The sequence below is a fragment of the Podarcis liolepis genome (assembly GCF_965112155.1).
Source record: "Podarcis liolepis genome assembly, chromosome: 5".
In the NCBI taxonomy this organism is placed as follows: Eukaryota; Metazoa; Chordata; class Lepidosauria; order Squamata; family Lacertidae; genus Podarcis; species Podarcis liolepis.
In genome coordinates, this window is record NC_139556.1 from 61317712 (window position 1) to 61426883 (window position 109172).

General features: G+C 46.4%; 8 protein-coding genes and 1 long non-coding RNA gene across 15 annotated transcripts; 5 read left to right on the forward strand and 4 right to left on the reverse strand.

Moving 5' to 3' along the window:
* Positions 1-607: 607 nt before the first annotated feature.
* Positions 608-16489, forward strand: ANKRD2 (ankyrin repeat domain 2). The gene is made up of 9 exons (XM_083503295.1): positions 608-867; positions 2264-2377; positions 4750-4893; positions 5700-5807; positions 6413-6511; positions 14074-14172; positions 14463-14561; positions 15336-15434; positions 16294-16489. Exons 1-9 carry the CDS (start codon positions 778-780, stop codon positions 16390-16392), a joined length of 951 nt encoding a protein of 316 aa, XP_083359421.1. The 5' UTR covers positions 608-777; the 3' UTR covers positions 16393-16489.
* A 1858-nt stretch (positions 16490-18347) lies between these two features.
* Positions 18348-28934, forward strand: HOGA1 (4-hydroxy-2-oxoglutarate aldolase 1). The gene is made up of 7 exons (XM_083505157.1): positions 18348-18677; positions 21783-21911; positions 22147-22274; positions 23857-23991; positions 24953-25049; positions 25460-25593; positions 26723-28934. The coding sequence occupies exons 1-7, from the start codon at positions 18422-18424 to the stop codon at positions 26870-26872; spliced, it is 1029 nt and encodes a 342-aa protein (XP_083361283.1). The 5' UTR covers positions 18348-18421; the 3' UTR covers positions 26873-28934.
* MORN4 (MORN repeat containing 4) lies at positions 28047-36783 on the reverse strand. Of its 3 annotated transcripts, none has more exons than XM_083505160.1 (6): positions 36591-36783; positions 35394-35498; positions 31799-31896; positions 30932-31046; positions 30396-30505; positions 28047-30120 (listed from the first exon to the last, which is right to left on the reverse strand). In XM_083505160.1, the coding sequence occupies exons 3-6, from the start codon at positions 31863-31865 to the stop codon at positions 29972-29974; spliced, it is 441 nt and encodes a 146-aa protein (XP_083361286.1). In that variant the 5' UTR covers positions 31866-31896; positions 35394-35498; positions 36591-36783; the 3' UTR covers positions 28047-29971. The 3 variants fall into 3 exon arrangements, with proteins under 3 accessions (XP_083361286.1, XP_083361284.1, XP_083361285.1); XM_083505158.1 differs by having other exon boundaries at positions 35390-35498; positions 36591-36648; XM_083505159.1 differs by lacking the exon at positions 35394-35498 and having other exon boundaries at positions 36591-36738.
* A 553-nt stretch (positions 36784-37336) lies between these two features.
* On the reverse strand, positions 37337-39501 carry LOC310707575. The gene is made up of 2 exons (XR_014526595.1): positions 39287-39501; positions 37337-37660 (listed from the first exon to the last, which is right to left on the reverse strand). It is a non-coding gene; the product is annotated as an uncharacterized lncRNA (long non-coding RNA).
* Positions 39502-43140: 3639 nt separating this feature from the next.
* Positions 43141-56429, forward strand: PI4K2A (phosphatidylinositol 4-kinase type 2 alpha). Its single transcript, XM_083505776.1, has 9 exons — positions 43141-43695; positions 50557-50757; positions 51483-51614; positions 51700-51853; positions 52994-53055; positions 53899-53998; positions 54227-54360; positions 54547-54606; positions 54732-56429. The coding sequence occupies exons 1-9, from the start codon at positions 43252-43254 to the stop codon at positions 54891-54893; spliced, it is 1449 nt and encodes a 482-aa protein (XP_083361902.1). The 5' UTR covers positions 43141-43251; the 3' UTR covers positions 54894-56429.
* A 1469-nt stretch (positions 56430-57898) lies between these two features.
* Positions 57899-62107, reverse strand: AVPI1 (arginine vasopressin induced 1). The gene is made up of 3 exons (XM_083505777.1): positions 61888-62107; positions 60089-60449; positions 57899-58355 (listed from the first exon to the last, which is right to left on the reverse strand). The coding sequence occupies exons 1-3, from the start codon at positions 62000-62002 to the stop codon at positions 58193-58195; spliced, it is 639 nt and encodes a 212-aa protein (XP_083361903.1). The 5' UTR covers positions 62003-62107; the 3' UTR covers positions 57899-58192.
* Positions 62108-64460: 2353 nt separating this feature from the next.
* On the forward strand, positions 64461-67541 carry MARVELD1 (MARVEL domain containing 1). The gene has a single exon (XM_083505778.1). The coding sequence runs from the start codon at positions 64606-64608 to the stop codon at positions 65128-65130; it is 525 nt and encodes a 174-aa protein (XP_083361904.1). The 5' UTR covers positions 64461-64605; the 3' UTR covers positions 65131-67541.
* A 5974-nt stretch (positions 67542-73515) lies between these two features.
* Positions 73516-86059, forward strand: ZFYVE27 (zinc finger FYVE-type containing 27). 5 transcript variants are annotated; one of them, XM_083505798.1, is made up of 13 exons: positions 73516-73717; positions 74827-75030; positions 75568-75638; positions 76110-76296; positions 78680-78775; positions 80051-80163; positions 81265-81407; positions 82723-82794; positions 83102-83122; positions 83428-83575; positions 84560-84606; positions 84791-84872; positions 85151-86059. In XM_083505798.1, the coding sequence occupies exons 2-13, from the start codon at positions 74828-74830 to the stop codon at positions 85213-85215; spliced, it is 1248 nt and encodes a 415-aa protein (XP_083361924.1). In that variant the 5' UTR covers positions 73516-73717; position 74827; the 3' UTR covers positions 85216-86059. The 5 variants fall into 5 exon arrangements, with proteins under 5 accessions (XP_083361924.1, XP_083361926.1, XP_083361927.1 ...); XM_083505799.1 differs by lacking the exon at positions 73516-73717 and adding an exon at positions 73747-74124; XM_083505800.1 differs by lacking the exon at positions 83102-83122 and having other exon boundaries at positions 73519-73717.
* A 5021-nt stretch (positions 86060-91080) lies between these two features.
* On the reverse strand, positions 91081-104346 carry SFRP5 (secreted frizzled related protein 5). The gene is made up of 4 exons (XM_083505806.1): positions 104238-104346; positions 101117-101672; positions 97128-97205; positions 91081-92600 (listed from the first exon to the last, which is right to left on the reverse strand). The coding sequence occupies exons 2-4, from the start codon at positions 101637-101639 to the stop codon at positions 92257-92259; spliced, it is 945 nt and encodes a 314-aa protein (XP_083361932.1). The 5' UTR covers positions 101640-101672; positions 104238-104346; the 3' UTR covers positions 91081-92256.
* Positions 104347-109172: the final 4826 nt, after the last annotated feature.

The following is a 109172-nucleotide window of genomic DNA, read 5'->3' on the forward strand; positions in this document are numbered from 1 at the left end:
TCACCCAGTGAGCTTCATGGCTGAGCAGGGATTTGAACCCTGTTCTCCTAAGTCCCAGTCCAACGCTCTACCCATTGCGCCACACTGAACAGAAGGTGGTGGACTGCTAGAAATTTTAAAGCAGTGGCTGGATTTTCAGGGAAGTTGCTGGAGTGGTTTTCCTGCATTGACAGGTGGCTGAACTAGAGGAACTTTGGAGATCCCTCCCAACCTGATGGTTTTATTACGGCCATATTTCAGATGCTACAGCTTTTGAAATTATGATCGGCAGCTTTGTGCAGGGATCACCACTTTTGGAAACTCCCATGTGTATGTGGAGTTTGTGGGATGTATGTGCGCATGACAATACAAATCTCCCAGGAGTGACTCATAGGACAACTCGGGAAGCTTGCAGCTGGGCACGGAGCCACAATCCCTGTCCCCAATGTATCCAGGAGAAGGACATCAGCCTATATGGAATGGACAAATCTTCCCCAGGAGTCAAGGGGGAAACTCAGTGCTCACCTCCCGATTGGGAGGGAGTGTCTGGCTACTAATGGGTCGTTTTTAGGAAGGGTGAGCTGTGTGCTGTTGGAAAAGGAGAGATTGCGACAAGCTGAGCTCACGGCAAAGGCCTTTGGGGTGGGGAATGTGAACAGGGTCACTTGGGCAGGGTCACTTTTAAGTCAGCGGCTGTGAACGGACAGGAGCAGGTCCACAGAGTCCTGCATAAAGCTTGGGAAGAGAGCATAACCAGGATCAGGGGGAGTGTTGGGGAGGATTCACAACTCCAGGATAATGGCAGAGAAGATGGCTGTGGACCAGGGGGTGAAGTGGGCAACAGACCTGATTGAACAGAAGCTGGCCCTGGAGGAGGAGGAAGAGCAGGTGAGTCTTGGGGATGCATTCCTGGGACTCAGGAGGCAGACCCAGTGGCTGTGCTGGATGGGGCCTGGATTCCTGGATATCCACGGGAGGGAGACTTGACCCACAGAGAAGGATCTCATGTTCTTGCCAACCACAGGAGATGGGACAGCTTTACTATGAAGTGGTGTGAAATGGTTGTTTCGAAGCAGCCGATTTATTTCCTGTAACCTCCTTTCCATGTAATTAGCAACTAATATATTGGAAAGGGGGTCACCATTTTGACTGTTCAAGTAAGGGATGTTTAAGGCTGGCACTGTTATCTCTGCCCCAAATGAAAATGTAATAGAAAAAAGACGGTCACGGAATGCAGAAATTGCACAAAACAAATGAAATACCGTGAAAATCCCTAAAACAAGAAGTAATCGACTATAAAGATTATCTTGTGGAAATCAACTAAATAATAAAAAAAAATCAAAAAGCTTAAGGAAAAAAATTAGAAAAACCTAAAACAGAACAAAGCCTTAACGGGATGCCAGCTACAAACCTCGTTTTACTGAACTATTCAGTTTCCTCAGAAGGAAATAGAAAAATCATAAACTTTAAATGACCAAAATTCAAACAAGGGTAGAACCCGCAAAATTCTGACGTGTTTATAATCCTAGTTCGACCTAGGTAAAATAAAGCGTATTAATAAAGGATTGAGGACTCAAAAGTACAGTTTCTAATACTCAATTTACAAAAAAAGGTTTGAAAACCTAAATGGCAAGTTTTAAACAAAGCTCACTTGAAGAGTGGCTTATTTATTTGGTTGCGTTTATTTCATGTGCTTTAGACAGTTTGTTGTAGGCAACCTAGTAATTATGCAGTGGTTATTCTGGGCAGCTTCAGAGAGATGCCCCACCAGAGATCATGGGGAGAAGAGGGAAATAAGGATAACGCTGAATGATAAACTACCCCTAGGGCAGGCATGTCCAACTTTCTAGAGACTGCGATCTACTCCCACTGTAAAAAAAACTGTCAGTGATCTACCCGTTCAATTTACCAAAGTTGTTGAGCTTTTTTTAGGGAGCAAAGTTGTTGAACTGGTTTTTTTTGGGGGGGGTCATGTGATCGATCGCGGACCCCCCCTGCAATCGACCAGTAAATCGTGATCGACCTGTTGGACATCCCTGCTCTAGGGCCTCAAAAGAGACTGATGTGGAACATGGATGGCTCTGGGAGAGACCATTTTGAGGCTGACAGCAATTTTCATGAAAAGGGTCTCTCATGAAAACCAGTCTGCTTATCATTGTGATCATAGAATACATCTAATTTTTAAAAATGCGTGGAAAGAGAAGCCGCAGCTCACTACACAGTCAAAAGAAACGAGGTGTGGGATGTTGCAATGCTTTTCCTGTCTCCTGTTTGCTTCACCCAGAAACACCGTTCCTGCCCCACTGCAGAACCGCCGGTCGTGGCCCGGCTAGATACCCCACTTCTGGAGGATGAGAAGAAGCACGGGCCTCTCAACAAAGGTCTTGAGGGGCTTAAGGTGAGAGAGGCTGCAGCCCTCAGTGAGGCTCTTGTATCCTACTCTGTTGGGCACAAAGCTTTATAATGTATGAATTTATAATACTCCTGGGGGTATCATCCAGGATCTATCAATCCAGTAGTCACACGGATCCAGTGGAAGCGTCTTAAGTTGTCTTTCCTGGCGTTATAAGCCATGCCATGTTAACGGCCTTTCCCGTGTAGTGCTATGGTTAGGGTAAAGCAGCAAGGTTGGGTGAGGCCTGGGTTCAAATCCCCGCTTAGCTCACTGGGTGACTCTTTGGCCAGTCACTCACTCTGAGCCTAATCTGCCTCCTCACAGGGCTCTTGTGAGAAAAGAGACAGCCTCAGCTCCTTGGGGGAAAGGTGGAATAAAACAATACTAAGTCAGGAAAGACCCATTACGGAGTATGCCTGCTTATGGTCTCTCTTCCTTTCCCTGGGCATACATTCCAGATGAATTCCCAAGTGCCTTTCCTGCCCTCTAGTGGCTAAATACTTCCACCGTTCCCTAATATTGGTGTGATAATAATCAGTGATATTATCAGTGCTTTTTCCCCATAAAAGAAAATATTTAGGGGTACTCTCATTTTCCTACTCATATTGAAATACTGCCTCTCAATGAGGCCAAAGTCAGATTCACAAAATGTTCAGGGGTATGTTTACCCCTGCGTCCCCCCAGAAAAAAGCACTGATAATAATAGCCTTCCCGGGTACAACGCCCCTATCCTGACTCTAGCCAGTGCTGGCCCATCCGTGAGGTAAAAGCGGGTGACTGCCTTGGGAAGCAGGATCTGCAGATCCAGCCTCTATTGGCCTATCAGTACTGTCTACACCAGGCATAGGCAAACTCAGCCCTCCAGATGTTTTGGGACTACAACTCCCACCATCCCTGACCACTGGTCCTGTTAGCTAGGGATCATGGGAGTTGTAGTCCCAAAACATCTGGAGGGCTGAGTTTGCCTATGCCTGGTCTACACTAACTGGCAGAGGCTCTCCAGGATTTCAGAGAGGATGAATCTCTCCCAGCCCTACCTAGAGAGGCCAGGCATTGAACTGGGGCTTTCTGGGTGCAAAGCAAAACACCCTTCCAGCGAGCTATGGTCCTTCCATAAATCTCTGTATCAGTAGGACTTGGGTTCCTTCAAGCTCAAGTCGGACCACCAGCCATATATTGCAGCCTGCCCACTAGGTGCTTGACAGCCTCCCCTCCTCAATTTCTGCCATTCCCTGACAGGCAGCCAAGCCAGGAGATTTACAGAGCCCCGATGGGCTGTCATTCAAGATCGATGGACAGCCAGGATGCAGCTTGGCAGGGCACAAGCTACGCTGAGTGGTTTTTTCAGTGCAGTACTAAAAATAAACCCAACACGGTAATATAGCAAAACAGTACATAAAAGTAACGCCGTTTGATCTGGCACCAGAGCAGGAAAGTTAATGTTCTGATAGCTACATAGGAAGTTCTGGGCGACATGTGCCATTATTAGGTACAAATTCTGCCCACACCACCAGCAAGCCCCACATGGTAAAGAGAAAAGTCGTGGATATTCCTTTTATAATCTCCATTTCCTGCAGGAAGTTTCATTTCATAATGAGACAGCTGGGACTCTAGTTGGCCTGGGAACCCAGTTCTCTCATGCCTTTGGGGGACAAAAGAAACACACTCTGCATATGCTCAGATATGCTCCTGCATGCTCTAGGGCCGAGCTCTCTCTTTAAAAAGGGCTGAACCCATTGGCTCCATTGCAGAATGCTGCTGTTCCCAGACTCAACTGAACTCTGCTCCACTGTCCTCAGCCTAGCAGGATATCTTGCTTGGAATCTGGAACAGTCCAACCACCTCCCCCCTTCTAGGATCTTTCAGACAGGCATTCAAAGGAAGTTGCTCTCTTGGTGAGTGAAAGGAGAGAAGCCAGCATGAGTCAGCTGGACTTTACGTTGCTCATCACAGTACCAATTTTAAATGTGAGGACTGGAGTAAACAAAGACAAAAATATTCCATTTGATCAGCAAGCCCTTGGTTACAATTAACTGGCCGAGCCCGGCCCTACCATTAGGCAAAGGGAGCATTGTTGCCTTGGACAGGAAGCAGTGGAAGGAAGAGCTGTGTTGATGACATTGCCTACCCTGCACCTCCTGAGCTCCTTGGCCATGTTGGGAGCAAGATCAAACTTCCCATCTACTTAGCAGCTGCACATGGAAAGAGGGGCATCATCTCATCCTTCGCCTCTGGGCAGGGCCTCTTGGGCCAGCCCTAACTGGAAAGCAAAAGAAAGGGGTGGGGCAGAGTGGATTTGCTGCTAAGGGAGGAAATAAAAGCAGGGATTTAGTCCTAAGCGAGAGTTTTTCTTATAAATCTCTCTCCTCCCACAGGGCCAGGAAAGGGTGCGGAAGAGCTCTGTGGACCTGAGACGAGAGATCATCCAAGTTGGTGGCACACAATACCTCTTCGAGTTGCGCAAAAAGCCTAAGAAGAAAAAAGAGGAGAAGAAACCAGAGCCTGAGCCAGAGGAGATTGTAAGGGGTGGGGGGAGCTTCTATAAGTGGGAGGGGGGGGAAAGGGACTACGGAGGCGGCAGCAGGGAGAGCCTGAGATTCACCCAGGAGCAGCCTCTGGGAAGCAGAAGCAAGATGGCATAGCTCCAGTATAAGGGAGTTGCCTTATACTGAGTGGGCTTGTTGGTCCACCTAGTTCAGTATCACCTACTCTGACTGGCAGCATCTACCAGGTGCTCAACAGCTCTTCCCCCAGGGAGGAGTCCTTGGGCAAGGTCCCATGAGTGGGGCCCTCTTTGCTGTCGCTGTTGTTGCCTCTGCCCACTTGATTGCCCTCTTCCTTTGGCCACCATCTACCCAGCTGTCTGGAGGGAGAGGGCAGAGTGTGGTGGGCCTCCTGCTCTCTCCTCCTTGCTCTTATCCCTGCTCACTTGCATACTGGCAGCGTCAGTAAGGAGGAAGAGCAGCAACAGCCACAGAGCCCAGGGGCTTCAGCGGTTGCGGGTGGTGGAGGAGACCCTGCTGGGGGGGGAGGTGCCCAAGGACCCCCATCTCCAATGCTCACCCTGCAGAGAGCTAATTGTGCTCCCAGAGCCCTCTCAAAATGCATACCCCATCCCATGGGATCAGGGATAGCTATGCCCCTGCTCCTTTTTTCGGAAAAGCCTTTGTGATGAAATTTTATTCATTTTTATGGTTCGTTTCCTACAATTTATATGCCGCTTGATTGTTTTAAAAAAGAAGCTTCTAAAATGGTCCAGGCTCCTCGCCGTGGGCTTTCAGAGCTTTTGCAACACCCATTGCAGCGTTGACCCTTTCCCCTGCAGACGGGCCCTGTGACGGAAGAGGACTTCTTGAAAGCAGCTGTGCAAGGCAAGGTGCATGTGGTGGACAAGTTCCTGGCAGACGGAGGATCCCCAAACGCCTGTGATGAGGTATGACGCAGGGAGCAGAGCTTGTTCTTTTCATGAAATGCCTTCAAATGCCATCACCCTATTCAGAGAACCAACCATCTCCACACTTGGGATAAGGCTTACAGCAGAGTATTGGTGTGGGGGTGTGTGGGGGGGTGTGGCTTCTGCAAGCAAATCAGGTTAATAATAATATAATAATAATTTATTATTTATACCCCACCCATCTGGCTGGGTTTCCCCAGCTACTCTGGGCGGCTTCCAACTGAATATTAAAAACAATACAGCGTCAGATATTAAAAACTTCCCTAAACAGGGCTGCCTTCAGTTGTCTTTTAAAAGTAAAATAGTTGTTTATTGCCTTGACATCTGCTGAGAGGGCGTTCCACAGGGCGGGCGCCACTACCAAGAAGGCCCTCTGCCTGGTTCCCTGTAACCTCACTTCTCGCAGTGAGGGAACCACCAGAAGGCCTTCAGCGCTGGTCCTCAGTGTCCGGGTTGGATGATGGGTGGTGGAGATGCTCCTTCAGGTATACAGGACCGAGACCGTTTAGGGCTTTAAAGGTCAGCACCAACAGTACTCAATCACTATGTCATGTGAAGAAGCCCTAATTCTGTCCTTCACTTAGTTCCGCAGGACAGCATTGCACCGTGCCTCACTTGAGGGGTACGTGGAGATTGCAGAGAAGCTTTTGGCCCATGGAGCCACTGTCGACTTCAGAGATCGAGTAAGATAACCCTTCATTGCATCATTCTGTATCTATGCCTGCTCATTCCCCACCACCACTACCCTGCTATCTCCAGCTATGCCCATGTATGCTTCTTCTAAGCCACTACTATCAGTTTCATCTCTCTGGTACAGGGGTAGCATTTACTGGGTGCTCCAGGTAAAAGAAAAAAGAAAAAAAGACCGGCATTGTGTTGTGTTCTGAAAGCAAAGGAAGGACTGGACCCTGATTAGTACAATAGACACGAGGCTTGACCAGCAAGACCCTGGGAGAAAGTGCGCATCCCACTCCCTGGCCCAGGTTGTTTTTATTCACAAAAGAACTTTAACACAGCATTTGTAAGAACCATTCAGATTTCCTCTGAGCATTTCAAAAAATCCCTACATGGAGACAAAGTCAGATCTGAGGAAGCCTCTTAACTACAAAGAACTATTTACTATTTGAGCATGCATACATGTTTAGGCTAAATAAACAGGACCCAAGGAGGAATGCATTTAGCAAACCCCGGAGGTAATAACCCACAGTAAAAGGAAATGCAGGCATTTTACCACCTCCATGTGAATTCTGTTCCTGGCCCTAAGATCTACCAGTACCTAAAGATTACCAAAAGCTACCTCCTTCAAAGCTACCTCCTTAAGTCTGGTAAGCAACTGGTCTGTGCAGAATGCTTTACATGTGACTGTCAGGCATAGAGAAAATGGGGCAGAGATGCAGAGGCTTGTGGGATTGATCAGAAATCATGTTGATGACCCAAACCCAGTCAAAGCAATGCTTTCACCGCTGACACAACGGCTTGCTTCATTTTTTTTTTTTTTTATAATTATTAAAGTTTTATTAGAAAAAGAATTCACATTACATGACAAACTTCAAATATATATATATACATATCATTAAAAAGTAGAAAAAGAGAAAGTAAACAATCTTGAAAGAAGAAAATTGCCAATAAGAAAACATTCAAAGGAAAAAAAGAAGAAAGAAAAAAAAACAAAGAAGAAAAGAACGAAAAAAAAGGAAAAACGATAACAAAGACAGACTTCCGTTCGGCTTGGTCCAGGAATACACAATCATTAAATGTACTTTGCAGTAGAACATACAGTAGCGTTTATACATCGACGGTTTAATTATCTTCTGCTGTTATATTACTAATACCCATATTGTTCTCAACGTAAATTAAAAATTTCTTCCATTCATCTTTAAGTTTCGCAGTATTATTTTGCCTGAGTTTCTGTGTTAATCTCGCTAGTTCTATATATTGATATAATTTCACTTGCCACTCTCCAGTCGTAGGCATGTCGGGGGATTTCCATTTTTGTGCAATTAGGATTCTCGCCGCGGCTGTCGCATATTGAAAAAAGGTTTGATCTGGTTTTTTTATTTCCTCACCAATCATACCTAGCAGAAACAACTCAGGTATCTTGGGGAAATTATATTTTAAAATTTTTTTCAGCTCATCATAGATCTTTCCCCAGAATTCCTTTACTGCCTCACATGTCCACCACATGTGGAAAAAGGTCCCAACCTTCTCTTTGCATCTCCAACAGCTATTATCGGCATTTTTATACATCTTTCCCAGCCTAACTGGGGTCAAGTACCAGCGGTACATCATCTTCTCTAGGTTCTCTCTGAGGGTTGCACACGCTGTGAATTTTATACCCTTCCTCCAGAGTGTCTGCCATCTATTATAATCAATATTATATCCAAGGTCTCCATCCCACTTCACCATCACGCCCTTCACCAAATCCTCTCTTGTGTCCCATTCCAATAATTGTTTATATAACTTGGAGAGGTGTTTATCATTGCTCTCTAAAATTTCTATCTGAAATCTTGATTTTTTATCGCTCATCCCCTGTTTCTTATGCTCACTCCACAGTGCATTAATCTGGTGGAAGTGAAACCATTCTTTTATCTTATCTTTCAACTCGTCATAGGACTTCATCTTCCACCCCTCTTCTGTCTTAGTTAGCAGATCTTCATAAGTCCATCTTTCTCCCATCATATTCGGTTTTTTTATTTTAACAATATCCACTGGGGAGAGCCACCAAGGGGTCCCTTTTTCAATCAGCTTTTTATATCTATTCCACACCTCCAATAGTGAACCTCTGATTATGTGACTAGAAAACCCTCTGTGAATCTCCCCTTTCCCCTGCCACAGATAGGCATGCCACCCGAACCTAATATCAGAACCCTCCAGATCCAATAGATCAGTATTTCTGAGGGTGGCCCATTCCTTTAACCAGCTTAAGCAAGCTGCCTCATAGTATAACCTTATATTCGGTACCGCAAATCCGCCCCTCTCTCTTGCATCTGTCAGGTATTTGAGCTTTATCCTGGCTCTCTTCCCCTGCCAAATGAACTTAGTCATAATTCTTTGCCAATTCCTAAAACGGGTAGTACCTTTGATTATAGGAATATTTTGGAACAAAAATAATAACCTTGGGAGGATGCACATTTTAATCGCCGCCATCCTCCCCGTCCAAGAAAGCTTCAGCCTCTGCCAAATGTCCAAATCCTTTTTTATTTCCTGCCAGGTCTTATCATAATTGTCTTCGACCAGATTTATATTTTTTGGAGATAGCCAAATTCCCAAATATTTTACCTTATTCACTATTTTTATACCAGTCTTTTGTTCCAATTGAATTTTGTCCTCAGTAGCCAAATTCTTTATCATAATTTTTGTTTTCTTCCTGTTTAATCTAAATCCTGACAGTCTGCCGAATTCCTCTAATAATTCTATCACCTTACATACACTGTCCACTGGATCTTCCAGGGATAGGACTAAGTCGTCAGCATATGCTTTTAACTTAAATTCTTTCTTTCCAATTCTTATCCCCTTCACCCCCACTGCATCTCTTATTCTATTTGCAATAACTTCCAAAACCATTATAAAGAGCAGGGGGGATAAGGGGCAGCCCTGCCTTGTACCTTTCCCAATCTTGAATGATTTTGTTAGGCTGTTATTCATAATCAGCATAGCCTGTTGTTCCGAATAAATTGCTTTAATTCCTCTCAAGTATGGGCCTTCTATACCAGCCTTTTCCAAGCATAATGATAAGAATTCCCAGGAAACATTATCAAAAGCCTTCTCGGCGTCTATAAAGATTAGTGCGGCTGGGATGTCTATCCTTGTATCTAAATATTCAATGATGTTTAATATATGACGCACATTATCTTTCTGATGTCGATTAGGGAGGAATCCCGCTTGGTCTTTATGAATATATTTCATTAATAACTTCTTAAGTCTGCTTGCCATTATATCGGCGAAGATCTTATAGTCGTTGTTAAGCAAAGAGATTGGCCTATAATTTTTTATATCTGTTTTCTCAGTTTCTGATTTTGGAACTAGAGTTATGAATGCCTCCTTCCAGGAGCCGGGAATTTTCCCTCCCTGGAGGATGTTATTGATAACATCTCTGAGTACTGGGGCAAGGAGTTCTTCTAATATTTTATAGTATTTTGCGGGTAAACCATCCGGCCCTGGGGCCTTTCCATTTTTCATCCTATTAATAGCTTCCTTCACTTCATTTACAGTAATTTCCTTATTTAAACTTACTCTATCCTCTTCCGATATATATTTTCCTCTTTCCTGCTCCAAATATCTTTCGATTTCTGATCTGTCTTCAGTTCCTCTTTCATATAACGTTTCGAAAAACTGCACGAACCTTTTTTCTATTTCATCTGGGGCTTCTATGATGTTATCTTCTATTATTATTTTACTTATCACACTTTGCTTTTTCCTCTTTCTCAGCTGCCACGCGAGTAACTTCCCCATTTTATTTGCCGATTCAAAAAACCTCTGCTTCATATATTTGATTCTCCAATCTATTTCTTGATTTAGTATTGCTGAGTATTGGGCCTGTAACACCTTTAAGGCACGAGTGGCCTCAACATCTGCTGGATTTATAGTCAATTTCCTCTCGTAATTTCTCAATTGTGTGAGGATTCCTTCTTTCTTTTGTTCTCTTAGTTTCCTCCTAAGATTATTCTGTTGAATCAAAACCCCCCTCATGACTGACTTACTGGCATCCCATACAATATCTATAGTGGGTTCCCCCTTCAAATTCAAATCCAAATAATCTTTTAAGGAGCCCTTAACCTTTTCTTTCACATCCTCGTTGTCCAGTAGATTTTCCTCCATCCTCCATCTATATTGTCCATTAGGCCCACCCTTAATTTCCATTACCAGCGCGCAGTGATCAGAAAGTGTCCTGGGTAGAATTTCACATCTTTTCACCCTTAAGATAAGGTTTCTCGTTACCCAAATTTGGTCAATTCGACCCCAACTTTGGTGGGGTTCTGAATAATGAGTGAATTGTTTAGAAGTAGGGTTTTTGTGTCTCCAGACATCAACTAAATCTAGATTATCCTCTAAGTCCTTGAAAGATTTCGGCAATTTTCCTCTATTAGGTTTCCCCCTCTTTACGCTCCTGTCCAACTCCGGTACTGGCACACCATTCATATCCCCGAGCAGGATTAATTTATGTATTTCCAATTCTAGTAGGATTCCTTCAAGCTTCTCATAAAATTCTGCTCTGTTTTTATTTGGGGCGTAGACCGTCACTACATTAATTTTTTCCCCTCTAAAATTTAGTTGGATCCCTAAAATTCTTCCTTCCTCGTCTTTGCAAATTTGTACGGGGTCCCACTTCTCTTTTACATATATCACTACCCCTTTTTTTTTATTTGCATCCGAATTGATAAATTCTACTCCTAATTTTTTGTTCATCAAAATATGTTTATGTTTCTTCGCAATATGGGTTTCCTGGAAGCAAATTACATCATAGTTTTTATTTTTCAGCACTCTCTCAATTTTATTCCTTTTAACTTTCTCATTCAACCCATTCACATTCCAGGATAAAAAGTTTAATGTGTGTGTTATTGTTTCTCTTTATCTATTACGATTTCTCTAGCCGAGGTCCCGAGCTAAACTCTACTGCCTCTATTACCTGAGAGCTCCCCCTCCTCTGCCGTCTCCGCTCCCACCACGGCTTCGTCATCTTCTTCATCTGTTCCCTCCGTCCCCCCCTCCCCCTCTCGCTCCCGCCCCCCCTCCCCCCTCCGCCCCCTCCTCAACCTTCTCCCTGCTCCCAGGCCTATTCTCTGGCCTACCCAGATCTTTCTCGTACCTTCTCAGAAACTTCTCAGCCTCCTGTATGTCCATCAATCTAAATTTCTTATCCTTGTAGTGAAAGGTGATCCCTTCCGGGAACTCCCATCTAAATTGTATCCCCTTTCTCTTTAGAGCAGCTACCACCTGTTTATATCCCTCTCTTTTACGTAATAACCGGACCGGTATTTCTTTATAAATAATAATGGGTCTCCCATCAATTCTTAATCTATTGTGATAGCTCTTCCTTAAGATTAGGTTTTTCATTTCCGCTGAGTTAAAAATCACTAAGCAGTCTCCCAAGAATTTGTTAGTTCTAAAATGTTTAGGTCTTGACATCCTAAAAACGTTCTCTATGGTAGGAGCCAACTCTTCCTCCCTTATATCTAGCCATTTAGACAGTTCTCTAATCATTTTCCCTCTTATATCTTCATTTCTTTCCTCCGCTACTCCCCTGAATTTCAAGTGTAGCTGCTTTTGTCGCATATCTGCCATGGCTAGGTTGTCCCATATCCTGTCTTGTGAGCTGCTTAACTCTCTTAACTCTTCTTTCACCTTCATTGTCTCTCTCCTCTGCTCCCTTAACTCCTTCTGTAATTTCTTGTTGGATTCTTCGATCAAATTGGACTTAACAGAGAGGTCCTGGATTTTAGCTGAGAGTTCCCCAACTGCTCCCTCTATCCTTTTGTCAATTTGCTCTTGCATCTCTCCTAGCTTATGTTCCATACATAATGTATTTTGCTTAAATTCCTCCTTTATTCTCGCCCACAAATTGTCTAGATCTTTGATTTCTTCCTGGCGGGACCATTTCCTCTCCCCCGGAGTCCCACCCCCCTTCTTCCCATCCTTTCCATCCTTCCCCGCCATTACCAAATTTCCTCCACCCAATTTCTTTACCCTCCCTCTCCTGCCTTCCCCTCCCCTTGAATCCCTACTTTAAGTTTCAACAAATATCAACAATTACAGACGTGAACAAAGAGGTAATGGAGCAGTTTTCACCATCTAAAAATGACCAGGCTCTTCAGGGCTAAGTCCAAACGTAAAGTTCCAAGCACCCTCAAGGCTGAGCTCTGTATCAACGTCTTTACCAGCGTCTATACTAAAAAAACGGATTTGAAGAGGGATATCATAGGAAGGCACAAACGATGCAAAGCGGAGTAATTCCGCCTTAAAGTCCCGGCGTTATCTTTCAAGTTCTTCTCACCAATCCCCTTTCCCCCACTAGTCCTGAGTCACGAGTCAGCAGGGCTTTCTGTCCAATCAGGTCTTAAAGGTATATACTCCACTTTCCGATCCAATTCCAAAACCCATTGCCAGTGGGTAGCCCCCAAACAGAGGCAAGAGGTGGAGAAAAAAAAAGGAGAAAGGGAGAGAAAGAGAGGCAGCAGAGGCGCAAGGGGGAGGGGGGAGGAGGAATGACGGTACCTCTTACCACCACCTCTCTCCTAAAATAGTCCGTTCACTCCTCAAAATTCTCAGGGGCCGCTCTTAATACCCTTCAGGGACGACCAAAGGCACCTCAGGGCTTCCTTATGTCCATTACAAAATATACAAAAAATAGAAAAACAAAACAAAATATAAGAGTAGAAAAACAATTTAAGCAGTTTAAAATCCAATTGACGTACAACGGCTGGGAACAGCGTTAGGAAAACAGAGGGGTTGGCTAATGCCGCCTCCCCCACTTAGTCAGTTTTTGTAATCAATTAAGGCTTTTTAGGCAGGCTTTTTAGGCAGGCTTTTTAGGCAGGTATGCCGCACTTCTGGTTCACAACTTAAAGTTCACTCACTCAGACAGACTTTAAATGGAGCGTCCTCAAACCGCCGACTTCCACCTGCGCCATCTTAGTTCCATCGCCAAGTAAACTCCTCTATACACTTCCAGAGAAAAAAGAAAAGAGTCCCAGGCAGCACACAGCTCCACCATTAGCTTTACGCTTCAAAGAAAAACGCGTTCTAAATGAACGCTGCAACACACTGCGTATGCCTTTCTTCTCTTTAGGAGGTCCGTCGCCTCTCCTGGCTGGAGCTCGAGGCTTCGCGTTGCGGGGGCGGAACTATCCCCAATTGCGCTAGCGGTCTCCGTCTTCACTCCCTCACAGAGCAGAGAGGTGGTCTGACCGCTTCCACGCTGCAGGGGGCCAATCTCCCAAGGGTTCCCCCCTTAGAATTTTTCGGGTTCGCTGCGCCCTAGCGACTCCCCAGACCTCCGCAATGCCAGAAGAACCAGGAGCTGGCTCTCTGCGCTCCCTCCCAGGTCGCGACCGGAACCGGAAGTTCATTTTTCATAATTCCTCATAGCAATCTTACATGACCACTACAGCTTTGTTATTTTAAGTAATGCTAGGAGATGCAGTTGCATGAATCTCAAAAGGTTTGGGGCAGGGAAGGAAGGGGGTGAACACAGGTGCAGGAGGGAGAGGTTCTCCTCTTCTGATGGATGTGTTCTGCTTGCCAACAGCTGGACTCCACAGCCATGCACTGGGCCTGCCGAGGAGGACATCTGGACGTGGTGAAGCTGCTGCAGGAGAAAGGATCCAATCTCAATGTCAAGGACAAGGTAAGGAAGGTGGGGAGTCCAGGATTTGGTTCATGGTGGGAGAACAGCACTGTGGGAGGAACTCGGCAAGCAGACAATGGTGGGGGGAGGAGATTTGTGTGAGAGGAGTAGAAAGAAGGAGGTTTTAAGGGACTGCGGGATCTTGCAGCTATTCTGGATTAACAGGAAGGTGGTTCTGTTCTGGTCCTTCCGATAAGAACATGATGAAGCACATGAAGGAAGCAGGCGCACTAACATGAAATCATGTTTTCCCTTTCTCGCTCCCGTCTTCACCACCTGCCCAAATCCAGCTTCTCAGCACCCCACTGCATGTGGCCACCCGTACTGGCATGGCGGAGATTGTGGAGCACCTGATAAACAATGGAGTGGATGTCAATTCCCGTGACCGGGTAAGAGGCACATTGTGTGGTTGCTTATTGCAGTGCACCCTGCTCATCTAATTCCAGTAACTCAGTGTGAGTCTAGGCAGTACTTGTACACACACACAGGTTTGTGTAGGAATCACACGAATCCGTGGAAGGGCAGGTTATAAATATAATACACATTACATGGATACACAAAGTCCTTTCTATAGGGAGGTGCATGCAGGCACACAAAACAAAACAAAAAGATAAAAGGAAAGATCAAGTTTTAAAAGGTGGTATATTAACTTAATAATGTTAATAATATCCCCTTCCTTACTGCCTTCAGTTCCTGAGTCCTATGCCTCATTTCTCTTCTTTTCATTGAAGGCTGAGCTGTCCTGTATACCAGCGGTTCTATACCTCTCTAGTAATTTTAGCTAGGGATGCACCAACCAAGAGATCATCCATGGATATTCCCTAATCCCCAGAGTTAGTACCTTCCATCCATTAGAATGGGGAAATTGCAGCCTACTAGGTCGATGGCACGCAGAAAGGCTTTACGTTCAGCTGGCTTAAGTCTTTCGTGGTACAGTATTTGCCATGCTCTTCTCTCTTTAGCGCACCAACTGATCTCTGTCCACAAAGCTATCTCTACTCAGTGCACCCAGACTCTCGTTTCGAAGAACTTGATCGATCTGAATTGGATGAGCAGGCGGATAAACTAACAATTTCTGCTAGTCTTATGAGCAGTGAGCATAAGTGTTCTGGTGGCTGCCTGTCCTTGCCTTACACATAGTGGTGCTGCCATGTCTGTTGCAGGAGGGAGACAGTGCCCTGCACGATGCTGTGCGCCTCAATCGCTACAAGATCATTAAGATGCTGATTCTGCATGGGGCAGACATGATGGCCAAAAACCTGGTGAGTGTTGCCCCCTTGTGGCTTATGCATGGAATAACAATGCAAAGTACTAGATTCAGGTAGGTAGCCGTGTTGGTCTGATGCAGTCAAAGGAAATTAAAAAATTAAAAAATTGTCCAGTAGCACCTTAGAGACCAACTAAGTTTGTTATACCCAGAACAAACTTAGTTGGTTTCTAAGGTGCTACTGGACAATTTTTTAATTTAATGCAAAGTACATCTGCTTCCCAATATGTCCTTTTGATTAATCATGGTTTGTGTCCAGGCATAGGCAAACTCGGCCCTCCAGATGTTTTGGGACTACAACTCCCATATATCCCTAGCTAACAGGACCAGTGGTCAGGGATGATGGGAGTTGTAGTCCCAAAACATCTGGAGGGCCGAGTTTGCCTATGCCTGGTTTGTGCTCTTTGATGTCACTTTCAACTCTGCTTTTGCCTGCAGAAGTTTTGGGGCAGCCATATGGCTTTGTTTCCAGTTGGTGCATGTCTCATGGTCTCCTGCTATACCCCAGATGCTCTTGGTTTAGGGCTTCCCCCCTGCTTTCCTTGTGCTATAGTGCAAGGGTGCCCTCCCAGGGGCAAAGTGATATCATTGTGGAAGCATTGCAGAACAACTACAGTAATAAAGTGGAATGATGTGGATGCTTCAGAATAAATCCACCACTAAGGCACTATTATTGTATCAGTGACATGTTTCAGACTACATTTGCAAAATAAATTAAAATAAAATAAAAATCTGTCTGGAGGAGACCCCAGAAGCATGCTTTATTAATTTCAGGTGCTGCCTGTGTCAGTTTTTTGCAGTCTGTTGGTTAGAAGCTGCGGTTTTGTAACCCAAGGATGCTGGTCTTTCCACAGGCTGGGAAGACACCCACCGACCTGGTGCAGCTGTGGCAGGCAGACACGCGGGAAGTGCTGGAGAAGCGAGAGCCCGAGGCAACAGAGTTGCCAGCATGAGCAAACGGACAAAAGATGGAAGTCCAAGCAAGGACGGTTCTGGACTTGGGAGAGGCTGTGCCATTAACACTCAATAAAGAACCAAGCAAACAAAAAACCCGCGGGAATCTGATGTCCTCTTTGGGTTGCTGTGAAGCAGGAGGTGCCTAACTTGTGGCTCTGCACATACTGTGGGGCTCCAGGGCCCATCAGCCCCAGCCAGCATAACTATGGGAAGTGGAGTTCAACAACTTCTGGAGGGGTGAAGGTGACCCACTCCTTTCGAAGTGCATAATGGGCAGAAATTCAGCAAGTCGTTTCTCCTATCAGCCTCATGTGTGACATTTTTGCCAGCCCCACAGCTGTTACAGGAGCAGGGACTTTCTTAGGTAAACTAGTGCTAATGTTATATCCACTAGGTCCAACTGAGCTGAGCTATCCACAATGCCTGTTTGATCCAGCTCCATATTATTCAGATAGGTGCACGATGGCAATTTTGCCCATGAGATGCTACAGTCCAAAACTGTTTGCACTCTGTTGCATGGGGACGGAGGGGGCATATGTGGAAGTCAAGATTCAAAGCATCTCCTAGGGATTCTAATGTAACAGTGCATCTTTCCTCAAGTAGTGGGGAAGGCTCGGAGCCTGAGCAGCAGCAAAAATCTCAGTGTGGGCCTGATCTGAGCTGCTATGATTGAATGACTGGAGATGAAAACTGGCTGCAAATCAAAAGCTATTCCAGGAATGAAGGAATGGTGAAAGAATCAATGGAGACCCAGCAGGCTCATATAACCATCTGCATGCAGATCTTTGCAGAGTCTTTCATTGTCTATACCCAGAACCTCCATCCTGTGTATCTACTCACTAACTACAGTAGCTGGCAATAATATATCTGCCCCAAACCCCATCTCCTCTACCTGTCACACATGGAATACAAACATATGTCACATTAAATACCAACTTCTAGCAACTAATGCCAAACTGGCTCAGCAAAAGGAGATAAGACCTGCTGTTCAAGGTACAGAAATTCCTGGTGCCTAATATTAGGACAGGGACGCGGGTGGTGCTGTGGGTTAAACCACAGAGCCTAGGACTTGCCGATCAGAAGGTCAGTGGTTTGAATCCCCGCGACAGGGTGAGCTCCCGTTGCTCAGTCCCCACTCCTGCCAACCTAGCAGTTCGAAAGCACGTCAAAATGCAAGTAGATAAATAGGTACCGCTCCAGTGGGAAGGTTAACGGTGTTTCCGTGCGCTGCTCTGGTTCGCCAGAAGCGGCTTAGTCATGCTGGCCACATGACCCGGAAGCTGTACGCCGGCTCCCTCGGCCAGTAAAGCCAGATGAGCGCCGCAACCCCAGAGTCGGTCACGACTGGACCTAATGGTCAGGGGTCCCTTTACCTTAATATTAGGACAGCAAACGCCTCTTCCTCCTAAGAAGACTAAAGCATGTTCCACATACATAATAGATATAACACCACATTTCACAAAGCCGAAACAGTGCATTAATGGCATAGTCCTATGCATGTCTACTCAGAAGTCTTAGCGTGTATAATGAGGCTTTCTCCCTAATAAGTATGTTTAGGCTTGCAATCTAAAACGTTCAAACAGATGGATCAATTACCAAAACCAGAATTCCCAACAAACCTACAGTCCCCGCCCCCAATCCTTCACCTCTGCTAGCTGAAAGAAAAGCAGATTGGCAGGGGGGATTTGGGGCCCCCCCAAACATCCTTTTATTATGCATTTATGCTCAGGGTGGCATGGGGCAGTCATGAACAATTCCACTCTCCATACTTTCTGCACCTGCAAAGTTTAGAAACAGGGCATACGAATTAGCTTCCTATCAGGATCCAGCTGACGGAGCCGCTGCAAACCAGCGCGCCTCCTCCACTCCTCCCTTCGAGTTTGATAAGGGTTTCATGGTGCGGCGAGGCCGATCTGCTTGGACTCCCACCCCACGCCGACGGGGCGGACTTCGCCAACTCTCCCCGCCCCCCGATCAAGCCTTGTGCAGCTCCCACAGGGCGCAGCGCTACGCCGCGAGAGGGCCATGGTGCGGGTGGCTGTGGCTGCGCGGCTCCTGCGCCTGCAGCGGCAGAAAGGCCCTGGCCTGCGCCCCGCGGGGATTGGGGCGGGCAGCGCACCCAGGAGGTTTGCCGCGGGGGCATCGGCAGCGACACCCTCCCGGCGCCTCGACCTGCGGGGCATCTACCCGCCCCTGGCCACCCCGTTCACCTCGCAGGGAGAGGTGGATTACAGCCGGCTGGAGGAGAACCTGCGCCTCTACTCCGGGATTCCCTTCCGAGGTAGGGTCGGCAGGCGGGGCAGAGCACCGAATGGAGAGGGCGGATGGTGCAGCAACTTTGTACTTTCTGGAGAGGGATGTGGGTCGCAGTTTGTTCCCGTGGGGCTCCGGGGGCGTTGGCAACGCTGTTGACTACACATCCACACCATTCATTTAAAGCTCTATGTTGCCACTTGGAACAGTCATGGTTCCCCCCAAATAATCCTGAGAGCTGTCCTTGGCTAGAGGTGCAGAGAGTGACGGGCAGCGCCTCCCGTTTAGTCATTTGGGGTGAAAGGAGACATGCTGCCCTACCCCGCTGCCACCTGCCCTCCCATTCCCATTGGAGCAGCCCTGGATTCCCCCGCACAGGGTGCTGAGCCGAGGAGATGCAAAACTGAGAAAATCCATAATGGAGAAGATCCATTTTGGGGCGCCCAATTTAGGCCTCACACAGAGCCAGTGGCGTAGCGTGGGTTGTCAGCACCCGGGGCAAGGCAAGTAATTTGCGCCCCCTAACCCGTGGATTTGCGCCCCCTACCCCTAACCCCCAGATGTTGCGCCCGGTGCGGCCGGCCCCCCCTGCACCCCCCACGCTATGCCACTGCACAGAGCGCCATATTACGAAAGATTACTCAAGTCTGCCCCTGGCTGGAGAAATGGTGCTGGCATTGGCACCGATTTTGGGCAAAGCCGTGCCAGTTTCCAGCGAGATCTGGCAAAAATTGTAAGAGTACTTAGGAGACCCCTGTTCTCCTCCCAGAGCTACTACAGTGGTACCTCGGGTTACAGGTGCTTCAGGTTACAGACTCCGCTAACCCAGATATAGTACCTAGGGTTAAGAACTTTGCTTCAGGATGAGAACAGAAATCACACAACGGCAGCGGGAGGCCCCATTAGCTAAAGTGGTGCTTCAGGTTAAGAATAGTTTCAGGTTAAGAACGGACCTCCAGAACAAATTATGTTCCTAACCCGAGGTACCACTGTATTTCCAGAATGGTTTAAGACAAATCCCTCTTCATGGGGGAGCTCTGCGAAGTGTAGCTCTTTGAGAGGAATTGCTCTTCATACAATGGTAAGGTAGCTAGGGATAAGGACCCCATTCTTGGAATATCCTCTCCAAACAGATTTGTGGGGGTCTTGTTGTATCCAGGAAGGCAGGTTCACAGTGAACCAGGGCCCCCTTCTCTATAACTCTGGAAAGAGAAACAAAAAAAACCTCAATGCCTTTAAGAACTAAGAAATGCAACGTGTCTTGCTAGACCTTCTGCCCTGAAACTGATAAAGGCACAGAACGTTTTGCAGGAAAAATGGATGAGCAAGTGGCTTCACTGTCTTGTAGGCACAGTTATTCCCAGCCAGCTAGAGGGTGTGTGTGTGCTGGATGCACCTACTGTGCTGAAAGGTCCTTCAGAGCTAGCACTGCTACTTCTCCAGTGGTGACAATTTAACAGAGCAAAACCAAGCCTTTCATTTACTTGTTTCATCCAGCGGGACCTTTTCCAGTAAATAGGAAAGGGGTACACAGCTGAATTGTCAACTATGCTATTTCTTCAAAGACACACATGGCTGCCTGCACGAACTTTGGCCTTCGTCCGCCGCTCTGCTGGAGATGGGGGAGGAACCTGCATTTTTGGTGTATTTTTCCTCCCCCTCCCCCCAATGATGCTATCCTAGTCTTCACTAGCAGAGAACAACTTTGCATGGATACCCTACCAGTAACCGGCTGCCGTACTTCCTGGATTCCACATGCCCAGGCATTTCCCCCGAAAAGGTCTTGGTTCACCACCTATCCAATGACAGTGACTGCCCTTTTCCAAGTGTAGTTACTATGTTGCTGACAGTTCCCCATCCCTGCTTTTGTAGCCTTACCTGTTGGATTTCTGTCTGAAATGCAGCTGCTAAAGGCACAGGAGCCCTGCCAGGAAGAAGTCAGTAATGCTGCCCAGCATGATTTTCTTCTCCTGGGGGTTTGGACATGGTTTGGCAGGCAAGAGTAGAAAGCTTCTGTAACTCAACTGTTGTTATAGCTGTGAGACAGAAGTCTTCATTTGGTTGGCCACTTACCACCTTCTTGACTTTGTGGCCAAGCCCACTCTTAGATCACCAGACTTCAGCTCCAGTAACATCCTGGTTAGACTACTGTCATGTGCTCGATGTGGGGCTGTCTTTGAAGACTTCATCAAATCTTCAATAGGCTCAAATTACAGCAGCTAGGAGGAAGCAGTTACGAGTTACCAGTCTCTGCAGCCACAGCAGGCGCTGTGATTCTCCAGTGGTTTGACTTTACCCCCCGGAGGCACACTTCATGAGCTAGACTGTTGCCTGGAACATGTTCCTATGAACATACCTTGTCCATTTTAAAAGTTCAGCACTGGCTACCAGGAAAATTCCAGGCACAATTAATTCCCTGTCATGAGGGTGTGGTGTTGACATTTAAAGCTGTAAATAGCCTGGAACCAGGGTGCTGGATAATACCTGGTTTTAATATTGGCTGCATGGGACTTTCTCTTGCCATTAGAGGTACAGCAGCTGGGGAGAGAGACCTCAGTGTTGGCAAGATTTATGGAGTCCTTTTTGCACAATTATTGTTTAAATTACAGGTTAACACTTTTAAAAAATTCATCGGGGTTCCTACTCCACTCCTATTTCTTCTAGTTTTATTCACTGCTGCTTTATTGTTTTCTACTGCTATTTGGGCTTGTTTTGTTCGTGTTCATTTGTTTTACATTTTATCATGGTTTATCTCTCTCTCTCTCTCTATAGCTATATCAGTATCTACACACACACACACACACACACACACACACACACACACAGCATGCTTTTTTCAGCCAGAACTCAGTTGGGTGCCATTGCCATTATAAGAGAACAAGGGAGACGTTCATGGTGAGTTCTGGCACCTCTTCTCTCTCTCTCTCTCTCTCTCTCTCTCTCTCTCTCTCTCTCACACACACACACACACACACACACACAATTTTACTGTTTTTAGGTTTTGGTGTTTCTCTGTTGCTTTGGGGTCCTTCTGCTTAAAAGCAGAACATAAACTCTTGAAATGAAAATGGCTGAGTTCCCCATGGTGGAAACAGAAACCCATTTCCAACTCTCTCTCTCTCTGTTTTTGCAGGTTTTGTGGTGCAGGGTTCCAATGGGGAATTTCCCTACCTGACTCAACAAGAACGCCTGGAAGTGGTGAGACGGGTGCGCCAAGCTATGCCCAAGGATAAGCTCCTGCTGGCTGGGACCGGATGTGAATGTGAGCAGCATGCAGGGGATGGGGGCCAGAGGATGCCATTCTCCAGCCGCACCACATCCTGAATTAAGATGCTAGAGCTGAGCAATGAACTTATATAGGCATTTTCTATCCCCTACTTCTATCTCTGGTTCTTGGAGCCACTTAATCTCATTGAGCCCATCCTTTGGTCCCACAGGCCTCTTAAAACCCATTTATTATTTTTGTCCATTTATCCTCTTTGTCCTCCTTCCTTTAGCAACTCGGGGCACCATTGAGATGACAGCACAAATGGCTGACAAGGGCGCAGACGCTGCCCTCGTGGTGACACCTTGCTACTTCCGGGGAAGCATGACCAGTGCAGCCTTGATTCATCATTACAAACAGGTGAAGGATGAGGCGCAGGCATCTCCCTGGTCAGAGCCACAGGGACTGGGGGGAAGGCTGAGATGGTACCAAGATGGTGGTAACTTGTATTACAGGTTGGTTGATGTTGCAGGCATGAGTGGATTTTCAATAGAAATGCAATTAAAATAAATACCGTATTTTTCGCTCTATAAGACGCACCAGACCACAAGACGCACCTAGTTTTTGGAGGAGGAAAACAAGAAAAAAAATATTCTGAATCTCAGAAGCCAGAACAGCAAGAGGGATCGCTGCGCAGTGAAAGCAGCCATTCTTCTTGCTGTTCTGGCTTCTGGGATAGCTGCGCAGCCTGCATTCGCTCCATAAGACGCACACACACTCCCCCTTACTTTTTAGGAGGGAAAAAGTGAGTCTTATAGAGCAAAAAATACAGTACCTTTAATTCTGAATTCAAGTGCAACTTCTCCCTAAGGTGCTTAGGGTTTTTATTGCAGGCACCAGTGTTTGCCTGGGTTAAAAATTATTTATTCAGAAAATAAAAAGCTTATTTGAGAAAGTAAAAGATGTGGGTTTGAAAAGAGAGAGCATTTGGTCTCTAGCTACCTTGAATTTTAGAACAAAGATCTGTATATTAAATAATCATTCTCTGTGTCTAATTCAGATCAGTGATGATTCATTTGCAGGGTTCCGTGTAGTATTAAACATGTGCTATATCCCCACAGCTCCTGAGCAGGGTACCCATAAATCAGAATGAATAAACACTTGACTTGCTTCTTCCAGGTCCTGTTCCCTTTCGTTATCACGATGTTCTTCCTTGGAATGAGACTGACCTTTGAGTACTAGTTATTTAGCTTGTGTATGAGAAGCTATTTATTTCATAAAAATTTATACACCACTTGATTGTAAAAAACAACAAATTGGTTTCAAAAAAGTTTTTTTTAAAAAAGGAAAGGTTTACAGCTATGCTTTAAAACATGCAAGAGTTAAAATACTAAAGCAGATTAAAATTACCTCACCTTTCTAAGCACCTGGGTAGACCTGTCTAAACAAGAATGTTTTTAGCAGGTGCTGAAAAGAGTTAAATGGTTCCCCAAGTCAAAAGATGCTGGCAGATGCTTAGGACTGCCTGGGAGCCATTGGATGCCATGTTAGGGCTGCAAGTCTTGTGAAACATTGCTGTGTTGGAAGAGTGGAGAAACGTGGCCCAGAAAAATGAGCATTTTGTTGCAGGGATGATGAAACCTGTGTCGCCACTACAACTCCCATCATCCCCAGCCAGCATGGCCCAATGGTCAGGGATGATGGGAGTTGTAGTCCTGCAACATCTGCATGGCCGCAGGTTTGTTGTATTGCTTCACACTGAGAATTTAAAAAACCCAGACCTGTCCAGTCCCAGTGAAAACATTGGCTAGTAAGTGTAACAGCACACACAGTAAGTGTATCTATACCACAGCAAGGGGATGACTGGGGTTGACATGGATTTTACTATGTGAAAGGAAGCATGTGAACCAGTCTTTGAAGGGTAACCTGCTGTGTGGAGGCTTCTCGCGGTCTGCATGTGGGTTTCCCCATGTGCCATGATCATGCTATTTTGTGTCCTCAGGTAGCTGAAGCATCTCCAATCCCTGTGATACTCTACAGCGTCCCGGCCAATACGAATCTGGAGCTGCCCACCGATGTGGTGCTCAGTCTAGCACAGCATCCCAACATTGTGGGGATCAAGGACAGTGGTGGAAATGTGAGTGAAGGGGGGAAGGCCGGGTGCTGAGACAAAGCGGGTTGCGTCTTGGGGTGCTGGCAAGAATCTGAGTTGGAGGGCCTGTCAGTATTGGCCCTCTTAAGCAAGCTAATGGCCCACAGGGGGATCTGGAGACCTGCCAGCAGGCCCCCTCCTCCTAGAGTATTGAAAGATTAACTTTGAAGTAATCATTTCCCACAGCTTAAGGCTGTTTTCCACATCAGGACACAGCCAGGTGGCAGTTTCCTCACACTCTTACTTTTCATTAGCTTCATTAATGTGTAACCCCAAAAAATTGGATCCCCTCCAAACTGATGTGAAGGTTTTGTGCTCTCTTTAATAACCCTAAATGCTTAAAACACTCACACATAGACACTTTCAAACTGTGATCCATCCTGCCAGTGGAGCTAAGGAATCAGCAGGAATCAGCAGTAATAAAACAGCTCCATTTGCTTACCCCAACAAATCCATCAGGAGGTATGTGACTGGAAAGCGGCTGTGATCTCTGTCGAACCCAGACCTTCAGCGGTGACTCTACAAGTGTATTTCACCTCCTTTTGGTATTACACGATCTCTGTTTCCCAAAACTTCAGCGCCACCTTTGTGGGCCTCTCATCTACCCAGGAATTCGGCAGGCTGTGCTGTTAACAACGTGACAGCACCACGTGACCTTAGACTACCACCCTTTGCTTAGTAGCATAGTCCATCCATCCCTCCCCACTTGATGTTGAGATCGCCCATTGTAGGTAGAGCATTAGATAAGTGAAGCAAAAAGAGGGGAGTTGCTGTAGGGGGCTGATGCTCTTCTGTCAAAGACCAGGAGCTGCCTGGTAGCTTAAAGGGGACATGAATAAAGCAATGGCAGAGCAGCGATTTCATTGTCAGCGTCAACTGCTGCCCCCTCATTTTGATGGATGCCTACTGCTGTCCTCCTCTATCAAGTGATCCCATCTCTTGCCAGATCACCCGCCTTGGACTGCTTGTCCACAAGACCCAGCATGAGGACTTCCAGGTATTGGCAGGATCAGCTGGTTTTCTGCTGGCCAGTTACATTGTAGGTAGGTGATATTGGGAGCTGATGTCCATAGGGGCAGTTCTGGAGAGAGTGGCTGGCTGGCTGTTTCAGGAGATGGGGAAGGGTTACAAAATAGCCTAGGGTGTGCATTATAATATTTGTCAAGAGATTAAAAAAGCATTTTCCAACTTGGTTACCCTTGAGCAGAGTATGATCTATCTATCTATCTTCCTTCCTTCCTTCCTTCCTTCCTTCCTTCCTTCCTTCCTTCCTTCCTTCTTTGGGTTGGAAGCTGCTACAGGGAGCCCAACATTTGGCCCAGGCTTTGCTAGTTTGAAATGAGCAGAGCGCAAAAAAATGCTGGGGAAGTGGTGTGTGTATCATGCAAAGATGCCCATTTCACTGCCTAGGTGCCCTATTCTTTTTTTGATGGAACTATGCTCCTTCCTCCAGGTGCTGCTGGAGGGATTTGTGCCCTTGCCAACGTGCTTGGCTCTCCAGTCTGTCAGCTTGAGCAACTGTGCAGTGCTGGAAGCTGGGATGAGGCCCGTGCACTGCAGCACCGACTCATTGAGCCTAACATTGCGGTAAGAGGCAGAAAACGGGAGGAAAGTGGGATGTAAGAAGTGGGAACACCCCACTTCCTTGGGAATGTATGGGGAGGAAAAGGCCCAACTGGAAGAGAGGTAATGCTTTGTTGAAGCTCCCAACAGAACAACATACAGTTGTTGCTCATGGTCTGGAACACAGGCTGTGGGTTAAGTCCTATCCTTCCCTATCCTTTGCAAACCATGTTCCCTGAAGCAGAGGTTATCTGCTTCAGGGGTCAGCAGTATGACCAAGTAATTGTGTTTTATTGCTTGCCCTTTGGTCTTACATTTCTCCCACTTTGCCCTGTCCTATTCTGTGTGAGCGTCCGTGTTCTGAGCCATCTCAGCATTCCATTTTTATTTTTGTGACAATTTTGGGAACATCAGCCATTCTTGGGGTTTTTCTTGGCAAAACCTGTGACATATTCACACTACAATTTTCTGGATTTTGCAAAAGCATGATATGCAAATGTGAATTTTTTTTATTTTCTTTTTTATTTTTATTTTCGCTCCATTTAATAATTTCAGAAACATATCTGGGGCTTGTAATTCTAGTACTTATCCTCTGGAGCCCTTGTGCCTCCCTCCCAAAGCTTGATAAGCAAAGAAAACCTGCTGGGTGCATGGGTGGGGAAAATAAATAAATAAATAAATGAAGAACAGAGAACAGTTTCCCCAGTTCTCCATGTATTAATTTATTCCCCCGCCCACCTCTGTAAGATTGCGATCGCATAAGTAAAGTGAGTGCAAGTTGTAATCTTACTGTATATCCTTGTACTAGTAGTACTTTATTAGACCTCATGTAGTCTAAGAATTAACCAACCACTTCTTCAAATGTACATACACTGTTGACTTCAAACGTTCACGCTTAGTATGATCTGCACCATTACCTCCTTGCCTGAGTTGATTAAGTGTCAAACAGGAATTCCTGGGTCATAACACTTGCCTATGTCTAATGTTCTGGACATTCTGTGACCACAGACAAGTCCTTGATGATGCAGTTCTTCAGTTTCTGCAGGCCTAGAGCTGAGTGATGCTTGTAGGAAAAGGGGGTTCACGTACACCTCTGCCACACTGTTGGCCACAGAGCAGTTCTGAGTGCCCTGCACTTTTTCTCTTTCCACAGGTAACAAGCAAGTTTGGAGTCCCAGGCCTGAAACAGGCCATGGAATGGTTTGGTTTAAATGGGGGCTTCTGTCGCTCTCCGTTGCTTCCGCTAAGTGAGGCACAAGTGAGGGAGCTGCGCCAGGATTTCACCTCCAACGGATGGCTCTGAAAGATGAAGCTGTTCCAGGCAATGGTTGGAACCTTGAAATGGGCAGCAGGCATATTGCCATCCAGTTAAGCCCCGAATTTCATATCCTGCAGCTTACTAAAATACAGCTCACTCAACCTACACCGTTCATTGGCATGTTTGAAAACCAAAGTATTATTACAAGTGAAACAGCATAAGGAAGATGCCACAAAGGTTTTCAAATGGGCAAGTAAGCACTTTTCATGGCAGTAGCTCTCAATTCCTTTTCTCATCGAGGTTCTAACCCTTTCTACTTGGAATCGCCAAATTTGTCCTTAGCTGGGGTACTTATCTATTGTATCAAATTGACCATTGGGGGCCCATTTAACATTTGAATGCCCGAGGCACTATCCTTTCAGGTTGACTTCCTTTCCCCTGCTCCCCCAGCTGACAAAGGGAAAGAAAGCAGACCCCATGTCCTTTGCTTTTCTAAGGGGGGTCTGGATAACAGCTGGAGCCAGCAAAATGAAAGCTACCATGGTCTGCCAATGGACAGAGTTGCAATCCAACAATATCTGGAAGGAAATAGGTGCCTCATCCACCTACTCCCCATCATTACAATCTTCCAAGGTAATGTCAAAGGAGTTTGCTGCATGACTACATGGCCTACTTCCATAAGTTAGTAGGTGTTGACCAACTGCAAATTCACAAGGTGTGTAAGAATGGAAGAGGGTGGAGCCATATTTGTTTGATCCATAGATTCATGGTACTGACTGGTGTTAGCTCACCAACTAGGAAGCACCTTTTAACAGGGAAGATGCTTTATTTGCAAGATAATGCTTCTTGGGGCTCAGTCGCTTGCCCTCAGTGACAAAGATAGCATGGGTGGAATTAATCTTTAGAAAAGTATGTTCTCCAGGTAAAAATGCTTTGACCCGTCTACTATCTCAGTAATGGTACACTCTGCTTGCAAATGGGAAATAGAGTGACTGAATAAATGGTGAAACCAGCACAATTTCAGGCCAGAGCTGTGCATTGAACCAAAGGAGGGAAGCATGGATTGTCTGCACAAAACAAAAGCAGCATACAGAGCTGAGTGTGCCTGCTGCTGTCTTCCCCACATAAAGATGATTAGAAAGGCTATTACAGCATGCACACAGCCCACCCTTACTGATACATTACATCCTTCCAATAGGGAGAAAAAGACATGGAGGCAGAGATTCAGCAACTCTTTATTTGGCCAAGGCCCTTACATGGGCAGAGACACAAAAGGCACGAGGGTGGCATTGACACGCAGACATTCAGTGTGGAGGTGGGCTGGTAACAAGAGGCTCCAGCATGGCACTTAGGGACACACACCATGCAGGTCAATGCTTGGCTAAGAACACCCCCCAGTCCCGAAACAATCCCATGTTTACTTTCAGTGCACAGAAACACAAAGTGGCTGGGTAGAAACTAAGTCGCTCTTCAAAGGCCACTCAGTCCCAACTCAACCCCCCAGCCCATCATTTCACAGGCTGATATCCCACAGCTAGCTTTCCCCTTCTGCTGGCCCAGCCCTATATTTCCATTCAGCCTGCGAGGACCCTCCCAGGAGCTGTTTCTTTTCTTCCACGTCATTGCCCCAGCTTAGCATGCAAATGTATTAGGGATGCCCTGCACACTCCCTAGTTTTTGAAGGCTCCAGTGCTCACTTACTCCCCCAACCAAAATGCTCCTAAAGAGCTACACAGCATTACCAGATCTCAGTGCAACCACCTCTTTGGACCTAATGGACAAAATGGGGATGGACACCACTTCTTTTGGGTATCTACAGGGCTGTGTGTATGTCATTTCTCTGTGACTGCGTTCAACAATATTGGACACAGCAGTCAGCATGAGACTTGGTTGTATATTTTAAAGCAAATTTCTAGCCATTAAGGCAGCAAAAGATAGACTTAAAAGCATTCAGGCAATGCCTGATAAAATCTGAGAAACTGGAAGAGAGAGTTAGGGGATGCACAAGTGTTCAAGAGATACGGCATTAGTGCTCTCCAAAGCACTTTTGCCTTTTCCTATTACTAGCAAAAGCAGAAATCATGCAAAATAAATAATTATATGCCAATTGTTTCCGCCTAATTTATACATGTTGCAGAATTCAGTTTTTCTTTGTACAGAATTGTCATTTTTGAAGGGCAGAATACACGCAGCCCTGTGTCTATGGCACTATGGTGCATGGATGCCATGCAACAGCTCTGGAAGATCTCTCCCTCCGGGTCAAGGAGCACAAACCTTATATAAGGGAGAAAAGCTGACTTTCACCCAAGAGGCAATCCAAATACTCACAGTGAGAATGGCCCAAGTGAACTGGATAAAGCATCAGAAAGCAGTGGCAGAAAGCAGTGGCAGTGCGTCCCAGATATACTCTAGGGCCTAAAGGATGGCAGGCATTGCAGCTCAAGTCTCCTTCTTTGGGCTGATGTACAACATCGGGGAAAGGCACATTCAGAAGGTCTAGAATTCTGCAGTATATAAATTTTCCATTTTTGCATTAAAAATAAATAAATACATAAATAAAAGGAACGAAGCACCCCATTGAAGCGACAAGAGAGAGAACCAGAGGTTTAGGGCTGTGGAGGGTGACAGGAAGCTGTGCTAAATGCAAGTTCCAACTTCTCCCTTGAACACTGAAGGCCAACCCATCTAATCTCATGAACTCTCAGCTGCACTAGTCTCAAGCTAAGAAAAAGGTAAAATGATGTCTAAGCATTAGTGAGTCACTCCTTGTGCCTCTAAGGTGGTGGTGGGAGCACCCCCCCCCACTGTTCCCACCAAAAATGGGGCACTAGAAGACTGTCCTATGGAGAACGCTCTTGACAAAGGAATGCCACAGCCTCAGGAGTGACAGACTCTCTGTTTGGCAGGGGACAGTGGCTCTATAAGTTGCGGTTTGGCACCGGATTACACTATGGGGGCCAGGCTGTTTTAAGGAAGTGACTTGGGTAGGCTGCCCACCTTATCAGGGCTGATTTGGGATCATCTACCTCCTAGAGATGGTGTCTGTCTCTGTGACTCCTGCACTCCACACTCCTGCCAACCCCCAGGCTGAGCTGCAGTTTCATGGGAGAGTCCTGGGGTAGGGTGCTTTAGAGCTTGCACCCATCATGCTGTGAGGCCATGCGCTAATTTTGAGGCACTCTGAGCGCGCTGGACCACTGCCTGGCACTTCTCCCGTCGCAAGAGTTTGTTGTTCTCAAAGAAGCCTTCATTGCGGGGGATTCCGTGAGAGCCATCAGGAAAAGTCAGGAGCCCTTTGGAAGAAAACAAAACATCATTATTCAGCAGGGCTCAAGGCAGAGGATCAGACTTGCAAGACTTCAGCTCAGGAGAGCCGAGAATGCAGAGCTGTGAATCAAGACGAAGCACTGGGGTATATGTCAGCCTATACTGTGCTTTGGAGGATGGTATTTGCCCAGTTCTCACTTCTCCCCATCCCACACTGCAGCCGTCCTTCCAAAATAGATTTAGCCCTAGAAGATCAGTGTTGCTGCTTGGCTACTCCAAACAAGGAGTTCGCAGTACTCACCAAAGCCATCAACACGTCCACCCTTGAATTCTCCCTCAAAGGTCATGTTGTCATACCGTGTGAAGACTCCAACGCCGTTGAATTTCCCCTGTACAAACTCCCCTTCATACCTGCGTCAATAATAGGATTGTGTAAGGATAACGTACTATGGCATACAGCCAGAAACTGAAAACACCAGGAGGAACACAGTATTCTGTACAGAAGGCAAAGAGCCAAAGAGGCATCACTAAGGAGCTCTTTAAACATGAGTCTGTAGTAATCACAGTGACTACAGAGAACCTAGGATGAGGATGGTGTAACAGCCAAGACAAAGAAGTGCTTGCTTATGGTTCTGAATCACAGAGGCATGCTCACATACAAAAAGGGCTTCATGCTAGGCATAGCAAGGCATAGACATTCTTCCAAGTCCAACAACACAGCAGAGCAGCCTGCTCCACAGAGCTTCCTTTTACTCTTATTTTCTTGGGGCTGCTTAGGTCATGCACATGCACCAAATGCAAGCCTAGAACAGTGTGTGCCCCCAGCCCTGTACCCACCTGGAGCCATCTGCAAAAGTGAGCACCCCACAGCCATTGAAGAGACCATTCTCAAAGTGTCCCAGGTAAATGCTGCCATCAGCAAATGTCAACTGCCCAACACCATGCCGGCGCCCTAGGCAGGGAGAACAAGCAGTATTGCTCTTTTGTCAGTTGTCAAAAAGGGAACCATGGTGCCCATTAAGCAACAAATCAATGAAATCTATGGTGGCACTTTTAATTTCAAAAAAGGGACAAAAGGAATAGGATGTGGGCAGTGGTAGAGGTCATGCTGGCTAATATGTCTTACAGAGAAAGAATGTAACAGACCCCTGCTGTTGCTTGTTCCTTCTACCATCCACAAGGCATGCTGGAGCTTAGTATGCATTCATACAGAGACTCACAGTGCAGACACAATACCGTTCGTAAAGGGCTTTGTGGACCTCAAGGTTGCTAAGTTTGATTGTGCAGCCAGTGAAGGATCTCCGAGTCTCCAATATATCACATGCATGTTCCTAAAGAACAGTTTTTGCCATCCACCACCACACATAAACAACTGCCAGCCAATGGGATACAGTGGCCAAGAAGAGGTTCCTTGTTCTCTCCATATCTTGATGGGAGCACTTGTGGGACCAGAGCAGAGAGCACTACCTGGGAGAGGAGGTTGGGACCACAACAGGGTATAAGGAGCTGTAGTTCCTTCCCCACATGCTATGGTCCCAGACCAGATAAAGCCCCCTGCACTTAAAGGCACAGCCATACAGGTAATGTAATGTGTAGTTTGGCCCCTAGACAGGAAGTTATATGCAGTCCGCCAAGAACAGACCCCGTCCCCTGTACTTGGCTCAATGTGGGGACCCCACTCTGCACTTGGCCAGCCTCACTCACCTTCCTTCCACTCCCCACAATATTCCTCCCCGCTGGAGTAGGTGAAGGAGCCCTTGGTCAAGGTCATGGTGCCAGCTTTCAAGAAGGCAAGACAACAGCTGCAAGAAAAGATGCAGGAGTTTGAAAGCAGGATAAGATGCCCATGGGGAGGAAGAGCACTTCAGAAACTAGGGAGAAGTACAGCAAGCTGAGGAGACAGGAAAGCCACATCCACCAGTTTTAGATCCATGCAGTATGAGCAACATGCATGTGAAAAACTTTCTGACAGTAAGAGCTGTTCGACAGTGGAATGGTCTCCCTAGGGAGGTTGTGGACTCTCCTTCCTTGGCCACCAGTATGAACTCTGAACAGTCTATACTGTACTGGGATATTTATTACAAGGTAGTATAATTCCATTTTGTTATCCCCAATCCAATAAGGAACTCTTTAAGTTTTTATCCCGCCTTTCCTGCAAGGGACTTGGGACAGAATGTCTCCTGCCCCCCCCTTCTGAATACTCACAACAATCCTGTAAGGTAGGTTAAACAGAGAGAGAGAAAGAGAGAGAGAGAGAGAGAGAAATTAATGGGCTGAAGTCACCCAATGAGTTTCATGGGCTGAGCCAAGATTGGAATTTAGGTATTCCTAGTCCTTGTCTGATACTCTAACTACTACACAACACACACAGTATGCAGGAGCAAAACTCTCAAACACATGTTCCCCCCCAAAATAGGGTATCCTACCTTAGTAGGGAAGGACACACAAGGCTTAAGCCACAGGAGTTCAGCTCCCAGAGCTGACCTGGCATATATGTGTTTTGCAGACTCCTGCCCTATTTCTCCACATCAGTGCCACACAGAGCAATTTCCTGCCTCCACCAGACAAACGTATCCATTCTTTCCACAGGAAATTCAAGCCTTATGGCTCACGTTGCTATTTCTTCTTGGGTTTTTTTCACCAGACTAGACTCAAATGCAGCTCCAGCACAAAGGGCTCTACCTCCATGAAACATTCATGTGTGGAGCCCAGATGGGGACCCGGCCTGGTGCTTCCTATCTCAGAGGCTTATTCAGGCAGTTTTCAGCATTAAACGCTGCTATCTCCTACTATCAGCAAGAGACCAGTAGAACTGCAAAGTGCCCAGGCCCCTTTGTACTACATGTTTACTACATGCGGATGGATGGTGGGTATTTTAATGTATGTCATCTCCCCCATTTATTTACTGTTTGACAGGTCCTAAAGCAACTAGCAGAACCTACATGTTGAATTCCCTGCTTAGTATTCCAAACACCCGCCTAGAACTCTCCATGGCTTGGCAAGGGCAGAAACCTTTGTGCCAGGCTAAGCAAGGAGAGCCAGAAGGAAAGTTTACTGTTCAAATCCATCTACACTTGGCTCTGTCCAGGAGTACAAGTTACATTTAGAAAAATATAAGGAGCTTTCAAGGGCAGATCAAGGGAAGGGGAGGGGCTGAATAATAGAATCATTACCATGTTGTTCTAAACTGCCTTGAGGGTGTTTTTTGTTTTGTATTTTTGGAATCAAATGGTGAATAAATTTTATGAAATAAAGTAAAAAGATATAAAATGACATTATTATTATTATCATCACTGATTTATTAATCTTCATCTAAACAACAATCTCAAAGCACTAAAAGCCCTGATCTGAGTTACTGCGCAGCAGGCTTCTGAAATCTTTGGAACTTACAGAAGACCTTCCACCAACCACAGCAACCTACTGGGTGTGTAAGGGATGAGGTGGTTGCTCAAGTAACCTGGTCCTGAGCCACATAGGGCCTTGTACATAAGAAGCAATACCTTGAACTTGGTTCAACAGCAGACTGGCATCCAAAGCAAACTGCACAAGTAGGGAGTTATATGGAGGTGGTAGTTTGCCCCAGCAATCTAGCCGTCTTATTATGCCTCAGCTGCAGCCTCTGAAGCAACCCCAAGGGTAGCCCCACATAGACTGCATTGCAGTAATCTAGCTGTGACATTACCAATGCATGGACAACTGTGGTCAAGGTATCCTGCTACAGGAATGGCACTACTGACCTGCAGACACCTGCACCTCCAGAGACAGAGCTGGATCGATGAGAATTCCCAAACTACACCCCTCCTCCTTCAGGAAGACGTGAAATTTTGAAACATTGGAGGTTGTGCTGCTAGCTATCATACATTGTAAACCCAAGCAGACAGAACCTTTCTTTCTTTCTTTTTATTTCTTTAGAGGCATGCAAGCTAGTGGGCATTACAGAATCCTGTGGCAATGAATTCCATATTGTATAGAGCTAGTCTTAAATCAAAAGTGTTGCCTATCAATTTCAACCAAATCATAACTCTGAGGACTCCACACAGACAACATTCAGAACAATGGACAAAACAGCTGTATATCAGCATCTTTGTAATTGGAATATACAACTGGCAAGCGAAAGAGAAAGGAGCCCCTTGAGCAAGGAAGGATGTACACTACATCAATGAGCTCACAGCAGGCAATGACATGAGCTGCCTGGAAGCTCTGTGGGAAAGAGGAAAGCAATGAGAAACGGGAAACGTGTGTAATTTGTATTACTGGAAGACAGAAATGCAACCACCTAAGATAATGCCTACCTTTTGGGAGACAGCAAATAGGGGTGGTATTCAACTTGGGTTTACTCAGAGTTGGTACATTGAAGTTAATAGACTCAACTTAGTCATGTTCATTAATTTCATTGGGTCTTTCAGTTAATTTCTTTGAGTAAAACTTACGTTTGATTTTAGATGAAAAGGGAGATGCTGCAGCGCTAGAACCCAGACCTCTCCAAATAGAAACACCCTACCCTAGCAGGGGCAGCAGATAGGTGGAATCTAGAGTCAACTAATTTTAGTTTTGTCCCCATCCTCCTCCCTGCTGAATACTACAGGGGCAACACTGAGACCAGGGAGGAGGAAGCTGATGGCCCTGGACAGGTGGTAAGTAGGAAGGCAGGCAGGTGGGACCTGGCTGAGGGCAGATAGAGGTTGGTGGGGCAGTGCCCCATTAGACCCAATGGACTAGCACCTAGTTCTGGAAATAAAAAATGGTTAATTTATTTTCAAAGTCTACAGTGAATGATAGCAAATCAATACAGTGGTGCCTCACAAGATGAAATTAATTCGTTCCGCAAGTTTTTTCTTCTTGCGAGTTTTTCGTCTTGCGAAGCACGGTTTCCCATAGGAATGCATTGAAAATCAATCAATGCGTTCCTATGGAGACCGTCTGGGGACAGAGGGGAAGCGCCGCTCTGTCCCCTCTTTTGAAGTAAGGGGTGGAGAGGAGAAGATCGCTTCTCCCCCTTGCCGCCCCTTGGTGCCTTCCCCTCTGTCCCCGGAGATTGCGGGGCTGGCAACAGGGAGAAGCGATCTTCTCCCCGCCGCCCCTTGCTTCAAAAGAGGTCCGGGGACAGAGGGGAAGACGCGCTGCGCTTCCCGCTATCCCCGGAGCTTGCGGGGCAAGCTTCGTTTTGCGAAGCAAGCCCATAGGGAAATTTGTCTTGCGAAGCAACTCGAAAACGAAGAAACCTTTTGTTTTGCGAGTTTTTCGTCTCGCGAGGCGTTCGTCTTGCGGGGCACCACTGTACATGGTAGTGCTCACCTACCAAACTGCTGCTGTAGTAGAACAGCAGGGAAACTAGCATCACTACAATCGGAGCCCAGATTTGAGGCTAGCCTTAGACTTGAAGTCATGTAATAGTGCAGTTAACCTGTTACAAGTCCAGGAGACAGAAGAAGATATAAGAGGTTCAAGGTGCATTAAATGTCAAGATGTAAATAATCACTACTCTTTTTACCACAAATTAGCAAGACATTCAAACCAACAAAATAACTGGAGCAAAAAGTCATCCTTATGAAAATAGAACTTTAATCTGTTCACGTTTGGAAGGCAAGATATACTTAAGAATTTTCTTGTTAATGACCAGCGCTGGCTGGAGGGCTACAGAGGAGGCTATGAGGTTCGCCTAGTCTCCGAGGGACCACGCGATGGCTGTTGCTTCCCTGGAAACAATTACAACAGATTGCTGGAGCAGAGCGATCCCAGCTGCTCTGCAGCAGCAGCAAACCAGGCGTGTGTAACAGTTTCTCAAGCTGTGAAGAGGGACACCCCAACCCACTCGGAAACCAGCAGAATTTGGCAGTAACCATCAGGTCGTCTTACCGGGCAGCGGGAGCCTGGCATGAGTCAATTAAAACAGAAAGGCAGCTACAAAGAGAGAAATGTGTCGCTATTATGTCTCTGCTCCAGCTCTTCAAGCCGCGGCAAAATGCCTTTCAGGCAGCCTCAACACTCCCGAGTCACCACGGTGCAAAATCACAATCGCCAAACAAACGAAACAAAACCCCCCAACTCTCACAGCGTCGCTCCTGAATTCGGGTCCTTGCAGGATGCTGAAGTCACGCCATGCCGCCCGGCGAAGCCACGCCCATGCCCTAGTGCCACTCCGGCTACTCCAGCCACCCGATCATAGGTACCAAACTCCCTAGGGCCCTGGGTGCCCGAGCAGCACCCACAAAATTCCCCAGGAAGGGGCCGGGCACCCACAAATTTCAGCGCCTGGGTCATGCATAGTGCATGGCACCCACGGTCTCGGGACCCAGCTGGCTCTCGTGCACCCGCTGCAGGCAGCCCCCGCTACCACCCTTCGCCACGCAGCCCTTGTGGGTGCTCTCCTCCTCCGCGGCACCCCAAAGCCCCCCCAGCCCACCCACCCCAGCAGCCTCCGCACAGCGGCTCCCAGCCCAGGCACCGCTTCCCCTCAGCCCTTCTGGGCGGCATCCCCGACGGCCGCGCCCCTCACCTGCGCTCCGAGCTTCTCCGCAGCTGCCACCAGCCCCACACCCCTTCGGTCTCCCCCCATCGGCCGCCTCCTCCTCCTCCCTCCTCTCCTTTCGCTCCGTCAGTTATGCCAGGCTTCCCTCACACCCACCACCCAGGGCAACCGCCCACCAGGAACCATCCGCGCACGCCGTTGGCTGTTGCCCTGGCAACCCGCAGTAACGCGCCTCTTCATTGCCCAGCCTCCCTGCTGAGCTCCCCCGCCCTTCCCACAGCAGCCTTCTTTGTGAAGGGCGAGGAGGGTTCCCCCCTCCTTTTTCTAACTCTTTTTTTTTTTTAACAGGGCGGCCATCTTTGTGAGGGGCAAGAGTGCTTTCTTTCCTTCCTACCACACGCTGCCATATTGAGGCCTTTCTGTACTCGTTTCCTTTGAGGGCAAGTTCCTGTTGCTGTCCTCAAAATACATAATTCATGCTTTAAAAAGGGAAAATGTGAAGACGCAGATGCTACTTTGAAAAGAAAAAGACTTCTGAAATCAGTGTGTGTTGTTTGTGTATCATTTGTTTATTGTAATGCAACAAAGAATGATATAATTTAAAATGTTTGTTTGGTGGGTTTTTTTTGCTATGTCACAATTTTATTTACTTGGAATGTGTCATCTCTAACTGTATGGTGCTGCTTTCGCAAATCAGGTACTCTTGATCTGTCTATTCAAATGGGAGCTTAATATCCACTCCCACAGCAGACAATAAACCACAACTCTTAGTATTAAAACAAAGTAGAATTTTATTTCAAACTCATATGTTTGATGCAATTCCATAAAAGGGGAAAGTAAAGCAGTCCAACATAGTAATTTATAAAGGTTGAGTGGATGAGATGTCCTATTTCAACCCTTGCCCTCTCTGTCCTACAAAATTTGTTTTCAATAGCATAAGAACTTAATGACAGCTGTGCTGGGTCAGGCCATCTAGTCCCGCATTCTGTTCTCACAGCAGCCAGCCAGATGCCTACACAAAGCTCCCAAGCAGGGCCTGAATGCAACAGCACTCTTGACATAACCTTTCTTTTTTCTCTTCTTCCAAAAGGATTTGACTAAAAAAAGAAAAAAGAAAAAGATGCTGACATTGCTGGTGTGTTCCACCTTAGGTTGCGACATGACCTAGTTGTGGGTCACAACTCACCAGGTGGACTAAAGGAAACTTACTATGATTGCTGGTACTGGAGGAGCCTGAGATCTGTTACTACTGGAAAACTTATTGTACAGGTCAGGCAAATATCATGGTGAGAGATCAAAGTCTTAAACTCATCTTCAGCTTCCTATTGACCTAGAAATTCTAGGCTAGAATTAACAGTATAGGTAGCCAGACTGACAAGCTATGGGTCACTTCTGTCTGTACCACACAATCCAGGGAGTAGCCAGTAGTGTAAGAATAAGCAAGGGGACCAATTTTCTGTCCCATTCATCTCAAATTCAATAAGTCACTTTGTTTTGCTCTCCATATAAATACTGCTTTTCCATGCTGGGTGTGTGAGACTTGGGATCATGGAATGTGTGCTGCCCAGAATAGTTCTGTCTGTTTTTCTGTTCAGGGCAGTATACCTACCATACTGGCCACAAAGGCTAAAAGGAATAAAATATTAAATGGATACAAAGTATTGGAATAATTGTTAGTTGAATAATTATTTGAAGCTGTTAAGCTTTCATATAGCTAAACCAACCTAGCTTGGTAAAAGAAAATACATTTCTTCCACTCTATAACTCCTTATTTTAGTTATACAACCAGACAAGGATAAGTGACACTACCCTATCCCCATGTGTTACTAAGTTTTTATGTTAAATATCTTAGATAATTAGAATGCAAAGGCTCTATCTTTTCACACTTTCTCCGAATAACAGCTTGATACACCACCACTGTTGCTCTATTGTTCACACAAAGAGAAAAAGAGAGGGCGAGAGAGAGCAGTATACAGCCCATAACTTCATTGTTGTAATGTCAAATTAACACAGATTGTTGAGAAGTCAGCAGACTACATACTTATGCAAAGGCATCCAAACTGTACAAAAACCCTGTTTTTCTTTTTTAAAGACACAGCCATTCCATCTTCATGTTTAAACATCAGAAAAACATTAAGAAGAACCTGCTGGATCAAGGCCAATGGCCCACTTGGTTCACCATCTTGTTCTCACAGTGGGCAACTAGTTGCCTATGGGAAGCCTGCAATCAGGACCCGAGTGCAATGGAGTGTCCAGTAACTGGTATTGAGAAGCATACTGCCTTTGACAGTATAGGTAGTTTTTACCTCCCCAGATGGTGGTGGTTCAAATGGTGTTTGGCAGATGGTGATAGCCATTCTTTCCCAACATTTCAGAATGGCAGGTGTCATTGTTAAAATGATGCACTCTGCCATTCTCTCAACTTTGGAATATCTTAAAACAGGAAGGGCAGCAGAGGATTACAACAGCCAGGTGACCCAAGGGACCACTTCAACGGGTCAGGACAAATTCTTAAAGCTGCTCCCGCCTTACAATTGGAGTTAGTCATTTGTCATTTGTCTATTTTACATCCGAATAAAGTGAGATGGGTGAATTCACAGAGACCATGAATATACAGATGATGCAATACCATTTTATGCATCCATTTAGCTTCCCATTGTGAAGATGGTTTGCTAGGTTTTAATGAGTTTTCACCTAACTTGAAAGTACCTCTTTGTGGCTACCAGGACTTATAAATCTGTTTGTCTTCAAAGGCCATAAGATATTGCTGGGTTTGTTTTTGTTTGTTTGTTTTGCTGCAAGTCAACACGACGAATCTCCCAGGATCTGTGCAGTCCTCCTGGGACTACTGGAGTGACAGGGTCGTTTATAGAGCATACAGTGGGACGTGCATTGTTCTCTCTATTGAAGGGACAGGTTACTAAGAGGCGTATACTGTAATGAGAGCACCCAATATGGCAAACCTTTCTCCGTGTGCTTTTTAAAAAAGTCACGGATTGAAATATACACAGATTGAAATATGGTGACAATGCAGTGAAAGGAGTCAAATTGTCATCTCATCTGTCCTCCCAGTTGAACGATGTGGCCCAGGGAGAGAGGGAAAAATAGTGGAAGTGAACAGCTGGCTTCGCAAATGGTGTAAACAGGAACAGTTTGGATTCTTAGATCACGGACTGCAGTTTCTTGAAGATGGACTTCTGGCAAGCGATGGGCTGCACCTCACAACGGTTGGGAGGAATGTTTTTGCCAAAAATCTCAGAAACCTCATCAGGAGGGCTTTAAACTGACTAATGTGGGGGAGGGAGACAGTGCTCCTGAAGGTAGGAGTCTATCAATTGATGAAGATGATCATCCAAATGTCATAGACCAAATGGAGCAAACAGCACGCAGACCTAGTGGTGGGAGAAAAAATCCTTAAATAAGAGACACGGGGGAATGATTAATGGACTTCAATGTCTGTACACTAATGCGCAAAGCATGGGAAATAAACAAGATGAGCTTGAGCTCTTGGTACAGCAAACTAAATATTACATAATAGGCATCACTGAAACCTGGTGGGATAAGTCCCACAATTGGAATGTAATAATGGAGGGATACAATCTATTTCAGAGAAACAGACCAGACAAGAAAGGAGGAGGAGTGGCGTTATATGTCAGGGATGTGTATACCTGTGAAGAGATCCAAGATTTAGAACCTCAAAGCCAAAGTGAGAGCATTTGGGTCAAAATTAAGGGAGAGAAGAATAACAGTGACCTCATTGTGGGAGTTTACTATAGATCCCCAAGCCAAACGGAGGACATAGATGATGCCTTCCTGGAACAGATGGCCAAGCATGCAAAAGGAAGGGAGATAGTAGTAGTAGTAATGGGGGACTTCAATTACCCAGATATCTGTTGGATGTCAAACTCAGCCAAGAGCATAAGGTCAAACAGATTCCTCACTGGCCTTGCAGACAACTTCATTGTCCAGAAAGTGGGAGAAGCAACAAGAGGAACAGCCATTTTAGATCTGGTCCTAACCAATGTTGATGACCTGGTTAGTGGGGTAGAAGTGGAAGGATCATTAGGCGTGAGTGATCATGCTCTTCTGAAGTTTACTATACAGTGGAAAGGAGCAGCCAAGCATACTAGGACTCAATTTATTGACTTTAAGAAAGCTGACTTCATAAAACTTAGGGAAGTGCTGGGTGAGATCCCATGGACAGTAATACTAAAAGGAAAGGGAGTTCATGATGGCTGGGAGTTTGTTAAGAGGGAGATAGTAAAAGCACAACTTCAGGCAATACCAATGAGACAGAAACATGGAAGGTGCCTAAAGAAGCCAGGGTGGCTATCTAAAGAACTTTTAACTGAGTTAAGATTAAAAAAGGATGTGTACAAAAAATGGAAAAGGAGGAGAAGATGGCGAAATGCAAACAGGGGCTGAACTCCTCAATGCCTTCTTTGCCTCAGTCTTCTCCGATAAAGAAAACAATGCCCGACCTGAAGAATTTGGAGCAAATGATTCAGCAGAGGAAACACAGCCCAGAATAACTAAGGAGATAGTACAAGAATACTTGGCTAGTTTAAATGTATTCAAGTCTCCAGGGCCAAATGAACTGCATCCAAGAGTATTAAAAGAACTGGCAGATGTGATCTCAGAACCACTGGCAGTCATCTTTGAGAATTCCTGGAGAACAGGCGAAGTCCCGGCAGACTGGAGGAGGGCAAATGTTGTCCCTATTTACAAAAAGGGGAAAAGAGAGGACCCAAATAATTACCGCCCAGTCAGTCTGACATCAATACCAGGGAAGATTCTGGAGCAGATCATTAAGCAAACAGTCTGTGAGCACCTAGAAAGGAATGCTGTGATCACCAATAGTCAGCATGGATTTCTGAAAAATAAGTCATGTCAGACTAACCTGATCTCGTTTTTTGACAGAATTACAAGCCTGGTAGATGAAGGGAACGCAGTGGATGTAGCCTACCTTGATTTCAGCAAGGCATTTGACAAGGTGCCCCATGATATTCTTGTAAAGAAGCTGGTAAAATGTGGTCTTGACTATGCTACCACTCAGTGGATTTGTAACTGGCTGACTGACCGAAACCAAAGGGTGCTCATCAATGGTTCCTCTTCATCCTGGAGAAGAGTGACTAGTGGGGTGCCACAGGGTTCTGTCTTGGGCCCGGTCTTATTCAACATCTTTATCAACGACTTGGATGATGGACTCAAAGGCATCCTGATCAAATTTGCAGATGACACCAAACTGGGAGGGGTGGCTAACACCCCAGAGGACAGGATCACACTTCAAAACGACCTTGACAGATTAGAGAACTGGGAAAAACAAACAAGATGAATTTTAACAGGGAGAAATGTAAAGTATTGCACTTGGGCAAAAAAAATGAGAGGCACAAATACAAGATGGGTGACACCTGGCTTGAGAGCAGTACATGTGAAAAGGATCTAGGAGTCTTGGTTGACCACAAACTTGACATGAGCCAACAGTGTGACGCGGCAGCTAAAAAAGCCAATGCAATTCTGGGCTGCATCAATAGGAGTATAGCATCTAGATCAAGGGAAGTAATAGTGCCACTGTATATTCTGCTCTGGTCAGACCTCACCTGGAGTACTGTGTCCAGTTCTGGGCACCACAGTTCAAGAAGGACACTGACAAACTGGAACGTGTCCAGAGGAGGGCAACCAAAATGGTCAAAGGCCTGGAAATGATGCCTTATGAGGAACGGCTAAGGGAGCTGGGCATGTTTAGCCTGCAGAAGAGGAGGTTAAGGGGTGATATGATAGCCATGTTCAAATATATAAAAGGATGTCACATAGAGGAGGGAGAAAGGTTGTTTTCTGCTGCTCCAGAGAAGCGGACATGGAGCAATGCATCCAAACTACAAGAAAGAAGATTCCACCTAAACATTAGGAAGAACTTCCTGACAGTAAGAGCTGTTTGACAGTGGAATTTGCTGCCAAGGAGTGTGGTGGAGTCTCCTACTTTGGAGGTCTTTCAGCAGAGGCTTGACAACCATGTCAGGAGTGCTCTGATGGTGTTTCCTGCTTGGCAGGGGGTTGGACTCGATGGCCCTTGTGGTCTCTTCCAACTCTATGATTCTATGAGTCAACAGACCGCTAAGGGATGGTCAGTGCAGTGCACGTGGGCGTGTCTTTGCAATGGAAGAGTGGGACGGACGAGATCCTTTCACCACAATGAAAGGCGACCCTTACAAATGTTATGCGGTGTGCCATGTGAGCTGTGCTTGGGGAACCAGCGTCGATGACGGCAGGCAGGAGCCTAAAGGAAAAGCACGGATCTGAAAGGCAAGGAGGAGTGGGAAGAGCGGCTCATCATCTCCACGCACACTCTCCATTCCGAACGCATGACTTAGCTATGCGGTGGGAGGGAGCGCGCGCGAGACACAATGAAGGGGCCGGGCCTCGCGAGCCACGGGGCGGGGCTTCCGCGAGCTGGGCGGGCCTAGCTCTGCGAATGGACGGCGGCTTCTTTAGTGGGCGAGGCTTCCGGGCGCCCTGTAAACAGGGGGCGTGATTGGCTGGTGCCGCTCTGGCGGAAACGGCGGTGGCCGCGGGGCCGGTGTCAGGTGATCCGAACTGAGCGGCGCTGAGTCGCAGAGCACGGCGGTGCCCTGGTCTGTGCGCCCAAGTGCCCGGAGTTGCATCCGCGCCTCGCTCGGGCTCGGCCTCTATGGATGAGACGAGCCCCTTGGTGTCTCCGGAGCGCGGGCCGGCCGCAGGGTATGGGGTGCCCGGAGGGGCCGTGCGCTCCCCGCCCTGCCCCGCCGCCCCCAGCGCCCCCTCCGCGCCGCCGCCCTGCCCCTCGCCGCCCGGCTCTCCCGCAGGTGGCCGCGACCGGGAGCGCCAGCCCCTCCTGGATCGGGGCGCGGGCGCAGAGCGTGGGGCGCGCGGGGCGGTAGGGTCGGCCGGGGCGGCGCAGGTCCAGGCTCCAGTTGGGTTGGGGGCAGCGGCTGCCGCGGCCCGCGGAGAGCGGGAGCCCCGGAATGAATTCCCCGACGACCCAGAATTCGCCGAGGTGGTGCGGCAGTCGGAGCTGGCGAGCGAGCGTGGCATCTACCCGGAGCGCATCTACCAGGGCTCTAGCGGCAGCTATTTCGTCAAGGACCCGCAGGGGGTGAGAGGATTAGGGCTGGGGTGGGTGTGTGGAGACTATTCAGCCCAGGGTGTGGGGGAGCGAGGGGGTCTGGGTGGCCGAAAGGTGGTTACTTGATCTTGGCAAGTGGTCGCCCCTGCCTTGTACTAAGATACCAGGGGCCGGGGAGTCTCAGCTGGGAACTCGCTAGCTGGCCTTTGACTGACTTTACAAGGGTCATAATAATGTATGTGAAGCCCTCTGAACACTTGAAAGCGCTAAACCAAGTTTAAGAATTCGTATCATAGGTAAGGTTAAGAAGATGATGGTAGGATCGTGTGTATGCCTTTGCCACATCCTTGACCAGTTCTCTTAAGTGTAGGGTGGTCTTTCTTTGTTCCAAGACACTCCTGCCTGCTAGTAAAGGTAAAGGGACCCCTGACCATTAGGTCCAGTCCTGACCGACTCTGGGGTTGCGGCGCTCATCTCACTTAATTGGCCGAGGGAGTCAGCGTTTGTCCGCAGACAGCTTTCAGGTCATGTGGACTAAGCATGACTAAGCTGTGAACCAGAGCAGCGCATGCAAACGCTGTTTACTTTCCCGCTGGAGCAGTACCTATTTATCTACTTGCACTTTGTCGTGCTTTCGAACTGCTAGGTTGGCAGGAGAAGGGCCCGAGCAACGGGAGCTCACCCCGTTGTGGGGATTTGAACCGCCGACCTTCTGATCGGCAAGTCCTAGGCTCTGTGGTTTAACCCACAGCGCCACCCGCATCCCCCCTGCATTCTAGTAGGTGCCCTGTAATCTCTATCTCCTTACCTTTCCTCAGTTCTGCTATTGCTTGCACTCTCTCTTTTCCCCTTCGCTGGAGTAGATGTGGCCAAAGGACTGCTCAGTATAACCCATCAAGTACAGCTGATCTGTCAGCTGTGCCCTTCTCCCCTAGGAGGAACAGGCAAGTGTAGGCCTTATTCATAAACAGAACCAGTTTTATTATTGTAAATATAATACAAACAGGTATGGTCTTGCTCTTTAGCATCTCACAGTTCCAATGTTTGTTTCATAGTGTTTCTGTCAGTGTAATACTATGGTTATTGGGGAATAATACAAAAAATAAAGCTAGAAGCTTTAGGCCTTATTACCCAATGAGGAGGCACAGTACTGCTTGACATGTTGAGGTGTTTTGTTGTAATTGGGTAAAGTTATCTTGGACTTGGAGTGTATCAGTTGGCTGTTTCCAGAGGCCAGCATAGCCTTGTCCAGTTAAAGGCTTTAGTAGCTGGTATTCTGGTGTCAGTTGCTGTCCTGGATTTTTAGTTCTGTTTGGTTGTCTGGGTAGGGGAGGATACCTGTTGTTTGTTACCCATTCTTGGCATTTAGTTTGGCCTTATCTTCATAATGTGTTTCTTTAGTTGGATCTGTCTCTTTCTGATCTTGAATAAGGAGGCAGGTGGCCCAACTGCCCTAGGCGGTATTACTGGAGGCGGTATTACTGGCACAGGATTCTTCTTAGTAAGCTTCTAGAGCATGGGCAGGCATACTAAGGCCCGGGGGCTGGATCCGGCCCGATCGCCTTCTAAATCCGGCCCACAGATGGTACGGGAATCAGCATGTTTTTACATAAGTAGAATGTGTGCTTTTATTTAAAATGCATCTCTGGGTTATTTGTGGGGCATAGGAATTTGTTCATTCCCCCCCCCCCAAAATATATAGTTTGGCCCCCCACAAGGTCTGAGGGACAGTGGACCGGCCCCCTGCTGAAAAAGTTTGCTGACCCGTGCTAGAGTATACCATACAGTTCTTGTACTTGGGGGCACATGGATAGGAATTAGATTGACATAGATACTTTGGTAACAATAACTTTAGTGTGGCAAGGGGTGCCAACTTAAATAAAATATTGTGGGGGATGTAAGCTCTGCCCCACATAATTGATCACATGGCACAACACACACACACACACACACCATTTGAATGGCAATGCCCATCAACTTTGGGGAGCCCTGGTCCCTCAAATATTTTATTGGGGGGGGCAAAGGTACCTTGGTCCCTAGGAGTTGGCTCCTATGAATGTGGTTGGACATTGTAAACTCCCTGCTGATTTCCCCAGTGTTCAGATGGGTTTGGAGCAGGGGTTATATGGTATTGTTTTGTTAGTGTGAGTGTGCAGTTTAACCAAAAGTTACTCAACTAATACTGCTTCCAGCTCGCGGCTCCGCTTTACAAGTGGCTCAAGAAACCTAGCTCATTTGAATATGACCCCATTAGAGGGAGAGCTGAACAAATTCACTTGAAGTTCTTGTGTGCTTGCTGATGCAACAGCTGTATGCTTGTAAGGCAGATAGTCCCTTTTGCAGAGAATGACGGTTGGTGTCTGGGAGCAGCTCATGGATGTAGTTGGGGGGGGCAGGAAGGGGCTACTGCCCCCCATAAATGAATGAATAAATAAATAAATAAATAAATATCAATAAAAATACATAGTTAACTGAGGTTCTGCCCCCCCCCATCCTAGCTATGCCCATGGAGCAGCTGATCAGCTTCCCTTCCTGATTGTGTGCTTTCTGAACTTTTTGACCTTTTGGATAAAACTGGCATTGAAATTTCTGTTCTTTAAGCTCATCTCTGCATTTTAAATATCTGTAGGAGCTGGCTGAGATATCAAGATGGTGCGGGTTTTATTTTGGGAGAAAAATCGAAAGAACTATACATGCCTGATTTGTAGAAGAATATTCAGACTGGCCTCTTTCAAATTTCAGGTTATGTACTCTACCCGTTGCCCTTTGATATGAAGAATTCCAGGTCACCACTGCTAATATTTACCCAGTCTACTTTCTAATCTTTGAATACCATATGTTGCTTTGGGTATTCCCCCATTAGCAGACATCAATGACTGTTTATCTAGTGACTTAATTCTTCTCGTTTGAAACCCAGATTTGTCAAGAGGGTATAAAAAATTCTATAAAGAATGGTAGATCAACTACTTTGTGCCTATTTTAGATGGCAAACTCCTTGAAACAAGATTTTCTTTCTTGTTGCACTATAAAATGGCATGCCTGCTAGTAGCAGTTCTATGTAAATAGTGAAATTAAGGGCACAATAATGGGTTTTAAATGTGTTAAACCTTCCGTGCAGTAAACATACTTGGGCTGTCCTGGGAAACACTGATATTCATGTCATTGGAAGTTTTTAAAAAGCAGATTGAGTCCTCTTATTCCGTTTGTTAATTCTAGCAATGGAGAGGTAAGATTGCCTGCCACTCATACCTCGTGGTGGCCTGAGGTCCTCATCAGATGAGTTAGGTAGGTGTGGGGTTGTGCATGGTGTACGATGAAATCTGATCTTTTCTTGTTTTGTATCAGACATTTCTGTTACTGCTGTTACCAGCATGTGTATTTTTTTAACAACTACTGTTGTTTTTTCCAAACAGATTTGGGTAAGCAGGTATTGAATGAAAGCAAGATGTATGCATTCATGCTTGACCATGCCTTAAGAGAGGAGGTCTGGTAGATTCAATAGCATTACCCTTTTTAAGTTCTAGCCCATTATTTTCTTGTTTGCTCCACTCCCTTGCCTGCTTCTAGGAAGGGAAGACTGCTTCTATCATGGACTGAGTGAGATCCAGCTTCTGAGCCCTACTCCCTTGCCTTAGGTTTTCCATGGGAGCTGCTGCTTGGTATGACACTTGATAAGAACATGAAAAAGGCAGGGAACATTTAATAATCATGGATATATACGGGCACCATGTCATTTCTGTTCCTGTACTAGAATTGAGTGCGATTTTATTTTCCATAAGCCATCTTGAGAGCCTTTGAGACTTAAAGCAGGCTATAAGTATTGTAAATGAATAAATCTAAGCAGAGAATAATCCCGAGGCTTTGCTTTCTCCTCTGGCTTGCTATATCACTGTACTTACAAGGAATTGGGCATATCTGTCTTGTGTTGGGATCTGTGGGCTGAGTTTTCGAATAACTGATCCTACTATATAAATGGATTAGCATGAGCTGTGGTTCCGGTCAGCTGCAGTGTATTCTTCATGCCTATGTGAGGACTGACTGTGTGCATGGCCATGTGGCTCTCCTTGTGACCCGTCATAACTAACCAGATTAATTTAGTTTCCTCTTTCTGAGTTGCATGTGTTGATTGTATGAAAAGCATGACTTATTTGCTGGCCATGTCAGTTTTTGTTATAGTGATCCAGCTTCTTCTTCCTGTCTGGTTTGGGTTTTGGATTCACTTCCCTTTTAGCTGAGTTTGTGGGAGATTCCGCCGGGATGAGTCAGCCTGGTCTTTGTGCTGCTGCTCTAGGTGGATGGAAGGCAAATGGATCGATGCAGCGCTACTTCCTTCAGTTTTTGTTCATTAGAAAGGAGCCATTTCAGCCAGAGCTTTGTGGGGGAGGCTATGGTTTCTGGGTTAGTTGCTGCCAATTAGACCTGACCTCTTTATATGTGTGTATGTGTGTGCCATTGGTAGATGGTTGGATATAACTGTTGCATGTGTGACTGGAGATACGCTGTTGACCCTGCCTTTCTGCTAACTGTGGTGGCAACTCTGTGTCCTCTCTACCCCATGGTTTAAAAAGTCATCTCTTGGTACATGGCTGGGAGAGAGATTTATCTAACATCTAGTATGGAACTGACCAGCTAGAAGACATGGCTTCCTCAGCAGTGCAGCTGCCTAGAGAGGGAAAGTGAGAGCAGCCAGCATACATGATAATCAGGGGTATCAGGAAAGAGGAATTTTGATTCTGGTAGATTGCCAGGGTTTCCCCACCCAGGTAAACAGACATGTTTAATGGCATCTTCCAAAGCATAGGCCTGGCCCAGCTCTATGTGGCATTGGAATATCTAGTATCCAGGAGCCTGGCTGGCTTATTACATATTACATTTTTTTTCTGGTTTCTATGCCAGCCACAATGCTCCCATTCTTTTTAACTCTTAGCTCCCCTTTACTAAGAGCCTTGAATGTATTTGGTATATCTAGAATTGTGTGCTGAAGCTCCAACTTTCTGTTACTATACAATCCAGAACCTATGAAAAAACCATGCCAATTTTGCTTTTGCGTTGCATGTGTTTCGTGTGCACATCTGTCCTTTTTTTGGTCACAAATTCGAAGGTTCTGATGACAGAGCTGTATGAGTGAAAAGGCCGTGGGTGGGAAGGAGCTGCTGACTGAAGGAACCCTACTCCTTATATTTGATTTTCAAACTTTTAGTAGAAATACCCGTTGTATCTTCAGAGGCTTCACCTGCAGTTCTGTTAAAAAACAAATGCTCATAAATCTTTTCAATGAAGCATCTTCTGTAGAAGGTAGCCTCCTATGTTGACTTATGTCATGCAGTTTCAGCTACCCAGAATCCAGGACCTGTTGGTGGTGCATTCGTGGAATAGGCCAGGCTATAGACATATCAAAGAAACATTTCACGCATTGCAAACTTTGTATGAGAAATCCGGAGTTCCCCAGGATCTTTGTCTCCTGACTGAGCGTCATCCTGCTAGAGTCATCCTGAGATGAGAAGCGGCAGCTGCTTGACTTGTCTGCATCTCACTGTTGTAAAAAATGACATGGCAATCTTTCTCTGAGGCCCATGGGTGGGACTCTGTAGAGAACCCAAAAGGACTTGTAGTAGGAAAGGCTGGGTATTTGTGCCACAGTAACTTCTCTGTGCGCTCCCTAGCTAAAGAGAGCACTGACAATGAGGTTGAGTGGGCTTAGAAGGCGGGGTGGGGGGTGGGGGAGTAAGTTTTAGAAGGGAACCAGAACTCAAAAGGTTTGAAACATTGCTTTACGGTGGAAGGCCCCATTCCCCCGCTGAAAGTGCAGCAGCTAATTGTAGCTCTCAGCATACAATTTAAAGCACTGGGACTATGTGGACAGGGAAGTGAAACCTCCCAGTAAATTTCCCAACTAGAGATGCCATAAACTTCGTTATACCTACCTAACCAGTGAGGTGTAGCCGATCAGTCCCAGGAGGTGGAACTGATCAGTCTGCTTATTTAGGTCATTGTGCACCTGGATTATAGAATCAGAGAACTGTAGAGTTGGAAGGGACCCTGTGGATCATCTAGTTCAACCCCCTGCAATGCAGGAATCTTAGCTAAAGTGTCTATGACAGATGGCCATCCAACCTCTGCTAAAAAGCCTCCAAAGAAGGAGAGCCCACCACCTCTCATGGGAATCTGTTTCACTGTTGAAGAACTCTTACTGTCAGAAGATTCTTCCTGAGGTTTAGTCAGAATCTCCTGACTTGTAACTTGAATTCATTAGTTCGAATTCTCGCCTCTGGAGCAGGCAAAAACAAGGTTGCTCCATCTTCCATGTGGCAGCCCTTTAGATATTGGAAGATGGCTATCATATGTCCTCTCAGTCTCCTCTTTTCCAGGCTAAAGAGATTAATTTTACCAGTTTTTAATTTTGGAATTATTTGATTAAGACAGGGTAGCGAACCTGTAGCCTTCCATATGTTGTTGGACTCCAACTCCCATCATTCCTGATCACTGGCCATGCTGGCTGAGGCTGATAGGAGTTGGGTCCAACAACCCCTGGAGGGTCACAGATTTCCCCACTGCAGTTAAGAACTGTTGTCTTAGGTAATATGTTTGTTCAGAGAATGCGCACTCAGCTTGGCTGCCTGAACTCCTGGGAGTGAAAAATGAGAACTGTTGGTTGAAGGTCTGCTCTTGAAAAGTGGGGCACCAGGTCCCTTTGTGACGGATGTGTATGTTTTAACTGGAAGCATTCTTGTAAATGTGTAGCTCTTAGCAAAGAAGACCTCTAACCCCTTCTCTTTCTACAATATTGATCTGTTTGGCAAGAGCCTGGTACTTTGCCATATGTTGTGGGGGTTGGCTGCCCTTGCTTTGCCCAGCTTGAATTAACCAACTTCCCATTTCTGTCCGTCTCAGAAAATCATCGGCGTATTCAAACCCAAGAATGAGGAACCTTATGGGCAGCTGAACCCTAAGTGGACAAAGTGGCTGCAGAAACTGTGCTGCCCCTGTTGTTTCGGAAGGGACTGCCTTGTTCTTAACCAGGGATACTTATCTGAGGCTGGTGCTAGCCTTGTTGACCAGAAGCTGGAACTGAACATTGTTCCCCGCACAAAGGTGAGCCTGGGACAGAGGAGGAAGCAGACTGCAGGATTTAATAGTGGATAGGATGCCTGCATAGAGACCTGTGTGTTTCTGTGTGGGATCCCCAGAACTGCCTACTTCCTAAATAATAAAATCCTGCCTTTCATCCAGCTCCCACTTCTGTCTCTTATCTTAATAGTTTGTTTCTATATATCTATTGATATTTCTCACTCCTAGCCCAGTGAGGACTTCTGGCTTTGGATTAGAAGCAGGGAGAACAGCAGTTGAGGGAAGAAGCAACTGGGAGTAGTCCCGGAATTATTATATTCCATTCATTCATTCTTAAAAAAAATGCCCTTTGCCAAGTGTGGTGAGTTGCTGGTTTTTGCATTAATTTGGTTAATTTGGTTACTGCATTCTTGAGTTAGATCTCCATATTTGAGTTTTGGGATAGGAACTACATGTAGAAGTAGTTAGAAGAACCTGACTACAGACGAAGAAAAGTTGTAACCATAAGCATGGAATGTTTATATCACTTTTAAAGTATTATCTACTTTTATTTACTTTTTAACAAAGCTGCTAGAAGGTATAGGGTTTTACTCTCCCCACCCCATTGTAATTTTTCAGGTCAATAAATTATGCTCAGAATTTGAGATGTGTAGGTTTTGTTTTTTGTTTTTAATAAAGTAGGCAGACCTGTATATGCCTAGATTTATGGATTATGCTTTTTAAAAGTCATCTCTTTTCCATGCCCACAGGTGGTGTACTTGGCCAGTGAAACATTTAACTACAGCGCCATTGACCGAGTGAAGTCCCGGGGCAAACGCCTGGCCCTGGAGAAAGTGCCAAAAGTGGGGCAGAGGTTTCACCGAATTGGGCTTCCTCCAAAGGTAGGGGAGGTTTAAGGTGCTCAGAAATGTTTTGTGCCACTGAGCCAGGCCTTGTTCCCTTAACCCACCTGCCTCTTGCTCTCAGGTGGGCTCCTTCCAGCTCTTTGTGGAAGGCTACAAGGATGCAGATTACTGGCTACGGCGCTTTGAGGCTGAGCCCCTCCCAGAGAATACGAACCGCCAATTGCTGCTGCAGTTTGAGAGGCTGGTGGTGCTGGACTACATCATTCGCAATACAGGTAGGTTCTGTGTCAGCTCTTGGCCCCCAACTGAGGAATCTGATGGGAGAGATATTACTTGTTGGAAAGCCTTGTGAAGAGGGAAGTGTATTTTGCTCTGCTATTCTGAATGTACCCCTTGCTCAATGCACCTGTTCCCTGGTATGCTACTTCAGAAACTCCTTGGCCCTCTGATGTCCCACAACGTTGTCAATAGGTACGATTGTAAGAAAATGAAATGACAATCATTCTCCAATTTGTTTTTGAAGAGGTATGCAACATGATACAGTCCTGGAGATCTCATCAATTACTATTTATAGTAATTGGGGGGAAATTCCTTGTTTTCTACACAGTGCTTCTGTGTTCTGCACACATATACTTGCACATGTTTATATTCATGTTTCAATAATTTATATTCTATTGTCATTTGGGTTCCTGTGACCTTGTCTCCTTGTCATTTATATTTGGGGACTTCCTCCTGTATTTGAGAGGAATAATAGGAAACTGCCTTTTACTAAGTCAGATGGTTGGTTCACTTTAACTCAGGATTCTCTACATTGATTATTCAAAAGCCTTTTCCGGCCCTATCTGTAGATGTCAGGGACTGAGCCTGGAAATTCCTACATATGGAGCATGTGCTCTTCCACTAACCTAAAGCCCTACATAGCTGTGTGCTGGTGCTCCTTGGCTCTTGAGGCAAACCATTGTGTCGAAGACGTGATGGATAGCCTGCAAGTGATTTATGCAGAGTTCCAACCTGGAGCCCTGCTGTAGCCATAGGTAGTCTTATTGTCCTAAAATCCTCGTAGAGTTGGGATACTCTTACCTGAAGGCTGACAGCATCTTCCCAAGCCTAGGATGCAGACTCTGCAGCTTCCACTTCCCCTGAAGGAAGGATAGTAGGGGATGGCCTTGCTGTTTCGCATGGGAAATTCTTCTGTGGCTTGACAAACCATGAGCAGCAATGACAAGGCTGGAATAAGGTTGCCTTCTCCAAATAATAGGGGACGAACGACTGAAAGATTGTAAGCTGCCAGATTACATAGTCTAATGATATGTCTTACTTCTCCCCCCACCGCCACTTTTTAATACTACAATGTGGATCTTGCTATCTGTGATGAGATTTCTCTGTCTTATCAATGTGTTTTCCTTCTTCCACAGACCGGGGAAATGACAACTGGCTTATCAAGTATGACTGTCCTCTGGACAGCACAAGCGTGCGGGTGAGTAGGGCCCTTGCTGCTCTGATGGTTCCACTTGGGGATCTATCTTGTGTTCTACAGCAGCAGGCAGTATGGGACTAGAAGGAATTGGTATGCAGCATTGAGGAAGGGCCACATTTAAGGGAATGTCTCTAATCAGGCGCCGTAACTGCTAAACACATCTTAGGCACAGGTAGACTAGCTGACAACTTGCTGCTTGTGGAGTGACAGCCCTTAGTTCTGAGTGATATAGAAAGTTGGTCTTCAGTGTATCGCCTGGCACCAAGACATGGGAGAGTCCAGAAGTTGCTGAGCCCTTTCCAGTGAGTGCCAGAAAAGAGAAAGCTGGCATCATGGCTCTAGCAAGCTTGCAGAGGGGCAAAATTGGGAGGGAGAAGGTAGCGTAAAAGGAGTGCTAGACTTGCTTTGCCTATTAGCAATGCATGGACTCCCTTTGGGCCTTGGAGGGGGGAGAAGGGGGGGCACAGAGGATTTGAGAACTTTTGGTAGTATAAGCAGTGCCCATTGTGTTGCTTTTGGGATGCTGAAAACGAGGACAAAGAGGAGCTGCAGAATGGAAGAGACAAATGGCTTCAAAAATTAGTTTGGGAAGGTACAAAGGGGATTAAGTGGTTGCACAGGGTGGGAAGGGGAATCTGTAGAGGGTTAATGTGGGAAGAGAAGTGGAGTTGCGGTTGGTAAACAGTGAGCAGTGGGGCAGAGCACCCCGTGTGTGTGTGTGTGTGTACGAACATTTTACATATTGTTTTACTCATTATTATATTTGGTTTTAAACATTTTCCTGTAAAAAGTAACAAATACAACAGTACCCTTTTCTGGTTCAACATTCTTCCCTCTCTGTAGGACTCAGAATGGGTAGTGGTGAAGGAGCCTATAATTAAACTGGCTGCCATTGACAATGGCCTGGCTTTCCCTCTCAAGCATCCAGATTCTTGGAGAGCATGTAAGTAGTCTCAAGCACTAGAACCCAAGCAGATTCCCAGTAAGCAAGTGTTTCTGGCTGGTCCAGGGTGCTCTTTAAGGGCTGACTGCCTTGTGTTTTCATGTGGAGTCCAGGATGTTCAGGGCCTCCAGTGCTAAGATTGAGTCATCTTCTGTGTCCTTTATGGGATGTTGCCCTCGTAACAAGCCTGCTAACATTTGCTTTTTGTTTCTCCCCACCACTCCAAAGACCCTTTCTACTGGGCATGGCTGCCCCAGGCCAAGGTGCCCTTTTCCCAGGAGATCAAGGATCTGATACTGCCAAAGATTTCAGACCCTAATTTTATCAAGGATTTAGAAGAAGACCTCTATGAACTCTTCAAGGTAACCACAGGCACCAGGGCAAGTACACCTGTGATTCTATTCATTCTGCTCATGAGCAAATAATTTGTGTGGATGCTGTGGGAGGGTAACTGCACCTATTCCTCTCCATAAGAACAGAAGACAAGAGATTTGTACGCAGCACCCACCCTAACTGTGTCTGTCTATCTGTTGCTGTCTCTTTTGTAGAAAGATCCAGGCTTTGACAGGGGCCAGTTCCACAAGCAGATTGCCGTCATGCGTGGCCAGGTATGCTCCTTGCTCCCATTGGAGGAATGGGATCTGTGCTGGGCACTGGGCTGTCTTTGCCTCCCTTTCCAATTGGGTTCCTGCTGACTCCGGGCACTCAAGTTCCCCCCCTCTTCTCTTCCTAGATCCTGAATTTGACCCAGGCTTTGAAAGATGGGAAGAGCCCCCTTCACCTGGTCCAGATGCCCCCTGTAATTGTAGAGACAGCTCGCTCCCACCAGCGCTCTGCCAGTGAGTCGTACACGCAAAGCTTCCAGAGCCGCAAGCCCTTCTTTTCCTGGTGGTAGCAGAGGCCTCTGCGACTCATCGAGGAACCTGAGTTATCACTTGACAGCGGGCAGCCAATCCTCCAGACTGAGGCCGCTGTGCTGCTGCCAGTGGGAGATGTAAGCAGGCGCTACCAGCCAGCCTCAACTCTGCACATTCCCAGCAGGAAGGGAGGCCCTTCCTTAGACCTGACTGCTCCCCCCCCCTCTTGCTGCGGGCTGGAAATGCCTGTCCGCTCCCCAGCCTGAGCATGGCAGCATCTCCCAGCAGGTGCCTGCATGCAGCATCCTTTGGTTGCAAGCCGTCCCTCTAATGTCCACCTGGGTGGAGAACACCCCAGGGTCCTCTGCCTGGGAAGGCTGGCGATGAAGGGGGATGATCTGAGTTGGATAGAAGTGCTCCTGCTGTGTGCAACTCCCAGCCTTGATATTCCTTCCTCCTTCCCTGCACCCTGTTTTATCCTGCAGCGGAGGGGGAGGACCCTGCTCCACTAGGCTTGCTCTGTTATCCGTGGTCCCACAGAGCTCCCCCTCGTGCTGTAGGCACCAGTCATGTCTTGGGGCCATCCATAAGGAGCACAGCTGCCACCGACTGCTCCTGGGAGGATGCAGGTTGGGATAGAGAGGAAAGAAGAACTTAAGGGTCGGACTAGCGTCTGTTGGTGCAGCTTTTGTCTGCCTGGGGTAATATTAGCAGGTAGGTCCTGCAAGAGTATAACTGCTGTGCTTCCTTCCCTTCCTTCTGCAAGGGAGTAAATGCCTCAAATAGTAGATTTTAACATTGGTTTTAAATAATTGAACCCAAGTGAACACACTTTTTCTCCATGTAGTGCCGGTGCAACTGAGAGGATGGCTATATCCTCGCACTGTTAGCCTTGGGCTAGTATTTCACACCCATCTAGTCTGATCCCTAGGGGAAGTAATAGCTGTGCCTCTTCTCTGCCGATGCTGGGGTGAGCAGGAGGCAGAAAAGAGGCCACTGCCAGAGACAGAATCCTCCCTTGGGCTGCGTTTGGGCATTGACAATCGGGAGGGGGGAGGAGGTTCTCTGGGTGGGGTTGCCTGCTGCCATGGGGGAAATGTCCTCACTGCATCCTCATAAGGGGAAGCACTCACATTAGGATCACTACCATACCGAGGCCCTTTACACCCCGTGTGCAATGGAATGGTACAGTGAATGCTGCTTTCCTGAAAGCTACTGTGCTAAATCCCTGGCATCAAGTTTCCCTCTGAAATTGTCCATATAAGTGTCCTGATTTCTCCTTGGGTGTTGCTGATTTGGCTGCCACCCAGGCCTGCAAGGAGAAGCCTTGCATCGAGTCCAGCTTCTCTGCTGTTCAGGGCAGTCGCCTGGTACCCTGTATGTGGGGGGGTCTGCCTCTTTCTCACTTGGGGGACAATTCCCTGCTGTATGCCTGAGGTGCCAGGCTGAAGCTGATGTACTTGATGCCAGGCACGGGTTCTTTTCCTTTTTGCCAGCCTGAACTGAAATGTATCGTTCTTATGCACTGTAGAAATGTATGTAATATATTTAAATCAATGCAAGTATCTTCATAACAGGTCTGCAGTTGCAGAGCCAGTCTCTTGCGTGGTTTTTTTGTGTGTCTGCTTGTGTTAATGGGAATTGAATTTTCTCCCTGCTCTCCTCATTGCAATAGTGCTGCTGCTTGTAATTGTGTCATGGCTCACACTTGCTCTCTACTTCCCCTGCAGTATGAATATTCCCCACTAGGTGAAGCTTACACTGCATACATCATTGGAAAGTCCTTCCTTGTGTCTGACTTTTTTGTATTGCAAAGCATGGGATGGGAAGCTGGCCCGAACCCATGGGGTGGGGAAGCTGTGGCCTGCCTGCCTGATGTTCCAGGCTATAAATTCCACTATCCCAGTTACTGGCCATGCTAGGTGGGGCTGACTGGAGTTAAGAGTCTAAAAACATCTGAAGGACCACATATTCTCTACCCCTTTACCACCTGCAGAAAAACATTCCTGATCCTTTTATAGCCTTTAGGAGAAAGAATCATGCATTTCATCCTGTTAGCTTGGATGGCCCTGGCTCAAAGTGATATTTAACACAACATATACCCTTTCATCGCCTTAATGTTAGTATTCACTTCTATTTTGGTAATATAAAATCTGTACAGTTGAAAGAAAAAACAAGTTGCCCAACTTCTTCACCAAGTATGACGCTGATTGTGCACAAGACCTTCTTCTTGCCTTGAGAGAGCTATTATAGCTAGGCACCCAAATGGGCAGACTTCAGGTTGTTCAACAGGGGTATGTGAGTACATATAGGCAGAAGACTGTTTAAACACAATGCAGCCTCAGTTCCTGTTCTCTGGGAATTACCAGGACTGTGTATGTCCCCACACTCCATCTCATAACTTTTTCGAACACTTAGTTTTTCAAAGGACTGACCTCTTGTATAATAGCAGTATGGGAACTACTCCCCAGTCAACATGTTCACACCTACAGAGTGAAAGAGCATTATACTTGCCCTGCCCCATGATTATTCTTTGTATAGAATGGAGTGACCACCCTCACAACTAGGTGGGCGAAGAGAACTTATGAAGACAGCTAGTCTTGCAGAAAGTGAGACTTTCTAAGGCTGTCACTGTAGACAGTGCTTTTGGTGCAAACCCAGACCCTTAATAATCCATTCCTCAACCCCAACACTTGACTCGCCTCAGATTTAGAAGAGGCAATTGACACACTGGCATATTGAGGAAATCCACTTCAAGAAGTGACTCTACCTGATCTTAAAAGGCAGCTAGACAAACTCATGAGGGACAGCCCTGCCTCCAGCTACTTACATGAAGGTGCCACATAGTTTTCATGCAGCTGGGGCAGCCTGCCTCCAAATACAAATTACTGAGTGGGAGCCAACCAGAAAGCTGTTACCTTCATGCAGCCTCCTTGTGGACTTCTCAGAAGCATCTGATTATGCAAAATGCGGTGCTGAACTAGAGACATTGGTGCAATTCAAGCAATTACTACTTGCATTCACAAAGTGCTTTCATAGAGGAGACTGTATAATAAGCTTTATTAAATATGACCGGGTACATTCAGTCTGTAGTGTTTGTGCTTCGTGATAGCCAGATGTGGTCAAGTCTGAGAACCAGAACAGGTAGTGCTTGAAAGAGGAGGGTTGGTTTCAAGTTTCTCCGCCATTTTTGCCAGTGTGAAGCACAGAGGATATTATACGAAAACATTTTACTATGAGAGAAGTGCATCTTCCATACGAACCCCCCTTGGGTTCAGGCTACCCTTGTTCCGTACAGTGACATTTAACTACAACTGCTGCCATCAGGTTCAGTTGCTCACCGGCGGAGCTGGTGCAGGTAGTCTGCAGTTCCCATTCCACTTTTTTTCTTCTTGTAGTGGGAAGCAGTATAGTGGCTGGTTTGATCAGCTGCATCTATCTCCTTATTGCTGTTGCTGCAGCCATCAACATCAGCACATGATGTGGTGCGGTCTTCAATCCTATAGGAGAACAAAGGCACCCATTAAGAAATGGAGTAGTATGTTATCTCTTCTGGAGAAGTAAGCAATATGTACAGGCAATAAGAAGAGAATTGCCATGGTGTCTTTCTACAAGTAAAGGAGGAAAGAATTTACAGGTGTGGCTACTCTTGCAGTTGAAAGTTATCTTGCTAGTTTGTGAGAAGCACACTTGCTCTCCTTTTCCTCTAGATCAGCAGTAGTGCCCAATTCTCAGCCCCAGCCATATGAGCAACGATCAGAGGTGAAGAAAGCTATAAAGTGGTACCTTGGGTTACATACGCTTCAGGTTACAGACTCCGCTAACCCAGAAATAGTACCTTGGGTTAAGAACTTTGCTTCAGGATGAGAACAGAAATCGTGCTCCAGTGGCAGCAGGAGGCCCCATTAGCTAAAGTGGTGCTTCAGGTTAAGAATGGACCTCCAGAACGAATTAAGTACTTAACCCGAGGTACCACTGTAGTCTAGCAACATCTGGTTGGCCACAGGTTCCCAAACCCTGCTGATCTAGCTGTCTTTGTATCCTCCATGTTTAAAAAAATTAAAATTCTGTTCAAAGGGAGAATAAATTGTGTGAACTGTACAAATAATGCAAATGAATTACATTTACATGTTTACTTGCTCTGCATACATAAATTCTGCTTCTATTAATGATGAGTAGAGGGCAGGAACTAGAGAAAGCTTTGCCCCTCTGGTTTCTGAAACTTCACATTACCCACATACTTTTGCATCTATATTTTCAGCTGTAACAGCTACAACTTGCATTACCTGAAAGCTGAGGTTGGTAAGAGGCTAAACTCTGTACCTGTCAGCAGATTCTGTTTACATGCTATGCCTGAGTACAATACAAAGTACCTTTGCTCCAGTTTTGAACACACTGCAATATAACCAATGAACACAGTTTTAAGCAAAGGATCCTCTAAGTCGTGGCTTTATTAAGAGACTACTGTTGATGACGTATGGCCATAACTATTTTACATCTGCACAACAGCATTAGGAGCAGGTAACACCAGCTGCTTAGGAAGAGCTCTGAGGCTGAGGCTGAATTCACACTATAAAGTGGAATCATAGTGCTTTAAATGTAAACAGTCATGTCTTCCCCCCAAAAAATTATAGGAACTACACTTTACTAAGGATGCTGAGAGTTGTAAGGAAGTCCCTGTGTTCCCCCCCAGAGCAGTTTAACAAGCAATCCCTTGTCACAGGGAACTCCTGAAAACTATAGTTCTGTAAAGGGAACAGGGACCTCTAACAACTCTCAGCATCCTTAAACTACAACTCCCAGAATTCTTTGGTGGAAAGAATTTTAATAGGTGGAAAGAATTTTAATATTTAATGGGGTGTGAATGTGACCTGACCTGACCTGAAGTACAGCAGCTGGTCAAAAGTATACAAACCAGCAATTTATAGAATACATCTGTAAAGGTGGGTAGGTAGGAAGTTACTGGTTTTAGGTAGAGATATTCTGCTTACTCCAGGAGTTGAGAACCTGAAGTCCTCCAGATGTTGCTGAAGAAAACCCGTTATCTCTTACCATTGGCCATGCTAGCTAAGACAAATGGAAGTTAAGACTCCAATGAGATTTGAAGGGCCATCGCTGGCCTACAACCTGCTGTTGGAGAAACAGCAGGGGAGAGGGGATCTTTGTGGTTTTATTGTTAGATGGTGAGTGCAAGAGCTGTAGAAGCAGGGCGGCATTAACATGGAGACCATACCGTAAGCGGCTGAAGTGTTGAAGCTCTAGGAGTCTGGTGGCACCACTCATTTCTGAAGGAGGTCTCAGGTGTGATCTCAGCCTCAGCTTTCTCTGCCTCCTTCGGAGCTGTTGCAAGGCGTGAGCAATGCACCGGCTCCCTGCACATTCCCAGACCAGCTGGGCCCTCTCCTCGGCTTGGGCATCCCCACTGCTGTGGAAGAGGCGGCGCAACTGCAACAGCCCCACCCCCTGAAAGATGTTGGCAGATGCTCTCTTGCGAGTGCAGGCTTTGGGGGTCTGATGCTGTGGCAAGTCACAGGCAATAGAGGCTGGGGTTCCCATGATGCTAGGGTCCCTCCACTCTGTAGCTGAAGGTGGTTCTGTGAAAGAGAGAGGAAATAGGGTGAAACAGCAGAATGACTAATCCTGCCAGCCACTGCTATTCCCCGGCCACCCTCAACTTCACCTATGCCAGCCTAGCACCTATGCCTGCCTAGACACAACCTTTCCACAGCCATGCCTCAAGGCATCCATCCTTTTTGCCAACCCAACTTATCTGCCGCCACCTCCTACAGAACAAAACTGGTTCCTTCCCCACTGAAGGAATTGGGATTCCTATTCTGCAGCCGACTCCTGGCCCTTGGGGGATGTGTAGGCCATCAGAAAGAGAGCACCTCCATTTTTCTAAGCAAGCCTCTGAGCTCCCCCAACACCATCCAGATGGTGGTTTAATTCTCTGGCAGCAGAGTATTAAGCCAGGCCTCTGCTTGCTCAGTACAGGTGTGCTCAAGTTGGGAGGAGCTACATACCAGAAAACAGCTCCAGGCTAAAAGCCGGTTTGCATGCACGGAAATTCCACAGAAGCTGGGACGAGTGCCAGGGTGGGGCCATATGGGGCAACAGCTCACATTCTTGCACTCAAGCAGAAGGGCTGGCATTTGTCTTCTCCCAGCAGCCTCCCATGCCTTGATGTCTCTTATGGTAGAGAAAGCCTAGGGACAGCAGTTAATTCCCAAAGAGAGCCTGATGACCCACATGCCCAAATGAGCTACAGGTTAACTCTGGAAAGCTTAGACGATGCAAGCTAACCCGGCAGTGTCCACTCCTCACAGCTGGAGCCTCGCTTGCCAAATGATCCCAATGAATTATGGTGTTCAAGCCATGAGATGGGCATGCGGGAGCCGAAGAGACGAGCCAATACGTCAGTTCCCGGGAGCTAAGGGTGCACTTTTTTATCGCCCCGAAAATGGCATTATACATACGCAGCATGCATATTTGTCCCTCAGCCCGGTTGCTGTGCAGGAACCGATATTGGGACTGGATGGAAAGAGAGAGCTGATGTTGACTTGAACCACGGGGAGACGCAAAATTGAATCTCCGTGCTCAGCAAAGAGATAACTGCGTGACAACGGGCCAGGGTCTCAGCCTATGCTACCTTACTGGGATGTTGGGAGGATAATTCCCAAGTATGCACCCCTCAGCTCGTTTGCATTACAGTATTATTATGCCCAAATAATAATTCACGCGGGGCCCTGGGAGATCTAGGGCAAGTTACACTGTCCATTTAACCTTCCCCACGGAGTCGTTCTGAACTTCTTCGAGCAAAAGCATGATGTCAAGGGAACAAAAAGGAGCCCAGCAAAAAATTATTCTGGTTTGTGCTGCCCGAGATACTGGCAAGGATTGTTCCCTCTCCAGCCGAGCGAGGAACCACGTCCCTTCCCCCACTCGGGGGAATCTGGCATTTTACAGCAACAGATCGAGGCCGGTGCCCAGACCTGAGTGGATTCGGGCTCCTCAGACAGGTAAGTCACAGACCTGGCGGCTGCTGTCGTCCTTGAGGCCACGGGTCTCTCGAAGGCTCCTGGAGACCCGCCAGGGCGGGCGGTTCCCCTGCTCTCGCCTTGCCTCTCCCCAAGCCGATTCCCGTCATTCGCAGGCTCACGCGGCGAAGATTCCTTTGTCCATTGAAGAGCGCAGGCAACCTGCATCTCAGCCAATCGGCTTCATCTGCCTCTTAACTCCAAGGTTCTAAATCCGAACTCCGAAGATAACCAAGGCAGCCAATCGGGTGGGGGGGAGGCGGGGCTCCGCTGTCCCTGCTGGTAACGCGTGGCAGGCGGCTTCTTGACGTCACTGGGAAGGGCGTTAGCCTGCAAGGAGAAAGAGGGGCGTTGCTTTTTCCTGCTGTGGTTGACTGACAGGGACGGCGGGGTGTGTTTGTGTGTTTTGTCCACAGGCATAGAGGCGTCTGCCTTTCCTTAGTCTGAACCTAATTCCAGCAAAGAGTTAATTGGCCCTCTGAGAAACCCGATCGTGCCATGTCGCCGGCGTGGAAGCTTAATCTTCATCCTATCCTCTCCCCAGCCCCACTTTATTTTCTGCTTGTTTTCCTTCAGTGGCTCGCGCCGAATTCTCTCTTTGCAAATAAAGGGTCAGGACGGAGTATCTGGTTCTGGCAGGGCAGGGAGTGGAGGTCCGCAGGGGAGCGAAGCACGATCGGCCTCCCTGACAGCAACCTGAAAAATAGGACTTGCTGTTGGAAAGGATCGCTAGCCTGACCCCGTAACGTCTGGCTTCTCAGACCACTTCAGCAACCTGCTCGCCTTTGCCTGTCAGGGCAATTACGGGCCTGCCTGGCAAGGCAGCAGGCGAAAAAGGGTTTGCAGCGTGCCCATGGGCGTAGCCAGGATTTTTGTAGGGGGGAGTAGAACCTAAGTTAGCTAGGTATTTTTATTGATTGGGGGGGGGGAGCTGCTCTTCCCTGCCCCCCCCCGCTACGCCCGGGAACGTGCCTATTCCGCTCTACTGAGCCACGCAAAGTAGTCGCAGCCAGACACGTGCTAAGGGTCGACGTGGAGGGAAGGCTCGAGCTCCCCAGCCAGCTCCTGCCGCGTGCCAGGAAGCCAGAACCCTCAGGCATGAATTTTTGCCGCCGTGTTCCCTGGGAAGTATGTAGAAAGATGCCATGAGATTTGACTTGTCCTTTGATCCCCAAGAAGACGCACACTGAGATGTAATTTTGCAAACTTGCCATAGAGAAAAAAGGGATCCGGGTTAAATGAATGCCCTGTTTTCATTTAGACCTCTGCACCCCTTTTCCAGGGACAGTCGCATCCACTCAGGATACAATGTCACATGGGAAAATTGCACAAGTGTGTATCTTGCTGTAGTTCCAAGCCGAAGAATGCGTCAGCACAAGCAAGAGCTTCCAAATGTGCGATAGTGGAAAAAGACATATTTAAATGAATTTTGAAAAAAACAACTGAGTGCAATGTAAACTTTTTCCTGGAGAATACCATGTGAGAAGTGGTGCTGTGAAACTTAAAATCCTGCGTGTCACACAGAAATCATCGCCTGCAGCATCTTATGAAAGTCAAGAGACCCACTAAGATCAAAATTAGAGTGATTTCAATAATGGATCCTTTATATGTGAGTTGACAACCTTCCTTTTGGAACATTCAACCCTGCTAGAGACAAGCTGGTTTGAACCTGTTTAGGAGGTCTTGACTTATTGATTCATTCATGTACGACATATCTTGGTCACCTATTCATCCTGTCCTCTGGGCAGCTCACAGCAGTTTTAAAATAAAGCCATGTCTCTAAAGACAGAGAGTGAAGTTTACAGACACAGGCACCAGATAAGGAAACAGCTTATCCATTTAAAGCCTCCTCAGTTTTTTATTTTTATATTCACAAGTTAAATCAGAAGTGTGAAAAGAAATACAACTGGTTTTTTTCCCTAGTCTCATCTGCCTCTTTAGAACATAGAAAGAAAATTGACCTGAGTTCTGACATCCAAGATAAGAGCAGGCTGGAGTTTTTTTGCACCATCTAGTGGTGCTGGCCAGGATCTGGGCTACCAGGAGAGTCAATACAATGCAAAGTTTTGAGGCTGTGTATGTGCCATACACTTCAAGCACTTTACCCCCTTCTGAATCCTGGGAACTGGCTGAGAATGGGAAGTAAGGATCCTGAGAATTGTAGCTCTGTGAGGGACAAACTATAGTTCCCAATCACCTTATGGGGGGATGGGGACGGAAATGTGCTTTAAATGTATGGTGTGCTTTAAATGCATGATGCCTGTGCAGCCAGTGTGCCCAAACCCATCTCCTGCAAGGGAGAGGCAAAACTCTGTGCCTGCAGGGCCCACATGCTGAGGCAACCTTTCTGCTTAGGAAGAACTGTTGGCTGAAGCAGTACATAGTGTGTAGCTGAGGAAACTGTGATGCTAAAGCAGCCAGTTTTAATGGGTGTTTTGAGAGAGCTCTCGGCTTGGGACTGCAGGGGCGTGAAGGAGAGAGGAGTTAGCAGAAGGATGGAGAAAGAACCACCCAGAGAAGAGGAGGGGCAAGGGGGGAACAGGGAGGGACAGAGCCGGGAAGCTGAGAGGCCCCTGCACAGGAAAGTCCATTGAGCTGCAGATGTTTGGCAGCTGCAGACAGAGGAAGTGCCTGAGAGGGGGGTGAAGTTCGCTGGGCTCCAGAAGGCAGAACTGGACGGGACAGAAGCGCCTGGAGGCCGCAGTCTTGCAGCATGGCTCTTCCACCACCTCCGTCCTCCCCTCCACCGCCTTGCCCGCAGTCGAGAGAGACTCTGAGTCTGAACAGGCCCTTCTTGAGAAGTCTGCTGGGAGTGCTGCGCATTGCCCAGCTGCTGACGGGGGCTGTCTGCTGGGTGACTTTAGCAGCGCACAAGTATGAAGGAGCCACCTACTTTGCGGTCTTTGCAGCGGTCCTGTTGTGGTTGCTCACCTTGGCGCTCTTTGGGCTCAGCCTGCTGGGCCGCTGGTCTCTGGTGCCGGTGCTGGGGACCCGCTGGCTTATGACGAACCTAATGCATGATCTGTTGCTTGGGGTTATTCTCTCTGCAGCTGCTGCAGGCATCCTGAGCCAGAAGACACAGAGTTTCAGCTACTGCAACCTGCCAGGCTACATGTGGCCCTGCAGTTACAAAGCCTACCTGACTGCTGCCGTCTTTGCAGGTATCACTGCCTTCTTTTACCTAATTTCAGGACTCTATTGCCTGGTACGACATTTCCAGGGGCACAAGGATATCTGAGAGATGCAAGAAGGTAGGCTGATGGGCAGGGATGGACAGACCCTTATTCAACCAGATGGACAAGCCTTGTACACATACAGACCCCACAGACTGCTCCTTGTTCCAGATTCATCGTTGCCTTCCTGATGGAGAGAAGAAAACTTCAATAGACTTTATTGGGAGAGGGGGAATAATCCCCTATGTCCATGGTACTGATGGATGCTCTATACCCTTCATCAACGGATGGACGCATGCTTTCATGACCCAGAAGCTAGAAATGGTATATCCTTCAGATTAAACGTGGGAGCCAGATTGTGGGTCTTCCCCGTTTCTTTTCTTCCTTCACTTGGCAGGTGGGTCTCTGGGGGTCCAGAAAGGTTTGGCCTGGTCTATGATTCCAGAATATGTGGTTGACATAAGGTGCCCTGGAAGCCCTTGATCATTCAGTGTTATTCATAATCCTTATAGGAGCAGATTTAATTTAGTTTGTAGTGTTTGTCCATATGTTTTTATGCCATATACATAAGATCTCATCCTCTCACATTTAATTAATGTTTAGTAATACTGAATATCCACCCTTTAGGGTGCTCTGTTGGTATATTATTAATATTATCCCATTTCAGAACTTATATAAGCATAAGCTTAGAAACCACCCCCAAAAGCTTCCATTGCATTCTTTTCTTCCTCCATAGCATTCTGTTTTTAATCAGATATTTATAAATGATGGTTCTTAGTAACTTTTTCTATTTTAGATATGACCCTGATTGTGGACATTGTGACATTTATAGCATAGCATAACTCCAGTAACCAGTTTTTACTTTTTAAAAATGGATGTGTTGAGGCTCATGTCTTTTGGATATTTGCACTCCCTAGCCTGTATTTCCTAAATGTGGGGCATTGGCTTTGCTGATTAAAGCAAGAGGCACATTCTCTTTGCTTTTGCTCAGATGAAGTTTCTTTGTTCTTACTATTAGATATGTAAGCTAAATACTGACACCAACAATGGGATCCAGAGCTGAGCTCATGAGTCCATTTCTGAGGCCTGGCAATCCCTAGCTCAAATTACACACACTGTGCCCATAAATGTCACTCTTGTAACTTCCTGAATTAATTAATGCTTCAGTTCCTTGAAATCTTCTTGAGCCATTGCCTCATATTTGAGCAAGCCACCCCACACACCAATTGGTCATAAATAATAGGAAACATTGGAGAGTTCTGCAACAGGTTATGTAGTGATGGAACAAAAGAGGCCAGAGAGCAGGGCCCTCTCACAGAAATTGGAGTGAGGTGCTGGTCATCATCTGAGGCCAGGATTGAAATCCAGGTGGATCATAGATGTGAATCTACCCAGTGTGGCTCTATATGAGGTTGGGGCCAAACCTTGATATTTGGTATCTTTAGGAGGCAAGTACTTGGATATTACCATAGTTCTGTGATCTGCAAAGACTTCCTAAAGATACCCAAATTCAGGTTCCTGCTGAAGAAGACTAATAGTGTGTGAGTGAGAGAGAGCTACCAGATTCCAGACTGTTCTTAGCCCCTTTTATGGCAGGGTCTGTATCCTCCTGCTCCCATCATATTCCAGAGAAGGAGGCATATTTTATTCTGCATGAAACATCAAGATAAATCCTACCCTGGATGGGAGAAAGAATTGAAAGAGAACCCCAGGGTAAAAATTTGCAGACAGGCACTGCAGCTGAATGGTCGACCATGGAGGAAATGTAATTACTGCAAAAGCTGGCTCTGGGCCGGAAAAGGGGAGGAAAATATTCCTATGGCAACTGTGAAGAGAAACAGTTACATCACATGGAAGACTTCTAACAGGGTCAGGGTGCAGAGTGCCCGAATTCCCCGTGCTTAGAAGGGAAACAGGATCCAGTGCTGTCGGGTACTACTCCCGCATGTCTCATGACTTTACATGAAATATAAGAATGTGACAGCACTAACCATACAAACCTTGGAACTAGGATCAACCCCCAGTTGCTACCATGTAAACTGAAGGTTTCATCATGCTCACGGATTGTCACACATTGGATTTCACCACCACTGGATTTCTGTCTCTGAAATATAGAAGTGCCTTGGATAAGAGACCCCTGCACCCCTTTGACTTCTACTGTTTGTCTAATTGTGCTAAACTCCCAGAGCAGCTACCACAGCTATCTTTTGCTAAGATGCTACATCTAATGTGCCTATATATCCCTACCTTTTTTCAAATGGTAGGAATAGGATCATTCTTGTTGGAGCCTCTTTTCCCTGTGATAAATGGACCCTATTCCAGCAACACCAAATGAAAAAGCCCACTTCAAGCATGCTTAAGAAATCATATCTCAGAGTGGACCGCAGGAGTTTCCAAAAAACCCTTGGTCTCCAACCTCTGGACATTCCTGACTTTCTTCCTTCTATTCTACATGTAATAAAAACCTTGCTCCCCAGCTGTTTTCATCTTCATTAATGTACTCTGCCAAGGGTATTTACTGAACATTTATTTACTTGCACAGAGATTACACAGAGGTTATACATTTCCAAATTTGTTTGTAGGAAGGTCACGACAATGAGCATCCAATATTTTGGTTGCATGGAAATTATGTGTGGTATTCAATGAAGTTTTATGTGGAGTAGACCCATTGGAATTAATGGACCTACTTTTCCATGTTCATTATTTTTATTGGGTCTACTCTGAGTAAAACTTAAATAACACCCTATATGTCTTCTCATCAGTCATTATCTCACACTTTTTAATGCGTTTACCTGTTGCTTTCCCAGCCATAGAAGTTTTGTTTTTTAAAGTGAATTTGTTGTGCCAGGTCCCTTTAATTGCACAAACCTAAATTTATGGTGTGTATTTTTCTCCAAAATAGTGACACCAATGCTTTATCTAGCTCAGCATTCAATCTGACAAAAGTGGCTAATGAATACCATAGGGACATTCATAAACAAAGCATAACTGTGATCACCTATTTTATGGCTCCCTGCAGCATCAGAATAGAAAAGATCCCCTGTATCTTCCCCCTTTTCCTATTCTCTCTCTCTGGATTTGAAGGTTGTAGGTTTTTCTCCTGGGCCAGACCCTTTTTACTTCTCACTGCTGATCCTTGCTCACTCAACCTTACACCTATCACATGCCCTGCCCTTTGACTGTGTGTTCCAGGCACCACAAGATACCAATTTCATTGTCACCAACCCAGCTATGTGTGTGTGTGTTTTAAGAAAGCCGTCAGAGCAAACCTGGAGATGTGCTGCAGTGTATTTCACAACTCTCTTGCTACTAATTTACTCAGAGATATTGATTTTCTTATCTCTATTACTCCATTTTAAGCAAGCAAAGGGCAATTATTCCATTGATGCTGTGCTATCGTCATCTATCAAGATGACGTCAGGGACCTTTTGAATATGAAACGGTCACATAATATGTAAGTTATAGGTACAGTACCAGGGCCCTGGCTGCTAGCCAGTCATGAACATGGAAGGTTATTCTATGTATCTAAAGCAGGGATGTGTGGACAGATGTTGTTGGATTTGTGTCCCATCAGTGCCAGCCAAAGTATGGCTGATGGTCAGGGTTGATAGCTTGGTAGTTCAGCAACAGCCACAGATTCTCCAGCCTTGATCTAAAGGGTTGATAAAGTATGTGGTTTCCTACAAATTCAGGGCATTCATTACTCTTGAAATGATTTATTTTAAGTAGGCGGAAGTTTGGAATCCCTATCTCACTCCCTATCTCCCACTCAATCTGAACCCTATCTCTCATCTCAAATCAAGCCCTGTCTAACTCTCTCCCTCAGAAACTGCTCCTTTTTATTCTCCCTCCAAAGTGCTGCTCCTCTCCCCTCGGTGGCTAGCTGACTCTGTGGCTAGCTGTCAATCAGCGAGAGGCTCCAGCACTCTGGTGGAATTTCCGAGGGACTGCATCACCAGACTCTGGTCTGGCTCTGCTGTCCGTCACAGAGAGGGAACAGCTTACTGGAGCCACATTGAGGCATTATTTGGTTCCATACTCCAGTTGCTATATTGGGATATGAGACTGGACAAGCAGATAATGGAACAGCAGCCCTGGTTTGGATTATCTATCCACTTCACAGTCAACCATCATGTCTGGCAAAAGGTGCTCTCTATCTAGGGAGTTCTCTGAGTCACACCTGCTTATGCTTCAGCGGCAGAAGTCCATGATGCAAGACCCCTCATCATCTCAAAACAAGCACAAGCTGGTTATGAGCCAATATGAGGTTTAAATCCTAGCCCTTCCAGGAATCCACAAACCTGTAATGACTCTGCTGATTACCTGCCAGCCAGTTTAAAGAAGAATGGGAAATTTTTGAATTTGAGAATAGAGAAGCAGGGCAGCCTGCGAGTCAAAACAGACAGAGAATGAGTAGTCCTAAATACAGGGCACTGTATCTCCCTCAGCTGTTTGATACTCAAGAGGTCATTGCATTCCTTTTGGGGGTAGATAGAGGGAAACACTGAGAGATGAAGGGGTATAAGGCAGGAAAGGTGTTGGCTGTTTATTGGATCAATTTTTGGAGCGGTGTCTACAATTGTTTTTGGAAGAAGAAGAGTTTGGATTTGATAGATATCCCACCTTTCACTCCCCTTCAGGAGTCTCAAAGCGGCTAACATTCTCCTTTCCCTTCCTCCCCCACAACAAACACTCTATGAGGTGAGTGGGGCTGAGAGACTTCAAAGAAGTGTGACTGGCCCAAGGTCACCCAGCAGCTGCATGTGGAGGAGCGGAGACGCGAACCCGGTTCCCCAGATTATGAGACTACCACTCTTAACCACTACACCACACTAGTGTAGTGAGCCTTAGAGATGCTTTAGAGAGCCTTGGAGATCAGGTTTCTGGAGTCAAAGTCATTCTCTGAATAAAATTCTGTGAACACTGGAACAAGAGGTTGCAGTCAGGGTAACAGTCTTATTAAAGAAATCACTCAATTGTCAGCCACCAAGGTTGTATCCACAATCCTCTATACTCCCAGTAGCAAAGCAGAAAACAAAACAGTAACACAAAAAGTAACACAAAACAGAAACCAAAGGTAGCACAGCAACAGCAATTCATCAATCACAGCATTGTGCACCAATGCCTCACATTACTCACACATGGAAGGCACCAATCAACACATGACAATGGCAGAACAATTTCATGGCATTGCCCTAATCATTGTACACTCCCACTACTTATACAACACCTTAGTCGACCACTAGGTCGCTGCTACCTCATCAGGTACTGTGGCACAATTAAGAGGAGTGTAGAGTCAAATACATACAGCCACAAGCTTCAGACTCCCCCCCCCCCCCCAGAGAGCAGTTTGCATCCTACTCACAGTAACCCGTCTTTTGCTAGGCAAACAGACAGGCCCAGACATGGAAAGGCTGACATTCCGATCCCAACAGTCAGCCAGTTCCCTGGTCAATTCAGTAGGAAGCATGCATTGAGAACCCACAGGTGCCCCAGGAAAAGGGATTTCAGTCTCACAGACAGCAAATTGCTCCCACCTAGAGAATCATCAGAACACTCTGGATAGCATAGTTGGAGGAGGAGAAGCCAGGACACATGGTGTTTTGTTTGGGAACCATAGCCCGACTCCCAAACAACATGGGTTTCTCATGTGTAAGTTCAAACCCTGGACGAAGTAGCTCAACTTTTAAGTGCCAACTTTTAAATGCCTACTGATTTTTTTTTATTCTCCCAGGCCTATGCAGGCAATTAATAATACACCTTTCAACAAAGGTTAACTTTTGTCTCTTGTTAACTTGTTAAAATGGTTTTTATTGTTTAGTTTTACGTTTTATTGCATCTTCTAAGATAGTGCATGCCACCCCTGGTATTATATGTAACATTAGTACAAATAACCACAATGAGTTTATTTCTTTCATTTAAAAAATTGCTACCCAATTGACCAGGGGCACATTTTAACTGATTACTGCATTTTTATAAGTTAAGCTAACTAATCTACCAAACCTGGCAGCGTTAGTGTGATGCCCTTCTGATGGTAAACACACCCACTGGTATTGAAAACTGGCTATGTTACAAGGTAAGCTGGCAATCCAATCCCTGATTCTGACACCCATTATACACCAAGCTTGTTCTTCCAAGAGCTGCCTCCTACCTACCTACCTACCTACGGGAAGTGCCAACTGGCTAAATCCCAGATCCAACTCCTTTTCCAAGCACTTCAAAACTTGTGACTGTGCTGATCAGTTCCTGTTGCTAGACAGCAAGAACATTTTCCATACAAAGCAACAAGTTTGCTTCAGAGCAATAACACTCCTTAGCCATGCAGCACTTTAGTTCAACTGTGACCAAACATATACTGCAAATGTAAAGTGCTTAAAACCAGTTCCCTCAAAGAACAGGAGTTCCTAGGTTCTATACAAAAAAGTGAAAGGAGCTTTCAGGCATATGTTGCTTCTCTTCTAGTTGCAGGAGGAAGCCTGAGAAGCCCCACCCCAAACCACTGGAAATCTTTCTGAGATTTCACCAGACTTGTTTTCAAGCCTACTTTGTGAATTTCAAGTCTGAAACGTCCTTTTTACAATGGCCATTGTGCTCCTCAAGATGCTAAATTCTACAGCCAAAGCCTCTTCTGTACTTGTGCAATGTAATCATGCAGTAACACATGTTCATAAATGTCTGCCTCTAGTTTAATAGTAGAACCATGCTGGATAAATGCACACAGTGAATACAAAACCGAAAAGCACTGTGGGGAGAAAGCAGTAGCAGACTGGCAGTAGTGTGTGAGTGTGTGTGTGAGAGAGAGCGCATTGTAAAGAAATAACTTGAGGGAGGCAGTGTATTCTTAGGTAGTTTCAGATGCTCTCAGCTCAAAGTTGTACAGTGGTACCTTAGGTTACATATGCTTCAGGTTACATACGCTTCAGGTTACAGACTCCGCTAACCCAGAAATAGTGCTTCCGGTTAAGAACTTTGCTTCAGGATGAGAACAGAAATCATGCTCTGGCAGCTCGGCAGCAGCAGGAGGCCCCATTAGCTAAAGTGGTGCTTCAGGTTAAGAACAGTTTCAGGTTAAGTATGGACCTCAGGAACGAATTAAGTACTTAACCTGAGGTACCACTGTACATAGGTTATTTTTGCAGAAGCAGAATCCCACTGAGGTGCGAGCAGCTGCCTATTCCTGTTGTTGTCATCTTAGCAGAGATCAGTTATCGGATCTGGACAGCCACCTTGTGGGTTTTGAGTGAAATTGCAGTTGAGAATGAGCATTAATTTGAGTTCCTTTTGTCCCCGTTTTGCACCTAAAGCATAATGTATGAATGGGACCATTATATGCAACTTTATAGAATTTGTGTACATATAAAATTAGAAGATAAAGAGTAATAACCAGCCTGAAGAATTTGCCTGAATGAAATTTCATAGGACTCCATACATATGTTGCATTAGTTTTTATTCAAGGTAGCCACTTATTTCACTTGATAAAAAAGAATGGATGGGATGTATTGTCAAAGTATTTTAGCAGCAGCTTTATGCAGAGAATTAATCAGGTTTCTTTTTGGTGTATGGTACTGCTCCTGCAGGTCCTTAATAGCTGGCTTGAGGCTACCCAATTTTACAAGTGTTTAATCCATTTCCATTGTTTTGCTGGTGCGGATCTTTGCTTTTAGCTTCATATGTGAATTTGCACTTCCTCCCTCCTGGAATCTCCCCTTGGACCATGAGTGTAGCTGCCCCCCTAAATCAAATAAATCAATAAAAATACTTAACTGAGGTTCTGCCTCCCCTAACATAAAGCCTTCCCTCCCTAATATAAATCCTGTCTACGGCCATGTCTTGGACCACTGAAGCCTACTTTGTGCCCCACAAGTCTGATCACAAAAATCACACCCTGTCACTGCACCATCTCCCAGGAGCATGCCATAGGCTCCCTGGGATACCATAACCTTCAGTGAATATTATGAGCTACTGAAGCTCTTTTGAGACTTCAGGGCTGGTTAGTGCTTGTTTCTGGACTTCAGCGAGTTCCTCTGGGAAGATTCAGGTCAGCCTAAGACATTTTGCTGTCTGAGGTGGAACAGCAATTGACCCGCACACCCAGGTCAAAGTGCATAGCATCCAAGGCAGGTCAAATTACAGTAGCTCAGTGGATGCATGCAGAAAGACAGGTTCAGTCCCTGGCATCTCAAGGTAGGGCTGGGCAAAGCTCCCTGCCTCAAATCCTAGAAAGTCAGTGCCAATCAGTGTGGGCAGAACGACTGGCGGAAAAAGCGGTTCAGAGACGGGGAAGGGACGAATGACTCAGCTTATAAAAAGCGGCCCGCGGCGAAGAAGAAGTACGAAGGCTCCCATAGGCTGGCGGTGGGAGGCTCTTGCCCAATAGGAGCTGCAGCTTTTCCAGTAGAAGACGCGCGGCGGCGGCCGCTTCCTGCGCTTCTGATTGGCCGGCTGCCTCAGGTGGGCGGGTCAGGTCGCCGCTTCCCCGAAGCGTGCGCTGCGCAGCGGAGCTGAGGCACAGCCGGGTCCTTCTGCCCAGGAAGTGTCGGCGGCCGCGGCGGTGTTGGCGAGACGGGTGAGGTCGAGGTTGGACGTGGAAGGGGAGGCTCCGCCCTTTCGCCCTATTTGGGGCCGTAGGGCTTGTGGGCCGCTTGTGTAGAGGTAGGTGGGACGAGCCGGCGGCGCCTCCTCCTCCTCCGGCGGAGCTCTGTGGCTGCCCCGCAAGCTGAGCGCTGGTTCCGCCGGAGCCTCCGGGGTGCAGCTCGTCAAGGGCTGAATTCTCGTTTTTCTTTTCTTTTCCGGGAAGGGGCTGCTGTGCCGCGATGTGCGGAAGTGCAGCAGATGAAGCTTACCCGGCGCTGGGAGGATCTGATAGAGAGCGCTTCACCTGCTGGATTTCTGCCTGCCATGGCGCAGGAGCCCCTCGGGGGAAGAGAGAAGAGGCTGGTCATTTTAACCTCCTTGTCTGGAGGAAGACATTTTGCCTGCCTCCCAAGTACGGAGCTAGCAGGCAGGAGCATCCCATGCTGTCCTGTTTTGCCCCTTTTGATTCACCCGGAGTGACCCAGGTAGTGACATTGCCAATATCAAATAAGTTGCAGAATATGATCTGGTCATTCCTCTCTCCACCTGAACGTGCTCCTCTCGTGTCGCAGATGCACCCCACATTCTTGGATGCTGTATTTTGAGTATCACTTAATGTGGGCTGCTTGTCCCTTGTCACCCTGGACCTATCCTGCTAGATTAGCTAAAGAGGATTACAAGAATGGATTCTCTCTGTGCCTTTGATGCATGTTTATGGATATATATTTTAATATGTGCTTGCAATTGTGGGTGTATAAAATAAATTATTAGGCCAGATTAATTAGCACAGACTGTCTGCATGCCTTTTGGTATATATGGCATAGGGTTACAGGGGATGTTTCCCCACCCTGACTCCCAGGTGGCTGCAGTTGTTGTTGTTTGCAAAAGGAGGAGATGCTTTTGAGGAGCTTTCCCATGGCTCTGCAGCTCTTGGGACAATTTGTGTGTTGACTCTCCCTTTCATGCAGGTTCTGGGGCCTCAATGGGGCAAAAGTGACACCTGTTGTAGGTATCTGTTTCTCGTGACTTGCCCAGTCATAGTGAATGCAGTTCCTTTGCATGGGGGGATGTGGGCACTGCCCTTCCCAAAGGTCATCTCTGTTGTTTCCTTCACGCTAGGGGTGGGGAAGAGTTGACTATTTTTATTGTTCATTTTTTGGTATTCCTCTCGACTTTCACATCTACAGTATGCAGGTTCCAGAGCGTGAGAGTGGAGCGACCACAGGGAATGGACTGGACACCCCCACTGCTTCCGATTCCCAACCAGTTTCTCCTTTGCCACCCAAGCCCCCTTCCTTGGATCTCTTCAATCTAGTAGTATCCTACAAGCGACTGGAGCTGTACTTGGAACCACTGCAGGATATTGCGGAAGCGGTGTGGTTCCTCCTCAGGTTGGTGCCCAACTACTTAGTTGCACCTTGTGGGTGATGGTTGTGGTGGAGCTAGAGAAATTTTTGTTGTTGTCTCCTGTCATGTTGGAGGGCAGAAAAGCACAAGCTCTTTGGGAGTCTCACTTTTGCAAGTGGGAGAAAAAAAAGAGAAGACGAAGAGTCCTGGCCAAATACTTAATTCCACTTGTTCTAAGAGACACCAAGCATTCAGCATGGGAAACGCTGTGTGCAGTTGGGCTTAAACAAGATATGCTGCTGCATTTGTGACTTGGCTAGTGTCTGTGGCTGATTACAACATTCCCCCATTTTAAAAAATACCCTACCCTTTACCTTGCTTTTGTCTTCATTCAATCTAATTTGATTTCTTATTTATATACCGTTTTTCTGTGCTCAAGGCACGTTAATGTACTCCATGACCCGAGACTTAAACTTAGGCTTGCCCTTTCCATCTCCACCATTCTCATGTTCATACCTCATTTGTACAGCTAAATATCCTTTTGGCGTGGCAATAAATGCTTGATCATGTATGTTTCACAGCTGGCAGATGCCTCTCTGCTCCCTCCTTACTTGCCTGGGCTTCAACTTTCTGCTGCTGACTCTTAGTGAAGGTGAGAAATGTTGGACCTTTGTGCTGGGGACCCAATAGGCCTCCTTTCAGGTATGATGTGAGCCTTGGGGGATTGATCCTGTGGGAAATGGAATGTGTTATTGGGGGCAGATTATGAGGGCTAGCAGTACCAACTGTGAGAGGTAGTAAGGAAATGGAGTGACTGGCAGGCAGATGGGCCTCCTTTCAGGTGGTTTATGGGGTAGTACATAGGAAGCTGCCTTATATCAAGTCAGACCATTGGTATGTCAAGCTCGTTGTTGAAAGTGACTGGCAGCAATTTTCCAGGTGTTGAGAAAGAAGACATTCCCCGTCCTACCTGGAGATACCAGGGATTGAAACTGGGAACTTCTCTGTTCAAAGCAAACGCTCTACCACTGAGCTATAGGTGATAGTGGTACAGGTGTGTTGTGACTGGCCAAACAGTGGGCTGGTAAAATGATCTCTGCATCTATTCCACCTTTCATTGCAGCTGCGTGGTATGGGCTTTGCGTCCTACTGGTCTCAGTGCCAGCCTTGCTGGGCTACCTGCAGGAGACATGCCGCATCCGTCTGAGTGAAGAAGAGCTGGCACGTCGTAGGCACCACAGTGTGCGGCGTGAAGATGTGAGGAAAGTTCAGCTTGCACGACATGAGGCTGTGGCTGAAGTGAAGGGCTTGTAAGTGCTCTTAGGGAAGGATGGAGAAAATGTGTTGACCCGTAGGTGGATCCCTTTGAAGTATGTGATTGGAGGGATGCTGGTGGGTTTCTTGTTCACACTACACATTATTTTCTTGATGGTGAATATTGCAGTTGTTCTGAATCCACTGGGCTTAATAGTCAACCCGTTGCAAGATCGAGATTTCTACCTCTTCATTGTGTTTTTCTCTTGTTTGATTTTTGTAGCCATTTTTCTGTATTTTGTGTGGATATTTCCATTGTAGATAAGTAATGTGCAATTGTTACCCTGAATAGTGGGAGCAATTTAGCCTGCAGAACTCATTTAGTGACCCTTCTGTGTCACAATTTGTGTGGTATTCCACCATTCCCCTTCTTTTGTCTTCTATGATTTCAGCCTCTTCACTTACAATGACTTTTTCATCTATTTTTTACCAGCTGATTTTTCCTTTTGAGTTTTTATTTCTCCCAATCCATTTGTGTGTGTGTGTGTGTGTGTGTGTGTTTTTTACACAAGGATATTTCAGGTGCACAACTACATAGCTCTGAAGCTGTGCCCAGTAGGGCACAATAATCCATTTCTTCTTCTGCTTCTTCTTCAACCATGCACTTGTGCAGCTGAAGAGCTGTGCACAACTGCACAGTTCATCTTTTAATGTTTAAGTAAACAGCTGCACAGGCACTAGCACAGGCCAGTGTGTGTCATGGAGGCTTTTTTGGGGGGGTGGGCAGACAGTGTCTTCCCAAATGGACCCTATCACAGATTCCGCCCACAGCATTCTAACAAATGCATTACACAGTTGGCCAGCAACATAGGCATTTGTGTCAAATCTTAGTGGTTGAGGGGGAAGGTTGGGACTATATTTCAGGATAGTCCATATGCTATTGCAGGTGCTAACCATTTCATCATTGCTGTGGGGCAAGAATTGTGTCATGACTGGGGGGAATATAATTGCACAGTAACGTTGTGCGTGTGGAAGATAATGGTGACCCCACTTTTAAGAAACTCTGGGAGAGCAGTGCTGACTCCTCCTCTAGATTAGCTACCTTCCAAGGTGCCTTACTGCACTACTGCCGTTCACCCTTTGGGGGCATTGCACACCCTTGCTAGTTGGGAGCGTGGCTCCAGGAGAAAGAGTTACTAAGCATTTACATGACTCTCCTGCCCATGCCGCAAAGTATGCATCCTCCTTCCAGGACAGTGGATCGATTTCAATCACCAGGCAAGAAGCCTCATTTTTAAATCATTGATTTTAATCAACTTTTCCATTTGTACAGTTATTTTCCCCAAGAAATGGGTGTTTTTGCTGCTCGATAGAGCTATTAAAACATATTGATTCACAACTAAATGCAACCGTTACTTCAGATTTACTACATTTATTACCTACTTATGAGGAAGACACACTACTGGTGCATCCTTTTGTTTAAGAAATAATGGATTTTGATTACTATTATTTTTTTAAAATAGGTTTTTTTATTAACATATTGTTTTACTTCAGCGTGTCTGTACAGACAAGGATTTGCAAGTCAAATTTTAGAAGACATTAGAATTTTCCTATGCCAGGGACTGACGGTTAACTACTCTGATCGATGTTTTATCAGGACATAACACTTTATCAGAGTGCTGTGAATTCAGAAAGCGGCTCATTTTTTGAGACCTGCAACTTAGATAGGGAGAAGCAGCTGGAATCCAAGGGCAAGTTCTCCTTTTCCCCATTACTTCCCCACCCAAAGCTGACCATGCCAGTAGGCACTTCGTCAGCATTTTGCACAAGGCATTGGAGCCTGATGGCCAACCCATCCATCATATGACTCGCTGAGTTGTAGCCAGTGAACTCAAATCTCTTTCTTTATGGGAGTCTGCATTCTTAAAAGTTAAGAGCATGTTACTACATGCCCCTTTAGTATATAGGGTCCAGGCAAACCGTGGTTAGGATTGCACTGTTAGTTTTGCGGCAACTCTGAAGTTAGTTGTCATTATTCAGATTTGAAGCTATAGGAAAGAGATGCCCAAGATTGCCTCAGCAGTGGATTTGAACCCAGTGTCTCCTATACTCCACATGCAAGAGTGCTGGACTCCAAATCATGCTGGTTTTTATCCCTCTTGCTAAACTTACACAGGTGCTCACTGTATCCAGCTTGCCTGCCTGGAGCTAGCTGGCATAGGAGGTTCATCCTATGCAGGGCTCATCCTAATTATGCCCTGTGTGGATGAGGGAATCTTCTTTTGCACTCCAACCCTTCTCTTGAACTGAATGAGGGGCTGGGGATCACTTTTCTCCATTTGTGAAGCAGCTTGGGCATAGGTTGCTGCAGCGGCTGTGGGGTTGTGAGCAGAGGGGCCTGAGGAACATGTTTAACTCTGCTGTGATCTCCTTTTCCAGCTTAATCCAATTAGAGGCCCTCTTGAGCCGACTGTGTGGCAGATGTGAGGCTGTCTATCGCATCATCTACTGGGAGAACCCTTCTCTTTCTTCACAGTGAGTGTTGCCTTAGGAATACTTCATGGGAGGAAGGTGTCATGGGCAGGTTGGATGCAGAGGAATAGTGGGAGGAACCAGCTGGGGAACCTGCAAGGGAAGGAGGCTCAGAGCCCTGGGATTGGTGGTAGGATGATGATGATGAGTGGTCAGAGGGAGGAGGAGGTGTCGGAAGCTGAACAGGTAACAGGGCTTAGTGAGCTGGGAGAATCTGTGACAGACAGACATCCAGTATCAGGGGCAGAAGCTGAAGCAGGAGAGGAGGGAAGCCAAGAAGCAGAGACAGTCTGGCTGGGGAAGGTGGCAGGGTGTCTCACTCTCCTGCTGCGACAAGCTCCCCTCCCCCCTGGTTTCCCAGAAAGAGGTATGAAAAGGGTGGAGGAGAAGTTAGTTTTGTGCTGGTGCAGTCTCAGATTGCTTGGGGGAAACCCTGGAGAGGAGGGAACTAAGGCAGCTGTGAGCAGATGGGGACCTTCAGTCTTAGCAACTGCTTCCTGGAGGCAAGACCTGATGATGAGTTGCATTGCTCATTAGGCAGATCCTGCTTTTGCTAATAAAGAGTTAACTCCAACTTGTTTGGTGTTATTTGCTGCCAGCTTGCTCCTGTCACTGGAACATTGCTGCCTTGCAGCTTTGGGGGGTTTGCAGGCTTGTTTACTGAGCCACTTTACAGGGATCCGGGGTCCCTGCCTTCCACCTCATATTGGGCAGGTGTCCATGCCCATATATATCGTGGCTGTGTTCATGGGGAAGCTATCTGGCTGCATCTGGCTGAACAGGTTTGTCCAGATTGAGGGGAGGTTATTTGCCTGAAAGGTATGCAAAAGGTGGTGATGTCGTCGTCGTCATCATCATCTTATTTGTATGCCGCCTTTCCACAGTTAAAACAATGCTCAAGGCGGCTTACAATATGAAAAGATTTACATATTACAAACATAGCAAAGGAGTAATAAAAATAAACAAAACACATCAATAACTACATAACCATAACTACATAATCCACATAAAAATAAAGATACAAAGAATTCATATCAATAACAGTAAAAACTCAAGACAAAACTTCCATAAAAATACCCCAGTCCTTTCTGGGCAGCAGCAGCAGCTCTTATGAAGCCTGTTAGGCCCGCCCTAGGACAGGTGGAGAGAGGCAGATGCTCTCTGTTCCATATCCAAGAGTGAAGGGGGGGCTGGACGGCTTGATGTGCTCTCAAGGCACCTGGCTGTCATCCTGATGCCCAGGTGTGTCATGCCCCTTCTGCTCCTTTTTTTGCCCAGGTTTTATGGGATGCTGATGGCTTCCGTTTGTGCTCTCTACCTGCTGCCCTTATGTTGGGTCTTTGTGCTGCTCAATAATGCCCTTTTCTTGGGTAACGTGGCATTTTATCAAGGTAAGAGATTGCTCTTCTCTCCTGTACCATTCTGTTCCATGGGAACCTTGGGGAAGTAAGCTGCAGCAGCTGACTGGAGACAGGGTGCCCAGGGTCAGGGCTTTCTTTGCTGTAGATCTGTGTGAGGCAGAGATCTGTGTTGCACCCACCCCTGCTGCTACCCTATCTTATTCCAAATTAGGGCAACAGTGTGTAGCTGCTAGCAAATTTTGATGAGAGAGGAAAAAATGCATCTTTTCTGTGCTGCCCCAGTCCCATAAACAAGCTCTTTAGCATTCAAGAGACCTGAGTAGTCACTCTGTTCCTTGGGCACAGCTTAGTAGTGGAAGCTTTTTCCATTTAGAGGTGTCCCAGTGGGGAAGCAGATCTTGGGATGCTAATGATAAACTGCCTTTTGCAGAAAACGGGGGGTTATCACAAGGGAGACAGTCCTTTGCTGAAAAACAGTTTTGGTGTGTGTTGTGAGCATTTGCCCTCTGAATGCATCTCATTCTGGAATTTTGTTTGTGTGGGATGGTGGCAGGGAAGAGTGAAAACAGGCACGAACCTATTCAGAGCACAGCTCTTTTCACAGTGCCCACTCAGAATGAAGGCACTGCTTCCTGGCCTCACTTTGAATAGGTTTTGTGAGGATGCTGGAGGAGTGGCCAGGGGGCTGTGAATATCAGCAAACAGTTGCAACCCACCCCCAAACAACACAAATCTGGGTGGGGAGATTGGGGGGCGGGTTTCAGGGAACACTCCAGTCTCCTGAGTTTTGTGCTGAAAATCTGTGGTGGAGAATATTTACTGGGGTGGTAGACAGCCTTTTCCCCTGTCTACTGAGGAGCTATGGGGTTATGGACAGTTCTGCCTGGGAGTGAGATTAGTGCTAGAGAACCATGGGGTATTCAGGTAGGCATACTAGTATTTTAAATACTATTAGCTACATTGGACATTGGTCGCTGGTGTGCCAGTATCTACTTCTTGGGTGTTTGGGTTGGAGATAGGCTTGAATGCCATGCTGTTCTTCCAGTGCTGAAAGCCTGTGCTGTTTACTGCAAGGCTTTCCTGAGCTTCTAATGGATGTCCAATCATTACCCTTTTCCTCTTCCTCCCTAGTGTTGCTGGAGCTGAAGTCTGCTGTAGAGCAGCGTTTGGGCCTCAAGCCTGTTGCTAGGACTCCAGAGCCAGTGGAGCTGGATGCTGGAGAAGTTGGGTCTGGATCCCTGCCGGACCGGACACCTACGCCCACTAGTACCGAGGTAAGGCATGGTAGAAGAATAGACGGGTCTGTGTTGCCCACTTCCAAGTAGAATGAGAATTGATATGCTCATCCAAAGTGCCCAGAGAGTGTTGTTTTATCTTTTGGAAATGCCTGAGGTCATAGTTCATCCTGGCCTGCATAACAGTCTTATTAGCTGGTGGCTTCATAGTTGATTCCAGATCTACAGTCCTAGGAAATGTGTCCCAAGCCGGAGCACAGAAGACAAACTTCCATCTTGCTTCTGCTGGTTGTGGTTCCATGTATCTCTCCGCCACACCTCCCAGTCTTCTGTAGCATATGGAACGATGGAAACTGCGGTCCTCCATATGTTGTTGGACTCCGATCCCCCACCAACTTCAGCTGGGCCTGGTCAGTGATGTTGTCCAACAACACTTGGAGGACCACAAGCAATAGTGTGTAAAGTAAGGTCCCGATGGGAGTGGCAGAGAAATTTTGAAAGGGGTAATGCTATGCATCATGGATGAAAACCTCCCAGACCCTGTTCCCAATCTTGGCCCTGGAGAAGTAGGGCCTCCATTTTGCCTACGCAGGCACGTCTCCTTAGGGCAGCTGCCATCCTTGTTCTGTTCCCTTCTTGCTACTTTTCAGAGTTCCCAAACTTTTTAGTTGCAGCTGGTTATGGGGAGGTGCACCTGTAACCTACTGTTGAAATGTGGAGCCTCAAAAATTGTACCTGGCTTAATTTTCTCCAGTTTGGTGCTTAAAAGTATAGCAATGTTTCCAGCTTGTCCCTGTCTCTTTTTTAAACAACTTAGCTAAGTTTACATGAAAATGTAAAAGGGCGATGTCCTTCTCTCCCTTCACACAGCTCTTCGGGCAGTCTTCACTGCTTGTCCCTGTGTTTTCCCTTTGTGCTGCCCATTAAGGCATTTCAGGATCTGCATGCCAGCATTGTTTGGGGTCTTGTGTATTACAGACTGCCATGGTAATAAATAACTATGTCTAGTCAGGAGGGGAAATGCATCCTCATAGCTTCCATGTTACTCTTGCATTGGGGTAGCTGGGATGGAATGGGGCCATCTGTGTAGCACCCCTCTTGGATTCATTTACCACTGTTACACGGACTGGTGGGCCTTGCTTCCTTTGTCTTGTAACATCAGAACAGCCTCCTGGATCAGGCCAATGGCCCATCTAGTCCGGCATCCTGTTCTCACAGTGGCCAACCAGATGACTGTGGGAAGTCAGCAAGCAGGATTTGAGCAGAAGAGCACTTGACCCTCCTGTGGTTTCCAGCAACTTTCATTCAAAAGCATTGCTGCCTCCAGCTGTAACGTTGTTTGCTTCCCCCATAGGATCTGACCCCTGGCAGTGTGGAGGAAGCAGAGGAGGCAGAGCCTGATGATGAGTTCAAGGATGCTATTGAGGTATGTGCCCTGAGAGAGCCTCCTAGGGCTTGGACTGATCTGTGCTATGGTGGAGTCAGGTGATGCTGCTAAGCCAGCAAGTTTAAGGGAACACCCTTCATCCTGTCACTTAAGGGCCATGAGTGGCAGCACATCAGAGTCCATGTCTGTGATGCAGTGAACATGTTGGTATGGGGAAGAGAGAGAAATAGGGGACTTGAGACAGTGTGCTTTTCTGGAAATGGGTACACCATAAAAGGTGAAGGCTAGCTTGGGCTGGGCTCTTCTGGACACCATCTCTTGTCTTTTCTCTTTGCTGCGGGAGCAGGAGACCCAGCTGCTAGTAATGGTGAGTGTGGGAGCTGGGCCACCCTGCCTTTGAGCCAAAACTCACTTCAGTTGCTCATGCAGAGTTGATGTCTTTGCTGTGTTCTTTGCCCTGATTGTGCCCACCTTCCCAAGCTGGAAAACCTGGCTGCAACCCTTCCACCAGCTTGGCATTTTGTGTGTTGCCCACGGTTAGCCCAGCCTTTCCTTGTCTTCAGCGCTTTGTCAGTGGGCGGTGCCCCCCAGTGCGCCCTTGTCGTCCTGCCCCAGAGTAGGCACAGTGTGAACCAGCCGCTCCTTGACAAGCTTCCCTCTCCACCTTCCCAGGAGGATGACGACGTCTCCCACTGCTCAGCAGAATTCGACATGGGCCTTCCTGACAACCCCTTCATCATGAGTAAGAACGAGGTGATTCGCAGCAGGGTGTCGCGGCTGACGGAGCGGCTGCGGAAGCGCTACCCAACCAACAATCTCGGTACAGGATTTGGGAGGGTGTGTGGAAGTGGCAAGAGTGGATGGTGCCGTGGGACATGTTGTTTTGTTGGGACTGAAGCGGGAACTGTGTAGATGAGCTTTCCTCAACCTGGTGCCCTTCAGATGCTTTAGCCTTCAGCTCCAACCAGCGTGGTCTTGTTGGTTTGGGCTAATGGGGCTGTAGTCCAAAACATCGGGGGTAGGGGGCACCAGGTTGTGGAAGGGGGGTGGCAGAATGGGAAGACTCTGGCCCAGTTGCTGCCACAGAGGAGGCCTGCCTGATGTTAGATGCCAGAAACATGCCATTGTTCTTGGTGCTTTAAAAATATGTGTGCTGAGCTTGCTTCTGATTGTGAAATATTGTTGCAGAAGAATCATTTTACAGGCAAGGTGTGGGTGGGGTGGGGTTAAGTACGAACATTTTTACAAAAAGCCCCTTAACTCCCTTTTTTTTATTACCTCTGGAAATTGGACTTGTGAGTTCCTACTTGCCAGTGTAACATGTCATTCTGCCCTGAGAGAGAAGTATGAGCAAGCCTGCTTAGTGGAGCTGAGTGGTTATTTGTACCAGGCCCAAGTCTTTGTTCCTATTCCAAGTCTAGCACTTGATCACTTATGACACACTGGAATCTCATCCTGATGATGCCAAATTCCACATTTATATGGGTTACGGCCATCTCTGCTCTTGGTTCAACTTTGTGGAGTGGAGGATTGGCATCACCTGGGAGGTGCAGTGTGTCGACCCATTTCAAATTTCCTCTGATCAAGGGTCCTGAAGACAGCCCTCAGTGGGATGCCCTATTGGCATGTGGTCCCACCTGGATGAGCCTCGTGGACTGCCTAGTGGGGCAGTCGGTTATGTTGGGGCTTTTAGTAGGAAAGGACTGTGGGCAGGCGTTGGGGCAGGGCAATATTTCTATGCAATTTGGTGGAAGAAGAGGCACCAGGTTAGACCATTACATGTTTCTTCTCTGGTTTTCCGCAGGGAACTGTGCAAGCTGTTCAGCCACTTTCTCTGTGTTAAAGAAGAGGGTGAGTCTCTGGCCCAGCATGCCCCCAACTACTCCTTTCCCATTTCCTGCTCCCCTGCCTTGTGGATCTTAAGCCTGACCTCTGGTCAGCAGTGAATGACCTTCTTGAATCCTTGCATTTGAAGCAATGGGTTCCTGGGACCTTGTTCCTATAGCTGTGTTTGTCTCTCTTTCCTTCCCTCCAGCGGAGCTGCAGCAACTGTGGGAACAGTTTCTGCTCCAGGTGCTGTTCCTTCAAAGTTCCCAAGAGCTACATGGGGGCTACAGGTGAGTGAGGAGTGGGAGAGCGAGAGATGGCCTCTCTGGCAGGCAGCTTGGGAGTTAGCTCCTCTTTCTTTGTGCACTTGCTGTTTCCCTTCTGGGGGAATGGCTGGGTGTAATTCTCACTGTTTCTAATTAATGCTACAGTGGGGAGGTAGCAGAGGACAGAGGCTTTCTTTCTCTTGGGGTGTGTGCCTGAGGGCTAATAAAATACTTGTTGGGTTCTGTGGGTGGAAAGCTGCACAGTCCTTGGCTGAGTCTCTGACCAGTGCTTTCTACTGCAGCCCCTGATGCCCAGCGGGAGACCGTCTTTGTCTGCGGGCAGTGCAACCAAGCGCTCGTCAAGTGAGAAGCTGATCTGGAGCCCTGCCCTCTGCGGAATTCGCTCTGCGTCTCACCCCGTATTTGCTGATACTTGCGGGGAGCGAAGCAACAGCACCGTGCACTCCTTCCACTCTTCCCTGTACATCTAATAGGAAAGGGGCTGGTGCAGCCGCCACGTGTGCCCCCTCCCTCTGTGAGCAGCTGGCGAGAGGTCCTGCACTCATGATTAACTGCATAGTAGGAGACTCGTGCACTAGACTACTGTAGGCTCTCCCTCCTTCCTCGACCTTGAAGCAAAAAAGTCCTTTGCCCCCATTTTCCCTAGCCGGAAGCTGGCCTTCCCCACCTCGCAAGGTGGCTCATGGACTGCCAGACGTGTCTGTGTCTTGTGTTTCACTACTGAGCGAGGTGCTGCGTGTTTGGAAGGGGAAGCTGGGTCTTCCTCTGGGTGGCATCTGTAAGTTGGCTCTGCTGTGTAAAGAAGGCAGACGTGTGTGGCCCCAAGGTGGACCTGTTTCCTATCCCTGTGTCAGATACGGACGGCATCTCTTCCCTCCCCACCATTGACTTTGCTCTTTCTAGATAGCTTTTAGCCAAAGCTCTTCAGTCTGGCCCAACCTGGACCTGGCATTCTCCTTCCCTTTGACGCTTTGCTGTGTTGGAGGGAGCAGAAGCTGCTACAGCCAACGGGAGTTCATCACAAAGCCCAGCTGGAGGATTGAGGCAATTGCCTTGTGATGTGGATCTTTTCTACAGGAGAGGAGAGGTTTTTTTTTTGGTTTTTCCTGCTCTCTAGCAGACTTACCCACACGCACACATGCATATATATAAATATATATGACGAATAAATAGCGTCCTTGGAAAGTGGAGCCAGTGCTCCTAGTGTCTGAAATGGCTTTTGATGTGATGAAGGCGGAATGGGCAACAGGGGTCCTAGTTATGCATAAAGCTTGCTGTGGAGCCTTAGGAATGTATCTGCAAGGTGAAATAATCAAATCCGGGGGTGCTAGATGGAGCAAATTAAACGAGGCATCTGGGGGCAGCAGGGCAGAAGGGAGACTGGAGCAGACCACTCTGTTTTGAGAAATAGAGGCTATAGTCTATTGAGGGATGGAGAGCTGTAGAGGAGGCCTAGTTCCCGTACAATGTGTAAAGATGGACTGATGTTGCAAACTGGACCACAGTAAGTGGGGAGGTGTACTGGGAGTGCATGGCGACTCATTTTCCAGCTCTTTGGGGTGAAATTTTTAAATGGGGGTGGGGGGCACGAACACACACAAGATACAAAACCAGACTGGAAATGGATTCAGGCCAAACAAAAGGTACTTTTTCACATGATATAGACTACAGCTCCTGGAATTCATCACTAAGAGATGGGATGGCCGGTAGCTTAAATAGTTTTAAAATTGTGCAGGGAGGCTCTGCAAGTACAGCGGTCTCCCCACATCAGATGTTCACCCTCTGTGAGTGATGGGCCTTGGCTCACTTTCTTCCCACTTGCTAGGGGTGGAAGAGAAGTTCAGTTCCATATGTATCTGAAGCCAAATGGTATCAAATCCACACTTTCCAAAACAATTCATGAACTGAAAGACAGCGATCCTTTGAAATTCACACTTGGCCAAATTTTGTGATGTAATTCTCCAGCCAAGCAATGTTTGCAGAAATGCACATTTTGTGTGTGTGTGTGTGTGTGTGTGTGTGAAAAATGAAGTTATTTGTGAAAATAGCATACAAAATTACATTATGTTAGGGGAAATAGCTTGCAAAAATGTGTACGTAAGTCAAAATTGCATACAACAGCACATCTATTAGGAGAAGTGTGCACTAAAAGGCTGATGAATTTTCATGAGGATTTTAAAAAATTGCAAATTGCTGCAATGCGAAGAATTGGAAAAAAGAGAAACGGGGAGAATGAAATTGACAGATCCTTCGCTCTGTACTGCTTGCTGGTTGGTTTTATGTGTAAGCAGAGGACCTGTAGGGAACTAGGGTGCTTCTTTCAGGTAATCTGTAAAGGGAGGTTAAAACAACCTTCTCTTGCAGATGGTTTTGAATATTGAGTTGTAGTGTAGCCTCTGCTTTCCCCTCAACCATCTTAGCAGGAAAAAGCACGGGCAGACTCCTCAGTGCCATGTCACAGCTTGCTTTTGCTCGAATCTGGGGCTGAAATGTCACTGATGATTTATTTGAATTCTAGTATGAAATAAACCATCCTTGGCAAATGAACACAGTCGCTGCTCTTGGAAATAACCTTAGGGAAAAGGTCAGGTTCTGTCACGGGTACAATGAATGAGGAGAAAGGATTATAGAAAGAAAGAACAAGGCTGCCTTGTTAGCTAAAGTTCACACAATGTTCCCTGTGTTTAGAATCGCATCCTCCTCGGTTCCCTTCTGGTACTTACAGCAAGGCTTGAGATTCTATAGCTTACTCCCAAAGGCCAGATCTCTGCGGCATTTTACACAGGTATAACACGGATTGGGATGACTTGTTTTATTTTATATTTTGGTACGGCGGCTCCATGTAGAGTTACAAAGTGCAACCACACAGAGAGCTGGTCCTCCATGTTGCCTGGTCATAGCATGTGGCTGCCACCTCCCCGTCATAAGGTTGGAAATGTGCAAGAGGACAAAGCGCCACATGGCAGGATGATAGTAGCTCGTTTGCTCTTGCACAACTGAGAAGCCACCCTCCTGCAACTGGTGAACTTGGTCTTCAGCCGGTTGGTGAACACTCATGAGCAGGATGATTCCTCAGGAGCAATGAGCCTACCTGGTGCAGCTGTAGTATTAACTTTATAAGTTGCTTCTTACATGTATCTCAAGGCAGCTCACAGACATACAGTAAAAACAGCTGAAATAGTTCTTTAAGCAGTACAAAAAACCAAACTCGGGTCCAAAATATTACATTGTGGAGATGGTACTCCCAATACTCGCTCAATAAACAGTATTTCTTAAAATTTCCTGTATTGCTAGCGCAGTGTGACATTTTAAGCTTCGCTGGATGGCAGTTTTCATACAGAACTGAGCATATGATAAAGAGTGCAGCGGCTGTGGCTCAATATGCAGCTTCCGGTATATTGAGAGATCTTTGCAGACTCTCCTGCTAAGATAATGCAAAAGCTTTTGTTCTATTTATTGCCGTGTGATCGCAAATGTAAGGAAGACCCAAGAACCACTGTGCTGCTGTGGAGGAACTCTTAACAGGGCCTGTATGGACCTGGCAGTGAGGGAAGTGAAGAGGGGAGTTTAGTGCTGCAATGAAATCAGATGCTAAAGTTGCAGGTAATTTCCTGTAGCTTATTAGTATTTCTGCATCAAAAAGAAGTGTTGTTTCAAATTAAATTATGAAGGATGCTTCTGAAAAAAATTAATATTAATTTGATAAACCCAGTGCCTTTTTAAAAAATCCACAAGTATCCATAAATAATAATGTTGAGATAAAAGGCAAATGAGTGGAATGTATAAGTTGGCTTTTGCAAGCAAATTTGAGACAGAAGCTTTCTCATTGATTATCTGTTGATTAGGGGAACTGAAAATGGAGTGCTACATTCATGATTAAAGCCTGCTGTTACCAGAATGATAATGGCAGTACTCTAAACACAACAATGGTGCCAGAATTCAGTGTCCCTGATGACCTTGACATGAAATAAATGCAGCATGAATACATCATATGACTCAAAACATTGAGGCTGGGCCAGACCTAGTTCCCACTGAAATCAATGGGGCAAGTTATTTATGATATCAATGGGAATTAATTTTGAGTTTGGATCTGCCATAAGCAGAAAATAAATATTTTATGAATACTTGGCTGAGCTGGAAATGCTATGCAGATGCCACAACATGAGTGCTCCAGCTTCATTTTGTGAAAGATTCTTTTTTTTTTTTAAAAAAAAAAAAGCACCTCATAAAATGAAGCTGGAACACTTTTTAAATGAAAGACTTGGAATTAATAAAAATAATGAAAAAATCCTGAATGATAGAGAACACAGCAAGAGCAAGAGCTATCTTAAGTTCTGCATGCATGTCCCCAAGATGAAACGAGGGTCAATGAAAAATTCAGCTAAAATGGTGGCAAAACCAAGCAGGCAAGATGGTGATCAGGATAGGTTCTATGGGATTTATTAGAGTGGATATTGGACAGGATAGAAGATGGAAGACCTGTTTTTGTTTTTGTTTTTAAAAAAGGACCAAATTTAATAGCTTAAAATGACATTTTCAGTGAAGAAAATTGAATGCAGATGACTGCATCCCCAAGTATGGTATTTTTAATAAAAGGCTGCTCCATGAACAAAAGCAACCCCAAGCTAGCGATGCTCCTACTCAGTGGACCTGGGTCAGTAAATGTTTCAGCTTGCTAAGGCCTTGAGGACTAGTCCCATGTGAGTGTTGATCAGGTGGGCACTTTATTTTCTACCTAATTTGCTAACTAGGTGTAGCACGAAATTCTTGGACAAAAGTAAATGCACTGTTAATCCATCTCTATGATCTGATTCAAAGAAGTGGAAAGTGTTCCTTTTGTAAGTCACAGAAGGGTATTTACGGAGCTAGCGGTGTTTGCATTCTTCCCCTGAAGTCAAGCAATGATGGCTCTGAAGCTGTCAGGTGCCATGAGAATCTGTCAGTGTCCAAGTGATGTGCAGGCCATATAAATCAAAATGTAAGAACAGTGGGGAATGGCCTAGCTCGTAAATATATCCCAGTTCCCAATCTGAAGGGGATTGAAGTCCTAGGAGGAACAAAATAGCTCACATTTTTGAGGGGACAGTGTGTGAGAAGTTACCAGCCCAGTCGTTTTCCCTCAGCACCCTCCAGCAGGATGGCAAGTTTGCCATGACAAAAGGCAAGGCTAGCCAAAGACACTTAGTGGTTTGAGGCAAAGGACAAGATGACAACACCCAACCACCACCACTTCACTGTACAAAAACCGATCGAACTGGTGGTTGAATCTTCAACAACATCCTCTCTGTAGTGTGCAGGGAAAAGTGAGTCATGACACGCAGTTGTGGCCAAAAACCATGAACTCAACAGTAAGTTGTGTGTGTGACATGCTGTATGATTTGCAAAGCAGCTCATCTGGAAAATCTGAGGGCGGAGGATTCCCTGAGTGGAAGAGAGGTTCTTTCAAGAGCTCCTCAGCTACCACCCTCTCTTCCTCAGCAAACTTTGGCTGGGAATGAGCCCCAATGAAAAACCCCTCTGTGTGTGGGAGCCAGACTCAATTCCTACAGCTTGCTTTGTGTTGGGCAGCCCCCATTCCCCCACAGCTGGTGTGGGGAGCGGTGAAACTGGCAGTGCTGATGCTATAAATATTCGCTCCAGGATTAACTTGCCAGCTGGTCTTGACCATTCAGGAGTCTGGAAAACTGCCAGATGGAAGGAAGGGCCCCAGGGAGACACATTCGTCCTGTGTTTGCCATCTGTCGGGCAGGCTCAGTTGGTGGTCTGGCATCCTGTGTGGTGGACACAGCCACCCGGCAGGCCCAGTTGGTGGTTTGGTTCCTCACTGGTGCATGCACAGGTCGGATGTGCTCCTCTGGGGTTGGCGCACTAACCTACTTGGTATAGTCATGATATTTCTACTGGCCATAGGCAAGTAAACATTGAGAGGGGAAGGAGACGGAATTGGTGTTGGGCATATTTTTCAGTGAAACTTCACATAAACGGCTTCATATAGCAAAGTGGTCCGTCCATCCCCAATTACAAATGGTCTTGAATAATTAAACCTATAGATTACTTGATGTCTATTACTCTGTAAGGGACCATGAAGGCCTCAGGCAGAGTGTTTGTATGAGGAACAGTTCCAAGTCGCTGCCTCATACCTCGCTTGGTATTGCCACACACAGATCCGCACCATACATTCAAAGCACATTCGGTGCACATTTAAAGCACATTCTTTTTTTGGGGGGGAGGAAGTCATGTGCTTTAGATATGTGTTGAATGTGTTCAAAATCTGTGAGGTGGATCTGCCCCACGATGTTTAAGGATGCTGTACAGATCTGTGCCTCAAAAGATGCCGATGCAATAATGACCATGTGATGACAGAAGACCTGGACTTTTTAGTTGAGGGGTGTCACCCGCCTTCAAGCATCACAATCATATAACAGACCAGCAGCCTCCTGCAACCTGGACAACAACTCTCATCAGCCCCAGCCAGAGAAGTAGCCAATGGTCATGCGAGCTGGAAATTGGGGGAGGCTTCTAGGGAGGCCTTGCTTGGTGTCTACTTAAGGTTCTACATAGCCTGAGAAGATGCTATGCAGAACCTAGGAGAGGAGGCCAGAACTGGGGATTGTCAGTCCAGTGAAGTATTAGTTGGGACACTGTAGCTTATACAACGCATCTGGTGTCTGGCAGTCAGAGATGTTTAGAGCTTCATACTGTGCCTGGCCAACTCCTACTAAGTCAGGGATGGGATGGGGATGTTAGACTCTCCAGATGTTGCTGGACCACAGCACTCATTATCCCTGCCCATTAGGTTTGCTAGCTGGGGATGTGGGATTTGGAGTCTGACAATATCTAGTGGGCTGCAGGTTTCCCATCCCTGTAACTAAGTAGTTCAATGCACTATGAAAATGAAAGGTTGCGATTGGAAAGCATTGGTTGCCCTGCTCATAATGTTTCAAAATCTTTGGCTTCTCACTAGTAGGAATTAAGAATGGACTGGGATTTTCCTTAAATGTTCCACTAAAGGTTGCAACTAAAATTCTGTGTGATTCAGCCTCTATTGGAGCTTGAATGTACTGGGATTGATAAGAGATGTTTGCTGCAGGTGCTAAGACTTATTCTTCTAGTGAAGGTGTGTTGGGAATGAGGTGGATTTCTGCATGTTCTCCAAAGCTTCCAAGATGGGCAGAACTCTGACCTGGAACTTAATGGAGCTGGTCCTAATGGAGTTTGTGCTTTAGAAGAAAGAGTCCTGTTGCAGGGATGGGCTCCGAACAGTATGTGGCTTTGTGTAGGTCAGCCCATATAAAAAAGGGTATTCTGTGGGCTAAGAGTGGGGAACCAAAAAGTGTGGGGAGTGCTGTGAAGAAGAGTGAGCAGGGTTCTTGGAATGAGTGGGGATTCAGTGGGGGTCTGCCCCATAGAAGAAGGGGTAGTGCATGGAACAAGGGTAGGAGAACATGAATTTGACAGCAAATTTCATCTCCTTATTCTTCTTCTCCCAGCGGTAAATGGCCAAGACTAGCAACCGCCCACCCACCTTTCGCCCCATCACCAGAAAGCTGCCACTGAGGTCATCAAGCTGGGGGCAGGGGCAGGCACCTGCATTCTTCATGTGCAGCACCAGCTTCTTGGTGTCCTTGCGCTTCAACGGCCCCACTTTGAGCAGCTTTTTCTTCTTCTGCGCAGCCACCAATCGCCTCTCCCCATTCTCTTTCTTGATCTCCTTGATGCGCATCTTCACCACTGTAGGGGTAAATGGGAAGCAGACAGTGTTAGGAGCTTACAGGCAGTTGGGTGAAGTCAAAGTGAAGGAACAAGAAGAGGGGGTGTGAGTTCATAAGGACAGGGATTAGGAGGACTGACTTGTTTGAGAGCTATGTATTTGGCCCTGTTAAAAAAAGGCACCAAGGGGAGATGAGGAGTAGGTAATACAGTAGAGTTGGGACACACAGACTGTCAGGATCTGGTTTGTCTCCTCTGACTGAATGAGAGGTCATGGAATTCCTCTTCAACTTCCTATTAAGTATATTTGTTTGTAAATGATAGATTTGTATTTGGCAAAAAGACAAGCCACCATCTATTAAGCTTTGGGCACCCTGGTTCTCTATAAACCCATCACAGGTTCATTGGAGGAAGGTTCCTCAACAGGTGTGAGTCATCCAGGTTTTTGTCCTTAGTCCAAGAGTGGAGTGAAGCATGCTTCAGGCTACTCCTACAAAAACCAGAAATGAAAGAAAATATCTGACTGCATGCCAGAAATAAACAACACAAAAATCAAGGTTAAAAAAGCTATAAATAAATAATACACAGTAGTGTATTTTCCACCTTTCTATAATGTCAACGTAATAACTATAGGGCCAAAAAACGCATCTGCAATATTTATGCAAGCATGTGATAATAATAGAATTTGACCTTATAAATGATTTGAAAACAAGGTTACAACAATCAAAAAGCGTAGGAAGTACAACCTTGCACAGAACCTGTGCAATTAAAAAACTTCAGATGGCTGAATCCACGATTGTAGTAAGAGTCATATGGCAACAACATGTAGAAAAACATGGGGAAACTCAGTGCAATCAATAAAATATAATCAATATTATTTAGTGAAGTTCTGTGACCCTCTTGAATCCCAAATGCTTCTCAACTTGGTCAGATGCAGTGACATATTCTTGTACAGAAGTTCCGTATGCAGGAGTTCTAAATACCATTTAAAAATAAATAAAAATCTAACCATGTGTCTTGGATTGCTATGAATTGGTTGGTGCTATTTTCTAAGCTTTTAGGTTAATTTTTTCATCCTTGTTTTTAATCTGTGTCAAAATAAAAAAATTCCTTCCTGTAGCACCTTAAAGACCAACTAAGTTAGTTCTTGGTATAAGCTTTCGTGTGCATGCACACTTCTTCAGATACACACTTCTTCTGTGTATCTGAAGAAGTGTGCATGCACACGAAAGCTTATACCAAGAACTAACTTAGTTGGTCTTTAAGGTGCTACAGGAAGGAATTTTTTTATTTTGACTATGGCAGACCAACACGGCTACCCATCTGTAACTTTAATCTGTGTGTTTAGGATAAGGTCAAATTCTATTCTCAACACATGCGTGTATACATATAGTGCTATTTACAATAGCATTTACAATAGCAAGTAGGTCGGCTTCATAAAAAGATGGAAAATGCAGTATATCTTAATAGCTTTTTTTGGAAGTACAGGGTTGGTTACATCAAGGAACAATTTTGTTGACTACAGCAGGACTTTGCAGCTGCTGCAAAATGGTGAAAATCACTGTGATTTTATCCATGCACTGATTTTCTATGTGAAGAGGATCCTATAGATGGCTGGGAGCCAGATCATATGTAGGGGAAATATCTCATGTGAAGTGGTTCTTGGCCTCCCACACATCATGCCCAAGATGCTGATGATCCAAATTGCCTGGTCTTGTGTGTTGAGAAAAAGTGGTGTTCTTCCCTGGAACCAGCTTGTATGACGTGTGTCAGGGGTTCAGGAGCAGAGGCGAGGGCAAGGGAGGAAACAGAGAGCGAGGGGGAGGAGTCCGAAGAAAAGATGAGTGATGACGACGACCCGAGATCTCCGAGTCTTTCCAGTGAATCGGAAGATTCACAGAAAGGAGCGCCAGTGGCCAGAGCAAGGGGGGAGCCTAGGGGGACACCCCAGGAAGAAGGGTCCAGAGGGGGTTCAGAGGGCAGCAGTTGGAAATCGGGGCCAGCGTCCCCAACAGAGCGCAGTGGAGACGAAGGGCGCCAGGTATCGAGCTCTGGCAGCTCGCAGCAGGGGGGAGGACATGAGTCAGGAGTGGCCACACCTCCATCGGGGAGCGAAGAAACGGTCAAGCGGAAAGTGGAAGGTTGGGCACGTGCGCCAAGTTCAAATGCACAGGAAGGCGGCGCAGTAAGCAGCCCGGAAAGGGAGCCAGGTCCTAAAGCCCGACGCAAGGAGACAGAAGGGTCCGGGGGGTCAGCGTCAGAAGAGTCCAGGAAGGAAGAGACCACGGGGGGCAGAGGGACCCAGAGAAGAACAGGCGGAAAAGGTGGAGTAAGGCTAGGGTATTAAGTTGGTGTACAGGGGGCGGAGACTCAGACGGAGCTTCGCCGGTCTAGCTTATAAGACGTAGAGCTGCACGCGGCAGCTTGGAAATGGAAACTGTAACTCAATAAAGACTTTTATAAAGTGAACGCTGGCTAGCGTGATCCTCTGTGAGCTAGGATCTGGGAGCAGCTCTGACAACGTGTGTCAAGGAAAGAAGGTAAAGGTGTTGATTTCTGACCACTTTCTGGACAGGTCTCTCCTGTGTCTATCTTGTTAGCCCCAGTATAAACTGCCTTACTGGTCATGCTGAAATCTGAAGCTAAAAGAGCTGCTGGGTGGATACTGCACTGCTTTGTTTTAACTTTTTTTTTTAAACCACACTGTGTCAGCCTGAACCCTCTTTGCCATGGTCAACTGGGAACATCGCTGTTGAAGCCAAGAGTTCATCAAAGAGATGGATGCCTCAAAGGGGAGTTGCTGGGAGACAGATCTGACAAACCTCTCTGATCCTTGCCTCCTATTTTCAGCGTTTAACTGTTTTTCTGGGATTATCATCTGAAGTAGCAGACCGGCCTCCTTTCTTCTGGAATGAGGCACATCACGTTTTATTTTTATGATGATTTGTTTTAAAAATGTGTATGTTGATTTTCCAGTATAAACAGTCTTCAGGGCAATGAACAGATTTTGCATGGTGTTAAGCCTAATTAAGCCAAATTTAACATAGATTAAAAAATACAGATGATATAAAAAACACCAGCAGAAATAATACTAATGAAATAGTTACAACTAGTTAATAGCTTAAGCAAACAGACAAGCAGGCCTGACATGCTTTCTTTGCTTATTTTGCATGTTTATCCTTGTTTCCTACTAGGAACACAGGTCCATGTGTATGTGTCTCTCTCCCTCCCGCCAACCTTCTGCCCTCATAATAACCCTATAAAGTTAGTTGGACTAGGCTAAGGTCACCCAGTGAGTTCTATGGCCAAGTGGGGATTTGTATCTTGGATTCTTCAGACCTGGAGCCCTGTCTCCAGAATGCTGGTCTTAACTTTTATTTATATATTTCTGTAGCATGGCATTCGCACAATAATAGTGCATTAATTATGGGTTTAGACCGGACCACTCACACATTGTTCCGCTTTACTAATGGTTCTGCAGTGCTTCCCTGATGTTACCACATTATTGCCATCTGCAGGGATACCTTGCACTGTAGTGCAAAACCAACCAAGGAACACTTGAACATTTGCAGCATGGAAAGTTACAGGAGCTCAGCAGGAAGCTACAGGACATTCATGGATTGGCAAACAAACTGTAAAAAGGTAAAGGTAAAGGGACCCTTGACCATAGGTGCCTTAAAACCTTCGTATGCAGAGACACTATTGAAAGTGGGATCTACCATAACCACCCAAATAACATAATGAGAACAAATCAAGATTGCACAATTAAATTGATGTCTGGGGGGTCCTAGTTCAACACTCTAATCATAGGCCTACCGTCTAAACGATATTGTTTGTGCCAAGCTAATCTACGTGGGGAGGCAATCCACACCCGGGGTCTTTCCCCCTAAAAGGGCCTCTTCCCTAATTTCCAGGTGTGGAAATACTCAAAGGGTCTTGCATAGCATGCAGGTTCAGCGGGTGGTTCTTCAGATACCTGGGACTCAGTCTGCTCCTAAACATAAGAAGCTGCCATACACTGAGTCATACTAACAGTTCAATATTGTCTACACACCAGGGGTGACTAACCACGTGGCCCTTCCGATGTTGGACTCAAACTCTCACCAGCTTTGGTCAGTCATCAGGGATGATGGATTCCAATAATATCTGGAGCAACATGGGCCTTACCCACTCCTGATTGACAGTGGTAGATAGTGACTCTGCAGAGCTTTGGACAGTGGTTTTTCCCATTCCACTTGGAATGCTGGGACCTTCTGCCAGCATAATACAAGCTCTGTCCTAAGCAATGGAGTGGAGTTGTAAGGCTTTCTAGGTTGAAAACAGTACCTTGCTTTGGGCCAGAAACAAGCTGGAAGTTGTTGGAGGTCTGATGGCAAAGGCTGGGGTTCAAAGGGAACCTTGAATCCCAGTAAGTTGTAGAAGATAGGGGAATGCAAGTAAAGAATTTGCAACACATTCTCAACAGTTGTTCTGCAGAGCTTCAGCTTCACTCTCAGATGCCCCAAGCGGAGACTCCCCAATCCCTGCTGCTTTGAACGGATGACTCACCAAAGTCACTGGAACACATTTGCTCCATGATGCCATCTGCCTTGTGCTCCATCTCGCATTGGGTGCAGATCTTTGACACTGCAAGATGGAAAAAAAGTGAGTCCTCACCTGCCAAATGTTTGGGACATTGCTCACAGCTCTGGCCCTGCAACTTCCTGGCTGTATTCTCATGGGCAGCCCACATCTAATAATGATTATTCTCAATCCCAGATCATCTGCCTCGTCACGAACTTTCTTTGGCCTGTCATGAAGTATCTGAACTAACAGAAGGTTTGGGAGTTTGGCTCACCCAAACAGGAAGCCCGTAATCCTTATTGGAAAGCCTTTTGAACAGCTGGAGAAGGCTTCTTCTTCTTTTTTTTTGAGGGGGGAATATTTGTTTCTTGTTTAACTGATTCTTTATCCACCTCTTAATTTCCCCCATTATACAAACCCCTATCCTTGCCCCAGTTAAATAACATTCCATTTAATTTTGCTATCTTCCCGCCCCCTAAAAGTGCGCGCGTGAGGGTTAAAATGATATAAATCAAAGGAGATATTTGATGGGAGAGGATGAGGGAAACCAAGGCTCTGTGTTGTATGATGCGAACCTGTCAGTCAAGGGCAAAACAACATTCTGGTGGTCTGGGCTGACTGGAGGGAATAGCCTGAAGTGTAGGCTAAGCCAGTGATGCTCAAACGTTTCTCCCCATGGACCACTTGAAAATTGCTGAGGGTCTTGGCGGACCAGTTAATGATTTTTCTGCTTGTTGTAACAATTGTAATGTGCCGGGCTATACGCTGCATGGTTTTGTATAGTATTTTGTATTGCTTCTTTTTTATATATTTGAATTCTATGGAATAATAAGTATAATAACTTACAATGCAATAAATAAAAGAAGTAATTAAAAATACAATTAAAAATTGCTGTGAGCATTTAATATGAACATGCCATGGATCACCTGAATGAATCTTGGGGGCCTCTGATGATCCATGAGCCACAGTTGGGGATCCCCTGGGCTAAGAATGGTCATGTTGTGACTACAGCAGTGATGAATGAAGCTGAGGACTAGCCTTCTCCTTGGACTTTTAGCTATGTATTGAGGGGAATGCTTACTATTAATCCAGGCAGATGAAATGCTCCATGGGAAGCTATGGAGCCTCTTTTGGCTATCCATCCTGGTGGAATGCATGAGGACATGGTGGGACCCACTCCCGGGCCATTCTGTGTCCTAGGGTGGGTTAAATGAGATGTAGCACCACCCTGCCTCTCTTCAGAGAAGAAGAAAGAAAAGCAGAGAGAAGGAGTAAGGAGACAAGGGTTGCCCTAGATGTAAAGAAGGACAGAGCTCCTTTATCTTTTAATAGTTAGGTAGAAAAGGTATTTAATGTGTGAAGCTGATCCTTACAAGGATCCCAGCTTTATACCAACATTAAAAGTACAAGACCTCTGACATCCTTTGCCTATAGTTACTCCAGCATATATATATATATATGCTACAAAAAACAAAAAGTATGAAAGCTGAGTGTGACCTGACATTTGCATGAAGACACTGTTTCTTTAGCCTTTTCAAACTTGTCCCTAACTTTATAGAACACACAACCCAGCCATCTGCTCTATAGGTGAGCATGTTGAGATCCTTACTCAGGAGAGTCTGTAAGTTGGGTCACTAATTTAATACTGGCATGAAACAAGGAATAGAACAGGACATCTCTGGCGCCCTCCTGAAGCTGCACACAGAGAAATGTCATTATAACAAGTTGGTAGGTGTTCCTTAGCATCCCAGATCTGGTATGGATGATCAATCTTTGGGGGTTCCATAGCTCAGGGTATTCTACCTGGTGTGGGTGAGTGAGAGTTCATTTTCATTTCAACAAGTTATCGCCTAGCACTGTAATATCTAGCCAGTGTGTTGTGAAACTATAAAATGAAAAAATTGTGAAAATTAACCGTAAACCCAGCAAGTCAATAAAGTTCTTAAAATGCCTGCCTTAGACTCTATTGCTGTTTTAGACTTTGCATCCCTTTTCCAGGGTCTCCCACCCCCGCCAGCTATCCTGAAGTTTTGAGAGTCAAGCCCATAGGACTTCCTTGGAGATCAGAGACAGGGTTGTTTAGGAGGGCAATTTTTCAACGGATGGTGTTAAGTTAGATGCTGGAAGTGATGACTAGGAAGAAGCAGGAAGTGTGCTTGGAGCTTGCTAGACTTTGGATTCCAAGGTCTGTGCTAACAGGCAATATTTGTGCTACTCCTGGTTCCCTGCCTGTTCATTTGTAAATAAACAGATTTTCACAGCCGCACCATAAATCTCTGCTGCTCACTCCTCCAAGCAGTGATCCTCCTAGGAAAATGATCCTGCAAAGGCTCCTCTGAATTTCCCACTTGTTTGGGGAGTGAAATAATATACTGCGCCTCCCAGGATACTCCTGAATTCAAAATGAGCCTAGTGGAAACTCATCCATGAAAAATGTTGCTCATCAAACTAGGAGAGGAGTGTTGAAATATGTGACCATGGATTTTGGGAGATGCCTTCTACCTCACCCAGTGTGCACAAAACAAGGTTGCCATATGCACTTAGTGGGTGATTGCAAGGTACCCTATTCCACTGACTAGTAGGATAAGCTATAGAGAAGTCATGGATTCTGGCTCCTGTTTCCAATCTAACCAAGTGTCCTTTGCAAAAGTCTCTTTGGATGTTCTCTGTTCAATTGGATGGACACTGCCTCCCAGTGGTTGCTGAGCTAAAGAATTTGCTATTGATCACACATAGGTAGATATGTGTGTTTGCTGCACTTGCTCTTCCATCCCATCCTTTAAGCCCTGTAACCTGCTTCTGACCCCCCCCAAATTAGGGTTCTAGCAGTGTGTTTTCAGGATCCACCCTATTCCCATGACTGTAACCTGGTTTAATCCAATTAAGGAATATTTTTACAGACTTGAAATCTTCAGCAGAGGCTGTCCTAGAAACTGATAGGAAGCTGTCCCACTGGGAGTATGCCATGTAGAAGGCTGTGCCTCTGCAAGGGAACAGATATAGGGCAAATGGTCAGATGGATGGTTTGCCCTGTGTTGGGATGTTGCTGCTTTTGTAAAGATGCTTCTTATGAAAAGGGATTTTTGGAGGTGGTATCTCAAGGACAAGGAAAGCCCTATATAGAGCTGGGTGGGGAACCTGTGGCCCTTTAGGCGTTATCGGACTCCATCTCCCATCAGCCCCCACTCAGCAGAGCCAATGGGTAGAGATGATGGGAGTTGTAATTTAGGACCACAAGTTCCTTGTCCCTGCCATATAGCCTCATTCAAGCTGGCAGGAAGAATCAAAAGATCAACATATGCACCAAGCTCATCGTTGCAGTATGCTATTTCAACATAATGAAATGGGAAATTATGTAAACTTCACGAAAGGAGGGGGATAAACACCACAAATATTGTGAGTGTTGAGAAAGCCACTTACTACTCTCATTTCGCAACTGTGACGGGATATTTTCTCAGAGCCTCAAGTACTGTATAATGTCTCACAGTAAACATAATGAGAAACTGCCTGGTCTTGGGACATGAAGAGAAAGGAGAGTTGATTTTCAGCTTTGAAACCACTTGCCACTACCAGTTCAGGAAAAGGCTTGGATAAGCAATGAGCATGGGGACAAACTCCAATTCTGGGCCTAGCCTACATGCTTTGTGCTCCATCCACCCTTCTGGACTATGCCCTGATAGACTGGCAGTCTCTTGCACACTTTGCAATACCAGCAGAGCTTTGAACGATAACCTGAGCCAGGAGCAGCGAGAGCAGAGCTGGATGCGTGTCTGAGCATCTTACCCTAGGAGCCAAGGTCTAATGGGCTCCTACCCTTATCCAGTGCCTAGTTGGCTGTATGCCTGAGCCTCTTACCCTAGGACCCAAGTCTAATGGGCAGGATGAGTGTGGGATTCTGTAAGAGAGACATTGCCTCCCAAACAATCTCTTAGCACAGGTCCTTTCCCCCCATCACAGTCTCCCCATGCAGTTACCTGGTGGCTGAGTTGCCTGACTGTTTCCAAACTGCACAGCGATGCACAGGTCATTGTCGAAGGGGAACTTGTTGCAGTTGAGCATGTCAGGCCAAGGGAAGCCGTAGGATTCCATGACAGGAGCGCACGAGTCGCGCACCACCTCGCACAGTGACCTGCAGGGGTAGATGGGCCGGTCCAGGCAGACAGGTGCAAAGAGGGAGCACAGGAAAAGCTGTGTGTCGGAATGGCACCGCTTGGCCAGCAGGGGCACCCAGCTGCTGGCTTGCTGCTTTACCTCTGGCATGGATTCGTGTTCCAGCAGGTTAGGGAGACGCATGCGCTTGTAGCCCACGTTGTGGCAGAGCTGCAGGTCGGCCGGGATGTCCACGCACTGGGGCTGCTTAGTGTAGAAGCGTCCATGCTGGAAGTTGTCGGATTGCCAGCTGTAGTAGTCATACTCCTGACTCACGGACAGCGCCCAGCCCTGCACCAGAACCAGCAGCACAGTGCCCAGGGCATTCCATGGGCAGGGTGACATCATGGCTCAGAGACACTCCCCTCAGGGCTCCCTCAGCTGCAGGGGAGAGAGAGGGAGAGAACGTGGGACTCTGGTTGCCACGAGCGCCGATGGGAGCCAAGCTGAATGAAGGGCACTGCCTGGGCCAAGCCCAGCCAAGGAGCCAACACCTGCCTCTTAAAACGGGTGTGCCTGCACCTAGGCAAGCAAAAGCAGTCTCCCCCAAGGTTGTATCTGGCACTATCGGTGGGATGGAGTGAGCTGAAGCTAGATTAAGTTGAAGTCTCTGCTCTGGGCTGTTTAGCACCACCCCCTCTAGGTTTCCAAAGCAGCCTCTTGGGGGGAACCAGCAGCCAATCTTCACCAGGCATGCTCCCCCCCTCCCAGGATTGAGTTGGGAGCCAGCCACAAGGATGTCCCCACCTCCCAGTCTGGGCCGCTCCTCCAGCCCTCTGTTTCTTCCTCCCCCTCCTGCTTTCCAGCTCTCTCTCCCTCCCCCCTTGTTCCCATTCCCTGCACACACAGGCATCAGGGCCCAGCTGGCAGGGCTATGAAATGCCATGAAGCAGTCGGCGTTGGGCAGTAGCTTTCAGGAAGGGTGCAATTTTCCTGCCTCATATCTGAAGTGCTCTTAATAACGAACTCCTGTCCAGAGCAGGCTCTCAGCTATGTGGTGCGCATGTGTGTGCTTGTTTTGCTTCGAGCATAAAAATATCTGTGGCCAGGAATGATAAACACATTTGCAATACTTGCTCATTGCATTCAATAGACTCTCTGAGATGGCTGAATAATATCCAACTCACCACTACTAAATGTTTAAATGATCCTCTATACATGGAAATGACCATCTATTGATTTTGATGACCGGGTTATACAGATGAATGATGTTAGTGTGGAAGCCCAACAATCCCTTTTGCAACTATGGCTCGAGAGAAGGAAATGTCAGAAAAAGAAACTTGAATTTGCCATTGGGCTTTGGTACATTTGTAGAAGGGGATAGGTTTATATGGGAATATAGGGCATTACAAGGGCCAATGTTGGATACCAGGTGGGTGCCCAGTAAATGCCTGAAGTTTAATTGACGAGATGATTTAATGTGGCAAGTATAAAGGAACATTATACTTACCACATTAAATCAACCAAATGCCACATTAAATTAAATAAAGTATTCTGGGATGGAGACTCAGAAGCTTCGACAGAATGCTATCAATGATCCTAAGCTGACCAAGTGAGAAACTTGGATCACTGAAGACTGCCTAGCTATGAACCACATTCTACAACATCACTGGTTGAATGAAGGTTGCAAGTGCATACACCTGGGTACATTAACATTCAAAACCAAGTCAACAAGATTATGTCTAAAGCTAAAGGAAATTAGGGTTGTCAAATGTCAGGAACCCTCCCCCCATCCTTGTGAGTTATTGTTTCTTTAACAAAAACCTGATCTGCAGAAACCAGTACAAGAAGCTTATTACGGACAGGAGTTGAGGATTGGTACTGGGTAAACTCTAAAGATCAAAGTGCTGTTGAAAGCAGAGAACCAGAAGCAAGTAATAAATTTGGTAGCCTTACATGTTGATTACAGGAACAGCATACATATTTGAATGCAGTACACATTCAAAAGACAGAGACATTGTGTATTCTAGTGCCAGAACAAACACCAAGTTCCGCTTCAAGCCTTAAGAAAAACGAAGCAGCAGCATTCCAATATAGTCTGCACTCACCCATCGTGGTAAACCATAGTTAATTGTTTACCATGAATGTGCAGGTGTCTGTCACTTTTCTCCTCCCTAGGGAAAACAAAAAACCACAGTCCCTGGCTTAGCTCTGTGAGGGGTCATGGTTTGTTTTGCTCCAAACAAATAACCATGTAATGTCAAGGTTTGTTCTTGACTTCCTGAATGTGGTTTGTTTGAGCTGTAATCCCTCATAGGACTAAGCCAGGGATTGTGGTTTGTTGTTTCAGCTAGTGGAGAAGCAAAGCAGGAAGCATATCCTTGTTCATGGTAAGCCAGTAACTATAGCAGCCTTCACCAACTTGATGCCTTCCAAATGTTATGGACTTCAGTCCCAGCTAGCATGTCCATGTGATGGGTGAATTGGGCTATGGAGCGAAGCACATTTGAGCTCACTGAAATCCATGAATTTAAACTCTGCCATATAAGGACCCCCCAGGATCTGAGATAGACAGTGAAATGCTTTTCTACTGGTCTATCTATGGCCCCCTCCACGTGTCCTTTTTATTGTGCATGCATGATGATTTGTGCTCATGGTGCCATCATGGCAGATAGACGTGATCCCACTTTCATTACTGTTTGCCCCTTGAAGGCACCAGGACTGGACACACACTGCTTCATTTCCATGTCCTGTAACTTCCTACTGAAATCCTGCAACTTTTTTTGTCCAGCTTTTGTTGTGCTTTAGTGCCCTTTCAGATGGCAATAATGCGCTAATATTGGAGAACACCATAGAACAATTAATACAGCAGAGTGATGTGTGGACGGTCCAGTAGAAATCCACTAATATTGCATCAAAGGCATGAATACACCCGCAGAGAAAACGCCCTATGTTTTTCAGCTTGGAAAAGGCAGGGCAGTTCACAAAAGGAGGAGTTTTTCCTACCTCATTGTTTTCCTTGTAGTTCTGCAATGGTTGTACATGCCTTTGAGTCCTTGGAAACAGGCTGGGCTGCAGCGGGTGCCCCTCCTGAGGGCAGGCACCATTAGAAAGAGATTATTATCCAGGGTTTATCTGGGCTGTCAGTGGCCCAACCCTTGTGAGGGGACCTCTGCTAACTCCTGAGTATCAATTAGTCATTTCCCTCCTGCTGCGGACTTTGCCCTGTGTGGGGAGGGGAAGTCTCTAGCTGAGCTTGGAGGTGAGCTCTCAGTGATGCTGGGCCTGCTTGGAGACTTAGGGAGGAGGAATTATTCTTGCTCATGTGCAGGTGTGAGGGTCTGGCTTAGCAGGACAAGAGGAAGCAGCCTGGCAAAAGTCCATTTTGATGGGATAGGCTGAGCCAATAATAACATGTGGAGAACATCAGGTTGGGGGAAATCTGGGCCCATCTCTCATTCTTGGGGTCTTTTCTCTGTTTACTTGCAGAGATAGATGGAAATGTTTAGTAAAAGTCAAAGGAAAAGCATCTCTTTTGACTTAACGTTACTACCAGCCTTCTGAATCTTTCCGATCAGTGCCCTTCCCAAGCACAGGGATGCAGTGAATAGGGATCATTTCACTTGTTGCATGTTTGCTTATTCCACATCTCCTGGGAAGGAAAGCACCTAGTTAAGAATAAATCAATCTGGACACTTGACCGGTATGTTTCCAAGCACAATTCAAAGTGTTGGTGCTGACCTTTAAAGCCCGCCCAGTATACTTGAAGGAGCATCTCCACCCCAATCGTTCAGCCCAGACAGTGAGGTCCAGTGCTGAGGGCCTTCTGGTGGTTCCCTCACTGCGAGAAGTGAAGTTACAGGGAACCAGGCAGAGGGCCTTCTCAGTAGTGGTGTCTGCCCTGTGGAAGGCCCTCCCACCAGATGTCAAAGTAATAAACAACTATCTCACGTTTAGAAGACATCTGAAGGCAGCCCTGTTTAGGGAAGTTTTCAATGTCTGATGTCTTAATGTACGGTATTTTTAATCTTTTGTTGGAAGTTGCCCAGAGTGGCTGGGGAAACCCAGCCAGATGGGTGGGGTATAAATAATATATTACTACTACTACTACTACTACTACTACTACTACTACTACTATTATTATCATCAGCTAAAAGGCAGACTTTCAATTAAAAGAAAAGAGAATCTCTGCTCCTGAGGCTCCCAGTGCTTGAGGTAAAGCAAAGCCTTTGCTGTTCACTTAATCACCTAAAGTTAGATTCCTTTTAATCAATTTTAATGAGCTACCGCTGTTACAAATAAAATAGAGGCTTCCCTGTCTTTGAAGCAGTGTTGCAGGTTACCCAGTAGCACCTCTTTGGGCTCAGATTGGGCTTTTCTTCTTTGGATTTCCACAGCCACCTGAAGCCACAATTTATTTCTGGGCATACCGGAGGTTTTTCCTTTATGCTCAGTAATGTTTCCCTCCCTCACCCTTTAAATTTTTTTGACTTAGTATCTAGTCTAATGAAGAATGTTGATGAAGTCCAAAATCTTATTTGCCTCTTTGTGATTTTTAACATTTGGTCCAAATAAAAGGGCTCTGCTACTCTTGCTCTTAGATGACCTATAACTCCTCATCCAATACTATTACCATCATTTTGAGGAGGGGGTGCCACAGCAGCCTCCAACCCCTTTGTAGCCCCCTCCCAGCCACAGCAGCAGTGGCAGCTGCAGAGGAGGCCACTCTGTGTGGTGACTGTGGCTGTGGAGGCACCTTTGACATCTCACATCACTACTTGTCACTGGATCAAGAGTGACAACTAGGCAATGGAAACAGGTTTCTGGACCCAACCAAGGGATCCTGCCCCACCCATGAGGACAACATTCAGAAGCTCTCTATGCTCCAGATAACACCTTAGTTGGGGCATAACGTGACTCTTCTTTATAGTGGGAAACATTAGTGACATACCTGGGAAGTGAATTGAGTAAATATATTCTGCATTTCAAGTCAAACCACTTGCTACTGTCCCCCTCTTGCTGGATATCTGAACGCATTGCATGCTCGTCATCCGGTTGCTGTCACACACAGTCCCTCACGTGAACATATCTCCGTCCACATTTAACTCAAGTGTAGACACGCACCCAGCCTTGTCATTCCTAGCTGCACTGAAGAGACAAGTCGCTCTTTCTCCCTCAGCCCCATTAATCTGTGGCTGCCAATGCAGCTCAGATAAGATAAAGCCATGGCTTTATCAAGCCCACTGGAATGAGGGGAGGTGGCCTGAGGCCCCCAGGTATCACAGGTAGAAACAAGATAAGCTCAGCAGGCTTTGGGACTGACAGAAAATCACTGGCTCCTGATGAATGTGCTGGGATGAATCAGCGCAGTGTTCAGGGGGCGGGTGGAGAGAAGGGGAGACTGGCAGGCCTTGGGGTGTGAGTGTCACGAGGTGAGACTGTGCAAGAGGAATTTATAAGAGTGTGAAGGTGGACGTAAGTGTGTGCGAATCAGCATTGGGTGTGACTCGGAATAGATGGCTGATTCTCCCCCTTTTCTCTTCTGCTTGAGAAAGTAATCTGTCAGATATGTGGAAACACCAAACAGATAAGTAGGGGACCCACTCAGAGGTAGCAGGATTGTCCAGCTTGCTGTACCTCTTTGAGAACTCCAGAAAAACTTGGCATGCAAAGATTCTCAGGCAAAGATTTGTGTCAGAAGCTGAGCGCATGTTTCTGTGCAGGCCAAGTGCTCTCTGTGTGCAGCAGCACCTCCTATAGGCTTCAGTTTCTCCTTCCTTTCTGTTTTCATGCCAAGAAATAACCATTCCCAGATGCTGGATTGATGGGAAGGGGAGAAAAGTCCCAGTAAACATGGGCCCAGGGTGTGGAGGAGAGATCCAGGAACAGGCCGTCCTTGGCTTTGCATGCATGCACAAGTGCATGTGATGTATTTCCCAGGCATGCACCCCAAAGTGCCCCCCTGTGAATGTAAACACAGTTGCATAGGCATGAGTGGATGCTGACCTCAGTTAAATAAATTTAACCGTATTGCTCATTGCAGGAACCAAATCCTTCCAGGACAAAATGTTTCTACAGCCCCTGGATATAGTATGGATGTACGGTAATTGATGCATAGTCAGAATGAATTGTGGGGCCCCCTAATCCGTTGCTGCTCTGGGGTCTTGCACATCCCACACACCTGATGCTCCATAATGTCCAGTCCCAGTTGCCATGAAACCGAGCATACATGTATACAAGAGCACACAAGGAGGTTGTACAGTCACTGGCAGCACCTGCCAACCTAGCAGTTTGAAAGTATACCAGTGCAAGTAGATAAATAGGTACCACTGTGGCAGGAAGGTAAACAGTATTTCTGTGTACTCTGGCTTCCGTCATGGTGTCCCGTTGTGCCAGAAGTGGTTTAGTCATGCTGGCCACATGACCCAGAAAGCTGTCTGTGGACAAACGCCGGCTCCCTTGGCCTGAAGCGAGATGAGCGCCGCACCGCCATAGTCACCTTTGACTGGACTTAACCGGCCAGGGGTCCTTTACCTTTACCTTTTTTTTTTTTACAGTCACTGGGACTAGGATGCTCACAGCAGTGAAAAAAAGTGTGTTGCGGGGGAGTGAGTTGCTGAGCAGAAGAGGCTGAGTGAGAAAGTTGGTTGGAATAGTAGGCCTTGCTTGAGGTTGCCAGGTCTCCAGAGTTTCAGATCCACAAATCTCAGGGCAGGAGAGGAGCCTGGGAAGGAAAAGGTGGCACCTGGCAGATGTGGAGAGACCAGGTGGGCTGGGATAGGGCCAAAGGGATAGGCCTGTGCCTGACCTGATGATGGGTAGAACTGGATGGACATGGAAAGGGAGCAAACTGCAAAAGCACCACTTAAGCCAAACAGAAAACAGCCTAGCCTATCTGCTTTATCACCCTGAAATTTTAGTCCTCTCAGAGGCTCTGAGACAAAGGCCCAAACTCTGAAATGTCAAGTCAAATAACCTTGAGATCTGGCAACTCAGCATCATATTTTGAGTATGGTCCATCAGTGCGAGCAGGTGGACTTTCTTCTCTCCTCAACGTGTACAGCTTATGTTATTCAGATTCTGGAATTTTTTCATGGTTTACTTGGTACTACTCCTACACATTACCTGCATGTGCTGACTATCTACTCCTCTTCCAACCTGCAGTGTAAAGTGTGGTCAGATAAATGCTGCTGCTGCTGCTGCTGATTTTAGAAAAAATAAGCTATGCTGACCCTCCTGGACCAATGATTGGTAATGCGGGTGACATTCTGTGATGGCCTGTATGTGCATCTAGGTCAGGGTAGAGAGAGTTAATCCTGATCTACTTTCCATGGTGGCTTGTTAGTGGAGACATAGAGTTGGAAGGACCTCAGAGATCACTTATTTCCTTTGTTCTACTACAGCATCCCTTGCAGATGCCCACCCAGCTTTAATACCTTCCATGTAGGAGAGTCCGCCAAATCTAGAGGCAGCCGGTTCCATTGTTGAACAACCATCACCATTAGGAACATTCTCCTAATGCTTGCCTGAAATATATGTCCCTACAATTCCCACCCATTAGTTCTATCCCTGGGCTCTATACACACTATAAAGCACCCCCTGCAAAATTTGGAAACTGTAGTTTGTCAAGGGTGCTGGGAATTGTAGCTCTGTAAGGGCTAATGACAGTTCTTAGAGTTCTTGGGGGGGGTGCTTTCAATGCATGGTGCATATGCGCCCCTGCTCACTGGATCAACAGAGCACAAGTCTGTTTCATCTTTGGTGTGACAGCCTTTCTGATGTCTGAAGATATCTATCATGCATCCTCTTAATCTCCTCCTCCAGGCTAAACATGCACATCTCTTTCAACCAGGGACCACACACCCCACTCACCTTCTGGGTCCCCTCCTTTAGAAATGCTCCAGTTGGTCAGTGATTTTTTTTAAAATGTGGCTCTTGGTG

Bases quoted from the DNA above. Each gene is read 5' to 3' on its own strand.
- ANKRD2 (XM_083503295.1), top strand. From the start codon at position 778: ATGGCAGAGAAGATGGCTGTGGACCAGGGGGTGAAGTGGGCAACAGAC. The intron at 868-2,263 runs GTGAGTCTTGGG...TGCTTCACCCAG, and splicing joins TGGAGGAGGAGGAAGAGCAG to AAACACCGTTCCTGCCCCAC. The intron at 2,378-4,749 runs GTGAGAGAGGCT...CTCCTCCCACAG, and splicing joins AAGGTCTTGAGGGGCTTAAG to GGCCAGGAAAGGGTGCGGAA.
- HOGA1 (XM_083505157.1), top strand. From the start codon at position 18,422: ATGGTGCGGGTGGCTGTGGCTGCGCGGCTCCTGCGCCTGCAGCGGCAG. The intron at 21,912-22,146 runs GTGAGCAGCATG...TCCTTCCTTTAG, and splicing joins GGCTGGGACCGGATGTGAAT to CAACTCGGGGCACCATTGAG. The intron at 25,594-26,722 runs GTAAGAGGCAGA...CTCTTTCCACAG, and splicing joins TCATTGAGCCTAACATTGCG to GTAACAAGCAAGTTTGGAGT.
- MORN4 (XM_083505158.1), bottom strand. From the start codon at position 35,481: ATGACTTCAAGTCTAAGGCTAGCCTCAAATCTGGGCTCCGATTGTAGT. The intron at 31,897-35,389 runs GTGAGCACTACC...CTTTTCTTGCAG, and splicing joins CTACAGCAGCAGTTTGGTAG to CTGTTGTCTTGCCTTCTTGA. The intron at 31,047-31,798 runs GTGAGTGAGGCT...CTCCCTGCCTAG, and splicing joins TTGTGGGGAGTGGAAGGAAG to GGCGCCGGCATGGTGTTGGG.
- PI4K2A (XM_083505776.1), top strand. From the start codon at position 43,252: ATGGATGAGACGAGCCCCTTGGTGTCTCCGGAGCGCGGGCCGGCCGCA. The intron at 51,615-51,699 runs GTAGGGGAGGTT...TCTTGCTCTCAG, and splicing joins GAATTGGGCTTCCTCCAAAG to GTGGGCTCCTTCCAGCTCTT. The intron at 51,854-52,993 runs GTAGGTTCTGTG...CTTCTTCCACAG, and splicing joins CTACATCATTCGCAATACAG to ACCGGGGAAATGACAACTGG.
- AVPI1 (XM_083505777.1), bottom strand. From the start codon at position 62,002: ATGACGGGAATCGGCTTGGGGAGAGGCAAGGCGAGAGCAGGGGAACCG. The intron at 60,450-61,887 runs GTCTGTGACTTA...TCTCTTTCACAG, and splicing joins AGGACGACAGCAGCCGCCAG to AACCACCTTCAGCTACAGAG. The intron at 58,356-60,088 runs GTATGGTCTCCA...GTTCTCCTATAG, and splicing joins CAACACTTCAGCCGCTTACG to GATTGAAGACCGCACCACAT.
- MARVELD1 (XM_083505778.1), top strand. From the start codon at position 64,606: ATGGCTCTTCCACCACCTCCGTCCTCCCCTCCACCGCCTTGCCCGCAG.
- ZFYVE27 (XM_083505798.1), top strand. From the start codon at position 74,828: ATGCAGGTTCCAGAGCGTGAGAGTGGAGCGACCACAGGGAATGGACTG. The intron at 78,776-80,050 runs GTGAGTGTTGCC...TTTTTTGCCCAG, and splicing joins AACCCTTCTCTTTCTTCACA to GTTTTATGGGATGCTGATGG. The intron at 83,576-84,559 runs GTACAGGATTTG...GGTTTTCCGCAG, and splicing joins CTACCCAACCAACAATCTCG to GGAACTGTGCAAGCTGTTCA.
- SFRP5 (XM_083505806.1), bottom strand. From the start codon at position 101,639: ATGATGTCACCCTGCCCATGGAATGCCCTGGGCACTGTGCTGCTGGTT. The intron at 97,206-101,116 runs GTAACTGCATGG...TCCATCTTGCAG, and splicing joins TCAGGCAACTCAGCCACCAG to TGTCAAAGATCTGCACCCAA. The intron at 92,601-97,127 runs GTGAGTCATCCG...TTACCCCTACAG, and splicing joins AATGTGTTCCAGTGACTTTG to TGGTGAAGATGCGCATCAAG.